This window comes from Oncorhynchus kisutch, linkage group LG11 (genome assembly GCF_002021735.2).
Source record: "Oncorhynchus kisutch isolate 150728-3 linkage group LG11, Okis_V2, whole genome shotgun sequence".
In the NCBI taxonomy this organism is placed as follows: domain Eukaryota; kingdom Metazoa; phylum Chordata; class Actinopteri; order Salmoniformes; family Salmonidae; genus Oncorhynchus; species Oncorhynchus kisutch.
In genome coordinates, this window is record NC_034184.2 from 21,229,890 (window position 1) to 21,374,068 (window position 144,179).

The 144,179-nt window shown below is 40.2% G+C and overlaps 6 protein-coding genes across 8 annotated transcripts; 2 read left to right on the top strand and 4 right to left on the bottom strand.

The window, feature by feature from the left end:
• Nucleotides 1–4,799: 4,799 nt before the first annotated feature.
• On the bottom strand, nucleotides 4,800–9,815 carry LOC109899881 (membrane-spanning 4-domains subfamily A member 4A-like). Of its 2 annotated transcripts, none has more exons than XM_020495499.2 (7): nucleotides 9,605–9,815; nucleotides 7,954–8,079; nucleotides 7,593–7,703; nucleotides 7,339–7,395; nucleotides 5,810–5,986; nucleotides 5,467–5,580; nucleotides 4,800–5,046 (listed from the first exon to the last, which is right to left on the bottom strand). In XM_020495499.2, exons 2-7 carry the CDS (start codon nucleotides 8,077–8,079, stop codon nucleotides 5,008–5,010), a joined length of 624 nt encoding a protein of 207 aa, XP_020351088.1. In that variant the 5' UTR covers nucleotides 9,605–9,815; the 3' UTR covers nucleotides 4,800–5,007. The 2 variants fall into 2 exon arrangements, with proteins under 2 accessions (XP_020351088.1, XP_020351087.2); XM_020495498.2 differs by lacking the exon at nucleotides 9,605–9,815 and adding an exon at nucleotides 8,930–9,211.
• A 1,624-nt stretch (nucleotides 9,816–11,439) lies between these two features.
• Nucleotides 11,440–30,056, top strand: LOC109898911 (chitin synthase chs-2). Of its 2 annotated transcripts, none has more exons than XM_020493968.2 (19): nucleotides 11,440–11,549; nucleotides 13,696–13,831; nucleotides 17,408–17,593; nucleotides 17,707–18,788; nucleotides 19,020–19,121; nucleotides 20,858–21,022; nucleotides 21,193–21,340; nucleotides 21,514–21,579; nucleotides 21,682–21,916; nucleotides 22,233–22,433; nucleotides 22,681–22,965; nucleotides 25,941–26,120; nucleotides 26,504–27,020; nucleotides 27,138–27,286; nucleotides 27,721–28,064; nucleotides 28,530–28,640; nucleotides 28,728–28,945; nucleotides 29,103–29,169; nucleotides 29,375–30,056. In XM_020493968.2, the coding sequence occupies exons 1-19, from the start codon at nucleotides 11,503–11,505 to the stop codon at nucleotides 29,444–29,446; spliced, it is 4,311 nt and encodes a 1,436-aa protein (XP_020349557.1). In that variant the 5' UTR covers nucleotides 11,440–11,502; the 3' UTR covers nucleotides 29,447–30,056. The 2 variants fall into 2 exon arrangements, with proteins under 2 accessions (XP_020349557.1, XP_031691303.1); XM_031835443.1 differs by having other exon boundaries at nucleotides 27,141–27,286; nucleotides 29,375–30,049.
• A 266-nt stretch (nucleotides 30,057–30,322) lies between these two features.
• LOC109899880 (mitochondrial pyruvate carrier 1) lies at nucleotides 30,323–40,274 on the bottom strand. The gene is made up of 5 exons (XM_020495497.2): nucleotides 40,040–40,274; nucleotides 37,003–37,006; nucleotides 36,540–36,636; nucleotides 36,089–36,221; nucleotides 30,323–30,844 (listed from the first exon to the last, which is right to left on the bottom strand). The coding sequence occupies exons 1-5, from the start codon at nucleotides 40,108–40,110 to the stop codon at nucleotides 30,823–30,825; spliced, it is 327 nt and encodes a 108-aa protein (XP_020351086.1). The 5' UTR covers nucleotides 40,111–40,274; the 3' UTR covers nucleotides 30,323–30,822.
• Nucleotides 40,275–43,268: 2,994 nt separating this feature from the next.
• LOC109899142 (ribosomal protein S6 kinase alpha-2) lies at nucleotides 43,269–89,187 on the bottom strand. The gene is made up of 21 exons (XM_031835444.1): nucleotides 88,435–89,187; nucleotides 72,424–72,540; nucleotides 72,225–72,306; nucleotides 71,292–71,372; nucleotides 70,022–70,101; nucleotides 59,269–59,375; nucleotides 57,981–58,018; nucleotides 57,681–57,823; nucleotides 56,820–56,890; nucleotides 56,649–56,737; nucleotides 53,253–53,317; nucleotides 52,669–52,771; nucleotides 51,936–52,069; nucleotides 50,585–50,710; nucleotides 50,020–50,109; nucleotides 49,590–49,748; nucleotides 49,315–49,476; nucleotides 49,148–49,224; nucleotides 46,386–46,503; nucleotides 46,069–46,206; nucleotides 43,269–45,156 (listed from the first exon to the last, which is right to left on the bottom strand). The coding sequence occupies exons 1-21, from the start codon at nucleotides 88,531–88,533 to the stop codon at nucleotides 45,031–45,033; spliced, it is 2,205 nt and encodes a 734-aa protein (XP_031691304.1). The 5' UTR covers nucleotides 88,534–89,187; the 3' UTR covers nucleotides 43,269–45,030.
• An 11,264-nt stretch (nucleotides 89,188–100,451) lies between these two features.
• Nucleotides 100,452–109,230, bottom strand: LOC109899879 (ribonuclease T2-like). The gene is made up of 10 exons (XM_020495496.2): nucleotides 108,976–109,230; nucleotides 108,383–108,466; nucleotides 107,937–107,991; nucleotides 107,748–107,797; nucleotides 107,569–107,626; nucleotides 107,348–107,412; nucleotides 107,124–107,237; nucleotides 106,953–106,998; nucleotides 101,876–101,947; nucleotides 100,452–101,631 (listed from the first exon to the last, which is right to left on the bottom strand). Exons 2-10 carry the CDS (start codon nucleotides 108,457–108,459, stop codon nucleotides 101,449–101,451), a joined length of 720 nt encoding a protein of 239 aa, XP_020351085.1. The 5' UTR covers nucleotides 108,460–108,466; nucleotides 108,976–109,230; the 3' UTR covers nucleotides 100,452–101,448.
• An 801-nt stretch (nucleotides 109,231–110,031) lies between these two features.
• LOC109899878 (myomesin-2) lies at nucleotides 110,032–136,060 on the top strand. Its single transcript, XM_020495495.1, has 36 exons — nucleotides 110,032–110,132; nucleotides 111,829–111,940; nucleotides 113,052–113,109; nucleotides 113,421–113,575; nucleotides 114,230–114,316; nucleotides 116,092–116,180; nucleotides 116,366–116,416; nucleotides 117,898–118,062; nucleotides 118,186–118,347; nucleotides 118,557–118,698; nucleotides 119,182–119,381; nucleotides 119,483–119,536; nucleotides 120,128–120,255; nucleotides 120,656–120,839; nucleotides 121,195–121,369; nucleotides 121,463–121,584; nucleotides 122,463–122,650; nucleotides 122,762–122,888; nucleotides 123,176–123,357; nucleotides 123,438–123,552; nucleotides 124,147–124,309; nucleotides 124,619–124,725; nucleotides 125,124–125,168; nucleotides 125,573–125,709; nucleotides 125,996–126,140; nucleotides 126,245–126,307; nucleotides 126,656–126,723; nucleotides 126,966–127,079; nucleotides 130,938–131,025; nucleotides 131,128–131,166; nucleotides 131,658–131,763; nucleotides 132,683–132,846; nucleotides 133,856–133,892; nucleotides 134,131–134,153; nucleotides 134,250–134,305; nucleotides 135,041–136,060. Exons 2-36 carry the CDS (start codon nucleotides 111,849–111,851, stop codon nucleotides 135,494–135,496), a joined length of 4,287 nt encoding a protein of 1,428 aa, XP_020351084.1. The 5' UTR covers nucleotides 110,032–110,132; nucleotides 111,829–111,848; the 3' UTR covers nucleotides 135,497–136,060.
• The last annotated feature ends 8,119 nt before the right edge of the window (nucleotides 136,061–144,179 follow it).

Genomic DNA, 144,179 nt, shown 5'->3' on the forward strand with positions numbered 1-144,179 from the left:
GTAGACCAGACCAAACTCCAATTGCTTTGGTGTCGATGGGAGACCCACCCAGTTAAGTAGACAGGAACTGGAAAAAAAAAGAAGTTCAACGGCCTGAGTGATTTATTGCTTCTATTTAAATGTAACTTTTGCAAGGATTCTATGCACTTATTTAAGAAGAGTGCCTTCACGATGAATGTAACACAATAAGTTTGCCTTATTTTATTGATTTTCGATTATCTTATATGCTATTAACCAGTATATAAAACTATAGGCCTACATAATGAAAATGTGAAATGTAATTATTTCCGAATTTAATCCAGTGTTTCACACTTATTGCAGCAAATGCCAACTTTATCACAGTAGACCTGTACATACTGAATATACCTTCGATGTTTTAATAGTCAGTTTATTGAGTGAATCAGTGGCGACCCGTCATTAAGGGCAGATGGGGTAGAGCCTTTACATGTTATTTTGGCATTAAAATATGAGTCACATATCAGTTTGCAAACAATGTAAAAACATATCATTGAGTTAATAAAGACGCATACAAACATGGTTTATTTTTTGTTTTCATGAGTAAGGCAGCTCCAAAATGCAGGTGTTTAAGCCTAGCTCATGCTTTCTGTGGTGATGGGGCAAGACAGCAGAAAATATAAGCATTGCACTGTGATTGGCTCAGTGTTCTGTCACTCATGGGGCCACTGTCACCCACCTTTAGTAAGGGTAGATATCAAGAATGTGAGCCGTTTGGGTGCTGCCATAGAGTTACATCAGAAGTGCCCTTCCAAGAAGGCTAAAGGTAATTGGCCACAGATAAAATGTTGTCAAATCACGTTATATCTACAGTCGCTTTGATTGGACTGATCATGTCAACATCATCCTTTCAAAATCTTAGTTAGCAGTCATCATGAATCAAGTCGACATTCTACTGACAAATCCTTTTTAATCCTTGTCATATGAAGAGAAATTATAGATAAAACGTATCGGTGCTCATCGGCCATTGGATATAAACATTACATAACAAGTTGGAAATCGCAAATTCAACAATGAGTGGTTTGGAAGGAATCGGTGTGTCTAACTGCAAGCATTGCAAAACAATCATTAGCCTGGTTTTCAGTGGAGTGGCTGTGTGGTCCCAAGTCTAAGATTAATGGTCTCTTTTCCTAGATTAAAATGATAAACATTGGACATGCTGTCAATGAAGCATGATTTGTGCCGCGCTCAAAACAACTGTTAACTCGGAACTGCAAAATCTGAGTTTAGTGAGTTCAAGACAACTGGGAACTTGGGAAAAACGAGCTACGACTGGGAAAATACTTTTTGAATTTTCATCCAACTCGAAATTGTACATTTGGAACTTGGGCCTCTTTCTAGAGCTACGACCTGAAGATCACTGACGTCATCATGATTCAACTTTTTTTTTCTTGAGTTCCCAGTTGTCTTGAAAGAACCATAAATCCAGAGAATGCCAGACATGGATGACAAAACCTTTCTGTTCAAGTGAGCACAGCACAAGTTGAGTCCAAAAATGTATTGTATGGTGCTGCATAAATGATGTAATATGCGAGGGAGATATGTATTATGTAGCTAAGAAATATGTTGTGTAGCAAGCTGTTCGTGGACCATGTGCCTCACCCTAATACTGTTTATTTTCTCTTCTTAATTTCGACTACTGTTCTGAGTTGGTGGTGCACATGTAGCCTATAACCTGTTTTTGAGAAATCTAATCATCTAATATTGTAAGAGCTTTCATTGTCTGCTTATATGCCCCCTTTATTTATCATATGGCTATGACTTGGTGTACAGGGAGAACACTAAGAACGGCCCATGTTCTGAATTCTGTTGCTGTACATTTCAAAGTGCTGAACAAATAATTATATTGACTATGTCTGTCCTAGCTCGCCTATTTAATGTCTTAATTGAAATTACGGATGGCCTCTTATCTGCTTGTCGTCCCCTTATGCCATAGTTTGTACATATCAATTGTCATTAGAAACCACATTTGTTTAAGCAAGTCAGCCATATCAGCTATATTTTTGTAAAAAGCAGTAAATGAGGCAGATTAAACTGTTTCGGCTGCCAGACAAGGCTCCGCTGATAGCCAGGTGTAGCTGTGGTAAGGTGTTGTGACTCTGCTGTTGGGATAGCTTTATGTAGGCCCTAACAGTTTGTGGCCACCCTTTGTCACCTTTATAGTGCAATTAATGTATTGTTTAGTGTTGTGTTGTGGCTTTGCTGGCATTCATCCCAAATTATAACTTTTTTGCCCCACCAATATCTAAATGCTAAAATTGCCACTGGAGTGAATTAATGCAAATGCTGGTCATGTAGGCTATAATAATAGGTCTACAATCTAGGTATTGACAGGCCTATAAAATGTCGCTATTCTGTCTTGTTTCGTGTTGGGATGTTAATTGTATTTTATAAATGCAAAACCAAATCGACCTGTTGTGTGCATGAAACTCAAAATCAGTTCTACAGGTTTGAAAATGTGTTTATTGTTGCACAGAAGCCCTCTAGAATCATTGAAAAATGTTTTATATTGTCATATTTGCAATTGTCTAGCTAGCCTACAGATCTCTTCACATATATATATGAGTCACCTGAGTGGGTTGAGTCACTGATGTGGTCATCCTGTCTGGGTTGTGCCGTGGCGGAGATCTTTTGTGGGCTATACTCAGCCTTGTCTCAGGATGGTAAGTTGGTGGTTGAAGATATCCCTCTAGTGGTGTGGGGGCTGTGCTTTGGCAAAGTGGGTGGGGTTATATCCTTCCTGTTTGGCCCTGTCCGGGGGTGTCATCGGATGGGGCCACAGTGTCTCCTGACCCCTCCTGTCTCAGCCTCCAGTATTTATGCTGCAGTAGTTTGTCAGGGGGCTAGGGTCAGTTTGTTATATCTGGAGTACTTCTCCTGTCCTATTCGGTGTACTGTGTGAATTTAAGTGTGCTCTCTCTAATTCTCTCTTTCTCTCTCTCGGAAGACCTGAGCCCTAGGACCATGCCTCAGGACTACCTGACATGATGACTCCTTGCTGTCCCGAGTCCACCTGGCCGTGCTGCTGCTCCAGTTTCAACTGTTCTGCCTTATTATTATTATTATTATTATTATTATTATTGGACCATGCTGGTCATTTATGAACATTTTAACATCTTGGCCATGTTCTGTTATAATCTCCACCCGGCACAGCCAGAAGAGAACTGGCCACCCCACATAGCCTGGTTCCTCTCTAGGTTTCTTCCTAGGTTTTGGCCTTTCTAGGGAGTTTTTCCTAGCCACCGTGCTTCTACACCTGCATTGCTTGCTGTTTGGGGTTTTAGGCTGGGTTTCTGTACAGCACTTTGAGATATCAGCTGATGTACGAAGGGCTATATAAATAAATTTGATTTGATTTTGATTGGATTTGCATATATTGAACAAAAATACTCCACACTCTAAAGAGTTAGATTAAAACAAGTAATTAAAACACCCTGTAAACTAGATGAAAGCTGTGGGGCGCATACTGTGGCCCTGCTGAGGAAACCATTTTTTTCAGAGAATAGAGCAAATATTTTGTGACTGTTTCCACAAAATCGGAACCCAGGGAAACTCTATCTGGCCCACAAAATGTCCTGGCAGTTTATAGTCCCGTCCTGGTTTCTCTTTTCCCACTGTTGGACTGCTGTTTCCATTCCCTTCCACTGAAATTATGGGGTCTCTGTTGGTATTGATCTACATTGGGGCACTACCCCCACCAGTTCAGGATGGATCTCTTCTCTCTGCTGCAGCTACTACTTATTTGCAAATGGAGGAACGACAGCAGACTTTATTAAGGAGCCAACTGGACACATCATCTAAGTCAGACTGCTCTGTTGCAGGTAAATAATCCATATGTTAATTATTTCAATCGTGGCCACGATTATTTGATAAGAATAAAACACTTTTGGTAATATAGTCTGTGCTACCAGCCATTTGATGAAAAGGAAATGCTTTCAATGTTCTCTCTCACTAAAACAATTTGGGAAAGCACTTTTTGGCATTAGTCTATTGTGCCATGTCGTTTGATGAAGTGAAGACGACTCAGATTTGTATGATATATTAATAGATAAATGAACCATGAATCATTAAGATGGATTTCTCTTAAACTCTAATTCAAGTGGTCTTATACTGTACAAGTGAACGTCTTTGTAAATCGCATATCTAAAGTAGGCAATGTGGCATTATACATTGTTTCTAGAGTGACGTGACCTCCTTTTGTAGAAACCTAAAAGTAGTGATAGAGAGTTCTCTGGCTCTTGTTTCTGGCATAAGAGAAAGACAATGTGTAACGGCATTCAGAGGTGGAAGAAGGATCAGACCGAAGCGCAGCGTGGTAAGTATTCATGATGATTTATTCAAAACGAACTGAACACTGAAATACAAAACAATAAACGATGTGAACAAAACGAAAACCGAAACAACAGTACCTTGTGGCCCAAACACTCACAAACCAAAAGTGAAACCCAGGCTACCTAAGTATGATTCTCAATCAGGGACAACGATTGACAGCTACCTCTGATTGAGAACCATACTAGGCCGAACTCAAAACCCCAACATAGAAAAACACACAGACTGCCCACCCAACTCATGCCCTGACCAACTAAAACAAAGACAAAACAAAGGAACTAAGGTCAGAACGTGACACAATGATATTATATCAAGATGATCAAAACAAATGTCTAGTGGACATTTGTATGCACTTAACTGAGTGCTTTACTCATACATGAGCAAAAAGTGATTTTTCAATAATGAGTAAACAAGCTGACAGTGTTCTATGAAATGACAATGCTGTGAGTGGCATATAATGATCATGTTAATTGTTTATTGTATTACATGGATGTTATTTTATTACATTTATTTCAAAGTAAAGTGTATACAAAGACAATTTCTATATGCGGATTTAATAAAATGTTCTACACATTGAATACATTTATTTTATATCAATAAATGCAAGTTTTCTATCCATCCATCATGGCAGAGACAGTCATAAAAGGCTTGCTTTTTCTTCATTCAGTCTGCTGATGGTAGATTGTTCATTACCACAATTGCCTGTAAAGAAGAAAGGACAGAGTTTATCTTAGGCATTCACCTTGCAAGAGAAAGACAAAAAATGATTATGTACACTATACAGTACAAACATATCACAGGATGTTGGTGGCACCTTAATTGGGGAGGACAGGCTTGGGATAATGGCTGGAGCGGTTGAGTGCAATAGTATCAAACACATGGTTTCTGTGTTTGATGCCATTCCAATTGCTCTGTTCCAGCCATTATTATGAGTCGTCCTCCCCTCACCAGCCTCCACTGAAACATACACTGTAATAACATCATTTACAGATAAGATTGTCAGATTCTTTAGGGCACTTAAAAATCTAAATGCATTTGATTAATTGCACTGGCATACTTACCACAGTCTACAAGCCCCAGGCTAGGATAAATATAAGGTTTGTCACTGCCACAGTACTTTACCTGTGTCTTACTGGACTGCAAGGCAGCCCTGGCAAATGCTGTCATCATTATTAGGAACACCATTCCCACTAAGCTCTGATACATGAATACAGCCTCAAGGCTGAGCAACTGGCCCTGTCAAGAGAGAGAGCAAGATTAAGGGTCTCTTTATTTAGAAAAAATGAGGAAGTTTACAGTTTAAAGCTGTGTTATACGATGTTTATCCTTTCTTTATTCCATTTACTGGATGCGATTTTAAAGAGATTGTCACAAACTAAATACCCAAGAGAAGTGTCAATAATAATTTTTCCAGATAGCACTGATCCAGTTTCACAACAACAACAGCAACAAAAACAACATTTACCGTATGATGTTTACGCCAGGGGACATCAACTCCGGTAGAGTTTGTGATGTCATCATCGTAGGAATAATAATAGCGGTAATGGTAATACTGCATGTTCAGGATGCCTTTAAGGAATTCAAAGAAAGCCACTGTGACCCCCAATATAGAGATGATACTAAGGGCCAGGCTTGCTGTCACCTGGAGGGTGAGAACAAAGAAAATTGTGAAAAAACAGCAAGCACTTTGTGACAAAGCCTCTTTCAAGGCACTCATCGGAGTAGGATTCTATTGCATTGACAAGCCATACTCTACACAGACCTGCGTGGCATAATCGATCAGAGCTGCAGTAGGCCTATATGCAAATAGACCATTGCATGGAGCATGGAGGAGGAGGTGTGATAGTGTGGGGGTGCTTTGCTGGTGACACTGTCAGTGATTTATTTAGAAATCAAGGCTCACTTAACCAGCATGGCTACCACAGCATTCTGCAACGATACGATATCCTATCTGGGACTATCATTTGTTTTTGACCCAACACACCTCCCCAACACACCTCCAGGCTGTGTAAGGGCTATTTGACCAAGAAGGAGAGTGATGGAGTGCTGCATCATATGACCGGGCCTCCACAATCAACAGATGGTTTGGGATTATTTGGACCGCAAACACCATAAGAAAGATGCCCAGGGTCCCTGCTCACCTGCGTGAATGTGCCTTAGGCATGCTGCAAGGAGGCATGAGGACTGCAGATGTGGCCAGGGCAATAAATTGCAATGTCCTCGCAGTGGCAGACCACGTGTAACAACACCTGTACAGGATCGGTACATCCGAACATCACACCTGCGGGCCAGGTACAGGATGGCAACAACAACTGCTCGAGTTACACCAGGAATGCACAATCCCTCCATCAGTGCTCAGACTGTCCGCAATAGGCTGAGAGAGGCTGGACTGAGGGCTTGTAGGCCTGTTGTAAGGCAGGTCCTCACCAGACATCACCGGCAACAACGTTGCCTATGGGCACAAACCCACTGTCGCTGGACCAGACAGGACTGGCAAAAAGTGCTCTTCACTGACGAGTCGCGGTTTTGTCTCACCAGGTATGATGGTCGGATTCGCATTTATCATCGAAGGAATGAGCGTTACACCGAGGCCTGTGCTCTGGAGCGGGATTGATTTGGAAGTGGAGGGTCCGTCATGGTCTGGGGCGGTGTGTCACAGCATCATCTGACTTTCTTATATCGCCTAGATATAGGACAGATACTTCAAAGCCTTATTCCTTATGATTAATTTTTTTACTATCTTTTTTGCCATTTGTGAATGTGTTATTCAATATGTTTCTCTGGGATTTGGTACTAAAGTACAAATTCAATATTTTATAAAATCATTATTTTATTTTTATATATATACCTAAAGGGGTCATAAAATTCGAACCAAACGTCTTATACTCAAGAGAATTACATTTCCTGGAGGAAAGTTATCCTTGAACAGGGTGATCAAATTTAGATCTTACATCTGTAATGCCTTTACACTGAATTCCAATTCATGTTACTCACCAATTGTTTTGAAGTATTCTTCTCTGTGAACACGTATAACAGCCCACAGATGATGAACTGCAAAACAGCGGAGGGAGCGGATTTATAGATTCAAAAACACAAACTGTCATGGGAAAAAGATATCATTGATTGGAAGATTTGAAAATGCGGGCTTAAGACTCCTTGTTATGTGTTACTGTAAGTTAGATATTATGGTATGCCATTTGGATTGTCAATATGATAGATTTATATAGACACACGCAAGAAATGCATACAAGGATTCCTAGCCAAAAAGAGGTGAAATTCTCCGCAGAGGACTCCAGTGGATCCATTCTCATGGGAATCGCCAAGAGGAAGAGTGATGAGCCCATGAACAGCATTACAATCTAACCAAACAGATAGAGAAGTTATATATTTACACATAAATGATGGGGTATCTGGGCATATAATGTTTTCATTATGAGGAACTGTAGTCTGTTACCGTGCTATTACCACTTTATTTTGTACTGTAATGTAAAGTGCTACCACTAAGTTAACGGTAAATCCTCAAATTCAAAGTTTACATTTTTGTCTGCAATGATATCTTGGAGTATTTGTTAACAATGAATACATCAGTTCTCTGTTTTCCAGTCTCACCCCAATAATCTTCGGCTCCCCTCTTATGAAGCGGTGCAGGGGTTTACTCCCTCCCACTGTGGCAGAATGTGTCTCTCTTACTCCCCCTACTGGACTGATGTTAGACACCATGTTCACCGACATCATCTGTTGAAGGATACAGACCTGTTAAGATCTGTAGTCTTAACAACACAACACTAATAACACAGTAACACAACAACACCACGACAACACTGATAACACCATGACAGAAAAACAGAAGAGTGCCATAAACAGCAAGATCAGCTTTGATTAAAATAATTGAACCCGTGTGGTTTTATTTACACTTTAAACTATGTGGGAACAGTATAAGAACAGTGGCAAAGCAAACCTCAGAGCAGCCCACATTGAAAATACTTTTGTAAAGGGCCAGACCCGATCACAGGGGTCTAGAACTTGAAAAGTTCATGAAAGTTCATAAATATGCTATGGCATGCACCACACAAAAACAATCTAGCAACAAATGAACCATTTGGAAAAAAAACACTGAGCTCATATTTTCTACATGTGACAATCATCATAGGCCATAAACTGATAAGCCGATTATAATGTATTTTGCCTCATTAAACCAGGATAGCCTAACTTTTTGTTTTGAAAACACAATAAGGCTGAGATTAAGTACTAGGTCTGAATCTATAACTCAAAACTAACAAATGTCATAAATAATGTATTATACTGTATTTGTTTGAAGAGAACTGTATTATTCACCAAATAGTTCACCACCAACAAAAACAACACTAGAATTGCACAGAGCACCACAGAACCTATGACATAATATGGTTGTCATGTTCAAATGGACTTTGACTACTTTTGGTGACATATGTAAAGATAAGGATGTCCGTTGTGTTGATAATAGAACCTAACCTGTTACAAATGAACAAATAATTTAATTGTAGAATATTTAACAGATAGATACTGTACACGTATAGCATAGAAAAGTGGTAAAATAGTTACAGACCTGGCTTGAAACAGAACAGAACCTTGTCGATGAACAAATATTACACAATGGAGGGAGATATTGACACGAGGGAGACGGCTGGGTGTGGGGGTGGTTGGGCGGGCAGGCGGATGATAGTGCCACAGAAATGTTTTTACAATGAATATGTCCTGAATCTTTTAAAGGAACTGAACACTTTTGAGAGAGGTAGAAAAAAGACAGAGCAGAGTAGAATGTTGCCAACATGCACTACAGGTTTATTTTGTTTTTTCATGTTGAATGTCCGGCAGTTGAAATTACATAGCTGGTTTTGTTCTGCAACCCCAGCTGTTATCCAACATGAGAGATGAAGAGAGAGAGACCATAGAGAGGAGCAGTGGGGGAGGGGAGAGGCGGTAGGGGGTTAACAGAAAGCAAAGGGGAGTGGGAGAGCGAGAAAGAAAAAGTTTTACACAGTGTCTACTTCTATTTGGGGGTGGTTGAGATTGTTACAGTATTTCAGAAGAATGAGGAGAGGGAGGAGAGGGGAGAAGGAGATGGCTCATAAAGGGTGTAAACGAATGGCTTGAAGCAATGTCTGTGTAACATTCTATACATTCAGAATTCAGAAAATGTTCCATGCAGAGATGCTTTCTGAGCTACTGAACAATGGGAGAGATCAAGACATATAAGGATCAAGATAAAATTATAGCTTACCAAACTTTAGAGACTTGATCAGTTGACTAAATCAAGAGGTCATCGATCTGAACTTTTCAACAAACTTAAACTTTGGGCATTTCCTCATCACTGAAGCCCTCTTATCTGACGGCTCGTAAATACGCTTTTCTAGCAATGTACAACTAACCCCCCCCCCCCCACTTCCAGACCCAGCTTCAACCCCTAACCCCCTCTTCCCCAAAACAGCTGTGGAGTAAATAGTTATCTTTGCCCAACCTAGTGTAACATCTCTCTCCACACACACACACACACACACACACACACACACACACACACACACACACACACACACACACACACACACACACAGAAAGTGGTCAAATAGTTAGAGCTGTCTCAGATGTTTGTTCTCTCAGTGCTTCTGTAGGTTTATTGATTATCATTTGACAACGAATAAACAGAAATATCAGGTAACCATGCAACCAACATATCCAATTAAATGTTATTACTTGCCAATCTATTGCATTGAAAACAATTGAGTATGAGTTAGGGTTGGGTTTGCTTGCTTGTTATGATAGTCAGTGTAATAGTGTGTCATATCAAAGTTCAAGTTGAATGGATAGCTGGGATTTACTGTAATAGTACAGTGCCTTGCGAAAGTATTCGGCCCCCTTGAACTTGGGAAAACATTTCAGTCTCTCGATGTGCAAAACTGATAGAGACATACCCCAGGCGACTTACAGCTGTAATCGCAGCAAAAGGTGGCGCTACAAAGTATTAACTTAAGGGGGCTGAATAATTTTGCACGCCCAATTTTTCAGTTTTTGATTTGTTAAAAAAGTTTGAAATATCCAATAAATGTCGTTCCACTTCATGATTGTGTCCCACTTGTTGTTGATTCTTCACAAACAAATACAGTTTTATATCTTTATGTTTGAAGCCTGAAATGTGGCAAAAGGTCGCAAAGTTCAAGGGGGTCGAAATACTTTCGCAAGGCACTGTATCAGCTAAACCTGGCACATCGGCCAAGGGGTCATATTGCCCTCTCAGATTCTTCTGAGTGAACAAATACAGGGATATTTTGGGTTCCATGCTAATGATCTGTGATACCGTAGTAAGTTTGTAAAGTGCGTCCCTGTATTTGTAATTCAGTTGAAAATCATAAAAATCTTTAAAAAATATATATCTAAAGAGTCTAACTTGGATGAATAAATGTGAAATAAATGACATAAAAACTATTTATTAAAAAAAAGGAATGACTATAACTAACTATATTAACTATCCCTGAGGTTGAATGCTTAACCTTGGCCAGTCAAGAATAGAAGAAAATCTACTTTGTCATGTCTGGGTATAATGGATAAAGTCAATTCAGACATTTTGATTGCTCTAATAACTTAAATTGTTTTGTTAAATCAAAAAGGTCTTCACTTTCTTATGTCCTACATCCTTGGCAGGATTTTTAAATTTTTTATAATTGATTACTGTACACATGAACAATTAAATAACCCCTCTGAACTCTCTAGGATATCAAACATATTCTCAAAACATTGTTGCTATGTAACTCATCTTGGTAAACAAATTGCCCCACTGAAGACATGTAAATCTTTGAGGTCTTTAATTTTGCACATACAACATGTAAATCAACCTTTCACATGTACACTGTCATAAAGGCAAACAAAAAGACACCTCATAATGCCACATTTCTTGTTTCATTCTTGTTTCATTCATTTCCGTGGGCGATAATAAAGATGTTAAAGTGTCTTTACTTATGATCCTTGTACCTCTTTATGGCTAATGAGCAGTAAACGAGGGAGGGGCGAGGCGTTGCAGACAGTGGTAGTTGATTAAAGTAAATGTAGGCATATCAATACCTTAGTACCTCAGTAAATGGACTGCTACTAAGGACTACTAAGCTCTACCACTAAGGACGGGGAAACATGGAGGAGCTCAAATTCAGAGGGAGGAAAAGGGAAGGGAGGCACAGGTACGTTTTAGTCATCTAAAATAAATAAATTCAGATGGAATGTGGGAATAATTTCAGGCAAAACTGTTAGGATTCACAGGGCCTGATCCTGAAAATAATTAGCTCTGTAGAAAAAAATGAAATGATTCCATAAATTGAAAATATTCTACCTATACTGAAATCATACTAAATAGAGGTAATACAACATATCATGATACAACTATACCATGTCCAATGACAGATATAATTGACCATTATTTGGACGGTAATGAGCATTTTGTTTTGAAGATATACACTGAGTGCGCAAAACATTAGGAACATGACACAGACTGACCAGGTGAATCCAGGTGAAAGCTATGATCCCTTATTGATGTCATTTGTTAAATCAAATCAAACTTTATTTGCCACATGCGCCACATACAACAAGTGCAGACTTTACCGTGAAATGCTTACTTACAAGCCCTTAACCAACAGCGCAGTTCAAGAACAAGAAAATATTTACCAAGTAGGCTAAAATAAAAAGTAATAATAAAAAGTAACACAATAACAATAACTAGGCTATATACAGGGTGCACCGGTACCGAGTCAGTGTGCAGGGGTACAGGCTAGTTGAGGTAATCTGTACATGTAGGTGGGGGCGAAGTGACTATGCATAGGAAACAAGTCCACTTCAATCAGTGTAGATGAAGGGGAGGAGATGGGTTAAAGAAGGATTTTTAAGCCTTGAGACTGTGTGTGTGCCATTCAGAGGGTGAATGGGCAAGACAAAATATTTAAGTGCCTTTGAGTGGGGTATGGCAGTAGGTGCCAGGCGAACTGGTTTGAGTGTGTCAAGAACTGCAATGCTGCTGGGTTTTTCACGACCAACAGCTGTGTGTATCAAGAATGGTCTACCAACCAAAGGACATCCAGCCAACTTGACACAACTGTGATAAGCATTGGACTCAACATGGGCCAGCATCCTTGTGGAACATTTTCGACACATTGTAGAGTCCATGTCCCGACGAATTGGGGCTGTTCTGAGGGCAAAAGAGAGTGTAACTCAATGTTAGGAAGGTGTTCCTAATGTTTTGTGCATTCAGTGTACATTACAACCCACTAGTTTTGATTTACATTTGGTTGAGTTGTCAACTCGTGTGAATTCAATTTGAAATCCACAACAAATTTCACCATATCATTGGATTTAGGTTGCAAGTTGGGTGAAAAACAGACAAAAATTTCTTATGCTGATGACTTTTTGCAAATCTATGTTCCATGTTGATTCAACCTCATCACATTTAATTGTTGTTTTTGTTGTTGAAATGACATGGAACCAGTGTTTTAAGGAAGCAAGGTTTAATTCCTTCCCAAATGCTTCTTATGAGATTTTTGTCTGATAAGCATATCAATAGGAATGAAAAAACAAAGAGATCTGACAAGGTATTATTCATTACTACATTATGCTTACAATAAGTATTTTGAGACTCATTCAAACGAGCATGACAGATGATTTGCAATACATTCATGTTTTAGGGTGAATAATAGCCTACAAATATAGGTGTAAGGCTTATGATCAGGCCTATGTTATAGGTGGCCAGGTTGGGAACCACTGAGCTACATCATAATCAACAGTCTATTCAGATGAATTATTTGACACAAGATTATCAACATCTGGTTCCCTCTTCAAATCAGTTTCTTTCAGTAAGCCTGGTAGAGATGACACTTAGCCCACAAAGCTTGTATAAGCAATAGTTTACATAAGGTTAATATAATGGAGAATGGTCTTATCTTAATTAGGGTGATTCAACTTGTAGGGATGGTCACAATTGGGTTGGGTGTGTTTGGATGTTTCAAAGCCAAAGCTCATTAGATATATGTAGACTGGGGTATGCAGTTGTCAGTATCTACTATACCCCATCAACAGTCCCATTTCCAATGATTCAATAGTGCCTAATATATTGTCATCTTTGCCTGCCACACACTTGAAAATGGATATTGTTTAATGCCACTTGTGATTCACTTGTGCCACTGGACTTCCTTTAATATAACATATCTTCAAGTTAGATATATAAAGTAACAGTTTATAAAGGGTTTATAAAGACTTCCAGTTCACGTTTTAAGGATGGTTTATGAATCAGTAAAAACAGTTTTAACTAAATGTTTGAAATTGTTTTCGATACTGTCACAGGGACACCTGGGATCCATTCCAGTTGAATCCCATTGGTGCTGAGAAAGAGGAGAAGAGAAGATGCTTTGAGTTGTTCCAGCACCTGGTGGCAGGGTTCGTGGGGATAATGGTCCTGTCCAGTGCTGTCATCAGCAAGGTGAGCCACAATTAGGGACCAGCACCCTGAACCTGGCAACTACTGGATCAACACATTCAAGCATAATACCTCCTGTGATGTCATCTTATAATCATATTTTAAAGGAATAGTTCACCCAAATTACAAAATAACACATTGGTTTCCTTTATCCTGTAATCAGTCTATGGATAAGGTATGGCAGCAATACATGATTTGGCTTAGTTTCCCTGGCACTGTTTCCATATGCTAATGTTTTAGCATTTGCGGCAGAAATCCCATTTAAGTAATGGGACAGATATTAGCATTTTTTCACACATCATGTCCAAATTTCGGTCCCATGACTTGAATGATTTAATGGGATTTGTGCCACAAATGCTAAAATGTTAGCATGTGGAACAGTGCCAGGGAAATTAAAACAAATCATGGATTGTTGTCAGACATCTACCTTGTCCGTAGAATGCTTACATAGACTGCTTACAGGGTAAGGAAACCAATATGTAATTGTGTAATTTGGGTAAACTATCCCTTTAATGTATATCGAATCCATACCATATCAGATACAATGCCTTTGGGAAAGTATTCAGACCCTTGACTTCTTCCACATTTTGTTACGTTACAGCCATATTCTAAAATGGATTAAATATATATTTTTCTCAGTAATCTACACACAATACCCCATAATGGCAAAGCAAAAACAGTTTTATCTACATTTTTGCAACAAAAAAAGAAAGACAATATTTACAAAAGTATTCAGACCCTTTGCTATGAGACTCAAAATTGAGCTCAGGTGCATCCTGTTTCCATTGATAATCCTTGAGATGTTTCTACAACTTAATTTGTCAGAGAGGTGACCAAGAACCCAAAGGCAACTCGGACAAAGCTCTAGAATTCCTCTGTGGAGATGGGAGAACCTTCCTGAAGGACAACCATCTCTGTAGCACAATCAGGCGTTTATGGTAGAGTGGCCAGACAGAAGCCACTCCTCAGCAAACGCACATGACAGCCTTCTTGGAGTTTGCCATTCAGACCATGAGAAACAAGATTATTTGGTCTGATGAAAACACGATTGAACTCTTTGACCTGAATGTCAAGCACCACAACAGGAGGAAACTTGGCACCATCCCTACGCTGAAGCATGGTGGTGGCAGCGTCATGCTGTGGGGATGTTTTTCAGCAGCAGGGACTGGGAGACCAGTCAGGATCGAGGGAAAGATGAACGGAGCAAAGTACAGCGAGATCCTTGATGAAAACCTGCTCCAGTGCACTCAGGAACTCAGACTGGGGCGAAGATTCACCTTCCAACAGGACAACGACCCTAAGCATACAGCTAAGACAATGTAGGAGTGGCTTCAGTACAAGTCTTTGTACTGAATGTCCTTCAGTGGCTCATCCAGAGCCTGGACTAGAACTTGATCGATCTCTGGAGAGACCTGAAAATAGCTGTGCAGCAACATTCTTCATCCAACCTGACAGAGCTTGAGAGGATCTGCAGAGAAGAATGGGAGAAACTCCCCAAATACAGGTGTGCCAAGCTTGTAGCGTCATACCCAAGAAGTCGTGATGCTGTAATCACTGCCATAGGTGCTTCAATAAAGTACTGAGCAAAGGGTCTGAATACTTATGTAAATGTGATTTTTTTTATTTAAATTTTTTATAAATTAGCAAACATTTCTAAAAACCTTTGCTTTGTCATTATGGGGTATTGTGTGTAGATTGATGAGGGGAAACAACTATTTAATACATTTTAGAATAAGGCTGTAATGTAGCAAAATGTGGAAAAAGTCTGTTATTGGTATGTTGACATCGCAGTTTTTGCATCCTTTTTGGTTTCTCTGACCTGGTGGGAAAACCCAGTGCAGGTGAGTAACAACATGCAAGAAATGATGAGTTGGACACCTTCAGAGACTTTGTGTTTGTGATATCCAGCCTCTTAAGGACAGTAGTCATTGCTGCTGTGTACCTCATCTACCACGTGTTGATACAGGAAAACATTGTATGGTCAGATTTTGATTTCACTGCTAAGGCAGATGACGATGAAAAAACAATTGTAAGGCATAGAGAGACACTTGATATTGGTCTTATTGTCTTTTGTCCTCCAAGCCTTTTTTTCTGCTGCATGCCATTGGTTTGGGGTGGTGGCTTGTAAGATCTACTCTATGCGAATGAGCTTCGCCTTCCCTGTCTGCTTCACTGGGCCCACCGTTCCCTTACCCACATCAGCATTGATCAATAATTTACAAGGGAAGTGGTATGGGTTCTAAATGAGACAAAACTCATGACTGTCTTTAATGAGAGGGTATATATAAATATGTTATGTCCATATTTTACTAGGCAAGTCAGTTAGGAACAAATTCTTATTTTCAATGATGGCCTAGGAACAGTGGGTTAACTGCCTGTTCAGGGGCAGAACGACAGATTTGTACCTTGTCAGCTCGGGGGTTTTGAATTTGCAACCTTCCAGTTACTAGTCCAACGCTCTAACCACTAGGCTACCCTGTCGCCATAGAAGGTTGGTGGCATCTTAATTGGGGAGGACGGGCTTGTGGTAATGGCTGGAACAGAATAAGTTGAATGGTATCAAATACATCAAACACATGGTTTGTTGCCATTCATTCGCTCCGTTCCAGCCATTATTATGAGCCGTTCTCCCCTCAGCAGCCTCCACTGGTCTATATCCACATATATTATTTATGTGATACTGTAGTCCATGCATGACAACGACTGAGCAATCGATTTTTTCGAACTAAATTAATAATGTTTCCATTGACAGAAGTGATACTAATTAAAGCCTCTTGTACGTTTCCCCTTACCGTCTCAGCTGGTATTGCCATCTCCATGGGCACATGTGGAGAGAATTTATGACATGACTGTACCCTAGACACTTTGTACTCTCCTATCTGTTCTTCTCTCTAACATGTACACTGCAAACATTCTCCTTGTGAAGTCAAAATACTATGAAGGAAATGTTCACACTCACTATGTAGTTTCAGGGTTGAGTAAGTTACTTTCTAAATGTAATCCTTTACAGTTACTAGTTACCTGTCCAAAATTGTTATCAGTAATATAACTTTTGGATTACCCAAACTCAGTAACGTAATCTGACTACATTAATTTACTTTTTGATTACTTTCCCCTTAAGAGGCTTTAGAAGAAGACAAATAGAGCTCATCAAACGCATTTGATGTGTCATCATAGTGGTCTCTGACTTGTGGTCAGACTCACTCAGATGGAACAAACTTAAACTTGAGCCTTGTTTCAGTGCTGAATTTAATGTAATTGAGAAAACAGAAAGGTGTCATAATGTATTTTTGCCTATGTCCTTTCTGAATTTAAAAGTAATCCAAGAAAAAATCATTTATATATATATATATATATTTTTTTTAAGTATATGTAATCTGATTACAATATTTTTGAAAGTAACATCATGGATTCCAGTATTATTATATTTGAAATCTGATTACATGTAACTGATTACATGTAATCAGCTATTACCCAACCCTGTGTAGATCAGTGTCTAAATTAATTAATTCAGTCAGTCACCTTTGATTTTATAATATAAAAAGTCTGATGTCAGTTGTGTTTACATACAATCTGCAGGGCTCTCTGCTCGTTCTATCCACACTCTCAAGCCCCACATCAACTAGGACTCCCAAGGAAAGACAATACTACGTGCTCATGCTGGTGTGCTCTTTGGTGGTGCCCAACCTGCTCGTGTTCCTCAAGTCACTGTGGAAATGCGCTTTCAAGAACTTTGTTCCGCCAAACATGAGAACTATGGGAATTGTAAGTTGACACTGTGAAATACTACACAATTTGACTCCTTGGTGATCTTTGTAACTCTTAATTGCTCCTTGAATTGCTTGCTGTCAATACAAATTGAAATCTATATCTTTCAGGTGTGTGGCATTGAATGCTTGGTGTCTCTTGGGACCTCCATCCTGGTGCTGGTAGTGATGCCCCAGTTTGATGTACTCACAAACCTGTTCATCTCTGGGGGAGTCTGCATGCTTTCCTCTGTCCTACAGATAGCATTTCGCCTGCAGAGAGAGAACTGGAAGATCATCTTCCCCATTTGTTCTCTTATGCTTGTCCTGACTGGCTACTTTCTCCTTGGGGCAGACTATTACGTTCGAGTATCCTCTTTTGTATCAGGCCAGGAAGATGACTGTTATTGGTATGTTGGCATTGCAGTTTTTGCATCCTTTTTGGTTTCTCTGACCTGGTGGGAAAACCCAGTGCAGGCGAGCAACAACATGCAAGAAATGCTGACTGAGTTGGACACCTTCAGAGACTTTGTGTTTGTGATATCCAGCCTCTTAAGGATAGTAGTCATTGCTGCTGTGTACCTCATCTACCACGTGTTGATACAGGAAAACATTGTATGGTCAGATTTTGATTTCACTGCTAAGGCAGATGATGATGAAAATACAATTGCAAGGCATAGAGAGACACTTGATATTGGTCTTATTCTCCTTTTCCTTCAAGCCTTTTTCTCTGCTGCATGCCATTGGTTTGGGGTGGTGGCTTGTAAGATCCACTCTGTGCGAATGAGCTTCGCCTTCCCTGTCTGCTTCACTGGGCCTGCCGTTCTTATCCTCGGCATGATCCTTTTCCTAACGCAATCTGAAGACCTAGCTGGGGCCGACACAACTTCTATCACAGACTTTTGCTCGAGCCTAGTTGAACTAAGCACAAAGAACACTAGCACAGTTGTGATGCTGGAGATCACCAAGAGCATCTGCAGGACTTCTTTGAGCAGCCATTACTGGACCTGGCCTTTCTCCCTACTTGCGCTGGAGGGGATTTGCATGTGGCTCGGGCTCATCACATGCACCTACTACGTGTGGAACTTCAGGGTCCAGAGGATCGAGCGCACAACTGAGCTGTTTGTGCGACGCCTATATGAGTCTGCCTTCATCGACCTGTCTCTGCTTCTGAACACCAAGATGAAGGTTGTACGAACGAGGAACCAAGAGAGGCAAGATTCTGCTTTTTAATTGATTAAGTCCATGTGGTCCAATACTTCACATTGCAACAGTGCAAATAGACGTATTGTTTAGTTTTACCGACAATGTACTATAAAACACAGAGACTCAGTGGAATTGTGCTGAAATATACTCACTGACATTAACATGATTAGAAACAGTTCTCTCTCTCCACATCCATCCAAACAAGTTCTCACACTTTCCCAATGCTTTTCATTTTACAGTAGTGTTGTTGATGACGTGGAAAATTGTGTCATTTACCTCTGTGCAACAATGTGGCATGAGACCTATGATGAGATGTTGAAGATCCTGACATCCATGTTCAGGTAAAGCAGAGGCCTCTTGTATACAACACAAAACAATGGCCCCGTACACACTCAAGTTGTATAACTCATGAAGCCTTTTGGCACAAACACATTTGGCAGAGTTTTTCTGAACAAAAACAAGTAAACAAGAGTTGTTGTGATACTGTAAAATGTTTGTGTAAACATGTTTGTACAGACAAACTCTTTGCTGCATCACAAGATATAATTTGTATCACAAACATTATGTAAAATGCGTTCCATATCAGTTGTATGGGGCCAAAAGACTTTCAGAAAATAGAACGAATGATAAGGAGGCGATCATAATGTTAAAACTACTTGGCACCACACGTCCCGCTAGGGCACCTTCCCCCACTGCTCAACTGACACAGTAGCACACAGAACGCAAAAAATATTCTTAGAAATATTTAACCTCCACACATTAACAAGTCCAATAGCTCAAATGAAAGATAAACACCTTGTTCATCTAGCCACCAAGTCAGATTTCTAAAATGTTTTACGGCGAAAACATAGCACATATTTATGTCAAACCACCACCAAAGATAGGCTAATTTACATAGCCATTTTGTAGAACAATAGATGCAATCACAAAAGCAGGATTAAAAGTAAAATAATTCACTAACCTTTTGAAAATCTTCATCAGATGACAGGAATAGGACATGTTATACAGTACATTTGTTTTTTTCAATAATATGCTAATTATATCCATAAATCACGGTTTACATAGAAGGTCATGGCTAAAAAATGCTACAACAATGCCTGGAGAAATTATGGTAACTCTGCCAGATAACAGAAATACACATCATAAACGTTGACTAAATATACATGTTCTACATATACTTAGAAAGATACACTTCTTCTTAATAAAACAGCTGTGTTACATTTATTTTTAACTTTACAGATTTCGTTCACTAGGCTATAATGTGAGTCGGCGCTCAGGAATTAGCATTTTGGCTCCTCCACAGAAACCCAAATTTAACACATAAATGTTCCCTTACCTTTGCTGTTCTTCCATCAGAAGACCTGGAAGGGTTTATACTTACCAAAAACAGCTTTAGTTTTGAAGTCTGTGTCTTTCGGTTATCAAACACGACATATTTCGGTTGAAATGCAGCCAAAAAGTAAAGTTAGTTCGCACCAAAACGTCGAAATTACATATTATATGTCGACTAAACTTGTCAAACTTGGTTCAGAACACAGCGTTAGCATGCTATATAGCTTCACCGCAATTCTCAGGACAAAGAGAAACACACGCATCGTTTAATCAATCTTGAAAGAAAGACAGCACAGGCGCAGATTGCTCTCGCGCGACCGAAAGGATTCGGCCGTCATTAATCTCGTGAGCGCGCGATTCACACAATGAGAAGCCCCATTGAAAGCGGACACCGCGCTGAAGGCATAGGAACTGTTCCCAGGACCGTAGGTGCTTGGGAAGGGTGGGGGCGATGACGTCAAAGTTGGGCCAACTTTTTGGATGACAAGAGAGAGTTTGGGAGAATGAGTGCCCTGAGAGTTCTGCTTTACTTACAGACATAATTTAAACGGTTTTAGAAGCTTTAGAGTGTTTTCTATTCAATAATATTTATTATATGCATATATTAGCAATTTTTTACAGATTTTTTTTCTGTTTACTATGGGCACGCATTTCACCAACAGGGGCAGTATTCTGCCCTAGCCTTAACAGGTTTTAAGCAGAAAAATCTGACTTTATGTAATCATATGTGTCTTGATGGTTTCAGGTTGGACCGGTACAGAGGTGACCCAAAAGAGGAACATAAAGATGTTTTTGACTTTGAATGCCACATATTTGTAGATGACGCATTCATGATAGAAAAGGAGACAGGCAAAAAGTTTGTCAACGAATATGTGACCGATCTCATTCATGTGGTCATAGAGGTATACAGGTAAGTGGATATTTTGTTTTTCTTTGATCTTTGTTCCATATAACCGAACCAATAGAGTCAATTAATGAGCACAAGCACGCGTAATGACGCATTCACTACAACTGACAATTCTATAAATCCAAAGACTGCAAACTGTATTATAATGAATCTTGAATGCTTGTGTATTTCAGGGTATTCACCAATAAGGAGCCTGATGATGTGTCAATTATTGAGACTCCATATGGTGGGCGATTAATGTTTGTGATGCCAGAGGGAAACATGCTGTATTTTCATCTGAAAGACAAACAGCTGATCCGAAACAAGAAAAGATGGTCACAGGTGGGTGGGATGATTTTCAATATTTAATATGTTCAATATTCCTATATGTTAACATACTTTAATTACATTTCTTGAAGAATATATGTATATCTTGCAATTGCTTTCTGGTTATAGAATGGAAACACTTCAGGAAAATCTAATGTTTATAGGTTTGCATCTGACATGTCTTTCAGATCATGTACCTGTACTATCTGCTTGGGTGGAAAGGATACATTGTCAAGAATCCTCAAAAGATAACGGTATGTAATATATTTAATGCTAATTTAAATCAGTAGACAGCCCCTGGTGTCCATGGTTTTCCTAAATTAATGTGTATGATATCTTTTGTGGGTCTTGTACAGAGACAGAATAATCCTTGCCGTGCCAGTCTAATATCATTGGATGGGGAGAGTTTCCTGTTGCCACAGCATGACAATGACAGTAAGAGAAAACACATATCTGATGACAATACCTACATCATGGCTCTGGATGGGGATACAGACTTCCACCCCGCAGCTCTGATCTTACTGGTGGATCGACTTCGAAAGTACGGCAATGTGGGTGCTGCATGCGGAAGAATCCATCCAACAGGAATGGGTGAGTAAAGCTTTACCAAATATTTAGGTGGTCCACTCAGACATTGCTATGTCTGGCATATACACTGAGTGTACAAAACATTAGGAACACCTGCTCTTCCATGACAGACTGACCAGGTGAATCCAGGTGAAAGATATGATCCCTAACTGACGTCACTTGTTAAATCCACTTCAATCACTGTAGATGAAGAGGAAGAAACAGGTAGAAGAAAGATGTTTAAGTCTTGAGACAATTGTGGCATGGATTGTGTATGTGTGTCATTTAGAGGGTGAATGGGCAAGACAAAAGATTTAACGTGCATTGTATTCTATTGTAGGTCCAATGGTGTGGTATCAGAAATTTGAGTACGCTGTTGGTCACTGGCTCCAGAAAACAGCTGAGCACGTTTTTGGTTCAGTCCTCTGCAGTCCTGGATGCTTCAGCTTGTTCAGGGGATCAGCTCTGATGGATGACAATGTGCTCAAGAGATATACCACCACTGCAACTAGAGCCTCTGAGTACGTTCAATATGATCAAGGTGACTACTTTCTTATTCTCTCATCAACAACACTTGATTGTCGATATCAGCCTTTACACAGGTGGTTCATAGAAAGTATTATTATGACAGTTCCTTGAACTATCTCTGTTGGCTTCAATCGACCAAGGGTGCAATACATATTTGCAAGCCGATTAAGTGTTCCCTAGAGATAATCATTATGGTGTGCACCTGTCCTAGGACCTGATTTGTACATTGACTTTCATGTATCTTCCCTCTTCCTGGCTAGGTGAGGACCGCTGGCTGTGCACCCTGCTCCTCCAGCAGGGCTGGAGAGTGGAGTACAACGCTGCGTCAGACGCCTACACCAACTCCCCTCAGGAGTTCAAAGAGTTCTATAACCAGAGGCGTCGCTGGGGGCCCTCCACTCTAGCCAACACCCTGGACCTCCTGCACAGCGGCAATGAGACAGTCAAGAGGAACTCTTCTATCTCCAGGCTCTACATCTTCTACCAGATATTCACTGTCAGCTCCTCCATTCTTGGCCCTGCCTCCGTTTCTCTGATGATAGCAGGTGGGCACCAATCTCACATTGTACTTGTTTGGTTATTTCTTGGAAATTAATGTTTATGAATACCGATTATACTGTATGACCTAGAATAACTAGAGCTGTGGTTAAAGCAGATATACCACTTACTCCCTTAAAAACTGGTGCGTCAATCTACATTACGTAACAAAAAAATACCCGTCAAAATCTGTCAGCTTAAACTAGAGATATCTGGGTTTTTTGCATTGAATGCGTCTAAATCCACCGCATCCGCCAGTGTCGCACCTCCACACCTGCAGTTTGACCTACAAACTATTATAACCACTCTATGGAAAGGGACACTCTCACAAACATTTATGAATGTGTTATTCAATGCGTTTCTATGGGCTTTAGTAGTAAAGGCCTAAATCAATATTAAATTATCCATAGTATGACCATCTTAAAACAATCCATATGTCAGCTTAACACCCCCCAACATCTTACACTCTAAACAATTAGTAAAGTAAAGTTAACATTTTAGGGCACAGGGCTAAAGGTATAACCATAAAGTATGTCTACCCATCAGTTAAAGCAGGGGGTTTCAAACTGTGGTCCGTGGAGGTACTGCAGGGGTCTGCGATTTAGTTTTTATGTTAGAAAAAATATTTGGGGGGTCTTTTTGTGAATAAAATATATTTTATGAATATCGCTGGCTGCAACAGAATATCACCTTAGATACCATTTTTACGTCTGTGTCCAGCATGAAGGAAGATAGTTTCACGAGGAGGTAGCTAACTAGCATTAGCACAATGAACAGTTAACATGCTAGCTGTTCCTGTCCATCAAACTCTGGGGAAGTAGATAAAATGCTTCATTGCCAAAATCTCAAACTATCCCTTTAATATGGAGGAAATTACAGTCATTGGAGTTAATTACTGATATAGAAAATTACATTTTGGGATGGAAAAAAAGTTTCAGTGTTAACTTAGGTGACCAAAAACAAACAACAACAGAAAGCATGCAGAAAAGATATTGAACTATACATATTTTTTAAATAATACCATCTTTGAGAACTAACAATCAAACACAGTCAGACAGTTAGGTAGAATAGAAATGTTTTAAAACCGGGCATTCAGGACACATGACCATTGATTTTGTTATAATGCTTGAGCAGAGGAACACAACATTAGCCATGGCAAAATGCATAGAATTGCAGCTTTAAAACTGCAATATTTTCTCTTAGCTCCATGAAATAATTTGTAGATTGCAGAAAATGTGCTTAACAAAAGCAAAATGTTTCCTATGCCGCCAAGATACCTTTCTAGCTAATAGACTATGTTAGACTTTACACTTCCTCTTCCAATGAACAGTGGGGAGGTCAAAATAAAATAAACTGTCTCCCAAATCTATTCAGTTTATTTACTTTTGTTTGTTGCTAATTTATGATGGGGGTCACTGGGTCCCATGTTTGCCTGGTCAGGGGTCCCTGGGCAAAACAAGTTTGAAAACCCATGAGTTTGTCACGCCCTGACCATAGAGAGCCCTTGATTCTATATGGTGTTGTAGGTCAGGGCGTGACTAGGGGGTGTTCTAGTCGATTTATTTCTATGTTTGGGATTGAGTATGGTTCCCAATTAGAGTCAGCTGATTATCGTTGTCTCTAATTGGGGATCATACTTAAGGTGTCCCTGTTCCCACCTGCTTTTGTGGGATATTATTTGTGTTTGTTGCACCACGGAAGTCACGTTTCGTTGCTTGTTTAGTTGAGAAGTTCTCACTTAATAAAAGGATGTGGAACTCAAATCATGCTGTGCCTTGGTCTGTCCATTATCATGAGCATGACAGATTTACAGTATACAGTGCCGTGAAAAAGCTTTTTCTCCCTTTCTGAATTTCTCTATTTTTGTTTTATGTTTGACACTGAATGTCCACGAAAACCTAATATTAGATAAAGGGTACCTGAGTTTACAAATAACAAAACAAATGGATACTAATTTTATTTATTTAATTAACAAAGTTATGCAACACCCAAAAGGTTGACTCAAGTTTGCCAAAAAGCAGCTGGAATGATGATCATCAAGACTCTTGGAAGAATGTTCTATGGACAGATGAGTCAAAAGTATAACCTTTTGGACGACATCAGTCCCATTATGCCTGGCAAAAACCAAAAACTCCATTCCACAGTAAGAACCTTATATAAACAGTCAAGCATGGCGGTGGTAGTGTGATGGTTTGGGAATACTTTGCTGCCTCAGGACCTGGATGAGTTGCCTTAGTAGAAGGAACCATGAATTCTGCTCTGTATCAGAATTCTACAGGAGAATGTCAGGTCATCCGTCTGTGAGTTGAAGCTGAAGCGCAGCTGGAAGACAATGCAGCAGCAAGACAATGATCCAAAACACACAATCAAGTTTACATGAAAATGGCTAAAAAGCAACACATTTGAAGTTTTGGAATGGCCTAGTCAAAGTCCAGACCTAATCCCAGTTGAGATGTTGTGGCAGGACTTGAAACGAGCAGTTCATGCTTGAAACCCCACAAATGTAGCTGAATTAAAGCAGTTCTGCATGGAACAAAATGGGAAGGGTGGGACAAATTTACTGATCAACAACCACAGGAAGCGTTTGGTTGGAGTCATTGCAGCTAAAGGTGGCACAACCAGTTATTGAGTGTAACGGGGAAATGACTTTATCACACGGGCATTCGGCGTTGTATAACTTTTTTTATGAAATAAATTAAATACGTATTTTATTGTTGTGTTATTAGTTTACTCAGGTTCCCTTTACATAATAATAGGTTTTGGTTGAAGATCTGATAACATTCTGTATCAAAAATATGCAAAAGCAGAGAAAATAGAAAGGGGGCAAATACTTTTTCACAGCACTATATTACTTTTGCTTTGGTTCAATAAAACCATAAAAGTAATGCGGAGAAGATGAGTTCAAATGGTATTGTTCTTATATGCTAGGATATACAGATCTCCATTCCAGGAAGTATTCACCCTTTTTCTGTCTTTCTTTTAGGTGCTTTCCAGTTTGTGTTCCAAATTGAAGGAACCCTGTCCATAATCATAGCAGTCATCCCACCTATTTTCTACATGTTAATTTGCTTTTTGGCAAAACCAAACGCCCAGATCATCATTGCAGCCATTATGAGTGTGCTATATGCCTTTCTGATGTTAGCATCCTTCTTTGCCATCATCGGTAAGCTTTGGCAATGACTTTTCACTACATACCACAAGTTGTTTATGCAAAGATAGAGGCTACCGCTTATCTTTTAAAGGGTGGGGGCTGGTGATAAATAAAATGTTATTGCCTGTCCCATCATCATAACTATTTCTATATTTTTACATTGTCGGTTAACCTATCATCAATATGCCACAGGTAGACTTTGTTCTAGTTTCTTTTCACCCAAACATACTGTATGACATTGAGCTGTATTTAGTCTCTCATGACAGCCTAAGTAACTGATTTAGTTCTGGGTTCTGAGATTAAGCTGTAGTTTACCACTAACTCTTACATCACTATTGTTGATTGGTGCCAAGTCAGACTGTTACGAGTCACATTTAATTTCATTCGTTCCCCAGGTGACATGGCTATGCAGGGCACATTTATCACCCCAACTGGCCTCTTCCTGGTGTCAATGGCTGTCATGTACCTGGTAACTGCCATCCTTCATCCCCAGGAGTTCAGCATGATCATCTATGGTCTGATGTACTTCATCTGTATCCCCAGTGGTTATCTCTTGCTCACAATCTACTCGCTGGTGAACATGCACATTGTCACATGGGGCACCCGAGAGACAAACAAGGAAAAAGAAGAAAAGATTACCCAGAATGTTCTCTGTGATCGCAACTGCAAACTCTGCTGTTGGGATATGAAACTACAAGTTACTCAAGAGACCGATAACTTGCTACTCCAGCAACTCCAGCAGGCAGTCAATCCAAACACGCAAGTCACCGAACAGGTGGTGAAAGAACAACAGGCCAACACTAAGAAAGAGATAAATAATGCACCGAATGAAGAAAACAACAAGGGAATACTTTCAAAGTCTTCAGACAGCAAATTGGCCAAGAAAGACAGCGACTCAAAATCTGATACAAGGCATGCACAAAATATTTCACAAAGGCCCAAAGGATCTTGCTCATTATACTGTTTAATACAAACTTTTATCAAATGAAGTGCTATATCTGTTGTAACTTTTCATAATCTTGTTCACAGCAGTGATGACAGTGTTGACAGCATTCCTAAAAAGGAGAGTGCTTATTCCAGCATTGAAGATGACAATGAAGATGATGATAATATGCTTTATGATGGTTCGCTTTATAGTGGCTTCACCGAGGAAGAAAGAGAAATACTACCTCAAAGTGGTAGGTGTTTCAGTACATGAAAGTCTAATCTTTACCATCCATTTGCTAACCTGCTTCTTGCTAACCCTTTTGAATTGAAAGCACTTAATCTTACAGTACAGAAATGACTAGGCATTTATTGAAACGTTACATGGTAAAATTGTAGTTACATCATAATAACCAATGAATTAAAAACATTTAATTAAATCAAGTACCTTAAGCCACCATCTGGTATCAAAGTACCCACTGATTTCCTACATACAATACCAGGTAGATAACAATAGAAACATCCTGTGAAATAATGCGCAACCTGTAGACATGATTATTGATAAAGGATCACATCAATTAAAGAGTATAGCTGTAACCTCTAACATACAAAAAGTCAGTTTGTAACTGCAAGTTGAATTATACTCAACAGCACCCTCATCTCTACACAACATTCTTTCAATAAATAGATTGGGTTCAGCCTGTCAAGGAAGAGTTCCTGAAGAAATTGACCTACGCCAACATGAAAAGGAACCTTCAGGAGCAGATCCGCTACACCCTGAGGAACAAGAACCAGGAAGATGTGTGTGAAGAGCTGGTGATGATGCTAACCGACACGGTGAACGGAGAGCTGAAGGACAAGGTGGGACCAGAGGACGTGCTGAGCAACAGCCAGCTAGAAGAGCTGCAGTACGCCCTTAACGAGGCCGCCAGGAGGATCCTAAAAACCAACCGCATGGAGAGGCTGGAGAGGAGGGTGAAAAGAGCCATAGAGAAGACCCTCATTGCCCCACAGGTGGAGAAACTGACTGAGGTATTTGCTTGAGTGCCACATACCATTCATATTGTATTTATATGTTATATTGTATCGCCTGGTGTCTTATCAATGCAGCTCCAGGCATTGTTTTCTCTACATATTTGGCCTGGAATGGACTTCAGCAACAAGTAGATTCAGTACTCTATAACCACCGTTCGAATTATAATCTGAATCAGGGGCGGCTGAAATGACAGTTGGGCTGGTCCATTTTTAGCCCAGTGTGCCTGTCTAACCTGGGTTTTTAGCGCAAAATTATAAATATCTGGCTAATAATGGGGCCCTCAAGGAAAATAATCGGCAGGTGTGTTATAAATGCCAGGGCTAATTTCTGGTCCGAGTCCGCCCCTGACCTGAATAATAGACAGTGTTGCGCAACAACGTGTTTGTCCTCATCTAGGTAGGGATTATGAATATTACAAATGGGCAAATATAGCTACCATGTTTCCCTATGTATTTTGGCAGGAAGAACATGACTTTTGGAAGAAACTGCTTGAGAGATACCTTGCACCAATTGTTGATGATAAAGCACATAAAGAGGAAGTGACAAGGGAACTGAAGTCACTACGGAACAAGGTGGGCTTTTATATTAATTTCTTCTAAATCCATCTATTTGTTTACCCACATGGCTTGTAGAATGATGATATTTTTGCTGTTTTACAGGCAGTGTTTCTGTATTTCATCGTCAACGTTTTGTGGATTGTGGCCACCTTCTTTTTACAAGCCATTGGAAATGATGTGATTAGTATCAAGATTGAAAAAATCTGGCCAAATGGCACATCATCTGGAGAATACCTGAAGGTGGAACCTCTCAGTCTGATGTTCCTCTTGTCATTTGCTGTGCTTCTAGTGGTGCAGTTCCTGGCTATGCTTTACCACAGGTGGGCAAACATTTCTCAAACACAATATGATACATGATATATCAACATAACACCACCTTCCAAACATGCATAAGACAGACATTTCCAAATAAAAGACAGAAAGACTAATAGAATATGATTACAATCTCAAACTAAACTGTGCGGTTTCTCCTTTCAGAGTATATACTCTTATCCATGTAGTGTCGTACAGAAGCACAGAAAAAGACTACATTCCCAGAGATGAGGCGAGTGACCTGTTAATCCAAACAATAGGAATAAAGTGTACTTGATCATTATGCCCTTTAGTAGACAATGAATCCTTTGCGTAATTATGGTGCAAATATATCTAATAGGTTAATAAATTATTTCCTAGACCTTGTATGAAAAAATATTGTGCAGACCTAAAATGCTTGTTGTTGATCATTTTAATTATCTCCATTGTTTGTGCAGGAGGACGAGGAGGGGCTGATTCTTGAGAACCAGATAGCCAATGGCCTTGTGATCACCAGTGATGACTTGTGAAGCAGGCTTTTTTGGGGGTGACTTAAAAAAAATGTTTACCAAGTGTTCCATCAATAAAAAAGGTGACTTTGAAGTGTATTGCACCTTTATGCGTAAAACATAATTCAGATATACCTAGCAGGGAAAGCTTATGATACTGCAGCAGTGAAATAAGAAATGGTTTACTCAGATTAAAGTGGTTGTCCAATGCCTCAGTAAAAAAGAAACTATCTATTGAATAACAATATGAGTGCTAAGATGTGTATTGAAAATAATTGTAATTCAGACAGATTGTAATTACTAACTGGGAAACAAGAGAGTATTACGATCAGACAATAAATAAAATCATTAAAACACATACATACTTCTATTAATACACTAACCTCCATTTTTTAAGGGAAAATGACACTTTCTAAATGGATTGCACTGAACCTATCCAACTGAAGAAAAGCCTGACCATAAAAGGCAATTTCTTGATAAAAAAAATCTAATTAAAAGTGGGTTTTGCAATTTTCAACAGATAATGTAACATTTTAGGTAATTTTACTAGTATTTATACTGCTATGTTTATGATGTAAATGTGTGACTGCTTATGCTAAACGCAAATAAACAAATTAATATTTTTAACAGATTACGAGTCATAACATTCAATGGCCACTGCATGCATCTATAAGGAGATATGTCTAGCTACTTCACATCAAGTATCATTACTAAAATTAACAAGACATTTAAAATAAAAAGCATGATGAGAGCAAGATACAACTTCAAAAAGACATTGCAGTACACATAACTAAGGCAGAATGTTCACTGATGCCTTTCATCAAGGTCATTCAGAATGCAGCCTTCCTGGAAGAGTTCTCAGTCTTCATGAAGGTAAAAGTTAAATCAGCCACTCAATGGATATCAGACAGTTTATTAGATATTATGAGCGTGTAGTTTGATCAGTGAAAGAGGAAGTTTCATTTATGGGAAATAGATAACGGTTTATTCATTATCTTCAGAAATAACACTGCCATGGCAACACAACAGAGTACCACTTGTATTGCCTGTACATTCTGATAAAGATTGCTATTGGTAGCTAATACATTTACCAAAATGAGGTCGTAACCTAGAGTGCATGTGTCACAGACCATCTCTTTAAAAGACATCATTAAAAGGGCCTCTACAGACTCCATTTCATAAGGTTGTGCATGATACATGGTGCAAAATCAATCTATTCATTGACCTTATATACCTGACAATAGAAACAGACATGGTGGTCTTCAACATAACTTAAAAATTGTTAATTAAGTTTCAACTTAAGAGTTTTACATAGGTATGCAATAAGATCAAATTGCCATACATACAGCCAAACGATGCTGGTTTCTAATTAAACTAAATATTCTGCAATTCCACCCCTAAGATGACTTCTTCTCCATGCTGGAAAGAAGGGGAAAAAAACCATCAGAATTACTATAGATACATATTCTGTAGAATAGCATTTAGTCTTAAATTATAACCTCTTACTATGATTCAATATCTATGTGGGTACAGTGTGTGTGTGTGTAATTAATACACACACACAGTTGAAGTCAGAAGTTTACATACACTTTGGTTGGAGCCATTAAAACTCATTTTTCAACCACTCCACACATTTCTTGTTAACAAACTTTAGTTTTGGCAAGTCGGTTAGGACATCTACTTTGTGCATGACACAAGTCATTTTTTACAGAGATTATTTCACTTATAATTTACTGTATCACAACTCCAGTGGGTCAGCAGTTTACATACACTAAGTTGACTGTGCCTTTTAACAGCGTGGAAAATTCCAGAAAATGATGTCAATTATCCTATTAGAAGCTTCTAAAGCCATGACATCATTTGAGTCAATTGGAGGTGTACCTGTGGATGTATTTCAAGGCCTACAATCACACTTCATCGACCTTGCCAAGGCTTTCGACTCTGTCAATCACCATATTCTTATTGGCAGACTCAGTAGCCTCGGTTTTTCTGATGACTGCCGTGCCTGGTTCACCAACTACTTTGCAGACAGAGTTCAGTGTGTCAAATCGGAGGGCATGCTGTACGGTCCTCTGGCAGTCTCTATGGGGGTGCCACAGGGTTCAATTCTCGGGCCGACTCTTTTCTCTGTATATATCAATGATGTTGCTCTTGCTGCGGGCGATTCCCTGATCCACCTCTACGCAGACGACACCATTCTATATACTTCCGGCCCGTCCTTGGACACTGTGCTATCTAACCTCCAAACGAGCTTCAATGCCATTCAACACTCCTTCCGTGACCTCCAACTGCTCTTAAACGCTAGTAAAACCAAATGCATGCTTTTCAACCGTTCGCTGCCTGCACCCGCACGCCTGACTAGCATCACCACCCTGGATGGTTCCGACCTTGAATATGTGGACATCTATAAGTACCTAGGTGTCTGGCTAGACTGTAAACTCTCCTTCCAGACTCATATCAAACATCTCCAATCGAAAATCAAATCTAGAGTCGGCTTTCTATTCCGCAACAAAGCCTCCTTCACTCACGCCGCCAAACTTACCCTAGTAAAACTGACTATCCTACCGATCCTCGACGTCGGCGATGTCATCTCCAAAATAGCTTCCAACACTTTACTCAGCAACCTGGATGCAGTTTATCACAGTGCCATCCGTTTTGTCACTAAAGCACCTTATACCACCCACCACTGCGACCTGTATGCTCTAGTCGGCTGGCCCTCGCTACATATTCGTCGCCAGACCCACTGGCTCCAGGTCATCTACAAGTCCATGCTAGGTAAAGCTCCGACCTTATCTCAGTTCACTGGTCACGATGGCAACACCCACCCGTAGCACGTGCTCCAGCAGGTGTATCTCACTGATCATCCCTAAAACCAACACCTCATTTGGCCGCCTTTCGTTCCAGTTCTCTGCTGCCTGTGACTGGAACGAATTGCAAAAATCGCTGAAGTTGGAGACTTTTATCTCCTCACCAACTTCAAACATCTGCTATCTGAGCAGCTAACCGATCGCTGCAGCTGTACATAGTCTATCGGTAAATAGCCCACCGACCCACAATGTATATATACTCTTTTTTTTCCTACTGTGTTATTGACTTGTTAATTGTTTACTCCATGTGTAACTGTGTTGTCTGTTCACACTGCTATGCTTTATCTTGGCCAGGTCGCAGTTGCAAATGAGAACTTGTTCTCAACTAGCCTACCTGGTTAAATAAAGGTGAAATAAAAAAACACTTTGCTTGACATCATGGGAAAATCAAAAGAAATCACCCAAAAATTGTAGACCTCCACAAGTCTGATTCATCCTTGGGAGCAATTTCCAAACGCCTGAAGGTGCCACGTTCATCTGTACAAACAATAGTACGCAAGTAAACACCATGGGATCACGCAGCCATCATACCACTCAGGAAGGAGACGCGTTCTGTCTCCTTGAGATGAATGTACTTTGATGCAAAAACTGCAAATCAATCCCAGAACAACAGCAAAGGTCCTTGTGAAGATGCTGGAGGAAACAGGTACAAAAGTATCTATATCCACAGTAAAACGAGTCCTATATCGACATAACCTAAAAGGGCAAGAAAGAACCCACTGCTCCAAAACCGCCATAAAAAAGCCCGACTACGGTTTGCAACTGCACATGGGGACAAAGATCACACTTTTTGGAGAAATGTCCCCAGGTCTGATGAAAGAAAAATAGAACTGTTTGGCCATAATGACCATCGTTATATTTGGAGGAAAAAGGGGGAGGCTTGCTGAAGCTGAAGAACACCATCTCAACCGTGAAGCACGGGGGTGGCAGCATCATGTTGTGGGGGTGCTTTGCTGCAGGAGGGACTGGTGCACTTCATCATGAGGCAGGACAATTATGTGGATATATTGAAGCAGCATCTCAAGACAGTTAAAGCTTGGTCGCAAATGGGTCTTCCAAATGGACAACTTCTAAAGTTGTGGCAAAATGGCTTAAGGACAACAAAGTCGAGGTATTGGAGTGGCCTCACAAAGCCTTGACCTTAATCCTATAGAAAATGTGTGGGCAGAACTGAAAAAGCGTGTGCGAGCAAGGAGGACTACAAACTGGTCTCAGTTACACCAGCTCTGTCAGGAGGAATGGGCCAAAAATTCACCCAATTTATTGTGGGAAACTTGTGGAAGGCTACCCGAAACCCGAAATGTTTGACTCAATTTAAAGGCAATTCTACCAAATACTAATTGAGTGTATGTAAACATCTGACCCACTGGGAATGTGATGAAATAAATAAAAGCTGAAATAAAATCACTCTACTATTATTCTGACATTTCACATTCTTAAAATAAAGTGGTGATCCTAGCTGACCTAAGACAGGGCATTTTTTACTAGGATTAAATGTCAGGAATTGTGAAAAACTGAGTTCAAATGTATTTGGCTAAGGTGTATGTAAACTTCCAACATCAATTGTATATATATAATTTTTAAAGAAGAGTGAAAGACGGAGACTGTAGTTAAGATGCTATCAATAAATAAAATGAATGCCATAAAGTTCTGTGCTTCCATGTTGTACATGTTTTGTTAATTTGATGGTAACGTTCAACATGCTCTTGGATGGAGAAATCCCAAAAGACGTTTGGGCTTCAAGGCTGTAGCCTCCTTGAAATATCCGTCTATTATACCCTAACAAGTGCCACAAAGAACCATCTGAGCAGTGAATAAATCACATACAGCATCAGTCAGAACACACCTACTCATTTAAGGGTTTTTCTTAATTTTTTAAAAACTATTTTCTACATTGAAGAATAATAGTTAAGACATCAAAACTATGAAATAACACATATGGAACCATGTAAAACAAAAAAAAAAGTGTTAAACAAATCAAAATATATGTTATATTTGTGATTCTTCAATGCAGCCATCCTTTGCCGTGACAGCTTTGCACACGCTTGGCATTCTCTCAACCAGCTTCATGAGGTAATCTCCTGGAATGCATTTCAATTAACAGGTGTACCTTCTTAAAAAGTTAATTAGTGGAATTTTTGTCCTTCTTAATGTCTGAGTCAATCAGTTGTTGTAACAAGGTATTGTTGATTTAACTAGGCAAGTCAGTTAAAAACAAATTCTTATTTACAATGACGGCCTACCCCGGCCAAACCCTAACCGGGACGACACTGGGCCAATTCCTATGGGACTTCAACCACAGCCGGTTGTGATACAGCCTGGAATCAAACCAGGGTCTGTTGTGATGCCTCTAGCACTGAGATGCAGTGCCTTAGACTGCATACAGAAGATAGCACTATTTGGTTAAGTTAATATTATGGAAAGAATAGCTCAAAAAGAAAAGAAACAGACATCATTACTTTAAGACATGAATGTCAGTCAATGCAGAAAATTTCAAAAAAGGTTTCTTCAAGTGCAGTTGCAAAAACCATGAAGCGCTATGATGATACTGGCTCTCATGAGGACCACCACAGGAAAGGAAGACCCAGAGATACCTCTGCTGCAGAGGATAAGTTCATTTGAGTTACCAGCCTCAGAAATCTGCAATTAACTGCACTTCAGATTTCAGCCCAAATAAATGATTCAGAGTTCAAGTAAACAGACACATCAACTGTTCCGAGGAGACTGCATGAATCCGGCCTTTATGGTCAAATTGCCGCAAAGAAACCACTACTAAAGAACACCAATAAGAAGAAGAGACTTGCTTGGGCCAAGAAACACAAGCAATGGACATTAGACCGGTGGAAATCTGTCCTTTGGTCTGATGATTTTTTGGTTTGAGCCGCCACGTCTTTGTAAGACATGGAGTAGGTGAACAGATGAATTCCACATGTGTGGTTCCCACCGTGAAGCATGGAGGTCGTGGTGTGATGGTGCTTTGTTAGTGACACTGTCAGTGATTTATTTAGAATTCAAGGCACACTTAACCAGCATGGCTACAACAGCATTCTGCAACAATACGCCATCCCATCTGATTTGCGCTTAGTGGGACTATCATTTGTTTTTCAACAGGTCAATAACCCAAAACACACCTCCAGGCTGTGTAAAGGCTATTTAACCAATAATGAGAGTGATGGAGTGCTGCATCAGATGACCTGGCCTCCACAATCACCCGAACTCAACCCAATTGAGATGGTTAGGGAGGAGTTGGAGTCAAGGAAAAGCAGCCAACAAGTGCTCAGCATGTGGGAACTCCTTCAAGACTGTTGGAAAATCATTCCTCGTGAAGCTGGTTTAGAGAATGCCAAGAGTGTGCAAAGCTGTCATCAAGGCAAAGGGTAGCTATTTGAAAAATCTCAAATATATTATGAATTGTTTAACACTTTTTTTTGGTTACTACATGATTCCATATGTGTTATTTCATAGTTTTGATGTCTTCAATATTATTCTACAATGTAGAAAATAGTAAAAAATAAAAAAAAATAAAGAAAACCCTGTGATTCAAACATTTGACTGGTACTGTATGTGTTTTTATTTTTTTAAATGTAACTAGGCAAGTCAGTTAAGAACAAATTCTGATTTACAATGATGGCATACACCGGTCAAAGCTGGACGACCCTGGGCCAATTGTGCGCCACCCTATGTTTAGGTTGTTGTTGCACGTTGCTTTGTAACCAAAATGGAAAACTGGTATAAAACAAAATGAGTTTGGCATTGAAATAAGCAACTCATGCAGTACAGTAAAAGGTGAGCTTACTTGTATTTGATAAGTCGCGATCCTTGAATGAGCTGGGCTGTCTCATTGGTTAGGTGGCAAGCAAAGAGGAGCCAATTCCTTGGCTGAACTTTGTATGCAAACCTCATAAACAGGAGTGAGTAGCAGGTCAGAGCTGCCGGGGGGGGGGGGCAACAACAAAGAACACTGAGTAAATAAGGACTTGAAACTTTATTCATATCTTTCAGACATCCTTATCAGGAAAAAAACTAAATGTTCTTGCCTCATGTCAGACTGCAGGAAAGGATTGTTGATGTTCAAAAAATAATGTTAACCCATTGGAATTCTACTTTATCAAAGCATGGAGTTATTCAGCGTGAGACTGCTGCTGGTATTATCGTGAACAGGCGATCAATCCCTGGCAGAAAGTCCCTAAAGTTATAGCTAGATAAACGGCAGCAATTGTGTTGTGTCTGTTTTCCTATCGTCTCACCAAAGGTCATTCTGCCACTGATAATCTCAGGGCTTTTCTTCATGTCACTGATGGCAGCTATGGGCAGACCCCAGTTGGCCACAGGTCCCCAGAAGTGCTGGAATAGAAGTAGAAAACAACATTTTAAGGAACAATTCATGTAGAGAGCAACAAGGTTACTGTAAGGGTCAAATGTATTCAAGCTGCCATAGCAATTATACAGTCTTGCCAACTAACTACCTAAGACTCCACTCTATCTGCTATGTTCAATGAAGCCAAAACATTGCGATTTCTTTAGTATACAAAAAGCTCTGACGAAGGGCTTGAGGCCGATACGTAAAGCTAAATAAAGAGAAGTGATACTAACAAACGGAGTGTGTGGGGTTTCTTCTTTTTTCCTCGTTAATCAATTGTTACCATGTACCAGTAACACAGATAGATCAGATGTGCGAGTGCCTTTTGAGTAGACAAAAACAAAACTTACTGTGCTTATTTTGAACGTTCCCGGGAGGACACCAAGATGACAGACATAAGACAAAAGGAGTTTTGGTTAAGAGATATGCCTATACCTCAGGAAAACAACCAACACATCACATCATGCCTGACAAACTAATAATGCAGAGTTAAAGTCATGTCGGGAACTCGTGAATATGACCTTCCTACCAGGAAACATTGCATGTGAACGCCCCTCCAACTCATAATTACGACTAGGAAACTCCGGTATGATCTCTGGACCCCGATCTATCCCACATGCTGAACTATGACGCCACGCATCACTGAAAATGGCCACAAACATGGCCGTGTTTTCGGCTGTCAATGTTGAGAAAGGAAAGATGCAAGAACCAATCTCAACTCTCCCAAGTTGTTCCTCTGATTACTCCGACATGACATAAACACGGCATAATACTAATATAGGGCTGACATCACCAGCAACACATCAGCACACACAGCAGTAGGCTACTTTGACAGCTAGCTCTCGAGAAGCCAAGGGGGCCCACAAGGGCTTGCAGCCGCCAGCCCCCTTTTGGGTTTTCAGCTGAAGGTGTCCTGACACTCTGTTTTGACGTTTAGAAACGTTAGAGCTGTAATATCTAACTTTTTGGGGCGACCTGACCAAATTCACAAAGAAATGTGAGTTATAGATGTGTCATTCTCACTGAAGTGGTAAATCAAATCGTATTGGTCACATACACGTGTTTAGCAGATGTTATTTCTATTTGCACTATTTTCTGTTTCCTGTCTTCAATTTTGTTTTTGTCTCTTACCCACCCACACCAGCTTCAAACAGCTGCAAATACAACATTTTAGGTTACTGAAAATTACTTCAGTGATTTGGAGGGTACAATGATTCTCCAGAAACTTGCTTGTTGTTACAAACCGAAATTAGGCAAACTATTAGAATTCTAGCAATCAGGAAATGGCGGAGTGATTTCTGCATATTGCACCTTTAATAATCCTCACTTGTGATATGGTTTTGGAAACCTTAACTTTCATACCAACGAGAAACACTCTTTCAAATACAAAAGAGGTACGACACAGCCTCCAGCCGAGGTACCACACAATCTTACACCTTGCTCTAGCATTTCTATTGTGTTATATGCTGACCAGACTGGACTCGTCGCGTGTGCGAGCGTCACAAAATAAATTTAGAAATCCATGTTATTCAATTATTGCATCCATACTGCTCACGCGCGCCGAAAGTCCTGCCTATACCATCTCCTTATTGGTTTATAGAAGCAGATAGAAGCAGTTTATAGTGCCATCTCCTCATCGGTTATACCCACGTGGGTGACTGAAAGACGAACTGTTTTCCGGTGGTCATGGTAATAGTGTAACGACCCTGGGTTTATAAGCGCAGAAATTGACTCTGCCGCACGAGCATGCTTTTGCGGCACGGTCGATAGCGCGCTGGACCTCAGGCTAGAAGGTTGAGGGTTCGAGACCTGCTCCCTGCTGTTTCATTACATTGGTGTCAGAAGTGGGATTGTACATTGCATCCACGACAGTGTGTGTGCTTGGCCGGTGAGCGCGTTCCTGTAAGACATAGAGTCGCAAGCAAGCGCGAGGACGTGCTCTTTGAAAGGAGGGAGTAGTGTAACGACCCTGGGTTTATAAGTGCGACTCTGCTGCATGAGCATGCTTTTATGGCACAGTCGATAGCGCGCCGGACCTCCGGCATGGAAGGTCCGAGACCTGCTCCCTGCTGTTTCATTACAATACTATGAAAGTTTGGATGCGATCACCATAGAAGTTCAAAGATGAAAAGGCCTGGAAGGAGGAGATATGTCTAGAAACGATTCGGTTGGCCGTTTTATGTGTGGATTAATTGTCAGAGTAGAGGACCTTGTGCTTTTCAGGTAAAATAATTCAGTGTTTATATCACAGGGCAAATTAGTTAGCAACAGCAAGCTAGCTAAATAGGCCAAATTAGCTAGCAAGTGCACACTAACTAGCCATACATGTTTAATGTTTTTCGACCTGTCCCCAAATTAATGTAATTTGTTCATAGTTTGTTTTGACATTTTAACCTGCATGTCGTGATCGCTTTTGTTGTAGCGGGGACAAAACAAATGTATGCACGATAGCGCACGCGCGCAGCCGGTTTGGGTTCCGTGTTACTCTTGCCTGAAAACCCACGTTGAATTGCATATGGAACACTCATGACCTCTACAAGTCAGAATGTAAAATAAAATTATATTTGAACATACTTTACCGGCTGTCCGTGTGGTTGGTCCTTTTGGCGGTAAGAATGCGAGACAATATATCAATAGGAACGTATAATTACAACAACTTTTCAAAGCGCTGGTTGTGCATTCACATTTGATATCGCCTCAAACACTCGCACAAGATACAAAAAAAATACAAATACATGCATGAGAAGCATGCATACTTGCCGAATTTCGTGTTTACATGGTTCTGCACATGTTTCGGGTGATAGAAATCTGAACGCACTACCAGCGCTTTGAAAATGTGATGTAATTAAACTTTCAGGTGGATAAATTGTCTCGTATTTCTACCGCCATAAGGACATGGACAACCCGCACTTTAAAATATGTTATTCAACATTCTGGCTTATAGAGGTCACGAGAGGAAACGTTCCGGATTCAAATTCCATGCAATTCAACGTCGGGTTTCAAAGAAAGTGTTACTCAGAGCACAGCTGGGTGCAACTTTGCTAAATTAAGTACGTTAAGTGTATCTTTTGTATTTTTACATTTAATTCTAACTCGTAAAAGTTAAGTTTGAAATGTTTCCCGTAAAAGGGGACGTGCAATGACCCAGCAATGTAATTGGTGTCATGACGACAAGGGCTAGCTTGAGTGATGCCAAAAACATTCAAGAACAAACGTCCTTCAGGCTGGACACAATATTTGTAAAAAAAAAAAAAACTAACGTTAGCTCGATACGTTTGATAATTAATTGCATTGCTATATTAGGTAGCTGGCTAGCTTGCTAACTTAGTTGATAAAGTAAGTGTTACTGTAACTAGCTATCTTCCAGATCTTGCAAATGTGTCATACCTCATGAGATACTCTCTGAACTCCTTGCTTTTAAGATGGTCAACAGCTTTACGTGCCAAAGTACCTGCCATGACTGTGGTGGTTAGCAGTGCAGAGGAAATTATAACTATGGGAATGTACACGCTATATAAATGCAGCTTAGCGTAGAGGACACTGGTGGTCACAGCTCGTCACCAAAACATTATATTTACGACCGTATCGCAATCACTCAGTTAGAACGGCTCTCATTGGTGTTGCTATACAATCTCACGATTTCCGTTCTCGTGGTGATGACTCGCCTTTAACAAAGATCGTTTACAACTAAACCAAGATAGACCAAAACCTGTCGTTTCCAATGGGAACAAATGAGTCATAGTGGGCAGAACAAGCAAGGAGGAGGGCAGAACCAAGCCGGAGCTAGTGAGATCCTATTGGCGCGTTCATCTGCATTTTTCCGTTAGGGAACGCCTACTCTGTGATCAAATCAAATCAAATGTTATTTGTCACATACACATGGTTAGCAGATGTTAATGCGAGTGTAGCGAAATGCTTGTGCTTCTAGTTCCGACAATGCAGTAATAACCAACAAGTAATCTAACTAACAATTCCAAAACTACTGTCTTATACACAGTGTAAGGGGATAAAGAATATGTACATAAGGATATATGAATGAGTGATGGTACAGAGCAGCATAGGCAAGATACAGTAGATGGTATCAAGTACAGTATATACATATGAGATGAGTATGTAAACAAAGTGGCATAGTTAAAGTGGCTAGTGATACATGTATTACATAAGGATGCAGTCGATGATATAGAGTACAGTATATACGTATGCATATGGGATGAATAATGTAGGGTAAGTAACATTATATAAGGTAGGATTGTTTAAAGTGGCTAGTGATATATTTACATCATTTCCCATCAATTCCCATTATTAAAGTGGCTGGAGTTGAGTCAGTGTCCGTGTGTTGGCAGCAGCCACTCAATGTTAGTGGTGGCTGTTTAACAGTCTGATGGCCTTGAGATAGAAGCTGTTTTTCAGTCTCTCGGTCCCAGCTTTGATGCACCTGTACTGACCTCGCCTTCTGGATGATAACGGGGTGAACAGGCAGTGGCTCGGGTGGTTGTTGTCCTTGATGATCTTTATGGCCTTCCTGTAACATCGGGTGGTGTAGGTGTCCTGGAGGGCAGGTAGTTTGCCCTCGGTGATGCGTTGTGCAGACCTCACTACCCTCTGGAGAGCCTTACGGTTGAGGGCGGAGCAGTTGCCGTACCAGGCGGATGCTCTCGATTGTGCATCTGTAGAAGTTTGTGAGTGCTTTTGTTGACAAGCCAAATTTCTTCAGCCTCCTGAGGTTGAAGAGGCGCTGCTGCGCCTTCTTCACGATGCTGTCTGTGTGAGTGGACCAATTCAGTTTGTCTGTGATGTGTATGCCGAGGAACTTAAAACTTGCTACCCTCTCCACTACTGTTCCATCGATGTGGATAGGGGGGTGTTCCCTCTGCTGTTTCCTGAAGTCCACAATCATCTCCTTAGTTTTGTTGACGTTGAGTGTGAGGTTATTTTCCTGACACCGCACTCCGAGGGCCCTCACCTCCTCCCTGTAGGCCGTCTCGTCGTTGTTGGTAATCAAGCCTACCACTGTTGTGTCGTCCGCAAACTTGATGATTGAGTTGGAGGCGTGCGTGGCCACGCAGTCGTGGGTGAACAGGGAGTACAGGAGAGGGCTCAGAACGCACCCTTGTGGGGCCCCAGTGTTGAGGATCAGCGGGGAGGAGATGTTGTTGCCTACCCTCACCACCTGGGGGCGGCCTGTCAGGAAGTCCAGTACCCAGTTGCACAGGGCGGGGTGGAGACCCAGGGTCTCGAGCTTGATGACGAGCTTGGAGGGTACTATGGTGTTGAATGCCGAGCTGTAGTCGATGTGCGCGTGTGCAATAACTCAATTCACCTTTGCACTCTTTCACCTTTGCACTCTTTCGAAACAACAAGATTTTTAAACAACTTTTGCCACTGGTAGAGTCTGCAAAACTTTGTCCATTCTGTACATTAAATATTCTAGTTTTGGGAACAGAAAACTGTATTGAAATCAAATGTTTCATCGATGAGAGAATTTGCAGAATGTCGGCTAAATTCCATCTCGTTCCATCTTCTCCCACTGCTGACCAGTGGGTGAATATTTGGAAACCATATTTGGAAACGCCAAGCGGGTGCTTCACATTTAGGCATCTGGGGAAATATCTGTCTCATTTGTCTCTGTGCATCTACCTACTGAGATTGTGCCACGGATCCAGGATCAGCATCTTCTCTCTTGGTAGATTTATTTTTCATTATTTAATCTTTATTTAACTAGGCAAGTCAGTTAAGAACATATTCTTATTTACAATGACAGCCTAACCCGGACCACGCTGAGTCAGTTGTGTGCCGCCCTATGGGACTCCCAATCACATCCGGTTGTGATACATCCCAGGATCAAACCAGGGTCTGTAGTGACGCCTTTAGCACTAAGATGCAGTGCCTTAGACCGCTGTGCCACTCGGGAGCCCAATACACATACTGCTCAAGAATAGTGGCTGAACTGGTTACAACACAATTCTCAGAAGGAGGTGTCCCTTTAGCTATCACTTACTGGCTCAAACATATAGCTACCTCCATTTCCAATAAGACGTTATGACTAAGATGCTCCATGTGGATCCACACCAATGGCTAACCAAGTGGTCAACCAAGAACAGCTGTCTCAGAGTCATCTTATAAGATAGGATGTACAGCTTGTGAAGGTAAGGAGGAAAACCTAAGAAAAACACCAAACCTGACATAGTATAAGAAGAACCATCATCTGCATGTGGTGCCAATCTCTAGCCTCGTATACCAGACTGACCAAATTGTTTCAGTCACTGTGTGTATGCCTGACCCAATCATCACAAAATATCAACACAAGTTTCTTCCACACTTGATTTATTTGTAAAATTTTGCCTATACAGTATGTACTGTCCTACTAGCACAGATACTAACACTCACACTGACTTTACTAATAGCTACTTTGAGGGAAATGTACTTACTATGACTGAGATATGTGGTTGCCCCACCTAGCGGTCTTAAGATGAATGCACTAACTAAGTCACTCTGGATAAGAGCATCTGCTATATGATTCAAATGTCAATGTAAATGTACTCGTTTCACAATGTTACTTTTTACTTGGCGGTTATGAGACAGTGTGTGCTCACTTGAGGGCTTTTTGACTGAACAACACAGAGCTGAAGACTCGTTGAATCAATTATCTTTGCAGAAGTACCTTCGGCATGCACAAAACACTTAAGATCTATACAAGCCACAGCAGCACAAGGAGAGGCATTGATCAAGGTACTCTATTGTGTTATTCTATGGGGGGTGGATCTCTTTACATTGTGTATTTTAGTAGTTATTCAATTAAGCTTTGTGAAAACAGAAATTAAGGCTCACTGCAATCAGCTATAATGCTTTTCATTTTCTCTGCTCCAATTTAGCAAGTTGTACTGTCAAAATGATGAATATATTCTAAAGGTAAGTCTGTAGTATTCACCCTATGTGACCTGTTTTGTCATATTGGTGTGTATCCCATATTCTTATTATGGAGCAACTAAAGCTCCATTGTGGGCTTAGGTTGATTGATAAACCATTCCTGAATCCTGTGTGCTTTCTACCTGTAATTCTATGATATCTCAATGTGTGAGTACACTGAATACTGTTGAGATTTCTTGTTTGTTTCACACAGCTTCTTTACTACTTGACTTGCACATTATTCAGAAACAAAGGCCTCCAAGGTGGCATTCTACTGTAGGTGTTTTTTGTTGTCCCTGTTCAAAATATGAACAATAAATGTAAATACTCATGTGCATTCATATCGGTTCCATACTGTTTAGAGATGAATGTTCTGAAAAAATAAGTAATTTTACAGACGGCAAAACAAGGTAATGCCGATAAAGGCAATGTATTTGCTAATACAACAAATACTTCCTTCCAAAAAGTCACTTCAGATCAGGTATAAAACACTTAAATCTGTTGTGTATTAAAAATAAAATAGACATTTACATAAATGAATACACAAAATAATGGATAATGTAGAAACAAATACATTTGTTTGATCAAATAACTTAAATAAGTCACATTTAAAATAAATAACTTACATTGGCAATTTATAAATGGGTCTTTTCAGTAAACCCTCCAAACACACAGAATGCTGTTAGAAATTGCCAAAACTATCAAAAGCATCCAAAATAATGCTCACTAGATTTTTACAGAAAATAAATATTGTAGACTACAGTATATCAAACCTTATGAACCAGCCTGAAAATCAACAACAGATGCATACATATACTCTTTGTGGTCATTTAGCCATTTCAGTTTTTGTTACAAAAATGTACCAACGTATCCTTAGCAGATGTAGCTGAACATTTCCAACAATCTGTCAGAAATGACTCTCCCAGATGAAGAATAATAAAAGTAACACCCCAACATGCCACAGAGAAAAATACAGATATCCCATGTTGATAAAATCCCGTAAATGTAGTTAGTTATATGTAGTTATAAACTGTTCTCAACTTCTCTGTTACAGCCTTTATGGCAGTGTCAACTTGAGGTTCTGTAAGATTACTTGGTCTCCTAGATAATATATGAAACATACTCTTCATAATACAAAGGTGTCAAATAATTTAATAGTAGCAGATGGCACCTAAAGGAAAAGGCAAATATGAATGAATAAAATATATGAACATTTGAACATCATTCTGGTTGGTCTTTTAATACCACCATTTGTTTCTAGTGCATCTAAAATCCGTAAAGATTTCTTTCTTAGTGCAACAACCAGATGTATCTTCTCTACATTTTTTTCTTCTTCTGATAAGTTGCTCCTCCTTGCTCCCACTACTGTGGACTTCCTGGTATTTTGGACGGGCACTTAAACCAGTGTCTGATGAAAGTCATTGCACTTTGACCCCTTTTCAAGCTCTGTCCCCAAATCATCTATGAGGGTGCTATAAACCAGTGGATGTGAGTCTCTTCATTCCTCTTCTCTGCGCCAAACTTGAAGACTCCACAGGCTCCAGCTTTGGGGCCAGAGGCAAACGATTCAAAGCCAAGTATGTTGCAGCCATTGCGCCCTAGAATGACAGAGAAAAACATCTTTAAATTATATAAAGATGGAAAAATTGCTCTGGGAATAAAAACGGCATATTTAAAGGCCGAGTACAGTCAAAAACAGGATGTATCTGTGTTTTATTTCCATACTATGAGATTGGAATAATACTGTGAAATTTATGATAATGTTCTTTCAGCGTAAGAGCTGCCTGAAATTTCTGCCTGTTTTGGTGGGATAGAGTTTTTGTCCAGCTGGTGATATCCTCAGGCAGTAAATTAGTTAATAGACCAATATGAAAGAGCATTCCAAACCTCTCTGCCAATAACAGCTAATTCTCAGTTTTCACCTCACCACTCAGACCATTCCCAGACAGACTTAGCTAAATTCTTATTTGAAAAAAATTGCTAAGTAGCTATTATTTGACCATTTTAATTGAACACAATCCCAGTAAGTTATTTAATTGCTACCCAGAAATAATTTGATATTGAGATTTTTTTTAAAGGCTGCATTGGGTAAAGCAAGCACAGTATGTGAAACTTTGAGCAGGTTTCAAATGACTTTTATTGACACAGAGAAGAACGCAAAATGTCTACGTGTAATGGCAGATCTGTACACAGGGTGGCAGTAGAATGTCAGTGAACACAAAAATGGCATTTCTACAGAGGACAAATTCATTTGTGAGAGACCTTTCATAAATCAGTGAGCTTGAGCTTTAGCAGGCAAAAATGCTTGTGATGCTAAAAAAATAACGATCACAATTAGCTAACATAATTTGCTCAGGGACAAATCGACTAGCCTGGTCAATCAGTCAAACTGCTGGGCTGAAGTGAAACAATGTGGTCAGTCTGGTATACGAGGCTAGAGATTGGCACAACATGATGGTGCTTCTTACACTATGTCAGGTTTAGTGTTTTTCTTAGGTTTTCCTCCTTACCTTCACAAGCTGTACATCTTGTCTGATGAGCTGACTCTGAGACAGCTGTTCTCGGTTGACTATCCACTGGTGTCTGAGAACCTGGGGGGCCGTCAGCCGTTGGTGTGGATCCACATGGAGCATCTTAGTTACAATGTCCTATCGGAACCCATAAAATAAATAGTCCAATTAGGACTAGAATGAAATGCAGCGTTGCAGCTAAACAAATGTGGATGGGATTTTATTTCAGACTATCATGTACAACAGTTGGATGTGAATTGCATTAATTAATCAAATTCAACAGTGATGTGTCATTAATAAAAGCCAAGTAAACTCACCTTTGCAGCATCAGAAACTGTATCCCAGTTTCCTCCGATGAGGGCATATTTTCCACTACCAATGCGAGCCAGTATTTCCTCCGGGGTGTCATTAGGACCATTGGCAAAAGGGGTGAAGCTGTAAGCACAAGTGTGGGGAAGGACAAAACAATCAAACACTTTTCAATAATACTTTAGGTAACTGAGTTAACCTTTTTCACCCTGCTCTACCGTAATGAATGTGCTTTCCTGTTGCACAAATAATTATGTATCTGGGTTTGTTTGAATTGGGGGTCTTATTTCTTTTAGTATCTCAAATCAAAATCAAATTTAATTGGTCACGTACACAGTTTAGCATATGTTATAGAGGGTGTAGCAAAATTATTGTGTTACTAGCTCCTAATAGTGCAGTAAACTGTCAAACAAGTAGGGCTACACAAATAAAATTAAAAACGATATTTCAGAACGAATCCAATTAACACTATCAGTAATCCAAATGCAATCTATGCATATATACACACCAGAAATAAATATACTAAGAATGATATGTACAGCAGTAGATATAACTGTTATAGTGCTTTCAGAAAGTATTCAACCCTCTTGACTTTTTCCACATTTTGTTCTGCCATAGCCTGAATTTAAATTGAGATGTTGTGTCACTGATCTACACACTATACCCCATAATGTTAAAGTAGAAATTTGTTAAAGTTACAAATTAATTACAAATGAAAAGTTGAAATGTCATGAGTCATGAGTATTCAATGTCATGAGTATTCAAACTGTTTGTTATGACAAGCCTAAATAAGTTCAGGAGTAACAATTTGCTTAACAAGTCACATAATACGTTTCATAGACTCACTCTGTGTGCAATAATAGAGGTTAACATGATTTTCAAATGACTACCCCATCTCCGTACACCACACATACAATTCTCTGTATGGTCCCTCAGTCGAGTAGTGAATTTCAAGCACAGATTCAACTACAAAGACCAGGGACGTTTCCAATGCCTCGCAAAGAAGGGCACCTATTGGTAGATGGTTACAAATAAAAAAGCAGACACTGAATATCCCTTTGAGCATGGTGAAGAAATGAATTACACTTTAGATAGTGACTGGGTGTATTGATACACTATGACGATACAGGCATATGTACTAACTCAGTTTCTGGAGAGGAAAGAAACCGCTCAGGGATTTCACCATGAGGCCAATGGTGACATTAAAACAGTTAAAGTATAAATGGCTGTGATAGGAGAAAATTGAGGATGGATCAAGAACATTGTAGTTACTCCACAATACTAAACTAAATGACAGTGAAAAGAAGGAAGCCTATACAGAATACAAATATTCCAAAACATGCATCCTGTTTGCAATAAGGCACTAAAGTAAAACTGCAAAATATGAGGCAAAGAAACAACATTTTTGTCCTGAATACAAAGCCTTATGCTTGGGGCAAATCCAACACATCACTGAGTAACACTATTTATATTTCCAAGCATGGTGGTTGCTGAATTATGTTATAGATACGCTTTTCATCGATAAGGACAGGGGTGTTTCAGGATAAAAATAAACATAATAGAGCTAAGCTCAGGAAAAATCCTAGAGGTCAACCTGGTTCAGTCTGCTTTCCAACAGAGACAGGGAGAAAAGTTCACCTAAAACTCAAGGCCAAATATACACTGGAGTTGCTTACAAAGACGGCATTGAATGTTCCTGAGTGGCCCAGTTACAGTTTTGACTTAAATCAGCTTTATAATCCATGGCAAAACCTGAAAATATCTGTTTAGCAATGATCAACAACCAACTTGAAGAGTTTTAAAAATAATAATAATAATGTACAATCCAGGTGAGCTAAGCTTTAAGAGACTTACCCCAAAAGACTCACAGCTGTAATCGCTGCCAAAGGTGTTTCTAACACATATTAGTTATGTCATTTCTTTTTTAGAATTTATCTTCAACTTTCCTTAAATTACAATTAAATCCATTTTAATCCCACGTTGTAACACAACAAAATGTGGGAAAAGAGGGTTGAATACTTTCTGAAGGCACTGTATTAGCTATGTCAAGAATCCAGTATAAATACGCGGTGTGTATAACAAGTGTAAAAAAAAATGCAATGTACAGTGGTAGATACAGTAGGTCAGAATGAGCCATGTCGAGAATACAATATACACACACCATGTGGAAAAACAGTATAAAAGAAACAGGAAGTGTCCAGTGTTTAATGTCTCTATATACATGGGACAGCAGCGTTGGCTGATGGTGTGTGTGAGTGTGCGTGTCTTTGAGTATGGGCTATATGTGAGGTGCTATTTTTAGGCCATTTCTCCAATACCCTTATTGAGCTAAAAATAATAATAATGGCATCTAAACAGTGTTTGACATCTATGAAAGAATTCAGCTTTTTTTCTAATGCCCTGATTACAGAGATTTAAAACATGAGCCACAGGCTGGGACATTAAATTGTCAGAGCAGGTCCTGAGAGATTTGGCATTGTGCAGAGTACAATTAAAATTACTCTACCGCAGACTCAACCTCAGCTTAGAAAGTAATCCGTCGTCCACTGTCCCTCTCACCGTTCCAAAAATGAGTCCTGAATCAGTGGTTGCCAGGAGAAGTTGTGCAGTCCAGAATTAATTGTTTTTTGTTTGTTACTGCGAAACTGGTTTAGCCAGATTTCTAGCAAAGGTAAACTGTCACGTAGCAAAGGGAAATTCAGATATAAATGGTCTGACCCTGCGTGTTCAGTCTTCTTGAGGTTTAAATAAACCAGCGAATTAGGATTACCCTGCGAGCATAGTGTAGAGTAGGATTCCCAAACTCCAGATGTCACAAGCAGCATCATACCCCTGCTTCTTCAGGACCTATGAAAGACATGAAGAATCTGTGTCATATCACAATATAGAGATATATAGCACTTGAAATAAATAAGAGCTGATCAAACCCCTCCTTACCTCAGGAGCCACAAAGTTTGCTGTGTAACAGGGCGTCATGAGGAGACCATTTTCTGCCCTTAATTGTTTGGCGAACCCAAAATCACAAATTCGGATCGATTCCGGATCTCCCGTTTCATCCACATAGAGGATGTTGCTTGGTTTAAGGTCACGATGTACAACCTATGACAAAATAAATCAAATAAATTGCCAGTATGAATATGTCCTAGCTAGGAGCACTACTCCTTTCACTTCGATACAGATTTTAGTTGGACATATACATTCATGATACCGACCCCCTGTGAGTGAAGGTACTCCACTGTCTTGGTAATAGTGCAGAGCACAGCAGAGGTCTCTCGCTCAGAGAAACTCTTCTGATGGAGGATTCTGTCCAGCAGCTCTCCACCTCTCATCAGCTCCATCACAAGGTACACATACTTCCCATCGTCATAGACCTAGGGGCCAAAAAGACAGTTTAATACCACATGGAGATATTTATGAACCAAGAGTACATTAGTCTAGTCCTCAGAGCCCACAAAAAGTGGCTAGTGAAAATCTAATAGAGATACAAATGGACAAGAGAAGATGCAGTCAAATATGATGGTCAGTGAAATCTCAAGTTTGCAGGACACATTTTTCATTAGTCATGCAAACTCACAAGGTTCTCTGTCCGTATGGAGGGCTTTCAGCATGCGCATGTGTTTGAGTCATTGAATGAATACTTACATCCTTCAGCGTGATAATGTTTGGATGCTGCCCATATCTCAACAGAATCTCAATTTCCTCAGATGGATCTTTTTTGGCTCTGTCGATGATCTGAAAGACACAGCACACCCCCTGTTAGATTAGAACGGTTTCTTAAATTTAATTTATTTAGCAGACGCTCTTATCCAGCGACTTACAGTAGTGCATACATATTCGTACTGGTCCCCCTGCTTGGTATCCTCTTACAATAAAATATGTGTGACAGAGCATCATCTGCACAAAATACAGAATCATTGTCGCTGCATGAATCATCCTGACAGAGACTATATTATAGTTGAAAGGCTTTTAGTTGTTCCAGGATTCAAGGAAGTGAAATGTGTAAACTACATACAGTATATCACAAAGCTACTATAATTAAAGATGATATATAATTCTGGAATCCTTGTACTGATCGTAACGTCCCCTTGCTGCGTATGATGCTGTTTCTTATAACTGATTGGCCGTGAAAATCATTTCTCTCCAAGAATGATGAAGTACCTATAAAAAATATTCCTCTTAAAAAATCTACCTATAACGGTTCACTTACTTTGACAGCATATTCTACACTGGTGATTTTGTGGATGCAGCGTTTGCAGACGGAGTATGCCCCCAAGCCCACATCCTCCTTCATCTCATACCCATCAGTGAAATGGATGTTGGTCCCATGAAGTTGCTGAAATGACAAACATACCCAGGCATCATAAAAACATTTAAGACTCTGCTCATATTTATGCTCTAAGATTGTCATCTGATTTCCTTACTATTCGCTCATGTCATAATCCTGCTCAGGCAGACTAGAGAATCCATCAGTCTTCCTATAATCCTCAGACATATTCAGGGGTAGCACCCTGGTATTCAAAACAGATCTACTGTAGGTATCAAATTATTCCCCTAGGAAGAATTGTTCTTGAAGAACATTCTATGTGAACAGTGTTCCAGCGAGAGTGCACTTTGGTGGCATTTCTCTTTTCTCTTGTGATGTAATGCTTCATATGTGAAGATTTTATTGCTGTACAGTATGTCAAAACACAAATAAGAGCAAGAAAGGTGAATTGAAAATGTTCACAGTAATAGTGCATCTTGGGTTCACACATCCACCTTGCCGTCTGCAGTATAGTCCATGCTATTCTATTGCGTTCGCTGAGAGACCTTGTCTGCACATATGTTGGCTCATTCATATTCATCCACACTGCAGCAGCATGTAATCTCACTTGTTCAATACAATGAAAACGTTCACCATTGATCTCTGCACCGCCGCAGCAGAGGATCCAAATGTTCTCAGAACGCTGCCACGGCAGAGCACCCATGGCCATGATTACAGAGGGAACTAAGTGTTCTCACAAATCAATATGCTTTGCTGAGGGCACTGGGAGGCCACTCTGGTGAGTGACTTCAATGAAATGTTCACTCAGGTATGAACCATCTGGTAAGAATCAGTCCGGGTGGTTATGTAAGTTGATCTGTTTTTGTGTGTGCTGCAGGACGGACACACAAGAGGGCCTCTCTGGAGCAGTGGCTAAGAAACAACGATTGATATCGTTATTCGATGTTGATACTCTTGTCCGGTGGTTACGTTTAATTAATGGGAAAAAATCTCTCTATATATATACACACACACACACACACACACACACACATACATACATACATACATACATACATACATACATACATACATTTATATATTTATATATATATATATATACATATATATATATTTATATATATATATATATATATATATATATATATATATAAAAGACAATAGCCTGAAGGCAGTGTCATATTATCTAAAAATAGAGATATTTTAGATTATTTCAAGTATTTAAATAGAGTATGGTTGATAGAGATGAATAACAGAGATGATTAGTTCTCTCCCTCTAGTCTATCATTCTCACTTGGACAATAGTGTTGACAGTTGAGGTTTGCCGTATTTCAGCAACGGACTGCTCCTGGTCCAGATTAGTTGCCACGAAGCTGAACCCTCTGAAGAGCTGGTGTGTGTTGGCACTAGGAGGGATGCCCGGCGAGTCTGATGAGAGAAAGGTACAGAAAATGTTACAACCACTACTGTCTAACGGGCAGGCACGAAACAAACTTGGGAACTAGGACACATTGGCAACTGGAAATACATCACAGTTGATTGAATGTCAGTTATCATTAAATTGACTTTTGAAAAGGTTCGTCCTATTGTTCTATACAGCTGTGGCCTAGAGGGTCTTGCCGACAGGCAACTGCCCAGCTCTGATTTTGCAAACTAGCAGCTGATATAGGAGACTAAATATTGGCATTTTCTTTGCCCATGGACTATGATCCATTGAAGGATATAATAATTTCAGAGGATTCAGTATTCAAATCCTTAAAGTTGCAGCTTGGTGACTTTATGCAGATATATAAGTGTGAGTTTATGTGGACATTATAAGAGGGGGTTGTTTGTCAGTAATTGAGTGGCAATTTTATGTCAGTGTGTGAGGGTAACCCAGATGCATGGAGAAATTATTATTCTGAGCATAACAATGAAGCAAACAGTATGAAGTAAAACATAACATGATTCATGAAATTATGAGGCGACAGGGATGCAAGCACGTACGCACGCACAGATGAACTACTTCACCTACAATTACCAATCACCTGTAGGTGTGCGGGAGGTGAATTCAGGGTCAAAGTGGAAGGTGTCATCTGGCCTGCCCACTGCTGGTTTGAATGGAGGCTTGATCTCTCTTCTGTACAGTTTCTTTGGTTTCACCATGAGGGGAAAAGGAAAAATAATACTTGTATTTTTCCATTTAGTATTTGAGCTACAGATGTAGGATCCCGTTGCAGGAGAAGGACCCTATTGCAGATGAACTGTCTTGCAATGCAGAAAATGTAAAACTTCTAGAGTATTTGAGGTTTAAAAAGGCTTCTGAAGTTTGTAATTTCCACTTAGAAATGTCAGACTTTTCCCCCCCTTACAAAAAATGTATCAACACCTGCAAAAATGTCTTAATTATAATCCACATATTAATATACTGTTAATCCTGTTGCTGCAGGATTATTGTACTGCTGTAGAAAACTGGCTCAAATGTAAGGTCCTACATCTGTAAGTACAGGGTCTGGGGTAAAATACCTTTACTTCTCGTCTGAAGGTATGACAATCAAATCCTCAGGAGGACATATCCGAAGCAATGCCTTTTATGATTTTTAGAAAGGGTTATGAAGAGCTTTATACTCACATTCCAATCTATATTTCCAAAGAAATTATGCCTTTTAATCTCCTCGACTCCATCTGGTCCAGCACCTAACAGTAAAATGTAAAATGCACCAGAACATTTAGATTGAATACTCTTTTTAGCTTCACTGGGCTGTAATTACTCACTTACTAAAATTCTATCACAAGTATCTCTGCTCCACCATATTATTCAGTGAGAATAAGGGGTATTATGGGAATTATTAGGCTACACTCTCTAAACATGATTTTTAAACAAGGGTCTAGGGTGGTAAAATACAAGCCCTATGTATGCAGTAATACATAAAGGCTCATATACATGCATATAATTAAGTGATAATGCCCTCGAAGCCGGGGTTTGGAGGATATATTGCCACTGGTGATGTTCGTCAAAGGCCAGCAAACCATGCCAATATATCCTCCAAACACCGGCTTCGAGGGCATTATCATTTTTCTACAACGGGTTATCAACATATTCAAAAAATGATTGACATGTTTTCATTAAACACGTTAATTAGATTAATTTATTAATACTATTTCATCCTTCCACAAGATATAGTCCCGACACAAATCTAGGGTTGCTGCCCAAGCCAGCTGGTCATTCATTCTATCGGTTCGGTTGCCAGAGACGCGACCCAGCCGTTCAGTCTTTTTGTTCTGTATCTATGTTCAATAGCCATACTGGCTGGCAACGTTCTTATCCCTTGCTCGCTAGCTAGCCAACTATGGCTAACTTACAGTCACATCAAAAAGTGCAGCCAGAAATAACAACAAAGTAGCCACATTTGAATTTGTTTAAGCTTTTTTTCTAGTGACATTTATTTGGATACATCCATAACAATGAGCTAATGAGGCGCGATTTCCCCTGGAATAGAAAATGTGCTCACTCACTCGTCAGGACTCCGCTGTTCAGAGGAGCTAGCCAACAACACAACGAACACAATCACTTCAAACTGAAGCTGGAAAGACAGCAAAGTAGCTGCACTTCATTTCGTTTGACCTTTTCTCAATTGACATTTGTTTGTATATATCTATAAAAATGATGCCCTCTGATTCATGATTTCGACTGGCTGAGAAACGCTGCCTGCCTGTCTGTCTGTTTCATCCGGACTCCCGACACATTCATTACTATGGGACAGTTGCAGATGGAATTTGAATACTGAAACAATGTTGCAAATGTCAGAGAGACAGACAGCAAGGTTTATATAAATCTCCGCTGTTGAAAACTAAAGGTTAATCTAAAAGAAATGTGAGATAATGTCTAGATGCTTTTTATAGTGGAGATCAAGTTTATAAATGGCCTGGCTGGACTGATGAGACAGTGGCTTGCACAGTCAGATGGAACAAAGTAAATAGGCATTTTAACATCAGATTTAGCCAGTGGTAACTTGTGGAATAGACACCAGCTGGAATGCCACCCGTAGACCAACTCATTGTATAACACATAATAAAGCATTAAACCTCTCTACTTTATCATAACCGCCATCGATAAAAGACAGTACTGTGCAGCCGTCTTCATCGACTTGGCCAAGGCTTTCGACTCTGTCAATCATTGGATTCTTAAATCGGGAGACTCAATAGCCTTGGCTTCTCAAATGACTACCTCACCTGGTTCACCAACTACTTCTCAGATAGAGTTCAGTGTGTCAAATCGAAGGGCCTGTTGTCCGGATCTCTGGCAGTCTCTATGGGGGTGCCACTGGGTTCAATTCTCGGGCCGACTCTTTTATTATATATATATATATAATGTCGCTCTAGCTGCTGGTGATTCTCTGATCCACCTCTACGCAGACGACACCATTCTGTATACATCTCACTCTTCTTTGGACACTGTGCTAACAAACCTCCAAAACGAGCTTCAACGCCATACAACTCTCCTTCCGTGGCCTCCAGCTGCTTTTAATGCTAGTAAAACGAAGTGCATGCTCTTCAACTGATTGCTGCCCGTACCCTCCCACCCGACTAGCATCACTACTCTGGACGGTTCTGACCTAGAATATGTGGACAACTACAAATATCTAGGTGTCTAGTTAGACTGTAAACTCTCCAGACTCACATTAAGCATCTCCAATCCAAAATGAAATCTAAAATCGGCTTCCTATTTCACAACAAAGCCTCCTACACTCATGCCGCCAAACATACCCTCGTAAAACTGACTATCCTACTGAACCTTGACTTCGGCGATGTCATTTACAAAATAGCCCCCAACACTCTACTCAGCAAACTGGATGGAGTCTATCACAGTGCCATCTGTTTTATCACCAAAGCCCCATATAGTACCCACCACTGCAACCTGTATGCTCTCGTTGGCTGGCCCTCACTGCATATCCGTCGCCAAACCCAATGGCTCCAGGTCATCTATAAGTCTTTGCTAGGTAAATCCCCGCCTTAGCTCACTAGCCACCATAGCAACACCCACCCGTAGCATGCGCTCCCGCAGGTATATTACACTGGTCATCCCCAAAGCCAACACTTCCTTTGGCTCCCTTTCCTTCCAGTTCTCTGCTGCCAATGACTGGAACGAATTGCAAAAATCACTGAAGCTGGAGTCTTATATCTCCCTCTCTAACTTTAAGCATCAGCTGTCAGATCAGCTTACTGATCACTGTACCTGTACACAGCCAATCTGGAAATAGCACACCTGTATACCTCATCCCCATAGTATTACTTGCCCTCTTGCTCTTTTGCCTTCCAGAATCTCTACTTGCACATCATCATCTGCACATCTATCACTCCAGTATTAATGCTAAATTGTAATTATTTTTGCCTCTTGGGCCTATTTATTGCCTACCTACCTACATTTGCACACACTGTACATAGATTTTTCAATTTTTCCTTTATTTTGTGTTATTGACTGTACGTTTGTTTGTGTGTAACTCTGTGTTGTTGTTTTTGTTGCACTGCTTTGCTTTATCTTGGCCAGGTCACAGTTGTAAATGAGAACTTGTTCTCAACTGGCCTACCTGGTTAAATAAAGGTGGGAAAAAAATACTTTAGGTAAATTGTTACTAATATTTAACACAATCATACATACAGAATGACTTCCGGCTTTAATCTGACTGCACCACAGGTACCACACTAGTGATGCCTAGTACAGTTGAAATTTAGCTTGACATTACTCTCCATCTTATAAATCATGGAGGAAGTGATTAATGTGGTTATATTCAATCCCAACACTGGTCAACCAGCTTCCACCGAGGGGTAAGAGAGCACATGCATTAACTGTGCTTTCTAGCCTGCACTGTCCCTAAAACCCTCAATGTGAAGATGTAAAATTCCGATTTCAATGCGGTCTGTGTCACATTTAATAAATGAGAAATGGCTTATCTAATGCTATGAAATAGTCTTCCAATTAGAGGAGCATGTGAAATGACACACACTATTAATTCTCTTGACTACATACCTAATCTATTGGTAGGATTTCGTTTGAAGAGGGCCCGTATTAAACTTTGCACCTCTGGGCTTAAGAATTGCGGCATGCCAAGTTTTGCCCTACAAAACAACAAAAAAAGAAAATTATTCCACAAAGTAATGCATTTCATATATATTTGCCATACAAATTGTCGTATCTTACTTTAGAATGAGGGCCATTGTTTCCTTGCGATCTTTGCCTTGAAATGGTAGAGATCCTGTCAGCATTTCAAACTGAAAATAAAGACAAACAATGTCAGTACCAATCCTCTAAATCTCTTTACAAAACCACAATTTTGACAGTTTCTTGGATGACAAACTCACTATACTATGGCATAATATAGGAAAATAATATTTGCCAGTTACTACACAGGCACTTGTTCTAACACTGCAGATGCAGAGCAAAAAGAAAGGAAAAGGGGGATACCTAGTCAGTTGTACAACTGAATGCATTCAACTGAAATGTGTCTTCAAGGTGATATCAGTGAGAGTGCCTGGCGGGTTTCTTTTAGAGAGAGCAAAGCTTGCGTTACAAATTCTGGCCCTAAAGGGATACATTTGGCAAGGTTTGTATTGATCTGGTTTTAACGTGAGGCTAAAGTACTGAGCTAAGAAACCATTAGGGAGTCATTTGTTCTTTAGAGGTGCTGGAGTAATGTGTGGATTAGTCAGCAGCAACCTTATTATAACAGGTCTATTCAATCAGCATTCATCTTTTAATATAAGAGGATTGAAGAGGTGAGACTAGTGTTTGGCGTAGAAGTAGTGGACTACTACCATACCAGTATGCATCGTCATTATGATATCTCTGCATTAAGAGCCACATTTTGACTATAGGTTGGACCATTAGTGACCTGGTCGTACAGGCTGTATGCATAGTGCTGCACGTCCATATACTGTATGCAAACAATTTCATTATATGAAACTCTGACCTAGAGATTGTGTTGCAATAACATTGCAGCCAAACAATAGCTATAGTATGTCTGTAATGCATTATCAAAAAGAAAGGGAGGGAAGTCAACACCATTAAGACGCCAAATGACCACCAGTCAGCACTATGTGTATGTCCTCTTCTGTTGACCACCTCAGGGGCCATGTACTCTATCGTCCCGCAGAAGGAGTACGCTCGCTTGTCATGGTCTATTGCCTCTTTACTCAGCCCGAAATCTAAAATACATTTGATAAAAGGGATTGATGTCAAAGACAGAGGAAAACAGCCACCAGCTATGGGCTTAATGGATTCAACATAAAAAATAAACTACTGATATATCTGTTTGAACTACTACTACCACTGCTGTATGTTTTTAAAACAGTCTTTAGTCACCTGTTATCTTGATGTGGCCCTCCTCATCAAGAAGAATACTGTAGAGGGAAGGAATGCGACATCAATACCTGTTATTTCATAGTTGTGATGTCTTCACTATTGTTCTATTAGAAAATAGTAAAAATTAAGAAAAACCCTGGAATGAGTCTGTGTCCAAACTTTTGACTGGTACTGCACGCACGCACGCACGCACGCACGCACGCACGCACGCACACACGCACACACACACACACACAAATATTTTGCCCCTACAGACAGTGAGTCACATGGATGTGGCTTGATATATAAAGCAGGCAGTAAGGCATTGTTACTGTTCTATTGAACCTTAGAATGGGCAAAACGAGTGACCTAAGCCACTGACCGTAGTATGATCGGCAGTGACAGGCGAGCTGGTTTCAGTATCTCAGAAACGTCCGGCCTCCAGTGCTTTTCAAGCACAACAGTGTTTAGGGTTTACAGAGAATGGTGCAACAAAAAACATCCAGTGGCTGTTGCGGTGGTGTAATGGTGGCGGGGGTGTAATGGCGTGGGGAATGTTCTCCTGAAACATGTTAGGTCTCTTAATACCAACTGAGAAACGTTTCCATGCCCTGAAGAATTCAGGCTGTACTGGAGGCAAATGGGGGTCTGACCCTGTACTAGATGTGTGTACCTAATAAACTCTGTATAATAGAAATACTTTATATAAAATCTTCACATCTTACAAACCTCTCGACACTGCACACCCATACCATTTATTGGGTGTTTGTTTGTTAGAACTAATGGATCTGTGCACAGCACACTTTTGCCCTTGGGTTGGTGTCATTAAATCAACAGTAAAGCTGGGAATAGCTCGTCCTTCAAAGACAAAAAAAGCAGACCACTGAAACCAGGAATTACGCGAGACCTTCAAACGTCAATTATTCCCATGCTGAGAGTTCCTCGTTTATTTCCTCTCATCAAGTACCCGAGAGCCAATTTACAAGTCCAGGAGGAAAAAGATGCAGAACAGATGCAGCATTGATTGCACCAGAGACCTGTTGTTGTTTTGATAGACCTGTCACAGGCAGCACCACAGAGCAGTAACGCAACCTTGTTGAAACTCATGGATCGGAATTATATGATATCAAATCCGACAGTTATGTACTTGGTCATTCCCGATCAGAATATTCATAAGTCTCGGAGATAAAGAAACAATGTGTAGGAGTACTCATATGGGTTAACATTTTAAAGCTGCGGAAATGGATATGCAAGATGCTCTTTGAATAAGGAAGTAGTCTATGGCACAGTACAGTCAGTGAGGCTTTACTTCTCTGGTTTGAGGTCTCTGTAGATGATGCCCAGACTGTGAAGGTGATCTAAGGCCAAGGCCAGCTCAGCCAGATAGAACTTCACATCCTCTTCAGTAAACATCACCTGCAGATGGAGAAAGGTGAAAGATAAAGTCATTGACAAGATGCAAACAGTACAGTGAGGCAAAAAAGTATTTAGTCAGCCACCAATTGTGCAAGTTCTCCCACTTAAAAAGATGAGAGAGGCCTGTAATGTTCATCATAGGTACACTTCAACTATGACAGACAAAATGAGAAAGAAAAATCCAGAAAATCTAATTGTAGGGTTTTTAATACATTTATTTGCAAATTATGGTGTAATCTCACGATACATGGCCCCATTCATTCTTTCCTTTACACGGATCAGTCGTCCTGGTCCCTTTGCAGAAAAACAACCCCAAAGCATGATGTTTCCACCCCCATGCTTCACAGTAGGTATGGTGTTCTTTGGATGCAACTCAGCATTCTTTGTCCTCCAAACACGACGAGTTGAGTTTTTACCAAAAAGTTATATTTTGGTTTCATCTGACCATATGACATTCTCCCAATCTTCTTCTGGATCATCCAAATGCTCTCTAGAACCCTTCAGATGGGCCTGGAAATGTACTGGCTTAAGCAGGGGGACACGTCTGGCACTGTAGGATTTGAGTCCCTGGCGGCGTAGTGTGTTACTTGATGGTAGGCTTTGTTACTTTGGTCCTAGCTCTCTGCAGGTCATTCACTAGGTCCCCCTGTGTGGTTCTGGGATTTTTGCTCACCGATCTTGTGATCATTTTGACCCCACGGGGTGAGATCTTGTGTGGAGCCCCAGATCGAGGGAGATTATCAGTGGTCTTGTATGTCTTCCATTTCCTAATAATTGCTCCCACAGTTGATTTCTTCAAAACAAGCTGCTTACCTATTGTAGATTCAGTCTTCCCAGCCTGGTGCAGGTCTACAATTTTGTTTCTGGTGTCCTTTGACAGCTCTTTGGCCTTGGCCATAGGGGAGCTGGGAGGGTGACTGTTTGAGGTTGTGGACAGGTGTCTTTTATACTGATAACAAGTTCAAACAGGTGCCATTAATACAGGTAACGAGTGGAGGACAGAGGAGCCTCTTAAAGAAGAAGTTACAGGTCTGTGAGAGCCAGAAATCTTGCTTGTTTGTAGGTGACCAAATACTTATTTTCCATCATAATTTGTAAATAAATTCATTAAAAATCCTACAATGTGATTTTCTGGATTTTTTTTCTCATTTTGTCTGTCATAGTTGAAGTGTACCTATGATGAAAAATACAGGCCTCTCTCATCTTTTTAAGTGGGAGAACTTGCACAATTGGTGGCTGACGAAATACTTTTTTGCCCCAATGTACATGTGTGATATATGATTCTGAAAATAAAAGCTGTGTTTTTAAAATTGTAGAGTAGCCTACATTGATGTGTTTTAAACAGCTGTCCATAATTCCAATGTCAGGTAGCCTGAGCAAAACAAGAGCACTACCCACAGATGGAACACTACTGAAACTCACTAACTTGATCCCAAAGCCAGCTGTATGGAACCTCACCCAAAATATTTGCATCAAGGATGTTACACATTTACATTTTAGTAATTTAACAGACACTCTTATCCAGAGCGAGTTGCATTCATCTTAATAAAAACTTTGCTGAGTTTCCTCAGGTAGAGCATGTATTGTTGTATTTCTCTTTCTTTACTAAATAGATAATTTTAACCACAGAAAGATTACTTTAGCTCCCAAATGGAATATGTGTGGGGAATAAACACTGCGATGCCAAGGAGAGCATTTAATTGCGGTGAAAGTAACAAGTTGCTACCAGCATTAGGGAATCTGCTAGCTGTTCCAGATGAGTGATTTCCAAAACCAGCAGTAATTCATTCATATTTCAATTCCCACTTGTCTGTCGGCCCAGAAGAACCAATTTAAATCTAGACAAATTGTTTGCCCAATTTCATTCCAGTTATTATTTACAAAAGGATTGGTAGTAGTCACGATGACACATAGGAGGCAGTAGTTTTAGGAAACATGGGTGAATGGATGAACACATTTCCAAAGTTGGTGGTCTATTATCCGGACTGCAGGTTGTTTTTATTATTCAATAATAATCAAGGTCTCCATCCATTTAATCATTTCTTTGAGCAAACCTCCCCTCGAATACCCCAGAGTTAATTTTATATGATCTATTCCAGTAGGCATACTAGCACACCCGATTCAACTAATCAGGGGCTTGATGATTAGTTGGAGCAGGTATGCTAGTTGGAATTGAACAAATAAGAAGAATGGCTTGGGGTACTCAAGGAGAGGTTTGGAAACAACACAGAGCCCTGCATGAGGCCCCCCACTAGGTTATATCTCTCTGTCTGTAAGGCCAGACGGTATTCCAGGGCGTGTCCTCCGGGCATGTACAGACCAGCTGGCAGGTGACTTTCCAGACATTTTCAACCTCTCCCAGTTTGTAATCCCCACATGTTTCAAGCTGACTACCATCATTCCTGTCCCCCAAAACACAAAGGCATCGTGCCACAATGACCACCGCCCTATAACACTCACATCTGTAATGAAGTGTTTTGAAAGGCTGGTCATGGCACACATCAACTCCGTTATCCAAGACACCCTGGACCCACTCCAATATGCCTACTGCCCCAACAAATCCACAGACAATGCAATCTCAAGTGCACTCCATTCTGCCTTCTCTCACCTAGAAAAAAGGAATACCTATGTGAGGATGCTGTTCATCCTTCCTGTTTGGCCCTGTCCGGGGGTGTCCTCGGATGGGGCCACAGTGTCTCCTGACCCCTCCTGTCTCAGCCTCCAGTATTTATGCTGCAGTAGTTTATGTGTCGGGGGGCTGGGGTCAGTTTGTTATATCTGGAGTACTTCTCCTGTCCTATTCGGTGTCCTGTGTGAATCTAAGTGTGCGTTCTCTAATTCTCTCCTTCTTTCTCTCTCTCGGAGGACCTGAGCCCTAGGACCATGCCCCAGGACTACCTGACATGATGACTCCTTGCTGTCCCCAGTCCACCTGGCCATGCTGCTGTTCCAGTTTCAACTGACCTGAGCCCTAGGACCATGCCCCAGGACTACCTGACATGATGACTCCTTGCTGTCCCCAGTCTACCTGGCCATGCTGCTGCTCCAGTTTCAACTTCCACCTGACTGTGCTGCTGCTCTAGTTTCAACTGTTCTGCCTTATTATTATTCGACCATGCTGGTCATTTATGAACATTGAACATCTTGACCATGTTCTGTTATAATCTCCACCCGGCACAGCCAGAAGAGGACTGGCCACCCCACATAGCCTGGTTCCTCTCTAGGTTTCTTCCTAGGTATTGGCCTTTCTAGGGAGTTTTTCCTAGCCACCGTGCTTCTCCACCTGCATTGCTTGCTGTTTGGGGTTTTAGGCTGGGTTTCTGTACAGCACTTTGAGATATCAGCTGATGTACGAAGGGCTATATAAATAAATTTGATTTGATTTGATTCATCAACTCAGATTTCAAACACCATAGTGCCCTCCAAGCTTGGGACCCTGAGACTGAACACCTCCCTCTGCAACTGGATCCTGGACTCCTGACGGGCCGACCCCAGGTGGTAAGCGTAGGCAACAACACCTCCGCCACTCTGACCCTCAACACAGGGGCCCCCAGGGGTGTGTGCTCAGTAGGGCTGTGACGATACCATTATTGCAATATTTTTTTCCATTCCATGGCAAAAATGAAAACACAAAGCAGAACAAATTATTTGGTCCTTTAAAAACCTGATGTATGTAAAAATATAGTGTGCTATAAGATGGAAAAATAAATAAATATGACTCTGGATGACAACATAATTCTGTTTGGTTCCAACATTAGGGCTATTTTCCTAAAGTTAAATCTGCTTCAAGTTTTGTTTCCTTACCACGATACTAATGAGTATCGCGATACTGGTATTGTCCCAGCCCTAGTGGCCGTTTAAATTTCTGCTGTTTGTTGCTGTTCATATCAGCCCTGTGAGCTGTGCTGGCTGGAATTCCGTGGATAACCAGCATTAGCCTAAGTTGCTACCGTCATGCCGCCCAAAGTTAAAGAAGTTTGGAGAAATGGAGAGGACAGTGTTTCACAGTTGAGTGATCTTTTAAAATCAACAAAAACATGTCAACAAGCAATTGTTACAACAGGAAAATAGCTTCAAGAGCTTTGTCCAAATACTGGTGGACTCAACTAACAAAATAATGGGCAATCTGACCAGAAAAGTGTATGTCCTGTATGTCCAGGGAAAGGTGTATGTCCTGAAAGAGACTTGCAACAAGATGACAACAAACTGTAAGCCCACGCGAGATGACAGCAGTCTGTGGATCATTATTTCAGATGACTGGGAAAACAGTAGTGATATTAGGATATTCTTTTTGACGATATATCATTTCATTTTGACAATATAGGAATATTATTTTTGCCCTAGTTGGCTGTACCTACACCACAACTCACATTTGTTTTGAGAACTTTTACTTCCATGACTGATTTTCTCATGGCTCTGTCTTGTCCCTCTACAGTAGACATATGGTGAGCAATATGTTTGGAACAATAAAATCACAGTATCGAATCGCAATACATATCGTTTCGGCACCTAAGTATAGTGATAATATCGTATAGTAAGGTCCCTGGCAATTCCCAGCCCTACTATCTAGACTAGAGGGACAATCCAGGAGGAATAATATTGTTGTGGATGGCATACCAGTCTCCACATGAGGCCTGGACGGAGTCTGAGGAAAAAGTGGAGCACGCCCACAGGTCTGGAAAACCTGTAACCAGCCCTGATGATAGATCCAGGCCGATAGTTGTTCCTGAGGTTCAAGGACAAGGCGGCTGTTCTGGAGAGAGCCAAGAACTTGAGAGAAACCAACATCTTCCTATACGAGGACTTCTTTGAAGCTGTGCGCCAGAGCCGGAAATAACTTATCCAAGCTATAAAAGCTGCCAGAGAGCGTTGGGACATTGCTTACATCTGCTACAACATGCAAAGCACATTGTCCCAAAAGCCAGGGAGGAGTGAGAGAGCCAAGCTTCAAGTTGTTTCAGCCCAACATCACACACACCAACTGACACTCATAAGTAAAAATATTCTCTCCATATTATCTATGATAAGCTACCCAGGATAGGGCTAAGAATTTTAATATATGTAACCTTAGAAATAAGGTTTATGAAATCAATAACTTGCTAACATCTAACAGCTAACATTCATATACAGTGCAGTCGGAAAGTATTCAGACCCCTTCCCTTTTCCCACATTTTGTTACGCTCCAGGCGTATTTTAAAATGTATTAAAAATTAAAACATCTTAAATATTTTCATAAGTATTCAGACCCTTTACTGTGATACTCGAAATTGAGCTCAGGTGCATCCTGTTTCCATTGATCATCCTTGAGATGTTTATACAACTTCATAGGAGTCAACCTGTGGTAAATTCAATTGATTGGACATGATTTGGAAAGGCACAAACCTGTCTATATGAGGTCCCACAGTTGACCGTGCATGTCAGAGCAAAAACCAAGCCATGAGGTTGAAGGAATTGTCCGTAGATCTCAGAGACAGGATTGTTTCGAGGCAGAGATCTGGGAAAGGGTACCAAAAAGTTTGGAACCACCAAGACTTTTCTTGGAGCTTGCCTCCCAGCCAAATTGAGCAATCGGGGGAAAAGGGCCATGGTCAGGGAAAAATCATGATGGTCACTCTGACAGAGCTCCAGAGTTCCTCTGTGGAGATGGGAGAAACTTCCAGAAGGACAACCATCTCTGCAGCACTCTACCAATCAGGCCTTTATGGTAGAGTGGCCAGATGGAAGCCACTCCTCAATAAAAGGCACGACAGCCACCTTGGAGTTTGCCAAAGGGCACCTAAAGGACTCTCAGACCATGAGAAACAAGATTCTCTGGACTGATGAAACCAAGATTGAACTCTTTGGCCTGAATGCCAAGCGTCACGTCTGGAGGAAATCTGGAACCATCCCTCCGTTGAAGCATGGTGGTGGCAGCATCATGCTTTGGGGATGTTTTTCAGCGGCATGTACTGGTAGACTAGTCGGGATTGAGGGAAAGATTAATGGAACAAAGTACAGAGAGATCCTTGATGAAAACCTGCTCCAGAGCACTCAGGACCTCAGACTGGAGGCGAAGGTTCACCTTCCAACAGGACAACGACCCTAAACTCACAGCCAAGACAATGCTGGAGTGGCTTTTTATTATTTTTTATTTCACCTTTATTTAACCAGGTAGGCTAGTTGAGTTGCAACTGTGACCTGGCCAAGATAAAGTGTAGCAATTCGACACATACAACAACACAGAGTTACACATGGAATAAACAAAACATACAGTCAATAATACAGTAGAACAAAATAAAACAAAAAGTCTATATACAGTGAGTGCAAATGAGGTAAGTTAAGGAAATAAATAGGCCATGGTGGCAAAGTAATAACAATATAGCAATTAAACACTGGAATGGTAGATCGGCAGAAGATGAATGTGCAGGTAGAGATACTGGGGTGCAAAGGAGCAAAATAAATAAATAAATACCAGTATGGGGATGAGGTAGGTAGATAGATGAGCTGTTTACAGATAGGCTAAGTACAGGTGCAGTGATCTGTAAGCTGCTCTGACAGCTGGTGCTTAAAGCTAGTGAGGGAGATGTGAGTCTCCAGCTTCAGAGAGTTTTGCAATTCGTTCCAGTCATGGGCAGCAGAGAACTGGAAGGAAAGACGACCAAAGGAGGAATTGGTTTTGGGGGTGACCAGTGAGATATACCTGCTGGAGCGAGTGCTACGGGTGAGTGCTGCTATGGTGACCAGTGAGCTGAGATAAGGTGGGGCTTTACCTAGCAGAGAGCACTTGTAGATAACCTGTAGCCAGTGGGTTTGGCAACGAGTATGAACCGAGGGCCAACCAACGAGAGCGTACAGGTCGCAATGGTGGGTAGTGTATGGGGCTTTGGTGAAAAACGGATGACACTGTGATGGACTGCATCCAGTTTGTTGAGTAGAGTGTTGGAGGCTATTTTATAGATGACATCACCGAAGTCGAGGATCGGTAGGATGGTCAGTTTTACGAGGGTATGTTTGGCAGCATGAGTGAAGGATGCTTTGTTGCGATATAGGAAGCCGATTCTAGATTTAATTTTGGATTGAAGATGCTTAATGTGAGTCTGGAAGGAGAGTTTACAGTCTAACCAGACACCCAGGTATTTGTAGTTGTCCACGTATTCTAAGTCAGAGCCGTCCAGAGTAGTGATGCTGGACGGGCGAGCAAGTGCGGGCAGCGATCGATTGAAAAGCACGCATTTAGTTTTACTTGCGTTTAAGAGCAGTTGGAGGCCACGGAAGGAGAGTTGTATGGCATTGAAGCTCGTCTGGAGGTTAGTTAACACAGTGTCCAAGGCGGGGCCAGAAGTATACAGAATGGTGTCGTCTGCGTAGAGGTGGATCAGAGAATCACCAGCAGCAAGAGCAACATCATTGATGTATACAGAAAAGAGAGTCGGCCCGAGAATTGAAGCCTGTGGCACACCCATAGAGACTGTCAGAGGTCCAGACAACAGGCCCTCCGATTTGACACACTGAACTCTATCAGAGAAGTAGTTGGTAAACCAGGTGAGGCAATCATTTGAGAAACCATGGCTGTCGAGTCTGCCAATAAGAATGTTGTGATTGACAGAGTCGAAAGCCTTGGCCAGGTCGATGAATACGTTTGCACAGTAATGTCTTTTATCGATGGCGGTTATGATGTCGTTTAGAACCTTGAGCGTGGCTGAGGTGCACCCATGACCAGCTCTGAAACCAGATTGCATAGCGGAGAAGGTATGGTGGGATTCGAAATGGTCAGTAATCTGTTTGTTAACTTGGCTTTCGAAGACCTTAGAAAGACAGGGTAGGATAGATATAGGTCTGTAGCAGTTTGGGTCTAGAGTGTCACCCCCTTTGAAGAGGGGGATGACCGTGGCAGCTTTCCCATCTTTAGGAATCTCAGACGATACGAAAGAGAGGTTGAACAGGCTAGTAATAGGGGTTGCAACAATTTCGGCAGATAATTTTAGAAAGAGAGGGTCCAGAATGTCTAGCCCGGCTGAATTGTAGGGGTCCAGATTTTGCAGCTCTTTCAGAACATCGGCTTTCTGGATTTGGGTAAAGGAGAAATGGTGGGGGCTTTGCCGGTTACTGTGGAGGGTGCCGGGCAGTTGACCGGGGTAGGGGTAGCCATGTGGAAAGCATGGCCAGCCGTAGAGAAATGCTTTTTGAAATTCTCAATTATAGTGGATTTATTTGTGGTGACAGTGTTTCCTAGCCTCAGAGCAGTGGGCAGCTGGGAGGAGGTTCTCTTATTCTCCATGGAATTTACAGTGTCCTAGAACTTTTTTGAGTTAGTACTACAGGATGCAAATTTCTGTTTGAAAAAGCTTGCCTTAGCTTTTCTAACTGCCTGTGTATATTTGTTCCTAACTTCCCTGAAAAGTTGCATATCACGGGGGCTATTCGATGCTAATGCAGAACGCCACAGGATGTTTTTGTGCTGGTCAAGGGCAGACAGGTCTTGCGTGAAGCAAGGACTATATCTATTCCTAGTTCTACATTTTTTGAGAGGGGCATGCTTATTTAAGATGGTGAGGAAGGCACGTTTAAAGAATAGCCAGGCATCATCTACTGACGGGATGAGGTCAATGTCATTCCAGCTTACCCCGGCCAGGTCGATTAGAAAGGCCTTCTCGCAGAAGTGTTTCAGGGAGCGTTTGACAGTGATGAGGGACTTTGAGACAAGTCTCTGAATGTCCTTGAGTGGCCCAGCCAGAGCCCGCCTTGAACCCAATCGAACATCTCTGGAGAGACGCTCCCCATCCAACCTGACAGAGCTTGAGAGTATCTGTACAGAAGAATGGGAGAAACTCCCCAAATACAGGTGTGTCAAGCTTGTAGCATCATACCCAAGAAGACTTGAGGCTGTAATCGCTGCCAAAGGTGCTTCAACAAAGTACTGAGTAAAGGGTCTGAATACTTATGTAATTGTGATATTTCAGTTTTATTGTTTACATTTTTTGCAAACATTTCTAAAAACCTGTTTTTGCTTTGTCATTATGGGGTGTAAATTGATGAGGGGGAAAAACAATTTAATACATTTTAGAACAAGGCTGGAATGTAACAAAATGTAGAAAGAGTCAAGGGGTCTGAATACCTTCCGAATGCACTGTATATGATACATGCATCTTAGTTCATCATGGAGTCAACTAGCATGTTAAATATGATCATTGTTCGTTACAAACACCAACTATTGCAATCCACATAGCTTGGCGTATTGCCAATGAATGAGTTTTAAAAAAGTATGGTGTGATGAAACAATCTGCAGTTGTTAGCTGAATGTCCCAAAGGAACTCTGAGTCAATGGTTTCATCAATTGAGTCGTTATCTATCATTTCTTCATAATAGCAGTATTACAATACAGGCTATTGAAGGGGTGGGGAATAATTTTGACTCGAGGGCCACATTGGGATTTCGAAAGGGGGCCACAGTTTTTGGGGGAACGATTTTCTTGTCAAAGTAATTTTGCAGGCCAGATAAAGGGCAGTGATTTGACAATCATTTCTACATAATTTCTATCTAGTTTTAGATGTTCAAATGTGACCCGGAGTGTTATTTAACCCAAAATAATCATCCCCCCCCCCCAACCCTGGGTTAGTTACTTGGATTCAGGAGTAATTAATCAATGGAAAGAAGGATATATTGTAATCTGACTGATGAGGTCTGGGGCTGTTCATTGACAGTGAGCACTTAAATGTTTGCATCGAAAGCCCATGCTAGACGTACCACACAAGCCATTATGTCTGTGGTTTGAAAGAAACCTGTGCTGGTAATTGGAAGTGAGTACTTGAAAGAGCTACACTTTATTACTGAAGTAGCCTACTTATTTCAACTCACTATGAATGCATGGACATTCAGAGATGCTGAAGTACAAGATTAAAGCCAAACCAATTAGGAATGAACATTTGCAATATAGGGACCTATTCCTGATGGGGTCTGGTCAATGGCAGGGTGTTTATACATATCGATTGAATCAGTGGGGAGGACGGACCTATTTTTAGTCACAGAATGAGTCCTGAAGCTTTGTAACCCGCACCTGTGATGAATGAAAGTCCTACTTGGCTCAAGCTCTGAAATCACTTCACAGGAAAGCGAACTATGGTGGTGGCAGAGAGGCAGTTATAGATTGGTCATTGTGCTGCACAGTGATGGGCCCCAAAGTGGCATGATGCATCAGTGTACTACTAAGAAGTGTCAAAGATCCATTAATAGCTCGGCATTGAACATACAATTGGTCATCAAAACAGATTTTCATGAGGACAGAATACCATTCATCTACAGCTCTTTTGGAATGTGCTTGTTTGTTGCTGTTGTCAATAAAGGCAAACAAATCTATAGAAATAGTTCAAGGGTCATGACATAAAAATAACGCATTGGAAGGGTTTTTACTTGGGAGGGATTTTACTCTATAAGCCAAATTACCAATTGCTGTTGAGTTGACCAATAAAAAAAAAGTAATATTACGCTAATTGAGAATGCCTCGAAATATACTGTACCTATTCAATCAAAAAGGGACATCTGTACCAAGAAAACAAATGATTGGAAATAAAAGTAAACATTTTTTTAAACTTATGCATGTGGTGATTGAATGTATTAATAAAACTGTGAATGAGCAGTAAGCCATCACAGTGAGTAACATGATGACTGACCTCTTTAGAAAGCCGTGTGAAGAGGTCTCCCCCTCTGAGGAAGTCTAGAATCAGATACAGCTTCCCCTCCGTCTGAAAGGCTGGGCCATAAAAACAACATAAATGGTCACGCAAAATACATATTCTCCTTCGCTCATGACATGCAATAAAATGAAAACACTCCAAAGTGCAAGAGGCATCACTACAGTTCATGGTTCGATTCCAAGCTGTATCACATCTGGCCATGATTGGGAGTCCCATAGGGCGGCGCACAATTGGCCCATTTTTTTAAATATTTTTTATTTATTTTATTTAACCTTTATTTAACCAGGCAAGTCAGTTAAGAACACATTCTTATTTTCAATGACGGCCTGGGAACAGTGGGTTAACTGCCTGTTCAGGGGCAGAAGGACAGATTTGTACCTTGTCAGCTCGGGGGTTTGAACTCGCAACCTTCCGGTTACTAGTCCAAAGCTCTAACCACTAGGCTACGCTGCCGCCCCAGTGTCGTCCGGGTTTGACCGGGGTAGGCCATCATTGTAAATAAGAATTTGTTCTTAAATGACTTGCCTAGTTAAATAAAGGTTAAATAAATCAAATGTAAAAAATGACAATGAGCCTCAGAGACGATTTGGCAGTTTTAAAGCCAATTTCATGCAATTCTACACATTTAGCTATCATATGCTATCTGGGGGGCCCACAACCAGGGGGCCCACAACACAAAATAAATCAATTTGGTTGGGTACCACCTGGAGTTCGGGGGGCCCCGGGGCATGTGCCCTATGTGCCCGTTCAGTAATCCGGCTCTCCTTAAAAGGTACATGTCAAGGCAAATCTTTTTTTCCTGGTATAATTTTGATATTATGTCTTCTCGTGTATTCCTATCATCTGCTTTGTTGAGTGCATCCGTTTGCCTGGGGCTGCTGTGGCAATACTCAGAGCATGCTAATAAATAAGGAGGTAAGGTGCTTTGAGACGGAGTGATGGCTTACGCTGTCTGAAGGGCTCCAGACGTCACTGAAATGTTTAGAGGGACGTGCCAAGCCTTATAAAACGCTTGGAGAGTTATTCAATGCAAGAACCTACTCCATTTGATATCACAATGTGTTTCTGCCTGCTGCCTAATGGCAGAACCATTCCAACAACTGATGGCTAAAGACAATCTCGTCACATAATTATTTGGCTGTCTTAACAAATGGGTTTTCATGTCTCAATGTTTGTTGTATGTATGTGTGCCAGTCAGAACATGGTTACATGGATGAGAAAGACGGCACTTGGGAAATACGCTCACCATAATGGAGTTTGACTATGAAGGGGTGGTTGACTTCAGCCAGAATGTCTCTCTCCATTTTGGACCGCACCCGATCCCGAACTGAAAAACAGACAAAGCTTATCAAAATGGTGGTAATGAATTAAGATACTTGTAGAACTGAACAGATGTGGACAAAAGCTATACATATACAATCCATTATAGTTGGGCCGGTATCTGACGATACTGTATAAAATACCTCAGGTATGAATTTCTATACTGTCAAAACTGTTGATACTATGAAAATCTTTAAACCACTCAACCATGCATATGGAACTTCTCCCTCACTAGTCAGCCACTTACCTAATCAGTGCATTGGGAATGTCATTGCATAATCGAGACCGAGTGAGCTAATGCAATGACTTGCTGCATTATGCTCATCTATCTGCATTACCTAAGCCTTCTCCCTATGTCACCTGAGAAATGGAGGTCAGCTACTTCGTTATCAATAATAATCAAAATCATAATCCCCTCAAGCACCTGTGCTGCAATGCAGAATATTATGCCAGCTTCCTCTTGCAATGGCTCTCTGCTTTGCAGAGGACATTCCTGCAGCTGTGCCTGTATTATGTAAGCAAGGAGAACATCATCTCCATTTCCTGAGACAGGGCCAAAAGGCTGCATTTCATTATCCAGAGCAGATTTTTTTTTAAATGTAAAGCGTTTGACTGAGATTTGTTGAGTACAGGAAACGTAAGATGTTTTTGACTGAGATTTGATGAGTATAGGAAACGTGAGATGTTTAAAAAAAATATATGAATATATATTTTATTACTTATGCCGGAAAACCAGTTTGGCTGGATAGGTAATTAAATCATACCCATATCATGTCTGTTTACTGTAATAATATTACGCTCTTTGTAAGATTGGTCCGCTGAAAAAAATACCACTCTTCGAAAGTATCAGAATAAGTACCTTTTAGCGTTGCTTTCCTTAACACTTTCATGGCATAAAGCTGTCCTCTGTCAGAGCCTTTGATTTTTCTCACCAGGAACACCTATGGAGGAGATTAATATCAGATTGAACAGTAGGGGAAATGTGACGAATGCATAGTACATACACAGTAGGTGTAACATAGACGCGAACACCTTAATTCAGGTAGCTATATGTTTACCTTTCCATAGGAGCCTTGGCCTAGCACTTTCAGCAGCTCAAACTGGGAGGGGTCTGCCTTTTCAAAGCCTTCTTTGGTGTGCTGGCTGATGTCGATCTCTTTCAGGATGCCATCGTCCTGCAGGGAAACAGATGGCCCTCATATCAAATCAATCACGTGATTATAGGAATACCAAGAACACCCATGTCATTCCAGAGACACAGGGAGAGCCAGAGAGGGGGATTTAGTCAGATGTCCAACCTAGAGAAGTCAAATTTGATCAGTGCAAACGGAGACTACTCAACATAATCATGAATTGAGATGTTACAGCTAGTATCATGAGTATACAAGTATCAGAGGAAACTCAGCATTATTACATCGAAGGATAGAGCATGCACATTGCTATTACACTTTTTGCCCTTAGTATCCTCAATCTCCACACATATCCATGTTAACTGGTGACAATAGGAGGATTTGAAACAGATGTTGTAGGCTAACAGTCAGAGTGTGACCTTGGCTACAGAACCAGCCAGTAGTCCATCCTGTTCCCCTCTTATCAGGGGAGATTAGTGTGGCCATGTTTTGCTTGAGTGGGGCTATGTGGCTGCCAAACGGGAGATCTTAAAAGGGAACACCGGCTATTAATGCTGTCTTCATGACGTGCCTCTGAAATATGCCGACCAGGCATATGAGAGTCCTGCCCTGACCGTCGCTGATTGATGCAGAATCTGCCACGCTGACACAGCAGAGAGCATGGTTAAACCTGTTTATCTCCCTCAATACATACAAGTACAACAAACAGTTACATAAACCTTTGCATACAATATATCATTGGGATGAAATAAAAAGGATGCTTTTCAAATCCATATGCTGATTTCTCCCTTATGGTTTACGTTAACCTATAACTTCTCCTTCACTATATCATGTTGAACACAGCATTGAATAGGAAGAAAATCATGTATCATGTAGCTGAAGAATCAATGGGTTAAGGATGGCCTCTGTAGGGGCTCTAGAAAATAAAGGCAAATAAATCAAACAATGGGATTACAAATGTTCTGTAGCTATCCAAGGTGTCAGTCCCATGGGCTTTTTATATTTCCCAACCTCTATCACCGCAACAGTCCGCTGTCTAAAAGTGAACAAAGAAATGAGTCATGATGCCTTGTACAAACAGTGATACTCCACAGTAACCGGTACACCATCCATTAATACTAAACTGTGCAAAAAAATAAACATCCCTTTTTCAGGACTTGGTCTTTCAAAGATAATTCGTAAAAATCCAAATAACTTCACAGAACTTCATTGTGAAGTGTTTAAACACTGTTTCCCACGCTTGTTCAATGAACCATAAACAATTAATGAACATGCACCTGTAGAACGGTTGTTAAGACACTAACAGCTAACAGACGGTAGGCAATTAAGGTCACAATTATGAAAACGTAGGACACTAAAGAGGCCTTTCTACTGACTCTGAAAAACACCAAAAGAAAGATGCCCAGCGTCCCTGCTCATCTGTGTGAACAAGTCTTAGGCATGCTGCAAGGAGGCATGAGGACTGCAGATGTGGCCAGGGCAATAAATTGAAATGTCCGTATGGTGAGACGCCTAAGACAGCGCTACAGGGAGACAGGACCGACAGCTGATCGCAGTGGCAGACCACGTGTAACATCCCCTTCACAGGATCGGTACATCCGAACATCACACCTGCGGTTCAGGTACAGGATGGCAGCAACAACTGCCCGAGTTACACCAGGAACGCACAATCCTTCCATCAGTGGTCACACTGTCCGCAATAGGCTGAGAGAGACTGGACTGAGGGCTTATAGACCTGTTGTAGGGCAGGTCCTCACCAGACATCACAGGCAACAATGTAGCCTATGGGCACAAACCAGACAGGAATGGACCAGACAGGACTGGCAAAAAGTGCTCTTCACTGACGAGTCGGGGTTCTCTCTCACCAGGGGTGATGGTCGGATTCATGTTTATCGTCGAAGGAATGAGCATTACACCGTGGCCTGTACTCTGGAGCAGGATCGATTTGGAGGTGGAGGGTCCGTCATGGTCTGGGGCGGTGTGTCACAGCATCATCGGACTGAGCTTGTAGTCATTGCAGGCAATCTCACCGCTGTGCGTTACAGGGAAGACATCCTCCTCCCTCATGTGGTACCCTTCCTGCAAGCTCATCCTGACATGACCCTCCAGCATGACAATGCCACCAGCCATACTGCTCTCTCTGTGCGTGATTTCCTGCAAGACAGGCATGTCAGTGTTCTGCCATGGCCAGCGAAGAGCCCGGATCTCAATCCCTTTGAGCACGTCTGGGACCTGTTGGATCGGAGGGTGAGGGCTAGGTCCAATAGGTTTACTATTCCAAATGTCCGGGAACTTACAGGTGCCTTGGTGGAAGAGTGGGGTAACATCTCACAGCAAAGAACTGGCAAATATGGTGCAGTCCATGATGAGGAGACGCACTGCAGTACTTAATGCAGCTAGTGGCCACACCAAATACTGACTACTTTTGATTTTGTTCAGGGACACATTATTCAATTTCTGTTAGTTACATGTCTGTGGAACTTGTTCAGTTTATGTCTCAGTTGTTGAATCTTGTTATGTTCATACAAATATTTACACATGTTAAGTTTGCTGAAAATAAACGAGGTTGACAGTGAGGACTTTATTTTTTTGCTGAGTTTAGTTAAAGGATCAGTTTTGTTTTCCAAACTATGCCTTTTTTTAAAATAGAATAATTGGAAGAAAACGATACCATTTTAGATTACAGAGAATTGCTTTATTATCCTAAAGATCAAACTAAATGTTAAGTCTGTGGGGAATAAATAAAAAAACTAAAAAACATTACTACTACACATCAGAATGAAAGCGAGAATGGATTTAGCTCAGTTCCACTTAACAGCCTTTCACATTATTCTAAAATACTGGAATGGAAAAGAAAACATTTACCTGTGGAGGGAGTCTACTTGGTAGTACTAGTAGATTTTCACAGTACCCAATCAGTCTGTTGTTAAATCAGTCTTTTTAAAAAGACACCAGTGCAGATTATCTTATTGAATCAAAATAATAAAACAACCCTTGTCCAACTATTACTCTTTACCAATAAACATGGATGAGAGAGGACATGCGTAGTGTATTCTGAACCCCAAGATTTGTTATCTGGGTCAACAGCTGTTGATGGTGTGTATTTCAAGATAATCTCTTTGATTGAAAAAGTCAACATGACAAAATGTCCTAGTCGGTTGGAAAATGGTGCTTGCAATACAATAATTTGGGGTATGATTCCTGCATGGGCCATTCAGCTATTTGACCATGACTTCATGTTTATGCATCCCAATGGTAGCTTGGTAGTTATACTATCAACTCTGATAGCAGCTATACCAGTTTACTATTCCAAACCATCATCATCATGAATTCCGTGCTTGCCGTTTGTAAAGGCTGATCATTCTGTGCATGCTGTTTGTAAAGGCTGATGACCTACAGTATACTGTACTTTCCAAGTCAAAGTAGGAATTGGAGTTAAATGTTACCATAGCAGTTCATCTCTCCCCTTAATAATCTCAGTATCATGGCATAAAGCAGTCAAACAGGGATTTAGATAAACAATAACACAAACATACCAATGGTCTGATTGACTGCCATCTGTCTGATGAGTCTACCTGACTTAGTACAAGATTCTCCCTCAAGAAAACTACCCTTCATTTCATGGTCTTGGGTAAACTATACCTAACTCCCACAAGGGTTTGTCTTCATCCAAATAAAGTATTAATGACAACAACAATATAATGAAAATCACTTTGCGATGCAAAACAGCATCATTGTCTTGTGAGATTAATGATACAGACAGAATAACTCAAGAGGCAATCATGGAGTAAAATACCCCATTGTCACAAGCGCTCAGATATCTAAATCCATCAGGTATCGTTTTGAAAATGGTTTCCATATTTGAATTTGTATGCATTATATTAATCATGCTTAGCATGCCTCAGTGTATTGCAGATGTGCAATATCAAATCCCCTACGCCTGGCGTGCAATACTAAATCCCCTACGTCTAGCGTGCAATACTAAATCCCCTACGTCTAGCATGCAATACTAATCCACTACGTCTAGCATGCAATACTAAATCCCCTACGTCTAGCGTGCAATACTAAATCCCCTACGTCTAGCGTGCAATATTAAATCCTCTACGTCTAGCGTGCAATACTAAATCCCCTACGTCTAGCGTGCAATACTAAATCCCCTACGTCTAGCGTGCAATACTAAATCCCCTACGTCTAGCATGTAATACTAAATCCCCTACGTCTAGCGTGCAATACTAAATCCCCTACGTCTAGCGTGCAATATTAAATCCTCCACGTCTAGCGTGCAATACTAAATCCCCTACGTCTAGCGTGCAATACTAAATCCCCTACGTCTAGCGTGCAATACTAAATCCCCTACGTCTAGCGTGCAATACTAAATCCCATACGTCTAGAGTGCAATATTAAATCCTCTACATCTAGCATGTAATATTAAATCCCCTATGTCCAGTGTGTGATGTGAATGTCTGTTTCCTGGTGAAGGGATTGGGGTTTGGTACATGATGACTACATATTATCTCAGAGAGGCTGGTCTGTCTGAACATCTTGCTATGAGACACTCAGGAAGGATTACAAAAGAGACGTCAAAGTGAATGTGATTTCTACTGATAACTGCACACAGCATTCTGTAAAACAAACAGTCACAAGCAGTGACATGTCTATAACTCCCCAGCAATGTTCATACAAACAGTACCATTCACTAACACTTTGAGCCCAACAAGTCTGAAAACATTTGCACCGAATACAACAGTGAAATGCTTACATTACAAGCCCTTAACCAACAATGCAGTTAAGAAACAATTGTGTGAAGATAGATATTATTTTTTTAAATAGAAAAAAATATATATATTTAAAAGAGCAACAATAAAATAACAGTAACATGGCTATATACAGGACGGTACTGGTACACAGAGTCAACGTGTGGGGGCACAGGTTAGTCGAGGTAATTGAGGTGCATGCTATATAGAGAAATATGTTGTGAGTGGGTTAACAGCCTCAATTTGTCGGGGCATGGCCTCTTCAAGGTGTCGAAAGCGTTCCACAGGGATGCTGGCCCATGTTAAATCCAATGCTTCCCACAGTTGTGTCAAGTTGGCTGGATGTCCTATGGGTGGTGGACCATTCTTGATATACATGAGAAACTGTTGAGTGTTAAAAACCCAGCAGCATTGGGTGCGCCTGGCCGGTGCGCCTGGCACCTACTACCATACCCCGTTCAAAGACACTTAAATATTTTGTCTTGCCCATTCACAATCCAGGTCTCAATTGTTTAAAAAATGCATATGTCCTGGAAAGATGGCTGTTACGTCATTATAGTCACAGAGCACGTTAGCAACAACCGTCCAGGTATAGGGACACCAATCCCGTAGAGGTTAAAAATCCTTTGTTAGCCTGTCTCCTCCCCTTCATGTACACTGAAGTGAAGTGGATTTAACAAGTGACATCAATAAGGGATCATGGCTTTCACCTGGATTCACCTGGTCAGTCTGTCATGGAAAGAGCAATGATCTTAATGTTTTGTAGACAGTGTAGTATATCGTTTTGTATCGTACAGAGTTCCACACATAGTAATTTAATAGGATATCTGTGGTTCCACCACTTTAGAAGGCATTCCAACTATGCGGGAATACCTTGTGCCTTTAACCATCACACAGTATTCAGCACCATGGATAGCGTTGCGATCAATTTGACATTTTGAATGGACAAAAGACTAATCGTCGATTCAGCACCACAGTTGCTGAACAGTGCCATGCTCAGGTAGCTTTGCAATGTGGCGAAGAAAAAGGTGAAAATTGCAATCACCTGTGTAGTGGTTGGGTTTGACATGTTCGTCTACTGTTCCAATTCCCATTCCCCCCATAACTTACAATTGTAAAACTAGGCCTAGAGAATACGTTTCAGATCTTGGTTTCATGCTTAAATATTTCAGTCCAAATCTAATAAAGAATTAATAATTTGAAAGGGTCAATCTGCAGTTCAAACAATAAAGCACTCATCCGGCCACCGTTGTGGGTAAACAGCTTACTGATGGGGCTGGAGAAATGTAACCTCTCTCAAATTCATAGACTGGGATATAAATGCAAGGACTGACCATCCATTTGATCAATACGATAATTTTAACCATGTTTTGAAGCTATACAATGTTTGTTTACAATTAGATTGTTTACAAACAATGGAGTAAAACAAGTTTATATTTTGGGTTCTGATTGGGTTAAACTGTTAAGCTAAGCTCAATAAGCAAAAAAAGTTGTATTCTTCAAGAATCAATATAAGTAGCCTACATAAAAATAAATTAGCAATCGCAGATTGCCACGTAACATTTTTTTACAAATTATTCATCTCTTAAAATAAAATAGTCCATAATAAACAAGTGAGCAAGTAGGCCTAGCTACACCAAATCAAGCCCGCATTAGGCTTATTTTAGGCTATTCTTAATCATGTGCACCTTAATTTGGAAGAATAGACTTGTGGTAATGGCTGTAGCGGAATTGTATCAAATACATCAAACATGGTTTCCATGTGCTTGATGCCAGTCCATTCGCTCCGTTCAGCCATTATGAGCCATCCTTCCCTCAGCAGCCTCCAATGCATCTCAGTAACAGTTGCAATAAGACCAAGTACCGAATACATTTAGGACAGGGGTCCCCAATTACAGTGCCAACCATAGTGAAGACATTAACACTATGAAATAACACATATGGATTCATGTAGTAAGCAAAAAAGTGTTAAACATATTTTATATTTGAGATTCATCAAAGTAGTCACCCTTTGCCTTAATGACAGATTTGCACTCTTGGAATTCTCTCAACCAGTTTCATGAGGAATGCTTTTCCAACAGTCCAAGGTCCCACATATGATGAACACTTGTTGGCTGATTTTCCTTCACTCTGCAGTCCAACTCATCCAAAACCATCTTAACTGGGTTGAGGTTGGGTGATTGTGGAGGCCAGGTCATCTGATGCAGCACCATCACTCTCCTTCTTGGTAAAATAGCCCTTACACAGCCTGGAGGTGTGTTTTGGGTCATTGTCCTGTTGAAAAACAAATGATGGTCCCACTAAGTGCAAACCAGATGGGGATGGCATATCGCTGCAGAATGCTGTTGTAGCTCTGCTGGTTAAGTGTGCCTTAAATTCTAAATAAATCACAGTGTCACCAGCAAAGCACCCCCATACCATCACACCTCCTCCTCCATGTTTCATGGTGGGAACCACAAATGCAGAGTTCATCCGTTCACCTACTCCGCGTCTCACAAAGACACGGTGGCTGGAACCAAAACTCTCAAATTGACTCAGACCAAAAGGACAGATTTCCACCTGTCTAATGTCCATTGCTTGTGTTTCTTGACCCAAGCAAGTCTCCTCTTATTATTGATGTCCTTTAGTAGTGGTTTCTTTGCAGCAATTCGACCATGAAGGCCTGATTCACACCATCTCCTCTGAACAGTTGATGTTGAGATGTGTCTGTTACTTGAACATTGTAGCATTTAGTTGGGTTGCAATTTCTGAGGCTGGTAACGCTAATGAACTTATCCTCGGCAGCAGAGGTAACTTTGGGTCTTCGTTTCTTGTGGCGTTCCGCATGAGAGCCAGTTTCATCATAGCGCTTGATGCTTTTTGCAACTGCACTTGAAGAAACTTTCAAAGTCCTTGAAATTTTCCAGATTGACTGACCTTCATGTCTTAAAGTAATGATGGACTGTCATTTCTCTTTGCTTTTTTGAGCTGTTTTAATAGGGCTATGTCCTGTATACCACCCCTACCTTGTCAAAACAAAACTGATTGGCTCAAACTCATTAAGGAAAGAAATTCCACAAATTAACTTAACAAGGCAAACCTGTTAATTTAAATGCATTTCTGGTGACTACCTCATGAACCTGGTTGAGAGAATACCAATAGTGTGCAAAACTGTTATCAAGGCAAAAGGTGGCTACTTTGAAGAATATCAAATATAAAATATATTTAGATTTGTTTAAGACTTTTTTTGTTACTACATGATTCCATGTGTTATTTAATAGTTTTGATGTGTCGACTATTATTCTACAATATAGAAAATAGTAAAAATAAATAAAAACCTTTAATGAGTAGGTGTCCAAACATTTGATTGGTACTACGTATATATAAACATTGCTTTTCCTCAGATAACTTGGGTCGCCAAATAAAAATCACCCGCAAGCTGTATTTGGTAGTGGAGAAACCTGGTTTAGGGAAAAATCCATTTGAATGCAATCACTTTTTGCAGTCGTGGAAAAATTACTCAAGTATGACAATTGGGTACAAGTAAAGATATCTTAACAGAAAATCACTCAAGTAAAAGTGAAAGTCACCCAGTAAAATAGTGCTTGAGTAAAAGTATAAAAGTATTTGGTTTTAAATATACTTAAGTATCAAAAGTAAATGTAATTGCAAAAATGTACTTAAGTATCAAAAGTAAAAGTATAAATCACTTCAAATTGCTTATATTAAGCAAAGCAGACAGAACAATTCTTGTTTTTATTTATTTATGGATAGCCAGGGGCACACTACAACAGTCAGACTTCATTTATAAACGAAGCATGTGTGTTTAGTGAGTCCGTCAGATCAGAGGCAGTAGGGATGACCAGGGATGTTCTCTTGATAAGTGCATGAATTGGACCATTTTCCTGTCTTGCTTTTGGGTGTCAGGGAAAATGTACAAAGTCAAATGTACATTCTTTTCTTTAGGAATGTAGTGAAGTAAAAATAAAAGTTGTTAAAAAATATAAAATGGTAAAGTACAGATACCCCACAAAACTACTTAAGTAGTACATTAAAGTATTTTTACCTAAACACCACTGACTTTTTCACAGCATCCCTTTTGATTTAAAAGATAACTTTGCATACATGTTTGCCCATTGAAGAAGTTGTCAGATCGTTACTTTTTGGACCTGAATGCCAAACATTCAGGAGATAAAGGTGCTCAAAGTTGACTCATTTTGCATACCCACCCTACCATGAGACATCCATGTCTTCGTCACTGGAAAAGATAAACGGTTGAGTTTGATATAATTTAAAAGCTTACAACAGGGTTGTCAAACTATTTAAAATGTCTTGATAAAAAATAAAAAATAACGTCAATTATCGTAAAACGTGTGAACAAAATAATACAAATCATATTAGCATACGTTGTAGCTTAGACCCTATTTTACATCATCTGAGATTTTTGTGTTGTGTCCGCCATCGGTTGAGACACAACATGCTCTTGAATACAGGGAGGGTGTCATTTTAATCAGAAACATAATTCATAGAATGGACCAGTCCCTTAGGACCACTGGAATTGATCTGATCCACCATTGACATTTTAATTTAGTTGAAATTGTAACTTCTAAATTACTACCACAAAGATGGCCGCCGGTCCAACCACTTGGGAGCCAGGTCCACCCATTGGGGGAGACTGGCTGAATGCGTTTTTCCCCACAAAATGGCTTTATAACAGTCAGAAATACTCCTCAGTTTCATCAGCTGCCTGGGAGGTTGGTCTCAGACGATCCCGCAGGTGAAGAAGCCAGTGTGGAGGTCCTGGACTGGCGTGGTTACACGTGGTCTACCATTAGACGTATTGCCAAATTCTCGAAATTGACATTGGTGTCTTATGGTAGAGAAATGGACATACAATTATCTGGCAACAGCTCTGGTGGACATTTCTGCAGTCAGAATGCCAATTGCACAAATCTGTGGCATTGTGTTGTGTGACAAAACTGCACATTTTAGAATGGCCTTTGTAATGATCATGCTGTTAAGTCAGATTCTTGATATGCCACACCTGTCAGGTGGATGGATTATCTTGGCAAAGGAGAAATTTTCACTAACAGGGACGCAATTTTTTTTTAGAGAAATAATCTTCTTGTGTGTATTGAAAATGTCTGGGATATTTTATTTCAGCTCATGAAACCAACACTTGACATGTTGCGTTTATATTTTTCTTCAATATACATTCCATTTCTATGATTTTAATAGGTTTCCTATGGAGAATTGACAGTATCATTTAAAAAAGATATTCCCATTCAAGTCAACATTTTCTGATGTCTGGACCTCAAACTTTTGATGTACCATTTGAAAGTTAAAATTTCAAATTGTTTTCCTATTTTAGTACATTTATCAGCCAAAACATGGCATATACCCTGTATTCAAGAGCATGTTGTGTCTCAACACAAAACCCTCAGATGATGTAAAATAGAGTCAAAGCTACCACATATGCAAATATATATATATATCTATATTTTTTTAGAGTAGATGAGTTGTTAGATCATTGACATTAAAGGTTAAAAAAAATCTAGAAATTATCAAATCGTTTGACAACCCTGTTTGTAAGCTTTTAAATGCTTACAAAAATGATGTCGGAAGAAATGGCAGCCGTTTTACAGGCGCCTAACCAACAATTCTGCTATTATGTGTTTTTTCTCGCGTTATTTGTAACTTATTTTGTACATAATGTTTCTGCCACCATACCTTACGGCAAAAAAAGAGCTTCTGGATATCAGGACATCGATCATTCACCTCGGATTAGACCAAGATTTTTTCTTCAACAAGCAGGACGTACAGTGGGGCAAAAAAGTAGTTAGTCAGCCACCAATTGTGCAAGTTCTCCCACTTAAAAAGATGAGAGAGGCCTGTAATTTTCATCATAGGTACACTTCAACTCTGACAGACAAAATGAGAAGAAAAAAATCCAGAAAATCACATTGTAGGATTTTTTATGAATTTATTTACAAATTATGGTGGAAAATAAGTATTTGGTCACCTACAAACAAGCAAGATTTCTGGCTCTCACAGACCTGTAACTTCTTCTTTAAGAGGCTCCTCTGTCCTCCACTCGTTACCTGTATTAATGGCACCTGTTTGAACTTGTTATTAGTTTAAAAGACACCTGTCCACAACCTCAAACAGTCACACTCCAAACTCCACTATGGCCAAGACCAAAGAGCTGTCAAAGGACACCAGAAACAAAATTGTAGACCTGCACCAGGCTGGGAAGACTGAATCTGCAATAGGTAAGCAGCTTGGTTTGAAGAAATCAACTGTGGGAGCAATTATTAGGATGTGGAAGACATACAAGACCACTGATAATCTCCCTCGATCTGGGGCTCCACGCAAGATCTCACCCCATGGGGTCAAAATGATCACAAGAACGGTGAGCAAAAATCCCAGAACCACACGGGGGGACGTAGTGAATGACCTGCAGAGAGCTGGGACCAAAGTAACAAAACCTACCATCAGTAACACACTACGCCGCCAGGGACTCAAATCCTGCAGTGCCAGACGTGTCCCCCTGCTTAAGCCAGTACATGTCCAGGCACATCTGAAGTTTTCTAGAGAGCATTTGGATGATCCAGAAGAAGATTGGGAGAATGTCATATGGTCAGATGAAACCAAAATATAACTTTTTGGTAAAAACTCAACTCGTTGTGTTTGGAGGACAAAGAATGCTGAGTTGCATCAAAAGAACACCATACCTACTGTGAAGCATGGGGGTGGAAACATCATGCTTTGGGGCTGTTTTTCTGCAAAGGGACCAGGGCGACTGATCCGTGTAAAGGAAAGAATGAATGGGGCCATGTATCGTGAGATTTTGAGTGAAAACCTCCTTCCATCAGCAAGGGCATTGAAGATGAAACGTGGCTGGGTCTTTCAGCATGACAATGATCCCAAACACACCGCCCGGGCAACGAAGGACTGGCTTCGTAAGAAGCATTTCAAGGTCCTGGAGTGGCCTAGCCAGTCTCCAGATCTCAACCCCATAGAAAATCTTTGGAGGGAGTTGAAAGTCTATGTTGCCCAGCAACAGCCCCAAAACATCACTACTCTAGAGGAGATCTGCATGGAGGAATGGGCCAAAATACCAGCAACAGTGTGTGAAAACCTTGTGAAGACTTACAAAAAACATTTGATCTCTGTCATTGCGAACAAAGGGTATATAACAAAGTATTGAGATAAACTTTTGTTATTGACCAAATACTTATTTTCCACCATAATTTGCAAATAAATTCATAAAAAATCCTACAATGTGTTTTTCTGGATTTTTTTCCTCATTTTGTCTGTCATAGTTGAAGTGTACCTATGATGACAATTATAGGCCTCTCTCATCTTTTTAAGTGGGAGAACTTGCACAATTGGTGGCTGACTAAATACTTTTTTGCCCCACTGTATAGGATGTACTTCACACACCCGACAAGGCCAAAATCTCCGTCAATGGCAAGAGAAAGAGACGCAGGTACAGAGGACACAGAGTGGGGTGCCTCCTAAGGATCCGCCGATGGCGAGTGGGAAATCGGCCTTTACCGTCAGTATTACTTGCCAATATACAATCATTGGACAATATATTAGACGAGGTATGATCAAGAATATCCTACCTGCGGATTATATGCTGCACTGGCTAGATAGAACAGCACACTCCAGTAAGATGAGGGGGGGGGGGGTCTGTGCATATTTGTAAACAACAGCGGGTGGACAAAGTCTAAGGAAAACTCTAGATTTTGCTCGCCTGAAGTAGAGTATCTCATGATAAGCTGTAGACCGCACTATTTGCCAAGAGAGTTACCTATATTTTTTGTGGCTTTTTATTTACGACCACAGATAGATACGGGCACTAAGACCACACTCAGTCAGCTGTATAAGGAAATAAGCAAACAGGAAACCGCTCACCCAGAGGCGGCGCTCCTAGTGGCCAGGTATTTTAATGCAGGGAAACTTAAATCAGTCATAACTCATTTCTATCAGCGTTTTAAATGCACAACCCGAGGGGGCAAAAATATAGATCACCTGTACTCCATACACAGAGTCGCATACAAAGCTCTCCCTCACCCTCCATTTCTCAAATCTGACCACAATGCTATCCTCCCAATTCCTACTTACAAGCAAAAAATAAAGCAGGAAGCACCAGTGACTCTGTCCATAAAAAAAGTGGTCAGATGAAACAGATGCTAAACTACAGGACTTATTTGCTAGCACAGACTGGAATATGTTCCGGGATTCTTCCGATGGCATTGAGGAGTACACCACATCAGTCACTGGCTTTATCAATAAGTGCATTGAGGATGTCGTCCCCACAGTTACTGTATGTACATACCCCAACCATGGATTACAGGCACGGAAGCCATTGATTACAGGCAACATTCGCACTAAGCTAAAGGGTAGAGCCGCCGCTTTCAAGGTGTGGGACTCTAACCCGGAAGCTTATAAGAAATCCTGCTATGCCCCAAGATGAACCATCAAACAGGCAAAGCGCCTATACAGGACTAAGATTGAATCGTACTACACCGGCTCCGACGCTCGTCTTATGTGGCAGGGCCTGCAAACTACTACAGGCTACAAAGGGAAGCACAGCTGAGAGCTGCCCAGTGACACGAGCCTACCAGTCAAGCTAAATCACTTTTATGCTAGCTTCGAGGCAAGCAACACTGAGGCATGTATGAGAGCATCAGCTATTCCGGACGACTGTGTGAACACACTCTCCATAGCCGATGTGAGTAAGACCTTTAAACAGGTCAACATTCACAAGGCCGCGGGACCAGACGGATTACCAGGATGTGTGCTCCGGGCATGTGCTGACCAACTGGCAGGTGTCTTCACTGACATTTTCAAAATGTCCCTGATTGAGTCTGAAATACCAACATGTTTCAAGCAGACCAACATAGTCCCTGTGCCCAAGAACACAAAGGTAACCTGCCTAAATGACTACAGACCCGTAGCACTCACGTCCGTAGCCATGAAGTGCTTTGAAAGGTTGGTAAAAGGCTCACATTAACACCATTATCCCAGAACTCCTAGACCCACTCCAACTTGCATACCGCCAAACAGATCCACAGATGATGCAATTTCAATTGCACTCCACACTACCCTTTCCCACCTGGACAAAAGGAACCCCTACGTGAGAATGCTATTCATTGACTCCAGCTCAGCGTTCAACACCATAGTGCCCTCAAAGCTCATCACTAAGCTAAGGATGCTGAGACTATACACCTCCCTCTGCAACTGGATCCTGGACTTCCTGACGGGCCGCCCCCAGGTGGTGTGGGAAGGTAGCAACACATCCGCCATGCTGATCCTCAACACTGGAGCCCCTCAGGGGTGTGTGCTCAGTCTCCTCATGTACTCCCTGTTCACCCATGACTGCGTGGCCAGGCATGACTTCAACACCATCATTAAGTTTGCAGACGACACAACAGTGGTAGGCCTGATCACCAACAACAACAAGACAGCCTATAGGGAGGAGGTCAGAGACCTGGCCGGGTGGTGCCAGAATAAAAAACTATCCCTAAACGTAACCAAGACTAAGGAAATGATTGTGGACTACAGGAAAAGGAGGACCGAGCACGCCCCCATTCTCATCGACGGGGCTGTAGTTGAGCAGGTTGACAGCTTCAAGTTTCTTAGTGTCCACATCACCAACAAACTAGAATGTTCCAAGCACACCAAGACAGTCGTGAAGAGGGCACGACAAAGCCTATTCCCCCTCAGGAACTAAAAGGATTTGGCATGGGTCCTCAGATCCTGAAAAGGTTCTACAGCTGCAACTGCTTGGCCTCTGACCGCAAGCACTACAGAGGGTAGTGTGCACAGCCCAGTACATCACTGGGGCTAAACTGCCTGCCATCCAGGACCACTACACCAGGCGGTGTCAGAGGAAGGCCCTAAAAATTGTCAAAGACCCCAGCCATAAACTGTTCTCTCTGCTACCGCAGGGCAAGAAGTATCGGAGCGCCAAGTCTATGACCAAAAGGCTTCTCAACAGCTTTTACCCCAAGCCATAAGACTCCTGAACAGGTAATCAAATGGCTAACTGGACTATTTGCATTGTGTGCCCCCCCCCCACCAAACCCTCTTTACGCTGCTGCTACTCTCTGTTTATCATATATGCATAGTCACTTTAACTATACCTACATGTACATATTGTCTCAATTAGCCCGACTAACTGGTGCCTGTATATAGCCTCGCTACTGTTATTTTCACTGTCTTTTTACAGTTGTTTTTATTTCTTTACTTATATATTGTTCACCTAATACCTATTTTTTTTACTTACAATTGCACTGTTGGTTAGGGCCTGTAAGTAAACATTTCCCTGTAAGGTCTACACATGCGGTCTACACAGGCGCACATGACAAATAAACGTTGATTTGATATCAGTCTCAACCATTTATCTTTTCCAGTGGTTGAATACATGGACATCTCATGATGTGGGTATAAAAAAGGGGCCAAATTTGAGCACTTTTATATATCTCTTGAATGTTTAGGTTTTCAGATCCAAAAAGTCACTTTCTGAGCACAATGGGCAAATATGTAAGGAAGGTTTCGTAAAAAAAAAGGGGGGTGCTGCCAAAATGTGAATGAATTCAAATGGGTTTACCCTTTAGTAAAAGTGTTATTTATTTTTGTATAGCATGAGATCAAATCAACCAATCGAATATGAAGCAAAAACACAGGTAAGGAAACAAACAGTTCTGAAAATCAATCTGCAAAAGAGCATTCTGGGAAATATGATTTGAGCAAACATGAATTTGTAATTGTACTCAAATGTATTCAAATTCAGCTAACTTCCAGCAGTTTGTTGTGTAAACAACACATTAGCAAAACATTATTTACCTTTTCAATTCCACTCAAACTCACAGATTATCGTTGATTACACCATTAGTTTTTTTTTTTTGTGTGCGTGTAATACCATGCTAGACAGAATTAAACATGATTTTTAATGAAAATGTTGTGCAATGGTAGTCTACAAAGCTTGTCAAAATGCTGAAATTGTACTGGCAAGTGTAGCCTAATATCGGGTAACAAACAAGACCGACACAAGATACCACAACAGCCTACCAGAACATCATTGAGTGACAGCAGTCAGTGGCAGCTGAATCACACCTTTAGCAAACAAGTATTCTGCGTTATGGCACACACAGCCACAAAGTAGTTGGGCAGTAAACAACAATACACTTACCTCTAATCTGCAGAGGTTCGAGTTTTTGGACCGTGACTTCTTCTGAAGGTAGACGGAAAACCATCTCCTAACTGTAAATTTCTGCATGTTCGTGTCCATTGTGTGCCCCGCTTCAGATCTGCATTGTCAGTTTGTCTTTGCTCAACACCTAAATCCAGATCAGTACACAACAATAGAGAGGGATTTAGTTTCCTCCCAGCCACTCTCTTCTAATCCACTTCCTATATGGCAGATAAACAACCACCAGGAAAACCAGCGATTTGTTCACTGTTGACACCACTGCAGTGTCCGTCCGTCCGTCCTTGCTACAGCGCAATGCTTTGAATACGCACAAGTATTTCGCTACACCCGCAATAACATCTGCTAAACACGTGTATGTGACCAATACGATTTGATTTGATTTGACAGTGCCATCCAAGCAGCAGTGATTCTGGCGATTACGGTCCTCAGCACCCGCCGCTATCCCTTTTGTCCCGCTGAATCAGCACGGTGCAGTCATGCAATGTGAAGCAAGCGAGGGCTCCCCTCCTCCCCAACATTCAGCTTCTTCTTTTCGCGCCCAATCAAACAGGATTCTCACCGTTGGAAGTACAGAACTCCCCCTTCTCTGACAACAGAGAGCAACTAATCCACATGTTCATGATACACCCCTACTTTATGTAGATATCAAGAAGGGTGGACACGGACTCAGAGAGCAGCATGCAATGTTGGTATGAAGCCCAGTGAAATTACGAGACGTCTCATCTGTCGTCAGGCATGTTAGGGATGCATGGATCACAGGTGAATGTTGTGGTGTTTTTAAGGCTGTGTTTACACAGGTAGCCCAAACATGTACATCCTCCCACCCTCAGAATAAATTAAGGTTGGAGTGTCGGCTGATTAGGTGTTTGCTTCAGACAAAGATCAGCTAAGAGGAAATCAGATTTTAAACATTGATGCCATATTTATAATTCTATAAAATATATCCAACTAATTGTACAATAAAGTGAGGGAATTATTTCCACTGATGTCCTATTTTTTTAAAACATAAATACATATACAATTACATGGACACAGACACATTAGAGATACCCGATAGAAACGTTATACTGTTCACAGATTAACCAGCTTTTGACATTCGTTTTATAAATTGTTATAGTTGGTACGGGTTTGAGTTGCTGTGGTAGTTTCCACCCAACAGCACCAGTATATAAACATGCTCTTACCACATACTCTTATTTAAAACAGTGCATTTTAGAGAATATGGCTATGGTTTTATACTGGTGGACATCTCTAACAAATGAAAAATAGTTGGACAGAAGCTAGGGGACTGAGCCTGTGATAATTCTGTAGACCAGACCAAGTGTAATTAATACTACAAATTTTTTCCACAGATAGCCAGCCTATCTGGTTCAAATGCTCGACCTTCAGATGCTATGAGGGGGGAGTTTAAGTACAATTTTTACAAGCTTGTTTTGGCTGATTTGTAGTTTATTCTTTAGATGTTTGGGGCTGCTGGTGAACCATGATGTACAGTCATAATCAAAGTGACACTGGACTAGAACACTTGCCGCGCATCTTAACTGTGTCTATAGCTAGGTTTCCATCCAATTGGCAAAATATTTTCATGCCAACATTCTAAAATCTGTGTAAAAACAATATGCACATTTGCCGTCAAATTGAGTCTGTGTGTAAATACGTAGTGCGCATAAAAATGACTTTTGCGGTTAAATTCCCAGGTACTGATCATGTTGCTTAGGTATAGTGTATGTGCCCACTCTGGTATTTGCACATGCGCTCTAGTCAACCGCGCATAGATACAGTGCGGGTATAGCCTACATGATGAGATTATTATGGACAAAGGTGCGATAATTTTTTATTGTCAAACGGCAGTCAAGCATTGATCATCATGTCACCAGAATAAGACCCTCGATATTTATTGAAAGGAGCATCAAGCTCATCACCGTGGACTTTCACCACCCTGTGAAGTTAATCATAATTTATTTAATCTGTAAGAAAGTGCATGCTTTCCCATGATGTTGTGACATTTCTTTATCCAAAATGTACGTTACTTACATAAAGGTTGGATGGAAACCTGGTTAATGTCAAGCCATTTTGAGGGTGCTGGAATTATTATATTTTTGCAGTAGCCTAATAGTTTTAAAATACTGTGACTGGTTGTGTTTATGCTACATATAAAAGGTAATACATTTTAAAAGTTAAATGACAAATATTTAGGCTATATTGAAGCGTTAGGTGCTAGGTGTGCGAGGAATATCCGCCCAGATTGGAGGAGGAAGAGCCTTCTCACTTGAAAACAATGATGCAATTATTCATAGCATTGTGGTGTTGTCGGCTAGTCTAGGTAGGATAATTGTATTGTCCCTAAACAAGATCAATAGGGGAGCTTTTTGAGCTGAATGTCTCATGTGTTGACTGTTCTTTCATGCACAATGATGCACCTGGCCTCCCCGCTACCTATCAAACTATTCCTATTTGTTCTTGTGGATTCATATTGAACATTGATGCAGCTTTGAATGCTTGTATGTGTGGTATGATTGATAGTTAGCCTATTGCAGATCTGGACAAATGATCCTCCTACTACTATTGGCACTAAGAATGGTGGACAGAGGGCAGGATAGATACTTACTCTCGGGGAGGTGCATGCAAGCAGATGAGGAAATTTGGCTAGGATGTAAGAAATTATATAGAGTAAACCCTGCAAATGAGCGACTGTTAACCTGGGAAAAAACGCACTACCCTCCATGGTGCCCAATAAAAAGAAACACAACTGCCCCAAAGCAAATTTAAATAAATCAAGTTAGACAACACTCCCCTTTTTTTGACCACTCCCCCACCCCCACCCCAGTAAACTAATGGTGTTTTCTAATGCAAGAAATAGACCTCTGAACCTTTTACCTATTACTACCTGTCAGGGCAAGGAGATTGAGGTTGTAACCTTATATAAATATCTTGGAATTTTAATTGATGACAGCCTCTCTTTTAAATTGCATATTCAACAATTTACAAAAAGAATTGAAGCTGAAATTGGGATTTTATTTTAGGAATAAGGCCTGTTTTTCTTTTGAAGCCAGAAGGAGGCTAGTATCAGCTACATTTATGCCTTTACTAGACTATGGGGATATTTCATATATGAATGCTTCTGCTCAGTGATTGAGATCAATTTACACTCTTTACCATGGCACTTTGAGATTTATTTTAAACTGCAAAACCCTTACGCACCACTGTACTTTGAATACCAGGGTTGGCTGGCCTTCTCTCGTCACTCGTAGGCTCAGTCACTGGTATACTGTTATTTACAAAGCCATTTTGGGTTTACCACCTTTTTATTTGTGCATTTTTATTGTTCAGAAGTGTGGTGGCTACTCTCTTCGTTTGCTGGACTTTATCCTGCTAACTGTTCCAAATGTCCGAACTGAATTTGGTAAAAGGGCTTTTATGTACTCTGCGCCATCGTCTTGGAACACCTTACAAAATACTTTTAAACTGGAAGAACTTTGTGTTCTCGATTTGTGTTTTTAAATAACTGATGAAGGATTTTGAGGCTGATTCCCTGACCTGTCAATGTTTTTAATTTGCTGTTTTATACTCTTGTGATTTTAATGGTTTTTACTAGATTACTTGTAGTTTTTCATGTTGTCTGTCTAATTTTTTTGTAATGACTTGGTGCTGCCTATCTTGGCCAGGGCGCTCTTGAAAAAGAGATTTTAATCTCAATGAGCCCTTCCTGGTTAAATAAAGGTTACAAAATAAAAACGTTTTTATTTTGAACTGTCCCCAGGAAGATGATTAAGATCAAATGCAAACAACCTTTACAAAATTAGAATGCCGGTAAATCACTAATTTGAAATGTATAACCCATGTACTCAATTGAAATGTACAATCAATCTTGCTAGTGTGCATTGAGAATCCTAACGACCTCTTAGGAGTAGCTCATTATAATGTACATTAGTTTATCAATATGGGAGCCATTATGAGGAGAAGTCCATTAGGCCTACCATCGAACCCCATGACCTCTGTCTATACTGTAGAGGGTCGTCACAGCACAGCTACAAATACATAAACAACTTTGAATAGGTTTACTGTGTAGAGATGGTTAATGAAATGATGCACACACTTAGCTAGTTTATGCAATGATGTATTAGGCCTACAATACAGTGAAAGTATCTTTGTAACTGGTTAAAGTGGTACCTAAGCCAATGCTTTGTACAAATTTACAAATCTGATGTTGCAGAGCCACACTGAAACCTTCAGATAGAACATATTTTTCTCCTTCTGGATGTGCAGCTTAGAGGTAGTGAGGTGAGAAATACCCATTGCAGTGGATCAGATTTTTTTTCACACTCAAATATTCCACATTCATCAGAGCATGCTTACAGTATATGGACATCCAGACATAGCTTATGTCAGGAACTGTTGGGAATAGATTGCACTTGTACCAGTACAATCAAACAGTGGTAACAGTTGTTACCAGCCCTATAGGGACGCTTGCTTGTGTTCTCACAAAGGGGACAATGCTTCTAAGAATAACAAGCTTATAATTAGCAATGACCCAGTCCCAGACTCACCAGGTCATCGTCTGATCTAAGCCTGATCCAGAGGCTATGGGGAGGACAGGACACCAGACGTTGTCAGGGGGCATAAACAACTTTTCCTACATCTGTAAGTTAAGGATAATGATATTTTCACCAAATCTTGTGAAAAAAATAATTGGGACAAATGTGTCACTATTTTCCAGAAGCCTCTACAGTTGTTTGTTTAAAGCAGAGCAGTACTTGTATAGTCGTTAAAAGGCCTGCATACACTGTATGTGATGAATCTTCAGTAAATGTGAACATTTCCATAATACCTCATTCCTTTGGACAACACAAGGCATGTGAGACAGACTGCAATTTATTACACCCTGGTGGGTTTTGAATTCCTAAACAAGACTGCTAAATAGCTAATCAACTGGCTTCCCGGACTACCTGCATTGACCCTTTAACTAACTCTCTTGCACTGGCTATGGACACACACACAGTATGTGTCACAAATACTTACACTGACACCCAAACACACACTGCCGATACTTATTTTACCCTTACCTACATGTTCAGTACATAGCTACCTCAATTACCTCATACCCCTGCATATCAACTTGGTACTGGTACTCCCTGTATATAGCATGTTATTTTCTACTCCCTATATATGGCCATCTTATTTTACTACTTATTTTTGTTTGTTATTCACTGTCACTATTTCAATTTTTTTCAATTGTATTTATTATCTTTAACTCTGCATTGTTGGAAAAGGACCCGTAAAAAGCATTTCACCGTTAGTCTACACCTGTTGTCTACGAAGAGTGACAAATAAATTTGCACCCTGGTGGGTTTTATATTTGAAAATAAAAAACAGAAACATCTGAGTGATTCTGTGAGAATCTGTCCATATGTTAATATCTGTGAAATACTGCAAACAACGAGATAACGAGTCATCCACAAATGTGGTAATGGCACAAAATATCATACAAGAAAAAGCCAAAGACACACTTTAGATTGGAATTTCATGGAGTACAGTCTGACAAAGATAATAAAAGGTCTCAAAACCAATCTTTCATATCTTTGAAGAGTCACTGCTGTGAATATATTCCTTATTGGTGTGACTTCAAAAGAATGCCAGGATTTGACATGTAAACCCACTTTAAAAAGTCAACACCCTACTTTGCAATGATAATGTCAAGACTTCAAAGTGCATGCTTTAGTGGATATAAGCACCTAACAATGTTCCCCTTTGGAGCAACCGTAGAGCAAAAGTGTTGCGGTCTGTTTCTCAAAACAAACATCAGAGAGGATTTCATTCAAAAAGCTTTACCGTGTCTTTCTTGACATACCCGCTTTCCATACAGTAATTTACCTGGAAGGGATTGAACCATCAGGTTTCTTATATCTGACTGGGATTCATGATACAGAGCTGTTCCCCCATTAAAGTACATTTTCCTAGTTGCAATAATGTCCTTAGAATCTGTTCAAGATGTATAAGACATGTCTATATGCAATTTCTTTATTTTAGATCCACAGGACGTGAAAAAAAATTCAGTCATCACTTCAGTTTGTATAACAGTCATATGGACTGAACATAATTGTACTGGACATGATCCCACTCTGAGAACACAGATGGAAGGTGGGAGTAATCATGCAAATATTTCCTCATAGAACCTACTGGTGTTGTGCAGAACTAACTACTTACATTGACATATTGAGCACATCACAAAATGCAAGTACAGTCCATAATAATAATAATAATTATTTGGTGTGTGCTTAAATTTTTCCTATTTCACATGTACAAGTGTGTAATAATACATATTTTGTTTTTGCACACCTTTCCTTGAGACTCCTTCCGAGTGGGGTCACGGCCAGGGCCTGTCATTATCAACAGCAAGCAACCCTGGCACAATTATGGTTGAGTGCATTGCTCAAGGGCATAGACATATTTTTCACCTAGTCGGCTCAGGAATTGGAACTAGCAACCTTTCGGTTTATTCGGATCCACATTAGCATATGGAACATTTCTGGGATCTTTTATTTCAGCTCATGAAACATGGTACCAACACTTTACATGTTGCATTTATATTTTGTTCAGTGTAATTTGCTAAATTACATTGTTTTGCAATGAAGGTCCACTGTAGCCTCAACAGCACTCTGTAGGGTACCACTATTGTGTTGTTGGAGGACAGCTAGCTTCCATCCTCCTCTGAGTACATTAACTTCAATACAAAACCTAGGAGGTTCATGGTTCTCACCCCCTTTCATAGACTTACACAGTAATTATGACAACTTCCGGTGGGTATCCTCCAACCTATCAAAGCTCTTGCAGCATGAACTGACATGTTGACCACCCAATCAAAGGATCAGAAAAGGAATCTAGTACTGAAAGCATAAGCTACTGCTAGCTAGCACTGCATAAAATGTGGTGAGTAGTTGACTTAAAGAGAGAAAAAGATCATAGCTGAAAAGTTTTGAACAAATTAATTTATTCTAAAGTGAAGGAGGAACAAGAGAGAGGGAGAGAGAGCTATATTTCATTTTTTTTCACTTTCACTTACTTAGCTAGCAAATGCAGGTAGCTAGTTTTTTCGAACTCAAATACTTGGCTCAAACAGAGGGATGCTATGTTAGCTAGTTGGATATGACTATCCAACACTGGAACTCTTCCAAGTCAAGGTAAGCTTTTGGTTTCACAAATGTATTGCCACCGGGGCCGTCGGTGTAAATTATAAACTGCTTACTACACTGTACTGCATGATTGTAGCGGGTTTACTAACGCGTTAGTTCTATTAGCTATGTTGACTGGTGAACATTGAAGTTCACAAACGAAGGGAAAGGGTGAGGAGGAGAGCGTGTAGATGCGAGAAGGAACACACAAGCTGTTTAGTATGTGGCTATGAAAGTGAACTGTTTGCTTGTGATCAGGGGTGCATTCATTCAGCTGATTCTGTTGAAAAACATTTCTTAAAACTGAAGCAAACGGAATGGAACGGGGATAAACACACCTGAATTTGTCCAATAGAAACTCTCGTTTGCAACTTTTGGACTAATGATTACACCCTCTATCAGCTAGATGCAGGCAAGAGTGGGCAAGGCAGTATTGAATGTGTCACTGTCTGTCCATGTGTCACTGTCACCTCAAATCTTCCTCTCAACCTGTGTGCACCTACGTTGTAAACTTTCATTTATAGATAAGGTTGTAGTAACCTCATGATGGGAATAGGGAAAATTTTAGTATTATGTAGTAGCCTAAACCTATTGATATTACATTGAACTGAGTGAATGGAATATGAATGACAGTCATCCAATATGCTGTAATAGAAATAAGGCCATGCTCATAAAAACAATTATCATCCTCCATCCTCTTAAATGGCACCAACCACCACTGAAAGGAACATATCTATATTATTACAATAAAAAAGCCAATTAGCACAATGAAATTAGCTAATTTCGAGAGATCTTTCAAGCAGATCATGTAAACCTCTCACACAGCACTGGTCCCCATGGAGCTGAAAATTAATAACTGTCTGAATACAGTAGTAGATCTGAACCTTAGCCTGCAGGTATAAGCTTATGATATGTCTAAAGCAGATATTTCATAAGGTATATCAGAACCGTACATTTATGTTCAAGTCATACAATAAATTAACTTCTATGAAATGCAAGGCTTGTAGTAGTGTATCCATATTACTGCACTCCTTAAACTTTAGCAGTGGGCTAAATCAGGGTCACACAGAGTGTTTCTTGGTAGTCAAACAAATGAAATTGTATTTGTCACATGAACCGAATACAACAGGTGTAGTAGACCTTACAGTGAAATGTTGACTTACAAGCTCTTAACTACTTTGAAATAATAGTATACACCTCTCACACACACACATGGTTCTGGGTTTTAAAAAACGAAGACACCTGTACCATGTCAGATATAGAGTTGAAATGCATTCAGTTTTGAGTTTGCGTCCCAATATTACACTTTATCACAGACGACTGAAATATTACAAAACTGTTTGACATAGAATTGAGGTTTATATTGGTTTGATTAATTATGAAAAATATGAATATTCCATTCATGGAGGGAGCTTTGGTTATTCTACTGCAGGATATCCCCACAGAGGTTTTTACACTTACCTAAGTAGTAATAAAATACCTGATCATAATACTGTTCCTTGATAGAGATAGACATTAATTAAAATAAATGTGTCGAGACACAGTATGGAAAACATTGATCTTTTTTAGGAAGGTACGGGAATAGATTCACTGAGCACATAGTTTGGGCCATTGTTCATGCTCAATCATGTGAAAAAGTAATGTATTTCACGTCAGCAAAACATCCTCCTGAAAAACTGTCCATTCCACATTACCCCTCAAATATCATATCACATTAATGAGAAATGGCATGGTTGTCAGTGCAGTCCAAACCCTTGCTTAGGGAGGGACTGCTTTGCTTTGTTGTGTCTAAATAGCTGGAAGAACTATAGTTAGGCAGGAACATACAAGCTATAGAGGGCTTGAAGGCAGAGATACTGAAGTGGAGAAGTATCTGACTTGCAGCCAGGTCTGACCTGTGGCTGATTAGAGTTATCTTGCCCAAAGCCAGGTGTGTTGTGATTCATATAGAGCAGTTGACATGATCTTTTTGTGGATTTATTCATTTCCTTGAAAAGTTGTGATTCCTTAGATGACTGATGCATACAGTGCATTCAGAAAGTATTCAGACCCTTTGTATTTTTTCCACATTGTTACGTTAAAGTCTCAAAATGGATTAAATAGTTTTTCCCCATAAATCTACACACAATACCCCATAATGACAAAGCTAAAACAGGTTTAGACATTTTTGCAAATGTATTAAAAATAAACAGAAATCCCTTATTAACTTAAGTACTCAGATCCTTTGTTATGAGACTCGAAATTGAGCTTAGCATCCGGTTTCAATTGATCATCCTTGAGATGTTTCTACAACTTAATTGGTATCCACCTGTGGCAAATTCAATGGATTGGACATGATTTGGAAAGGCACACTGTCTATTTAAGGTCCCACAGTTGACAGTGCATGTTAGAGCAAAAACCAAGCCATGAGGTCGAAGGAATTGTCTGTAGAGCTCCGAGACAGGATTGTGTCGAGGCACAGATCTGGGGAAGGGTCCCAAAACAGTTCTCCAGCATTGAAGGTCCCCAAGAACACAGTGGCCTAACATATAACTACACAATTCTAATCACCGCATAGGTGAGTAGCAATGATAGATTTAACCAACTTACTACCATAAAATGCCTGTTTGAAAATCTGCAGATCTCTCTTTTTGTCCCTGACCTGTGCATCAATGAATGATTACCCGCCTTTAACTACATTCTGGAGGACAGACTGAGCACCGAGGATGAATGTATTTCTAGGCTTTGTGGTTTTGAGAACTACACAGGCACTGAATGGAATATATAGGAACTCTGCATGCATCGCCTCTGTTGTATTGCCAACAACTCATATATTCCTGAGTTAGCCAGTATATCATAGTTATTTGTATGTCTTCCAAACTCCTCCCTTCTATTGAAGCATTTTAGAGATCAACACGTAAGATAGCTGGATACTCTCACTACAGCGCATCTCTCTGATTCAGAGGGGTTGGGTTAAATGCAGAAGACACATTTCAGTTGAATGCATTCAGTTGTACAACTGACTAGGTATCCCCCTTTCCAGTATGTGTCCTCTGTATCCACTGGCTATTCTTACTGCTGTACTACAGGAAGTTATAATGAAGGATATCAGATACTAAACATGTAAAACACAGATACTGCTTTAGCATACTAACCTGCGCTATATTCAGGAGCTCTTCATAAGGACCCTCATCTTCGGTTAACGAGGCGAAGGCACTGTCGATAGACAACGTCTCCATGTCTGCACATGCCAAATCCAAACTCAGCCTTACATTCCCACTCACTCCAGTCAGGGAGTACTGGCGATGACTCATGGTGAAGTTACTTCCTTTTCGGCCCCATCACCCTTACAGGAAGAAGGACCAACACAGGATCTCTGCTCTCCTCTACCACAGATATGAGTGAATGACAAAACGGTTGCTTTCAAGGGCATCCAGAATTGCTCTCAGCCATAACCATTATCTCTGGGACCAGGTCCTATTAATTCACACTGCTTAAAAGCCAGTTGGCTGGATCTGACTTACAACCTCCACCAAGAGGCATCTACCCTGGCTATAGAGGAGCTGAGGTATAAGGCCCCGAGTGCTCTTGTGTGCAGTGACTATCCCATGCTGTCTCTGTTGACTTGAGGACATAAGACACTTAACTCTCTTCAAAAGGAGAGGGAGGGAAGAAGAGTGAAATGTATTTCTAATGGGCCTTGTCACCAATTAGGAAGCAGTGATGTAGCCGAGCCATTGTTCAGCCCTCGGAATGGCTGCGAGCCAGAGTTTTTTTAGTCAAGAAGAATCAACCTGACTACTTCACTCACTGATAAGCTTCAATAACCACATTAAGAGTAGTGCATGGATCTCACTGTGTGTGTGTGTAATACACACTGAGGCAACCATTGCCTCCCTAGAACTATTTGGTTCTGCCTGTTCTTGGCAAATGAGATTTCATTGACACTATAACCTCTTTCCTCTTATCCTACAATGACAGCTTACATAAAACTGATTGCACCACACATAATATCCATTATACCGACTGCCAAGGCCCATAATACAACATTTTAACTCTTATTTTGGGGACAGGGATTCAAATGCAGTTCACAAGGGGAATATTAAACTATGCTGAAATATAAGTAGACAAGATATTGTGCAACGTAATATTTCAACATTCCCAGGACAGATACACGTCATATTTTTGATAAAACCCTTTTATATGAAATGTAAAATACTTGTTGCAAAAATAAGCTTTACTTACCACCGGTCACCAACAGACAAATCTCTTCAGTGTGCTGACATGCCTTACATGAGGTCTAAAAAGCACAATGTTCCATGTACTCCAACAGCCTATAAATCTCTTACACACAAGGTGTCATGAGGATAGATCAATGGCATGCCTGTAGGATACAACTAGCGTATACATCACCAGCATTGCTATTCTACCACTCGTGAACACTATAGTAAATAGCTTTACTTTTTTTTTATATCTTAAAAATTGCTCATGAGTAATCATCATCTTTGTTCTAATATACATCTGGCTATACATCTGCAGTTGACATGATGTTAAAATTAAGAGGGTTACAATACAAATACAGGATTTTAAGTCAAAATCATCAGCGTTCCTGGACCTGGAGTTTTATATAATTGTATACTTTTTGTGGATATAACATTTCTTTAAAATATGTCATTTGTTAGACTGAACAATGCCACAGTGTTAGACAGGGACTGCCTCTTTTGGCCATTGGCGTTGTGTTGAGGTTTTCTGACCTCTTGTGGCATTTAGTTGAATGTGCATACTTATGCATGTTAAACTGGATTCACTAAAAATCCAATTCCAGGGTAAATAGTACATAAAAACTGCTGCAATAGAAAAATTACTTTAATGAATTGTACATAAACATTACAGAGGATTGGAACCTACCAAAATAAGGCCACCATTTAAAAACCAAAGCTTATCCCACAATTCCATGAAATCAAACTAACAGCAGAAATGACATTGTTAGATATAATACCTGTATCTGATTAAATCATGATCATGATAGCCTTTTAAACTGTGCGCAGAAAATCTCAACTTTAGTAATGCCTTCTCCATAACTTATGCATTTTAACCACCACCACGCACATTCTTACCATAATTACTCAACACAGTTTACAAAAAAATAAAATGAAAAACATATTGAAAGACAAAATTAATGAATGCAGTCATCAGACCTCTTCATAAACTGTGCATCAAACTTTAAATGTTATGTTTAATAAAATGTAGGACCATACTTTAAACAAACTAAGGCCAATTTAAAATGACTCACAAATCCCTTGAAAGCAAATGTCATCCTATATTACAGGTGGCATTAGTGTTACATTCCACAAACTCACATTATACATCGACAGGCTCAAACATGGACCCCCCCCTCTACAGAATATAATGCACTGCATACTACATGACTGGCGATCACATGTAGCATCAGCCACTAGCCTACGATACCTGGTGTCATATATTCCCCTCTTTCTCTGCCACATCTAAGATGCTCTGTGGGGAACTTCTTATTTACGTACATTTTATTATGATTTGCAAAGTATTATATATAAATATATATATATTTATAGAAACAAAAAAAGCTGATTTGTTCCTTGAGTTACAACATGACCACCCTGTTTCCAAGAATCAAGCAGTAAAATTTTAAGTTTGAATGCCAGAAAACAGTTCCAAATAGCAGTAGACACATTCAATTAAAAACTGTTAGGGTTTTTCAGATAGATTTCTGTGCGAACTCACACCAAATGGAACCTTCCTGTATCTATGTTCCATGTGAGATATGACACTGATTATAAAGGGATGCGTGACCATACCGCACTAGCCACTACACTGACAGTTTCCCCTTCAGGGGAGGGTAGTAGACCGGTGTGGCATGGTCACACACACTAAACCCTGCACCCTTAACATTGAGGTTCACTGTGTCTGTCTCAGAATGCTCACAGTCGTCCAGTTGAAAGTCTGAGTTGAAGCAGATCTCGATCTGCCCCAAGATTTGCACCTTCCCTTCCTGTAAACAATAAATAACTTAATGATACATTCTATATTTAGGGTTAGGATTCATGATTTTATCTTTAAGTGGTGTGCAATGACTATTCTTCATGTAGAATGATTAGAGAAACATATTCTAAATAGAAAATGGTACGCAATCCTTGTTATCCTATACTCTTCAAAGAAAACCTTTAGCATATCCATTAACTAGTTGTGCTTGAGTTTGTATTTTACCCAAAGACAAAATATAAAAAACATGATACCTTTGGATGAATACACTGAATCTTTGGTTTCACGTTGTAGAAGTTGAGAATGTTTCCTTCAATGAGGTCAAACTAAAAACAGACAATCAATTTTACCGATCATAATCAATTTTTACGAGTACTCATCACATGCTATTAGAACCTGACCGACATGGGTTTTCAGGGTCCGACTTTTTCCACATTTTGTTGTGTCATAGCCTGAATTTAAAATGGATTACATTTTAATTTTTTACAAACAAATAAAAAATAAAAAGCTGAAATGTCTTCAGTCAATAAGTATTCAACTCTTGCTATGACTAGCCATAAGTTCAGGAGTAATAATTTGCTTAACATGTCAAATAATACGTTGCATTGACTCACTCTGTATAATAATAGTGTGTAGCATGATTTTTGAATGACTACCTCATCTCTGTACCCCACAAATACAATTATCTGTAAGGTCCCGCAGTCAAGCAGTGAATTTCCAACACAGATTCAACCACAAAGACCAGTGAGGTTTTCCAATGCCTCACAAAGAAGTTCACCCATTGGTAGATGGGTAAAAAAAAAGCAGACAATAAATATCCCTTGGGAGCATATTAATTACACTTTGGATGGTGTATCAATGCACCTAGTCACTACAAAGATACAGGTGTCCTTCCTAACTCAGTTGCCGGAGAGGAAGGAAACCGCTCAGGAATTTCACCACGAGGCCAATGGTGACTTTAAAACAGTTACTGAGTTTAAAACCCCCTAGAGTCGATGTCCACACCCCCATGGAAATCTAATTAGAATTATATATATTTTTTAATCCGTCAGTTTAAACTAGAGATCTTTTTTTTTGCATGGGCTGCGTCTCAATCTACCGGATCCTGTTCTGCATTGGCGGTGAAAGGTGGTGTTTGTCAGAACATGAGACATCCCGAAAATTGGTCTTGTCACGACGTATGTAGCGACTGAAAGGTTTTGCTCTACGACCCCCACAAGTGTCACGGGACTTGTCTGAAATCGGTATTGCCGATCTGCCAGCATCGGTGTGTACAGCCCAGCACAGTTTGGGCTACACAATAATATGGAAAGGTGATTCTCTCACTAACACATACATGTCAGTTGTTTTGCTCTAGGACACCTACAAGCCTCACAAAACTAGTCTGAAGGTAGCCAGGTACCAATTTAAAAAATAAATGGCAGTATATATGGAGATTAGTTTAATGCCTAAAATAAGGGGTTAAATACATGTATAAAAATAAAAAATAAAATAGTTTCTGATCTTTATCGCTCAGATATAGGACAGACACTTCAGAACAAACTTCTGTATAGATGTTTATTTTTGTACTATGTATGAAGTTGTTATTCAATGCATTTCTATGGACTAATAGCAGTAAGGCCAACTTCAACGTTTCATAAAAAAATTATAATAATGGACTGCACCGGCTTAGACGCTTAAAGATTAATGGCTGTCATAGAAAAAAATGAGGATGGATCAAAAACACTGTAGTTACTCCATAATACTAACCATACAGGCAGGCCAGTGAGGTATTTCAACTAGTACTTTCCCCTTAAAAACCATGCGGATGAGGCCTCAACCCTTTCCTTTCATATTTTCCCTGTTCTTTGTTTGTTTCGGGCTATTACCAAAACCATTGATGTATGGTAAAGTTGTCTGTAACACAGACTATAGTACAGCAGTCTTTGAAGATGTCAGAGGATTCACCAGCAATTGTTAGTGGACACCTAGCCCCATTCCATCAAGGCCACCTAATCATCCCCCTAATTAATAATTGGCAAATCACTCCTCACCTGATGGGTGGTGAGCGCTGTGGCACAAAAATGGTCGCCATATACTATGTAAAGTCCTTTGAGTACCTCAGTTGGTACAAAAGCTTTCTATAAATCTAAAAAATCTAATCTATTTGACCGAGTGAAAAGAAGGAAGCCTGCACAGAATAAAAATATTGCAAAACATACATCCTGTTTGCAACAAGGCACATAATACTGCTGTGGCAAAAACGTTTTGACCAGAATGCAAAGTGTTATGTTTGGGGCAAATCCAATACAACACACTACAGAGTACCACACTCCGTATTTTCAAGCATAGTGGTGGCGGCATCATGTTATGGGTATGCTTGTAATTCTTAGAATGGGGAGTTTTTCAGGATAAAAAAGAAGCACAGGCAAAATCCTAAAGAAAAATCTGGTTCAGTGTGCTTTCCACCAGACACTGGAAGATGAATTCACCTTTCAGCAGGACAATGACTTAAAAGACAAGTTTCTGACCAAGAAGACATTATAATATTCCTGAGTGGCCCAGTTACAGTTTTGACTTAAATCTACTTGGAAATCTATAGCAATACCTTAAAATGGCTGTCTCGCAATGATCAACAACTAATTTGACAGAGCTTGAAGAATTTAAAATAATAAAATGGGCAAATGTTGCAAAATCCAGGTGTGGAAAGCTCTGAGAGCAGGGATGGGCAACTGGCCGGTCCTCGGATCATAAAAAAAAAGAATAAAGAACTAGGGTCTCAACTTACTGTTTCAAGTTAGAATAGTAGAAGGTGCAATACACAAGGTGCAATTTCAAAATTTGGTTGTGCATTAGCAGTTTTTATTTTGTTATGTCACTATTAATAGCAAATTTTCCATTCAGGCCCATGGCAAAATGAGTAGAATTGCATGAAATTAGATATAAAATCACAAAATCGTATCTCTACCCCATGGCAAAATGTGTAAAATTGAGGACATTAGCTGTGTAACAACTATGCACATGTGGGTACGCAGAACCACGAGCAACTGCAGCCCCTCGTGAGTTGTTCAGATTTTTTGTAGCCCCCACCCCTGTCTTAGAGACTTACCCAGAAGGACTCAAAGCTGTAATCGCTGCCAAAGGTGCATCCGCAAAGTATTGACTCAGGTGTGCGAATACTTATGTAAATGAGATATTTCTGTATTTAATTTTCAATACATTTGCCAAAATTTCTAAAAACATGTTTTCACGTTGTCATTATGGGGTATTGTTGGTGAGAAGAAAAAAAATATTTAATCCATTTTGGATTCAGGCTGTAACACAACAAAATGTGGAATAAGTAAAGGGGTATGAATACAGTGCCTTCTGAAAATATCTGCTGATATACAGTTGAAGTCGGAGGTTTACATACAACTTAGCCAAATACATTTAAACTCAGTTTCACAATTCCTGAAATTTAATCCTAGTATATTCTCAGTTTTAGGTCAGTTAGGATCACCACTTCATGTTAATGTGAAATGTCAGAATAATAGTAGAGAGAATGATTTTTTTCAGCTTTTATTTCTTTCATCACATTCCCAGTGGGTCAGAAGTTTACACACATTCAATTAGTATTTGGTAGCATTGCCTTTAAATTGTTTAACTTGGGTCAAACGTTTTGGGTAGCCTTCCACAAGCCACCCACAATAAGTTGGGTGAATTTTGGCCCATTCCTCCTGACAGAGCTGGTGTAACTGAGTCAGGTTTGTAGGCCTCCTTGCTCGCACACTCTTTTTCAGTTCTGCCCACACATTTTCTATGGGATTGAGGTCAGGGCTTTGATGGCCACTCCAATACCTTGACTTTGTTGTCCTTAAGCCATTTTGCCACAACTTTGGAAGTATGCTTGGGGTCATTGTCCATATTGGAAGACTGACGTCTTGAGATGTTGCTTCAATATATCCACATAATTGTCCTGCCTCATGATGCCATCTATTTTGTGAAGTGCACCAGTCCCTCCTGCAGCAAAGCACCCCCACAACATGATGCTGCCATCCCTGTGCTTCACATTTGGGATGGTGTTCTTCGGCTTGCAAGCCTCACCCCTTTTTTCTCCAAACATAACGATGGTCATTATGGCCAAACAGTTCTATTTTTGTTTCATCAGACCAGAGGACATTTCTCCAAAAAGTACGATCTTTGTCCCCATGTGCAGCTGCAAACCGTAGTCTGGCTTTTTTATGGCAGTTATGTTGATATAGGACTCGTTTTACTGTGGATATAGATACTTTTGTACCCGTTTCCTCCAGCATCTTCACAAGGTCCTCTGCTGCTGTTCTGTGATTGATTTGTACTTTTCGTACCAAAGTATGTTCCTCTCTAGGAGACAGAACGTGTCTCCTTCCTGAGTGGTATGAGGGCTGCGTGGTCCCATGGTGTTTATACTTGCGTACTATTGTTTGTACAGCTGAACGTTGTACCTTCAGGCATTTGGAAATTGCTCCCAAGGATGAACCAACCTTGTGGAGGTCTACAGGTCTACAAAGGTCTTGGTTGATTTCTTTTGATTTTCCCATGATGTCAAGCAAAGAGGCACTGAGTTTGAAGGTAGGCCATGAAATACATCCACAGGTACACCTCCAATTGACTCAAATGGTGTCAATTAGCTATCAGAAGCTTCTAAAGCCATGACATTTTCTGGAATTTTCCAAGCTGTTTAAAGGCACAGTCAAGTTAGTGTATGTAAACTTCTGACCCACTGGAATTGTGATAGGTTATTTGACTTATAATTACTGTGTCTGTAAACAATTGTTGGAAAAATGACTTGTGTCATGCACAAAGTAGACTTGCCAAAACTATAGTTTGTTAACAAGAAATTTGGAGTGGTTGAAAAAACGAGTTTTAATTACTCCAACTTAAGTGTATGTAAACTTCCGACTTCAACTGTACTGTTTCAAAGAAAGGAAATTAAAAAGTGTAATTTTTCCACATTAACTTCTCATAAATTGCTATCCTAAAGACCAATTGTCCAAGAAATGTGCTTCGAATGTTGATTCCTTACATTGTGACAATAATGAAACATCATGGGAATGGCTGTGAATCTTCAGTTGAGCATGAGATTCCCTTTTATCCATCCTATTTATTGAATATCGGTTATCGTGGTAAAAGGCCAATACCATGACTTCCAGTAAATTAGTCACTGTTGATTTCACATACTCACACATTTCAAATTGTTCGTGTTCCCAAAACACACAGTATAGTGTGTTGTTTGATACGATGCAGAAATGCTTGAAGTTTAAACATGCAACTATTTACTCTTTGCAAAATTAAATTATCCTTGGTAATGTAGTAATATTGTTTTCATGTACTTACCGTGTAGTAAGTCTCAGAGGGCACAATGTTACATTTCTTCATCACCCTGAAAACATACAAAGAATTTATAAATAAGTAGTAGAAAACATAAATTAGGGTTCAGGGTATTGAAACCATACATTATCCCATATGTTTCATGAGGGTACTTTAATGTTAATTGAGTACACTTACCCATCAAGGTCTAACTTGTGATACAGCTCCAGGGCTTTGCCAAAGTATTTGTGTTGACTGTTTAGGGACTCCGCTTTTGCAGCACATGTTCCATGTTTTTGCCATTCATATTTCCTGTAAATAGAAGATCAAACACTAACATTTGTTTAGAAAAATATTGTTACCTGAAAATATAACAATTACTTGGAGTAAAGTATTAATTCAAATAGAAAACTGGAACAGACCAGAATCTAGAGGATTCTGGAATTTTAAGATCCGGCCACCACTTCTGCATCTCTGGAAGTAGGTCCTGTAAAACATATTCATTATCAAATATTTATCTTAATTTCATAATATATAAACACATTTACTTTAACCATCAAAATGATATTTTGTCATGAATAAGCTCAATCTGCCTTTTGTAAATGTTTGTATTTTAAATGTTTTTTCCCCCAGCAGAACATACCTGGATTAGAGTTTCATTGAAGTGCAAAGATGAATTGCATTCCTGGCCTTTATCTGGCCTGTAAGACAGACATTGGTCAAATGTGTACAAAGATAGAATGCAAAACAGTTTATGTTATGTTATCTGGTCAGTCCAAAAAATTCACTTTCCTACTGAATTTGTTGGAAGTCCTTCCTTACCACAGTCCATGCAAAGTCCAGTAGTCAAATTTGGAGTGACAGTGTTCCATCTGCAAATAGAAATGTTCATTTTGTCATACAAGTTGGCAAATCTGGCAATTTAGGGCCACCGTATCAATCATACGATCAGATCATCACATGATATGTTGAGTTTATTATGCCTTGAAACCATACAATAAAGTAACTTACACTGCAAAATGTGCTCGGCCAGTGGTGAGTCAGGATCAGCTTACTCCACATATGCCTGAAATCATTTAAGTGTAATATTAGGATAATCAATGTGCCCCACTCACTTAATGGCCTTCAATTCGCATAGAGGCCGACTATGGAATGACACCAGCTTAGTGGGCTTGTGGTTAGTGTCCTCCCTGAGATTGGAAGGTTCCCTGGTCAAAACAAAGCTCTAAAAACGGGACATGATCCCGCTACTTGCCATTCAACATTAAGGAGATGGATTGGAGGTAACCTCCTGTCCAGGTTGTGTACTTGAACATCAAGCTGCCCTATGGGCCATTGTGGCTTGAAAAAGGCTACTTACTTACTTTGGAATGACAGACACAGTTAAGGGCTTGATGCAGAGGCCAGGGTTGGCATCTGACATTAACCAGACAGATATAACCAGTAACGTTACTTACGGTGGCTCGAGTACGAATGAGGAAGTCATCAGACAGCAGCCAATGCACAGCAGGACAACAAATGCCAATGACTTCATATTTACACTGAAACACAGAGAACATCCAAAATATACTTCTCCTATTTGTGTCATAGTTTAACTGATTTTAGCTGGTCTAATATGTGATGGTAGGCAAACTCTTACAATTATAAAGCCTATTATAAGTAGAAGTCTTATAATTATAGGCCAATTATAATTATAAGCCTAATATAAATTATTTATCTTTTAGTTTATAGATAGCTTGTGTAACAAACAGTTATATAATGGTTGGCATGGTGTGATTGTTATTTTGGTGCCTGTCAAATACTATTGAACTTATATTTCTTATATCAACACCGCAGTCAAATAATGGAACGCGTTTCGCAACTCTGTAGCCAACCACCAAACCTGACGTGGATGTGGGGGAGCGCAACTTCAGTTTGCACAAAAGGTTACATACTACATTATTTTACAAAAACAAGGTCTCCAGTATCACCTGGGCCTGCCACCTGGCTAAACGTAGACTGTGTGGGTAAGATTTAAACGTAACTTACGACGGATACAATAAGTTCTTACCTTGTTTTGTTCCTGTGGTTAAAAATGAACTCGTATATACAACTATACGTTTGGAAGGGCCATTTGGATAAGGAAACAGATGTCGTTTGATAGATTAGCAATATGAAGATTCCACTAGTATCACTTATTATGGTTTAAAATGAGACAGCCACAAACCGTCCGATTAGACGTCTGGTAGAAGCCTACAACAACAATACAGTGAAATTGTTTCCCGCAACAGCTGAACTGAGCGTCACATGCTCAGAAAATGTAAGTCACGTGAGATCATGTGAAACGTGCACTGTAGGCAGCTGTAGCGCACAGGCGCGCACACACCCGCTGATATTCCACTGGGCCACATACAGTTTAATAAAAATAAACACAAGACAAATGTGTTGAATCTTTATTGCAATTGCATTTATCTCTGTAATCTTTCTATAAAAATGGGCAGACATTGCAAAATGTTTTACAATGTTATTTTAGACAGTAGGCTATGTTATTGTATCATTTAGGCCTTGTAGATAAGTAATGGAGAAATTATGCTTGCATGAAGCTAACAAACTGTGTGACATTGCCTCAGGCTATTGGCAGGAATAGCCGTAGCCTAGGCATATCACACTGCTGTGACTGTTAACCCAATCTCTTGTTAAAAATAGTGCTTGGCCACAGTTCAGGTTTCAGGAGGTCATCTTAAGATTCTGTCTTAAGGTTCCTTCAGTTGAGCATAGAGCTAAGCAATATTATATTAACATAGCCTAAAGCTAATAAATATAAAAACAAATATAGGCTATATGAAAATGATCCTCAATTTCATGGATAGAGTTGAAAAAAATTAAGTATGACATTATTTAAATGATGTAAACTGAACACATTGTGCTCAGTCCAAATTTTGTAATCTGCAAACTGCAAACTAAATATTGCAAACTGGATATAGTTTTTATGACCTATTCAGTGATCAAAGAATAACTAACACTACGTGATCTGTGCCTAGCCTACTGCAAGTAAGAAATTATGTTACGGGTTGATGTAAAAGCTATATATAGTCATATGCCTATCCATAAATGGGATGCAAGAGTTGCTGCACTCTGTGTGGTTAATCTTTGGTTTTCATCAGCCAGTGACTCCCAAGTGGGTTTAGGCTGACCTACCTCTGCTTTGCGCTCGTGTAATCTCTTGGGGTAAGTCATGCCTATTATTTCCTTCCTTTTCAGATTATTGGATTTTTCAGAAATGTGTTGAATTGAGAGATGCATGCTTGGTTCTTGGTTATATCAGAATGTTGAGATTGATTAGTCCAGTTACCTAATTAGGGCCTAGTCTACTGCCTAGACCTTGACATAATAAGGATATTATCTAGCAATATTCATTTTAATAGATTTTGGACACAAATGATTGATATGAGAATATTGCTCTGATGGCATGTTGATAAATGGAGGCATCAGCTTATATAGACTTTTAAAATGAATTCTATAAAAAGACAGTTTACTTTGTCTTCTATATGCAGAGAAATGTGGCTCAGGAGTTCAAGTGTCAAGAGGTTGATATTTCTGGTACCTGAATCTCTGATGTTAAGCACTTTTGCTGCACTTGAGAATTAGCTGAACCTGACTGATAAATGAATGAGCGAATAAGATAGAAAAGGAAAAGAATAGAGTCAAAAAGCTGTTATTTGGTTGTAAACCTATTCCAAAACACATTGAGAGGCAATATGCAACTTTTAGGACTGGGAATTGAACTTTTTCCATATTCAGAGAACATTTTCAAAGCTACAGTAAGTTTTAAAGTAACTGTCCAGTGAAAATCTCACTTTTAAAAGTTAATATTCTGTTAACTGACACCCAAATAACGTTGTCCTTTACTCGTATTTGTGGCCAAAGCATACATTGGTGAAAAACACTTCAAAAACTCCACCTCAAATTTGTATCTCAAACAGACCGTTTAAAAAATGCTTGCTATTTCCTCACAGAAAATGATGTCATGTTGGCTCATTGGCTGAGCTGGCCAATCAGCGGTCTACTGATGTGAATATTTTTTATGACCGGTTTACGCCCACACATTTCTGTTGTTGGGGTTCGCCCGGCAGCCTTCCAACAAAGAAAAGCTGCTTTTTAATGAACATACTTAACAAAAAAAAAATTGGAAGAAAAACTATTTCACTCATATTGTAATTAATTATAGGTCATATTTCATAGAAATCTGCAAACACTGGACAGTTACTTTAAACTAAGTTTGGATCTTATTCCCATATTATTTACTGCAATTAAAAATAACTTGCAAGTGCTCAGACTGTTCTTATGTCTGTTAATATTCAATCTGTTAAAGGCTATATGGTTTTGTATGTTCTTATTTATCACCACATCACCTGTGAATATAGGCTATTTTTATCTCCTTCATATGGTCTGAATTCTATTTAGATTGCTGTATTGTCAGAATAACTGGTAATAACTGAATTTTCATAGATGAACACTTAAGCCATTAACTAGCTCTAAGCCTCAACCCCCTCACCATCTAATTTAAACCTCCAATGAATTTGCTTTCCATTTCTTCTGCCCATAACTCAGACTCTTCCATTACATAAGAACAGGCCCAATCTTTCGCAGGTTTGATGGAATTCTATCCCCAGTGTCTGTAACCTCACAGGCACTAATACCTAAGACATATAATTTAATGTTGAAGGACATACTGTATCATACTGCATATTGTGCCCTGAAATGCATCAATGGATCAAAGAGCCCGATGCATTGTAGAAATTCTACATTAACATGGTTTGTTGCCATCATCGAGATACAACTATTATACTGTATTTCTATGATTGCCATTATGTTGCTGTTAGCCAATAGAATACAGTAAGTGTGTTCCTTATTTGAAACACAGGTCATTAAAAGTGATCAACTATGGCTGCGACAGTTGCCAGACACAAGCACGTGCACGTCAGCCATGACTACCACAGTGCACAGTCTAAGGTGGTAGCAAAGCAGTACACAAGGTAAGGAGATTGGCCCATTGGAATCCTATGCTTCATTTGAAACATACTAGTGGTTTGGAAACTGGTGGCCAGATTTACAATTGTTTGCACAGGAGTATAAATTGCACCTGCTATTTACTAGAGTAAATTAAGCATTTAAACTGTATAGAGCTTATTTAGCATTAAATGTAAATTAAGACAGTTAACACATTTGTCCCGGTCTTTATTCTCCTCTTAGAATAAAGAACTGGTGTAAATACATAAAGTAAATCTGGCCCTCGGTGTACAGTTTCAAATGGTAGTTAGTGTATTCAGCTGGGCATTTAACAGTGGCTAAGTTTACACCTAGAGAGAGCACTTGTAACCCACTAATAGGTTGGTTCCCTGTTAATTGTCAAATCTCATATAACTATGCAGCCATCCTATTGCTACTACATCACTGGATCACATTCTCTTCTATAAACTGGGGACACATATGCTTTACTAATTTGTATGATGACTAATTGTCATATTTGTTTGTGTATGATAATAATACAATTAACATTTTCCTCTGTAATACACCTTGGACTGATTTGCCTTTAAAGAAGGGTGTGTTTACTTGTGTTTGTTGACATCAGGAGTAGAGACAGGACACTCATATTAGTTTGCACCATACATTCTATGGATTGTACACAGTTTCATCTGTGTCATCTCCGATCACGTAATCTATATTACCTGTACACACTTCTATGATCATTCTGTCAGGTATGTATAGACTGATGATTCATCCGCAAGAAATAGTACATTAGGTAATTTGCCAAAAAAGGGCATGAGAATACTGTCAACAAGATGCTGTTAGAGGTATTTTGATGCTAACGAAGTGCTCTGTAGCTCTATGACTACATTTACTCAGCAATAAGCCAATGATTAAAATGCAAATAAGATGCTTACTGTATGTATAGCAAATAATGATTGTTATGGTTAGACTTAACATAGATTTTTTTTTGTGGTGCTTAGTTTTTCACTGTGTTGGGCCTTTCTTATATTAGTTCGTAAATGCTTGTTAACTTAAACAAAATTAGCTGTTTACACTGTTTTACGTTGACTTTTTGTAAATTATCCTTTAATAACTAAGTTTGTTTTGCTCATATAGCTCTGAGGTGGTGGAGGATGATTATCATCACAAACAAGAAACAAGAATCCAGGGAGTGGTAAGGTCCTCATCAGTCATATTGGGAGATTTCAGCATGTCACCATAATTAAAGATGTCATTTGAAAAAGATGAGCGAAAATATTATGTATCAGATCTGCACAAGGACACCTTTCACACGTTTGAGCCAAGCCAAACCGTATTGTGCAGGCTCTGATATTTACTTTTTGCATTATCCTGTCTAGCACGGTTCCAGTAACTATGATGGATGCATTACCTGGCCAGGGCAGTACAGGTCGCCTCAGCTTGGCTTGGCTTAGTAGTTTGAATAGGGTATTGAAGAAAAATTTAAAATGTCCACTTTACCTTCAGGTGAGGAAGAAGATGGTTGAGAAGTACGTCCGTGAGGAGTCTATGATCAGGGGCCCTAAGTTCCTGACCACACTCCGATCCCATACCGTTTGGGAGCACACTCCCGTGAAGCTATACTGCACGGTCGAGGGCTACCCAACCCCTTTTGTGAAATGGTAAGGATTCAGACTAAATACAGATGTAGGATCATCATTTGAGCCAGTTTGCTACAGCAGTAAAATAAGGCTGCAGCAACAAGAAATGTGAATTATTACGTGGATAATAATGAATGGACATTTTTGGTAGGGGTGGTACATTTATTCATTATGGCAAATCAAGTCTGACATTTTTAAACCTAGAATACACTACAAGTTTGCAAGAAAATTCTCAGTTGCAAAAGCGTGATCAAATTAAAATCCTACATCTGTGTCCAAAACAGTCATTCAGCAAGTTCAACAGCAGCATTTAGCTGCTTATCTATCGGTGCAGAATGTTATTGTACTGGTGTAGCACAACGGGAGAACTGCTTAATGCTAGTGTTTTTCTTTCATACCCTCTGTTAGATTGAAATAGTGGTCAAAGTTTTACGGATGATTGATGGTGTTAGATTTTAGCTGAGGTTAAGAAGTCAGCATAGCTAATCTTAACCTGTTATGGGCTCTGTAATAATTTTGTAGTTTTACACTAAAGGTATACGTTATGACACAGGTACAGACTGCTTATACACAGTCACATCACAATAGTCTACATACTGTTATTACTTTTTTCCTGTGTTGTCACAGCCACTTGAAAGACTTCATCTTAACCATTTCTAATTGATTTCTCTCCAGGTATAAAGATGGTGTCAGCATTGACTTATCGTCAATGAAATACAATGTGCAGGACAATGTTGGAATTCATAACCTGGAGATCGTCAAGTAAGTTATTCTCACGGGAGGAAAAACCTTAGGCTGCACAATGGATACACACATTCAGTGATAAAACAATCACAGGTTTTTATGTTATGGGAAATCACAGGTTTTTATGTTATGGGAAATCACAGGTTTTTATGTTATGGGAAATCACAGGTTTTTATGTTATGGGAAATCACAGGTTTTTATGTTATGGGAAATCACAGGTTTTTATGTTATGGGAAATCACAGGTTTTTATGTTATGGGAAATCACAGGTTTTTATGTTATGGGAAATCATAGGTTTTTATGTTATGGGAAATCACAGGTTTTTATGTTATGGGAAATCACAGGTTTTTATGTTATGGGAAATCACAGGTTTTTATATTATTTAGATCCATTTGTCCGGAAAACATTATTCTCTCATGGTAGCTTATCACCCCCATTTAAAAAGTCTTATACAATATCATGACTTTGCTCCTGGACCATCTGAGATTTTCATTGTGGCCTCCCTGCATTTCACTCACAATCACATTGTTTACTGTTAACTTAATTAACACGCAAGTGTTCACAAAAGGGAGCCTTGTGAATGGTGGAGCCGTAGCGGTGGAGCTTTTCCAATTTAGTCCAAAGCCCCCCTGGGCACCGCCCTCATCTTGAGGACTCATCAGCTGTTCATAGAAAAGTGCTGAGCTCTTTGTCATTTGATCCTGGAGCTCCTTAAAGAGCACTGTATACGCTCGCTGTCAGTGTCAGGAGCACCAACGCTAAATCGCACCTTAAGTCTCAAAGCTCTTTTTGCCTCTCCAAATCAAAGTGAAGGGTTTCAATAAAGAAATGCCACTCTGTATTCTCCCTGGGTTCAAACTCTTTCACACTCAAAGAAAACAACCATGGTTTGGAAATATTGAGGGAAAGTGAGCATGGACAGCTTTAAAATGGCATATGGTCAATGTCTTATATCTGTCACTATTCTCAACCTCCTCTCTCCTTGCAGCTTTAGATGTTTGCCATTCATGTCTTAGAGCCTCTCATGAATATCTCATGAATAATTCATGCAATTGTTTTTTTCCCCTGCATAGCATTATTCTCCTGTCTTAAGTTCCAAACATTTGATAATATCTGACCTTGAGTGTGTGGTTATACTGTAGAGGTCAAAATAAGAGACCCTTGGGGTGGAAGGTACTATAGCCTTGCGGGTAGGAGCGTTGGGCCAGTAACCGAAAGGTTGCTGGATCGAATTCCCGAGCTGACAAGGTAAAAAGCTGTTGTTCTACCCCTGAGCAAGACAGTTAACCTGCTGTTCCCCAGGTGCTGATGATGTGGATGTCGATTAAGGCAGCCCCCCGCACCTCTCTGATTCAGAGGGGTTGGGTTAAATGCAGAAGACACATTTCAGTTGAATGCATTCAGTTGTACAACTGACTAGGTATCGCCCTTTCCCTTTCCTTTCCCTTACAAGCTAGAAAATTATGTATATTTGCAGTATTCATTTACTGTGCTTTCATAAAGTCATAGCACCATTTCAAATGAGGATCATGGCTTGATATTTCCCAGTAATCATTTTGTCAACAGCAATTTGCATAATCTGCATAATTTGTTATCCTTTGAAAGTTTACCATCCTGTAAATTCAACTCAGGAAATTATGTTTGGTGGTTAGTCAATTAATCAAAGTCCTACATAGAAAAATATACCCACACAAACTATAGATGGAGACAAAGTCTAAGCCTTAGGTATTGCTGAGATGTTTTTATGTGTTCATGTACATTATCAACAATGTATTCTTCTGGTATTCCCTATAGGTGTGAAACCGATGACACTGCGCAGTACACTGCTGTAGCTAGCAACATTCATGGACAGGTCTCTACTCAGGCCTCTGTCATTGTCAAGAGTAAGTTTGGCAAAGCAAACATACAGTATATAAGTTTTGTTAATGCATAGATTTTTTATGATATGGCTTATTTAAATGATAACGCTATTTATATATACTTGATTTATTCCACAATATAATATTATAGTGTAATGTATTTTGTTGTTGTGTAGTGATTGTATGTGTATAATATGTCTGTTTTGCAGGATTCAGAGAAGAAGGGCATTTATCTTCCTTTGCATGGCTTCCTTACACAAGTAAGTCCACCCAACACCACTGTCCTGTGTATTCTTCCTGATACATTTATCCTCTGAGTAGATCTTGACCACTGTTGAGTCAAATCCAGTAACTGGGGATTGTTTGAATATGGCAACATTCTTCTTGAGTTGCAAGGATGTAGCCTACATATAAAAATGTTTATACTATTGTGAGAGACAAACAAACTACTGCTACATATAAAAATGTTTATACTATTGTGAGAGACAAACAAACTACTGTAGATTAAAATCAAATCAAATGTATTTGTCACATACACATGGTTAGCAGATGTTAATGCGAGTGTAGCGAAATGCTTGTCCTTCTAGTTCCGACAATGCAGTAATAACCAACGAGTAATCTAACCTAACAATTCCAAAACTACTACCTTATACACACAAGTGTAAAGGGATAAAGAATATGTACATAAAGATATATGAATGAGTGATGGTACAGAACGGCATAGTCAAGATGCAGTAGATGGTATCGAGTACAGTATATACATATGAGATGAGTAATGTAAGGTATGTAAACAAAGTGGCATAGTTTAAAGTGGCTAGTGATACATGTATTACATAAAGATGCAGCAGATGATATAGAGTACAGTATATACATATACAGTGCCTTGCGAAAGTATTTCGGCCCCCTTGAACTTTGCGACCTTTTGCCACATTTCAGGCTTCAAACATAAAGATATAAAACTGTATTTTTTTGTGAAGAATCAACAAGTGGGACACAATCATGAAGTGGAACGACATTTATTGGATATTTCAAACTTTTTTAACAAATCAAAAACTGAAAAATTGGGCGTGCAAAATTATTCAGCCCCCTTAAGTTAATACTTTGTAGCGCCACCTTTTGCTGCGATTACAGCTGTAAGTCGCTTGGGGTATGTCTCTATCAGTTTTGCACATCGAGAGACTGACATTTTTTCCCATTCCTCCTTGCAAAACAGCTCGAGCTCAGTGAGGTTGGATGGAGAGCATTTGTGAACAGCAGTTTTCAGTTCTTTCCACAGATTCTCGATTGGATTCAGGTCTGGACTTTGACTTGGCCATTCTAACACCTGGATATGTTTATTTTTGAACCATTCCATTGTATGTGGCAAAAGGTCGCAAAGTTCAAGGGGGCCGAATACTTTCGCAAGGCACTGTACATATGAGATGAGTAATGTAGGGTATATCAACTCAAACATGCATTCTCAACATATGAAAATAATGTTTGTTTTTATTTATCCCTGTAAGAATCGACAGAGACATTATCTGATGAAACCTCTATACTAATCACAACATAAATTGCACCTTTGTATGGATAATTTTTAAACACAAAGTCTTCCAAATAATTCAGTGCTTTCTCTCTTTTAAAGTGTATGTAATTATATACATCATTGCAGAATATACTTCTGATCATGGTCATCTATAATTATATTACTAAAATAGAGTCATAATACTGTAAGTCTATCCTGTTTTACTATCTTTTGCAGTTCCCATGTTGCCAGAGATCAAATACACCAAGATCAACATCACCTTCCTGGAGACTTTTGGCTCGGTCTTTGGAACAGAAGGAGACACGGTCACATTGGCAGCCACAATGAACATTAGCCCCAACCTAGCCAATCTGCAGCCTGAAGCTCAATGGTTCAGAGATGGTAACACATTTTCTCTTACAATCATAACTGCTTTCAATAACAGCCGATTTACAAGACCATTTTAGTAACTTCAGCCACGGACAGTCCCTCACTTTTAATATTGGCATTTTTGTTTTGTTTTAGATCATCGGCTGTCAGACTCCAAGTGGGTGAAGATAGAGTCTGGAAGAGGCGAGTCCAAGCTGACCCTGCCTCACCTGAACAAGGATGATGAGGGCGTCTACACTCTCCGTATGGTGACAAAGGGGGGAGATGCTGCGCACAGTGCATTCGTCTCCTGTGCTGGTAAAAAATCTGCTAACTTTGAGAATTGTATACCACCTCTGTGTGTACCAGCAATTAATCTACTTTGAAAACTAGTATGAGCCATATTCTTCTATTTTTCAAAAAGCTCTTTGATCCTTGAATAATTCTGTTCACATGGCATTTCAAATATAGCGTGATGTACTTTGACAGACTGTGATGATGTGACTTGCTTTGTGTACCTATGCCAGATGGTCCACCCCCAGTAGCTGGGTCTCCAGGTGCCCCTATGGACATCAAGATCCATGACGCTAACAGAGATTATGTCATCGTGTCCTGGAAGCCTCCCAACACCACTACTGAAGGCCCCATTATTGGATACTTTGTGGATAGGTAACGGAAGGTGTTAAAATGGGAATCAAATGTGAATATATCCAGCTACTTTTTCCCGCTACTTTTTCCCTGATGCCATTACCTGACCAGGAAAAACTCCAGGCCCTCGTTATATACATTCTGGTAGTTTTTTTTCTTAAAATCACATATCATTCTAGGCCGAAAATGGGTGGCAAAACTGTAAATTACAAGCTATAATCTCCCACCACTGTTCGTGGGGCGGCAGGGTAGCCTGGTGGTTAGAGCGTTGGACTAGTAACTGGAAGGTTGCAAGTTCAAAACACCCGAGCTGACAAGGTACAAATCTGTCGTTCTGCCCCTGAACAAGGCTGTTAACCCACTGTTCCTAGGCCGTCATTGAAAATAAGAATTTGTTCTTAACTGACTTGCCTAGTTAAATAAAGGTAAAATAAAAATAAATAAAAAAAGTAGCTTGTGTAGCTACATATTGGAGATGTACCAATTTTCCTCAATTTTTTGCAGATGCGAAACTGGAACTGAAAATTGGGTGCAGTGCAACGACTCCCCCATTAAGATCTGTAAATACCCTGTGCCTGGCCTTTTTGAGGGCCACTCCTATTACTTCCGTGTGCGGGCGATAAACTCAAAAGGCATCAGCAAGCCCTCCAGAATGTCTGACCCCATTGCCGCCCTGGACCCAACTGAATTTGAAAGACTCCATGGTAATGTGAGGATGAATTCATAAACTTTAACTTGTGAGGTCATGTATTCCCTAGAATCAAATGAATCTATATAATTTTCTGTTTTTATCTTTGTTTGACAGCCATCAAGTTGGGTGGTAAACTTGACGTTGTAACTTACTACGATGACGTTGAAGGTACTAAATGGTTTTCTATGATGTATGGGGGTCCTTGAAACTCGATAACTAGTTTGATACAAAAATCTTTGACGTTCTTCTAAGCAGTCATGCTATTACTTTTTTAGGCTTATTTCTTTATACTTCATCAGTGTCAGTAGCACTAAGAAGAATAATGAGGGTAAACTACCCATTTTGAATATTGAGATATCATTAGCCCCTCACATTGTACCATGTCTTCCATCTGTATAATAAAACACCAATAACAACTGTCACATTTCACATTTTTCTTTTCACGATTCTCCCGTCTCAATAATTAGCAATAATTATACAGCCTAAATTTGGGCTCATCAGAGAGCTGCTGATTAGTTTTTGATGAGAATTCCATCAGGATGCTAAGATCCAACCATCTGTGGCACCTTCTTCAGACTGAATGTAACACATCTATACTAGCAACAGATCCATGTGCATAGACAGGCTAGAGAAAGTCTTCAGTACTACAATTTCATAACCTTGAAAACATTTGTTATTGTGACAATATTTTTGTCAACTCGGGTGATTGTTCCCACTTGGGCAAAAACAGTAAATCTCTGTGATGTTTTGTGTCCGTAGACGAGAAGAAGGTGCCAGGAACCCCCTCAAAGTTGCATGCCCCAGAGACCGACCGAACATATGTTGTCCTCAGCTGGAAACCTGCCCCCTATCACGGCCGGGCCCCAGTGTGGTACTATATTGAGAAGGTTGGTATTCTCACTGTTCTCCCCCAGGTTAATTTTTCAACATGGAATTGATAGATTTGTGTCCACTAAAACAGGGTTCTCAAAGTGGGGTCTGTGGCCAGATCTTAAAATATCAAAAAAATACAAATGTCTCATTTATTTTTAGGATTATTACTAACAAGAACAGATTTTTTGATTATGAGGTCAGCGGACCCAACAAGTTTGAGAAACTCTGCTCTAAAACAGATGGAATCTTTCTTAAGATGCGTTCAATAGTATAATCGAGGGCAAAAATATTCAGGTTCACCACCCGAATGAATAGCTGAAGTCAGCAAAATGAATTGGAGTTCTATCTTTCTCTCCATTTCATTTGCCTGTTGAACAGGGTGTAAATCTTGTTTTTGGGGTTCTACCATCACAGTGCCTAGCTGAGACCGGTGCGTGGCAGAGGGTGAACACTCAGGTGCCTGTGAGATCTCCTCGTTATGCCGTGTTTGACTTGGCTGAGGGAAAACAGTACTTGTTCCGTGTACTGGCTGCAAACATGTACGGCAGCAGTGAAGCCTCTGAGCCTACTGAGCCCATTCAGACTCAAGAGCTACGTGGTAAGAGGGTCCTCTTCAATGGCTTTATAGCGATCTCTTAGAATCCTCCCCAAGGTTGTTCTCAAGTATTCTCTCTAAAAGTCAAACTCCCTGCAAATCACAGAAATAGTCAAGGGTAGAATTTGAAAAAATGTAAAAAGTCATTCATATTGTAGATTTTGCAAAGAAATAATAGTCCTTCAATTAAAGTAAGTAGATAGTTGACATTTTCCCCTAGACATTAACCCTGTTAATCTACTGTAGGTGAACCCTCCGCTTCTGGTTAAATGGTTGCCACAAGGGAGACTGACACGTCTCTTGTTATCCAATGGGTTGAACTTAAGGAGCCTAACCATGCCCTGTTGATCTACTATAGGTGTCCCCTCCGCTCCTGGTCAGGTGGTTGCCACAAGGCAAACTGACACATCTCTTGTTATCCAATGGGCTGAACCCAAGGAGCCTAACAACCTTATTGGCTACTACATCGATGTCTGTGTAAAAGGCTCCAAGGACTGGGATTCAGCTAACCACAAGCCTCACAAGAGCAACAAGTATGTATTCAGTCATAGACTTATTATTTGAAGAGTGTGATTTCATTCATCATAATATGTTGACATTTTACTTCATCTGCTATTTTTGATTAGATTTGTGGTTCAAGGCCTGACCACTGGTGGGACGTATGTCTTCCGTGTGCAAGCCATCAATGAGCTGGGTCTTAGTGATGAATCACAGGAGTCGTCCCCCCTCTCTGTCAAAGCTGCCCTTAGTGAGTATGCACACACACACACACACACACACACACACACACACACACACACACACACACACACACACACACACACACACACACACACACACACACACACACACACACACACACACGCGCGCACACGCACAGGATATAATTGTCATTAGTCAAGGTTCCAACCAGGCGTAAAAAGTGCTGGGTTCAATCTGGCAGTAGCAAAAGTAACAGCAGAAGAAAAATGCAAATACACAATTTTAGCGACCCACTGTGCTTAGCTGGGGACTCTTTTCTCTGTGATCATAGTGATTCAATTGTAGCAAGGTTATCAAGACTGTTTAACAAGTCTGTTGGTAGCTGTCCAGAAGTATGACAAACAAAGACATCTAACTTTGATGCCTTAAATTGGCCGAATATCTAAAATCAATGTCTCCAATAAAAGAGGACCATTATCCTTCCAATTCAAAAGTTTCAGCAGGACAGACTGGGAGCCTATTTGATTTAGCCAATCGTCATGTACCTTTCTCGTCCAAATAATGTGAATAATTTAGGCAATATGAGTCAAAAACCAACCATTGGCTCAGAGTTCCTTTGGGACATTCAACCAACAACTGCAGATTGTTTCATCACACCATACATTTTTAAACTCATTTATTGGTGATACTCCAAACTATGTGGATGGCAATATTTTGTAGTTTGTAGTGAACAATGATCATATTTAACATGCTAGTTTACTCCATGAGGAATTAAGATTGATGTATTATACAGTGGATACGGAAAGTATGCACTGTATACATGCTACTTAAAGCCTGCACAACCAGTATTTCACCAGGAGTTAGGGACCCCTGCTATATATCCACCATGATACATGTTTAGAAACCTTTAAACTCTGTTTGCAGCGATTCCCTCTGCTCCATATGACATTGCTCTGCTCGCTTGTGATGGAGAGTCCATGGTTCTGAACTGGAAGCGGCCCGTCCACTCTGGTGGCTCTCCGGTGGCTGAATACTACATCAACAAACGCAGGCACGGAGAACACACATGGAGAGAGGTCAACATCCCACCCATCAAAGAGAGGCTGTTCAAGGTATAAATCTGATTGACCTTAGTCAAATAAAAATGCTGTTACAGTTAGGATCATTATGAATCTATTATGCAGTGATTCTAACAGTTTTAATACTTTCCCTATCAACTACAGGTTGAACATCTGAGTGCAGGTGCAGTCTATGAGTTCATGGTTTATGGTGGAAGTCTTGCTGGTCTTGGTGCCCCCTCTGCCCCTAGCAAGGCTTTCCACTGTGATGCCTGGACCATGCCAGAACCAGGTACAGCACTGAAAACCTCTCTGAAACAAGTTGATATTTTAAAGATGTAACAAAGGGTGCACAGTTCAAAGAAGCGAATGCCATTTTACATGCAAATACTGTTGCATATTTAAACCGTAATGCAGATCTCATCCTTTTAATGTGATGATGAATTCTGGAAGAGGTGCATTCAAGCTTATCGGCAGTGCCCCTTCCAACATCAATCATTAAGATAGCAGCACATACACATTACCTCTATACTCTGTGTGTCTGACTTAAAGTAATTTTCTACATTTACTGAATTTCAGGACCAGCTTATGACATGACCTTCTGCGAGATCCGTGATGACTCTGTGGTGGTGGAGTGGAAGGCTCCCGTCTACACCGGCGCCAGCCCAATCACAGGCTACTTTGTGGACTTTGCCAAGAAAGGCTCAGATGAATGGCACTGTTCCAATGAGAGCCATGCTGTCAGTCACCGCTACCACAAGGTACAGAGTATTCCTAGAATACCTATGAGTTATGACAATGTACCCTGTCTGGCACATTTTACAGTACTTGTTGTTTTCAGGTGACTGGGCTAGAAGCCGGAGTGTCATATGTGTTCAGAGTGCGCGCGGCGAACTCTGAAGGTGCCGGCAAGCCTTCCTTGGCTTCTAACCCTGTGGTTGCCAAAGCAGTGGAAGGTACTGTTGGACAGACACAATTCCCGATGCTGAGCTTCAATGTGGCTTAGTACAGAGCAGCATTCATTCAGTGCGTTCCACAGTGAATGTTTATTTGGGTCAGGATTCCCATTAAAATGGGAGTTAGATTAGCTGAAATGTAGGAGAGTAACACCACGAAGTGTGGGGTACACTAGACAGGGATGTTGAGGAGGGGCCTAGGGAGGGGTTGTCTGTTCTTCTGTTGATAAGGAACATTGGGAGGACGTGGGAGGAGCGAAAGATATATGACTCATATGGAGCTCTGTAAAGGGCTTGGAATGAGAGCATCAGGCAACCAGCAGAGAGCAGTGTTGTATTCCGCAGGGACCTCAGCAACTCAAGCACTGGGTGAGATCAGGGAAAAGTCATTCTCACAATTCTTTTGATATTAATTCAACAGAGGATGCAGAACATACAGACACAAATACACTGTGGACATATAATGAACATACTACGCTAGTACTGTATGACTGCACTTAAACACCCATCTCTAGGACATACTGTACTTGCAATGCCAGATATTTTTATTGCTGTTGCCTGTCAACTTCACTGTTTGCTTTGTCAATCCAAAAGGTGCCCAGGAGATGACCTGCACAGTGGACAAAGAGTCAGGTGACATCATCCTGTCATTTGAAAGCTGTCAAATTACGGAGAGCTCCCACTTTGTGTGGAAGAAATTCTACAAGGAAATCACTGACTTCTCTAAAGAAATTGTCATCAAAACAGAGGGCAGCACGTAAGCTATGCACAAAACTTGTTAATAGATCAAATATATTTGATCTAAATAAAACTTCCCAGTAGTGATTCAGAAATGTGTAATAGGTAGCAGGTAGCCAAGTGGTTAGAGCGTTGGGCCAGTAACTATCAAGGTAACAATCGGTTGTTCTGCCTCCTGAACAAGGCCGTTAACCCACTGTTCCCATGCCGTCATTGTAAATAAGAATTTTAACTTGCCTAGTTAAATAAAAAATATATACTTCTATTGATGTGCTAAATATCTCCTCGACCCTATATTCAATGGTGTGTCTTTTCTATTACATTCTAGCTCCAAGCTTATTTTCAAGCACCCTGACCAGGGGGATGTGGGTTGCTTCTCTGTTTCTGTAACCAACACGGATGGTGTTTCTGCCAGCCATGAAATCCATGCCGAAGGTAGGCCCTGGGTGGGGAGTGGATCACAAATAGGAGGTTACTTATTTATAACCCTCATTCTGGACATATCATGGTATAAAATAGATTTTGTCCATACATGCATGTCTACTGTACTAGTACATCTAAATCAACACAACAACACTTCATTATCCGGCAGACAATAATGGCACCCATCACAGTCATTCATAAATATGATATGATCTAGTGATACAGTACATGCATGTCTGGTCTTGTGCAGTGCAGATAACTGTTACTGTGGAAGTATACGGTGACGTTTCATGTAGAAAGGCTTTGCTGTGAAGGAAGCTGTTTGGCTGTTTCCTGAAATCAATTTGCGAAACAGATATTGGATCATTGGAATACTGAAATGCATTTCCCCTTATTTACCTCTATTACAGAGCTGGAGAAAATGCTGGCAAAGAGCTATGGTATCAGACACCCGGGTAGGTTTTGTTTGGATTTATTCAATATGGATTTTTTTATTTTCAATCTCATTCATTCTGGTCCCCATCAAATTATATTTTGGAATACACAGCTCAGGGTAAAAAGAAGATTACATTTTTGGGGGATTTGGCTTGAATAATCTGCATATACTGTATGGGCGTGTGCGCCGTTGTAGACTGATGATGAGGTAAGATCCGTGTAAACCACATAAAGGAGACAACTGTTAATCCCAGAAAATAGTTTTTCAGCCCTTGCTCCATCAATTTTTTAGCATGTGGTTCATCACAGCATTTTCTAATTTTCTGAGGAGGAAAATGTATACCTGTTGAACAAATGACATTTCTTTCACAAAACGTACCTCTATTTGCATCACCTTCTTCCTCCCTTTATCCTGCTTCCACAGTGATCCCTTTAAAGACTCAACTGGCCTACAAGATTCTGGAGCGTGGTCGCATGTGCTTCTGGCTGCAGGCGGAGCACATCTCCTCTGCTGTCACCTACAAGTTCTTTGCTAACAACAAGGAGCTCTCAGCAAATGATGTAAGAGTCACTTCCTTATTCCTGTCAACACTAAACTGACATTGTCTCTGGTCAAAAGTCATGCACTATACAGGTGTCATTTCAGACACAACATGCACAGACAATTTTTTTGTTGTCTTTGAACTCGACATTCTACTCTCATCACGATGTATGGCATGAATAGCCTTTTTAAGCCAAGACTAGAGTAGATCACACAACATAACCACATTATTGGATTCACAAAATTCCCTCAGTAAAGTCTTCTTTTCTGTAAACTTTCTTGGTGTCTTCTTCTCTGTGTTCTCAGCCAAATCATGCGAGTCACAACGTGGAGACTGGTATCATTGAGTTTGTGCTGGATCATTTCACAGAGGATAGCGAGGGTACCTTTACTGTTCAGATCGAGGATGGCAAAGCCAGAGGCCAGTCCTCTCTGGTGCTAATTGGAGATGGTGAGAGCCTGTCTGCTGTGGGGGAGTTGTTGTGCTCGAATACAGGGTAGGGCTCCATGAGGTATCCAGGATTTATTCCATGTTTCACTTTGTTTGGGTTGTAGATTTCAAGGCAGCTCTTGCAGACGCAGAACACCAAAGGAGCGAGTACATCAGAGTGAAAGAAGGTAAAAGTAAAAAATGTGTGAAATTAATTTGAGTAATATTTGAATGAAATATTAATTTCAAACAGCCAGTACACTAAGATGATGATTAGGTATCATAATGAATTATTAAGGTTCACATTATTTATGGAAACCACACACTGTTATCTCACCTGCAAATCCATAAGCCACCCATTGTTACAAGGATATTACAAGGAAGGATATTACACGGATACAAGGATGTTATTAGCAAAACAATGCATTCAAATCTGACCTTTTTGACCCCTTTCCCCCTCCCTCCGAATCCCCCCTCCTCCACCTCTCTCCCTCACATCCCCCTCTCCCACTTTCTGTCTATTGCCCTATTTCCAGGCCCCCACTTCAGTGAGTTTTTGTCAGTCCATGTTGGGGACGACTGTTCTGTTGCACTCATCTGCAAGGTAATTAAACATTCACCTTAAGTACAATTAGATTAGACCAAGAGATTAAATGGAAATTATGGCGTGAGTTATCGCTAAGGCCAACCTAAACGACAAACACAGTCAGCATGATTCAGTTTAGTCATTGTTCCCCTCTGTTGAGAGGCATGATGACAGATGGTGTTGTTGTAGTGCAGTCATGCCTCTTTGTTTGGGCTGGTCCACCTCTCTGCGGGTAACGGGTCTATTGTTTCATAATGCAGGTGGACAATCTGAAGAAAGAAACAGCGCTGCACTGGTTCAAGGATGATGTTGAGATTACCCCTGAAGGGCCAGCCAGTCTGGCATCTGGAGCCTGCAAGTTTCCTATTTCGCTGGTAATTTTATCACATAAACACACAGATTGAACAAACTACATATAATAGCAGTTGTTATGTGGACAATAGGCAGAAGCACAATGGAGTGTCTTGAGACCCTGTAGTTTTAATAATAGGCTACAGTGAATTCCAGTTAAACTGGGTTGGGTGCATTCATACTATGACCTCCATTGCTGGAAATCTCAAGACAGCCATTGAAGAGTTCTATGGCTTTCCATATCATCAGCAAACATCTAGACACAATCAGGCCAAGCAAGAGTCAGACATCTTTGTCGCTAGTACTACAATATGTCGCTGTTGTTGAAGGAGGGTATTATCCGCCTACACGCTCATGCAGTCAGTTCCTAGGGGAATGGTTGGCTTTATACAATAAGACCAGACAAAAACACAGCCACCAAAACATTTGGTGATCATGTAAGAGAAGTCAGAGAAGCGGACACTGATGCAGTCAAGGCGCGTTTTGACTCTCGGTCATAGGAACACCAGCCATTTATAGGAAACAAGAGGAATAACCCTGAGGGGAAGAAGACGAACGCCTCTTTCCTCAGTAGAGCACCGCTGTCATAGAAACCAGTCACATCCAATGATGTCATTATACATAATCACACCCTGCAATCTTGCTTTCTCACTCATACTATGTCCCCACAAAGCTATGAGATGGAAAAAGAATACTCTGATCCTGTGCTTGACATACAGTCGCATGATTGATATTGCTCATCAAGTGGCCACATGTACAGTGCCTTCAGAAAGTATTCATACCCCTTGACTTATTCCACATTTTGTTGTGTTACAGTCAAAATGTATTAAATTGATTTTCTTTCTCACTCAACAACCTACAATACCCAATAATGATCAAGTGTAAACATGTTTTTCAAAATGTTTGAAAATGTATTGAAAATGAAATACAGAAATATATAATTTACATAAGTATTCACACCCCTGAGTCAATACATGTTAGAATCACCTTTGGCAGCGATTACAGCTGTGAGTCTTTCTCAGTAAGTCTCTGTATTGTACAGTATTTGCACATTATTCTGTTTAAAATTCTTCAAGCTCTGTCAAGTTGGATGTTAATCATTGCTAGACAGACATTTTCAAGTCTTGCTATAGATATTCAAGACGATTTAAGTTAAAAACCAACTAAACCACTCAGGAACATTTGATGTTGTCTCGGTAAGCAACTCCAGTGTATATTTGGACTTGTGTTTTAAGTTATTAACCTGCTAAAAGGTGAATTTGTCTCCCAGTGACTAGAATGCTATTTTACAGTAAACAAATTGACAGACTTTCAGCACGCTTATAGGGAAGGACATTAAACAAGCACAGCACTTACATAAATGGCTGATGATTTGTTTAGTGAAATGTATTTAAAAAATATTGTGGTGGCTGTTTTATTACACTTCAGTACGGCTTTTGACATTATCGATCATAGTCTACTGCTGGAAAAATGTGTTATTGCTTTACACCCCGTGCTATATTGTGGATAAAGAGTTACCTGTCTAACAGAACACAGAGGGTGTTCTATAATGGAAGCCACTCTCTCCAACATAATCCAGGTAGATTCAGGAATCACAGGCCCCTTGCTTATTTCAATCTTTACTAATGACATGCCACTGACTTTGAGTAAACTCAGAGTGTCTATGTATGCGGATGACAATACTATACACGTCAGCTACTACAGCAACTGAAATGACTGAAACCCTTAACAAAGAGCTGCAGTTAGCTTCAGAATGGGTGGCATGGAATAAGTTAGTCAAAAATATTTCAAAAACTTAAAGCATTGTGTTTGGGACAAATCATTCACTAAACCCTAGACCTCAACTAAATCTTGTAATAAATAATGTGGAAATTGAGCATGTTGAGGTGACTAAACTGCTTGGAGTAACCCTGGATTGTAAACTGTCATGGTCAAAACATATTGATACAACAGTAGCTAAGAAGGGGAGTAGGCTGTCCATAATAAAGCGCTGCTTTACCTTCTTAACAGCACTATCAACAAGGAAGGTCCTACAGGCTCTAGTTTTGTCGCATCTGGACTACTGTTCAGTCGTTTGGTTAGGTGCCACAAAGAGGGACTTAGGAAAATTGCAATTGGCTCAGAACAAGGCAGCACGGCTGGCCCTTGGATGTACACAGAGAGCAAACATTAATAATAAGCATGTCAATCTCTCGTGGCTGAAAGTGGCTGAGAGATTGACTTCATCACTACTTGTGTTTGTGTGAGGTATTGACGTGTTGAAAGCACAAGCTGTCTGTTTAAACGACTAGCACACAGCTCAGACACCCATGCATACCCCACAAGACTTGCCACCAGATGTCTCTTCACAGTCCCCAAGTCCAAAACAGACTATGGGAGGTGCACAGTACTACATAGAGCCATGACTACATGGAACTCTGTTCCACATCAGGTAACTGATGCAAGAAGTAGAATCAGATAAAAAAAACTGAAAAAAATACACCTTATGGGGGCTTTGAAGCAACACAAACATAGGCGTAGACACATGCATGCACACACATGATAACATGCACACCATACACATACATACACATGGATTTTGTGTTGTAGATATGTGGTAGTGGAGTAGGGGCCTGAGGGCACACATGTAGTGTTTTATGAAATCTGTTATGAATGCATTGTCATGTTTTTAAAATTGTATGCTTGCCTTAATTTTGCCTTAACAGCAGCTAATGGGGATCCATAATAAATACAAATATAAATACAAACCAGGTTTTCCTCTAGGATTTTGCCTGTGCTTAGGTCTATTACATTTATTTTTATATATAAAAAATCCCTAGTCCTTGCCGATGACAAGCATACACATAACATGATGCAGTCACCACCATGCTTGAAAATATAAAGAGTGGTAATCAGTGATGTGTTGTGTTCGATTTGCCCTAAACATAACACTTTGTATTCAGGGCATAAAGTTAATTTCTTTGCCACTTTTTTTGCAGTTTTACTTTAGTGCTTTATTTGAAACAGGATGCATATTTTGGAATATTTGTATTCTGTACAAGCTTCCTTCTTTTCACCCTTCATTTAGGTTAGTATTGTGGAGTAACTACAATGTTGTTGATCCATCCTCAGTTTTCTCCTATCACAGCCATTAAACTCTGTAACTGTTTTAAAGTCACCATTGGCCTCATGGTGAAATCCCTGAGTGGTTTCACCATGATGCTAGTTGTGACTGGGTGTACTGATACACCATCCAAAGTGTAATTAATAAATTCACCATGCTCAAAGGGATTTTCAGTGCCTGCTTTTTTAAATTTTTACCCATCTACCAATAGGAGCCATTCTTTGTGAGGCATTGGAAAACCTCCCTGGTCTTTGTGGTTGAATCTGTGTTGTAAATTCACTACTCGACTGAGGGAACTTACAGATAATTGTATGTGTGGTGTACAGAGATGGAGTAGTCATTCAAAAATCATGTTAAGTGAGTCAATGCAACTTATGTGAATTGTTAAGCAAAAATGTTTTCCTGAACTTATTTAGGCTTGCCATAACAAAGGGGTTGAATACTTATTGACATTTCAGCTTTTAATTTCTCATAACAAATGACACAATCTCAATTATATCTATTTTAAATTCAGACTGAAACACTACATAATGTGGAAAAAGTCAAGGGGTGTGATTACTTTCTGAAGGCAATGTAAGTCCCAGAAGAGCTGAGAAAATTATATGAAATTGGGACAATTGTTTTCAATTATATGAACAGGAAATTACTAAGTTAAAACAATTATTCTCAATGTAATGCAGCTAATGTAGCTTACATGGTCTCTGCTACTATTGCAGAGGGTGGGCCTATCGACTGCATTCTATTTTGATCCCAGAAATTGTGCTTTTATCCAACCTAGTTCTCCAAGGCTTCCACTGGCATTTACAAAGCTACCATCAGCGATGACAGAGGAAAGGATCAGTCCCAAATTGAAATATCCGGCCATGGTAAATATTACTATGAAAACTATATTATGTTGCATCTGAAATATTGTCTTACTGTAAACATACTTTGAACATAATTTTGTTTTATCAACATCTCTCTTACAGCCTTTGATGAAATAATCGAGAAGCTTTCTAAACTTGCTGGTAGGTATTAATATCTTCTTGATTGTCACTTCTCTTTTTAGTATTAAAACAAATTTGTTATCAGTTTATTCTGCTTGTTATTCAACCAGTGCAAGAAATCAGTTAGACTCACTTGATCGTTATATTGCAGATAATTTGTTCCTCACACAGTTGTGGTTTTTCTCAGTGCAGCTAAATCAGTATAGCACAACTAATGAGGAGGATTGCACAGCCATTGGGCATGTCAAGGGTCCTGTTACTCCACCCTCATGAACTGGGCTGCAAGCAACATCTGTACTGTACCTGTCATCCTAGCCAGAAGTCATATCTCCATTACGGCATTTATTGCACTGATTCCGATTCCCAGCACCGGCCAACCAATTAGTAAAACACAGCAAATACCCAAGTTGTATATATCTAAGAGGATATGTTAGCTTAAGAGAAGTATAGAATATAAATGTCAGCATATGTACACTAAAGAACGCATGGTTTTTCCTTTTTTTTCTCTCCAGGATCCTCTGCAGCAGAGCTGGCAATTCACTGCACGGCAACAGGCATTCAGCTCCACTGCCACATGAAATACTACACAGAGGAGATGAAAATCCACTGGCTGCATGCGTAAGCAAAGTTTTTTGGGGGGGTGCTTTTTTATTCAATTATGCAGATAATTAGAAATTATGGAAATGTTTATGTAAATAGAATCCGCACAAGGTTTTATTCCAAGGCTTAACATGAGCCAGGCATGTAAACATGATTTGAGATTATTATAAAAAGGTGGTTATTGAAAAGGAGTGACACAAAAGGGAGACGAGAGACTGCCTCTATTCACACACTATCATATTTTCAATTTTCCCAAATGGAAACAATTATACAGGCCTACTGTACCTAGCAGAATAGCTACAGGGTAAAAACAAAAAAAACACTCCCTCAGGCTTGTGGGAAGTCATTGGTTACAGCAGCTTGTGTAAGGCAAACCAGTTTCAGCTAAACCATGCGTGGGTCTTCTAATCCCTGTATGAACATTTTGAAGTAGCTGCTTCGGGTCTTTACTTTCTTCCAGTGTGCATGGCACTGACAGGGGGAGCATGTTTCAGCATGGCAACAATTTCACACACAATGAATGAACAAAGCCTACCATTTCCCATGATTCCTCACAAATTTCAGCTAGGCAAATTTCAGGACCTCCCTGACTCCCAAGAGGGAAATGGTACATAAATAAGATAATGATGATTCTTAAATGGTCCAGCACAGCAATTGTAGCGGGTCAATATTTGGCAATCTACTAGAAAGTCACACCTATTATGCGAGAAATCTGGACATTTGACTATTTTCATTAGAATCAATCACAATTTCATACAAAGTTTTTTTTAAATGTTCTCCTAATAAATTCCTCATCGAGCTACCTGTGAACTTCAGTTGATACCATGTTTCATTGACTGCTCTTTGAGTAAACCAGTAGGGACCTACTCAATCCAACACAATGGATTCCAAAAACAATACTTATGCTCCATCGGTTCCTCCCCTTTTACCCTTTCAGGGAAAGTAAACTCTCTCACTCTGAGAAGGTGCATATTGGAGGTACCCCTGCCATGGCCATTATGGAGATCCTTGAACCCACAGAAAAGGATAAGGGTCTGTACCACATCCAGATCATAGATACGGAGAACACCTACAGTCGCACCATTGACCTTTCTGGAGATGGTAAGTCAGATGATATCTGATATTGAGTATGTATGTTGTTGTGCTTGTATTGTACAATACAACTTTATCAACCTACTTCTCCGTCAATAGCATAATAAATTAATTCAAAGAGTGATATTAGCACATTCAGCATATGAACCTCAATGACAATACCAGGATAATGGTAACCTGGAAATGATAAACCTGATAAATTAAGTTAAACATTTTGTTTTAAATATTCACATGCATTTGTAGTTGTCTTCATTAGTATGTGTACATAACATCTTAGTATGTGTACATAAAATTTCAGAATGTGTACATAACATTTTAGTATGTGTACATAACATTTTAGTACATGTACATAACATCTGAATGTAGAAAAAGCAGAGGTTGTATATTATTACCATTGCTCTGGCAGTATATCAATGAGGTGAAGTCTTCAGTTGGACCACAGTAATGAGATCACTGCACATCTTTATTAAAATGACCAACTACTTAACACTGTTGCAGTGTTGTCCTGCCACAGTCTTCAACTAACCCATGCAGTGTCCAGTCTCACACTGTTGTTTTGCAGATTTCTACATTTATAATTAAAAGGGCATCTCTGCAGCTGGGTACACAGAAGCAAGCTGCATATTTAGGCAAATCCTGGGGATGAAATAACAGGAACAACAATATTAAAGGTGCAATCCTGGCTCATACTTCAGTTAGTCAACATACTGTTTGATGGCAAACATAATCAAGGGCTGGTCCCTGACAGGTCATGCGATTTTGTGGTCTGGAAACAGTAATGAGTGAGGGAGGATGAGCTATTTCAGGCAAAACAGAACAACATTACAATATTGAGGTATGATATGTCTCTGCCACACTGCTGTTGTGTCTCCAAGACAAGTAGCAGTAAGTACAGCAACAAAAAGAAAGAAAGTAGGCTACTCCATCTATACTTCAAAATTGGTTTCGTATGGTGTAACATTAATGAAACAGTATGAAAAGCCCAACTGTATCCTCTCTTTTCTTTCTTCGTTCACAGCCTACGATAAAGCCTTTGCGGAATTCACAACACTAAAGTAAGATAATCACGTCATACTTCTGTTCAGTGTTCATTTCATGCACATATATGTAGGGCATCAGTACTGTATAAATGCCACATTCCTACAGGTAAAATGCAGCTCTTGGATTCCTACATAGTGTTAATGTATTTGGCAAAGCAGAACATGTGTACGGAGTCAGTCTTGGGGTGAAATATAGCAAGCCTCACTGTGCTAATGAACTCACTAACAATGCCATTCTTCTATTGTTTTCCAGAGAGGAAGCATATGCTGAAGCCAGTGAGTACCTTCTCTTGTCATAATGCTAGATTGTGGCTCTGTGGGAAATCTTTTGGTTCAGAAAATTTTGTGATTATATGATATCTACATTTTTAGATCGTGGCAAAGTGCTGGGCGGTCTGCCTGATGTTGTTACCATCATGGAGAAGAAGGTAATTTACATTTTATTTTGTGATTGAATACAATTATGGGAATATATTTAACGCTAGAACAGGTAACCAGACATGATTTAACACATTGGGAAAGTCAGTGTCAACTATCATAAGCAGGTGGATGCAGCTGATGTCTATGCTCCCAATTTCCATTCAATCTGGAGAGCCTTCTGATTGAGACAACTGTAGCCTATAGGTGCATTATATACCGCCCTAGAGAATCTCCCATAAGGCAAAGATTGTGCAGATATATTGCCTTTTATAGCACCTCATGTCTGGTTTCACACAGCATATGAAATATTGTGGAGTAAGCATAAACTGGGGTCCTTATGAAACGAATACAGTGTGATGTATTTGCTAGGAGTATTCTGTAGACATGTCAGAGAGGTATATGGTTTACATAATGGCAGAATAGAGCTACTTGTAAAGGTCAATGTAACTGGCACGTCTCTCCAAAGTGACTACACTCGCTTGTTTGTAGTGTGATTGGTTATTTTACTTTGATGCTACAAGAGGGGATTTTTTCCAGCGGATTGAGAAACATGCTCATCTCAGTAAAGCAAAGATAAGAGACTAGGGAAATAGGACATGATAAACATAGTAAACTCTGATTAAATTAAAGAACAACACTGCTTAGGTGAGAACAACACGAGCAACATTCTATGTTCTTCTGTTATATCTGTGTTGGTAACCAAGGTCTTTCCATTCCTTCAATTCCTTTGTCCCGCTTGGTAGACCCTGAGTTTGACCTGCACAGTGTGCGGAGACCCAAAACCTCAAGTCACCTGGTTCAAAAATGGTGCAGAGGTGTATCCCGATGACCAGTACTTGGTGTCCCTCGAGTCCGGAAAGTTTGCCAGTCTCACCATCAAAGGTGTTTCCCTGGAAAACTCTGGCAGGTACACCATGACGGTGCAGAACAAATATGGAGGAGAGTCTGTGGATATCGTTGTGAGCATCTACAAGCATGGTGATACGATTCCTCAGGCCAAACCAACTCTAACGCCCAAGTCGATTATCCCACCTAAACGTCCTATTGAGATCCCAGGTCCCAAGGTTGTCACTCCTTCCCCAGCCCCTGCTCATGTCTCTTCTCCAGCCGGTGCCAAGTCCCCCACCCCTCCTAGGGGACTTAAGTCCCCCACCCCAGCTCGTGGCATGAAGTCCCCTACCCCAACAAAGAGAAAGTAAACTACAAAAGCATTTCAATTCCAAAGAGAGAAAGGAAAATAAAAAGTGATTAATCTGTTAGCATGAGTCATCAAATAGAAAGTTATTTAACAGTAGATACCTGTCATTTTTCACTGAAGATGCAGTTGAGCTCCCTTACTCTTTTTCTTCTTATGATAGAGCCAATGTCTCAGAGAGAAAGAAAGGGGGTTTGGGAGCGGGAAGCCAAGAGATATTTAGTGTGTTGGAAGTTGTGCCACAAAAAACAGAGAGTTTGTCACCAATGTTTACAAAGCTGAATGAGCCTTCTAATGAACTTGGATCTGTCTCCCTTGAGGCGCTTTGGTGAAAAATGACCAGCTTTGATGTTTAGTTTATTAAATCTCTGTTTTAAAAGCTGCATTTTCAATTATCTGGTGGAATTGGCTCTCCCTACGGATGGATAACCCCAAAGTGCTGGACCTCCACTTAGCCCATAGTGGCAGGTGCGGCGTTTCTAGTCACTGCCCCAAATAAATCATGTTACCCTCCTCGCCGCTGTGTGTCTCCCCCTGCTTTTGTGTTAATAAAAAATAGTCAAAATCACTTCCCACTGTGTCGTCCCTGAGCTGTTTACTGTTGGGCTCCAGCGCAAACTCACCCAAGATGTCTGAATGCAGTCGCAACGTAAAATATGTAAGCAATTAGAGTGGCTACAGGCATATCTGAATCGCATCAGCACTTTTCACAGCCTCTTTGCCCACTCTCATTTTCAAATCAACAAATCACTTCATGTATGGCTGTTTGCACAATGCAAACTTTCCACCAGATTCACCACTGTTCATTGGGAGTTGTAAGTAAAGTATCTCCACAAGGATATCATCAATATACACAAACACACTACTCTACTCTACTCTACTTTTGATGGGAAAGGAAATAACTGCATTCATGTTGCATTCTCCTAACCTAATTGAGTGTGTTCAATTCAAAAAGCCAAATATGAGACATGTCAAGCACAAGCCAATTAACTATTTGCGTCATACACTTTCTGGGTAGTTGATAAACTGTTTCAGCTTGATACACTTCAAAGCCCTAGTCCTTGAAGTAATTTTGCAACGTCACAGTTTTTCCTCATTTCACTGATAAACTGTCTCTAGTAATCATTACACTGTAGTTGGGATTTGATTGGAATAATTCAATTTAAGGAAAATGGTCTTATTTAGCTTTTGAAATAATTATAAATGTAAATGTAATTAAATCATACATATTTAATCACTGAAAAATAATTGTCTATATAAATCATCGTTTTCAATAGCAATTTATATCAATCAATTATGTAAATATTGGTTCTAGTTCCCATCTCTCTCAACAGTCATCCCCTGAACAATGTTTATACATATGGATTATAGCTACTTTTCAAACAGGCTCTAAATGGAAAAGCTGTAGAGATGTATTTGTACCCCCCCCCCCCCCCCCATCAATAGCCTAAATGCGCATTTCATCTCAAATACAGTATAATATTAGAGCCATTCCTTGAAATGCAGTTTTGAACACGTATTCCATTTCCTCTGACCACATGGTGGCACTGGTGCTTCATACAGACACCTCCCATGTACAACCACTAAACCCGGTGGGAGCCACCAGTCACTGAATCATGTGGCTTACTTTTACACATCGATTTGCTGTGGGAGGATGAATCACAGAACTACATTGTGGACAAAATACCACCCCAAAATACACACAAAAGCAAGGGATTTATCTACTTACTGCTCCCAAAGGGGCTATTCAACAAATATGAAGATAAGAACATGGCAGAAAAAGGAGCATATTCAGTGCTAATAAATGATACATTTCTACATTTGGAATAGTTCTAATATCTCCAAGGTATATTCAACAGAAACAACCACAAGTGATTGCTGACCAATAATACTGTAATATAGAAATGATCTATTATAATTGTAGGTCTCACTTTATTCTGTATGGTTCTGCTTACATTTGGTATTCATCAAGTGTTTATTAGGAAATTATGTGTTATCACTGGGTTGTTTCTGGGTACCTTTACAACATAATTGGCAACTAGTACCTGGTACCAATCAATGCTGGGTGAATCCCAAATAAACAGATATATGATCCATGTTATTAATGTATAATGTACCATAAGAAATGGCGTTATTAAAACTTTTGATGACTGCTCATCAGAGGCGTCATGCACCCATTGTTTTTATAACACAAAGTATATGAGGATGCATTTTTGAAACACCTGAAACTTTTTCCTGCAATCTAGAGCCATAATATTTATGCCTAATTTTATGTTTAAAAAATGTACACTATATATACAAAAGTATGTGGACACCCCTTCAAATTAATCAATTTGACTATTTCAGCCACACCGGTTGCTGACAGGTGTATAAAATTGAGCACACAGCCATGCAATCTCCATAGACAAATATTGGCAGTAAAATGGCCTTACTGAAGAGCTTAGTGACTTCAACTTGGCACCGTCATAGGATACCACCTTTCCAACTATTTCTGTCCTGCTATAGCTGCCCCGGTCAACTGTAAGTGCTGTTATTGTGAAGTGGAAACGACTAGGAGCAACAAAGTTTCACCCGCAAAGTGGTAGGCCACACAAGCTCACAGAACGGGACCGCCGGGTGCTGAAATGTGTAACATGTAAAAATAGTCTATCCTCGGTTGCAACACTCACTACCAAGTTCCAAACTGCTTCTGGAAGCAACTTCAACACAAGAACTGTTGTCAGGATATTCATGAAATGGGTTTCCATGGCTGAGTAGCCATACACAAGCCTAAGATACCTAAGCGCAACGCCAAGCATCGGCTGGAGTGGTGTAAAGCTCGCTGCCATTGGACTCTGGAGCAGTGGAAAGGCGTCTCTGTGATGAATCACGCTTCACAATCTGGCAGTCCGACGGACGAATCTGGGTTTGGCAGATGCCAGGAGTATGCTACCTGCCCGAATGCATAGTGCCAACTGTAAAGTTTGGTGGAGGAATAATAGGTCTGGGGCTGTTTGTCATGGTTCGGGCTAGTCCCCCCTAGTTCCAGTGAAGGGAAATTTTAACGCTACAGCACACAATGACATTTTAGACGATTCTCTGCTTTCAAATTTGTGCAAACTGTTTGGGGAAAGCCATTTCCTGTTTCAGCAGGACTATGCCCCCATGCACAAAGTGAGGTCCATACAGAAATGGTTTTTCGAGATCGGTGTGGAGAACATGACTGGCCTGCACAGAACCCTGAACTCAACCACATTGAACATCTTTGGGATGAATTGGAATTCCGACTGCGAGCCAGGCCGAATCGCCCAACATCTGTGCCCTACCTCACTAATGCTCTTGTGACTTGAATGGAAGCAAGTCCCTGCAGCAATGTTCCAACATCTAGTGAAAAGCCTTCCCAGAAGAGTGGAGGCTTTTATAGCAGCAAAGGGGGGACCTTTTGCTCCATATTAATGCCCATGATTCTGCCATTTTAATCTAAATGTTTTATTTCACCTTTATTTAACTAGGTAGGCCAGTTGAGAACACTTTCTCATTTACAACTGCGACCTGGCCAAGATAAAGCAAAGCAGTGCGACAAAAACAACAACACATGGGATAAACAAACGTACAGTCAATAACACAATAGAAAATCTGTATACAGTGTGTGCAAATGAAGTAAGGTAAGGCAATAAATAGGCCAATAGTGGCAAAGTAATTACAATTTAGCAATTTACACTGGAGTGATATATGTGCAGATGAGGATGTGCAAGTAGAAATATTGGTGTGCAAAAGAGCAGAAAAACAAAAACAAATATGGAGATGAGGTAGGTAGTTTGTTGGATGGGCTATTTACAGATGGGCTGTGTACAGCTGCAGTGATGGGTAAGCTGCTCTGACAGCTGACGCTTAAAGTTAGTGAGGGAGATATGTCTCCAACTTCAGTGATTTTTGCAATTTGTTCCAGTCATTGGCAGCAGAGAACTGGAAGGAAAGGTGGCCAAAGAAGGTGTTGGCTCTGGGGATGACCAGTGAAATATACCTGCTGGAGCGCATGCTACGGGTGGGTGTTGCTATGGTGACCAGTGAGCTGAGATAAGGTGGAGCTATACCTAGTAAAGAACTTATAGATGACCTGGAGCCAGTGGGTTTGGCAACGAATATGTAGTGAGGACCAGCCAACGAGAGCATACAGGTCGCAGTGGTGGGTAGTATATGGGGCTTTGGTGACAAAACGGATGGCACTGTGATAGACTGCATCCAATTTGCAGAGTAGAGTGTTGGAGGCTAATTTGTAAAGGACATCGCCAAAGTCAAGGATTGGTAGGATAGTCAGTTTCACAAGGGTAAGTTTGGCAGCATGAGTGAAGGAGGCTTTGTTGCGAAATAGGAAGCCGATTCTAGATTTAACTTTGGATTGGAAAATGAGATGTTCGACAAGCAGGTGTCCACATACTTTTTGACACGTAGTGTATATTTTTCTACATAGGTTATATAAGCATACCTCTTTAGCTGTTCAATTGTCATTTTGATGAGGGTGTCATTCTGACTGTTGTAAATCACACATCTCAATGTACTGCACGAACATGCCTAGGCTATTACATCAAATTACAACAGTACATGACACATCATCAATACAGGCACATCATGGCATAATAATGAATACACAAATATCATGATTTAAAGCAAGTCTTTTTCTGAATATCCATACCTTTTTAGCTGTCTGTATCCTCCTGACTTGTAGTTCTTTTTATAAAGAAATTAAATATGCTTCTCTACATCTCTACTAAAATCTGGGTTAAAGTTTGAAAGGAATGTGAGTTTTATTCAGTATACAGTTTGGGAGATTAGCTAGCTAAAGCCAGCTTCATAAAATCGCTATGTGGCTAATGTTACAGAGAGAAAATAACTATGTGTTTTATTTATTCATCAAGAAGGAATCAATAAGCTACGTAGCTTGATCAAATTAATTTACAAATATACCTCCTGCGAGCCCTGCCCATTCCCGGCAGCTAAAATCAAATAAAACGCTGGGTGTGTCACTACACCCTCTCTCCTCTTCCATTGACGATACTGTCTGCAAGCACTAAAGTATCTCGCATCCTGCCTAGCATATCTTTGCTCTGTGGTGCACCTTGGAAGGAACCACTTACTAGGGGGAAGAGGGGGGGGGGGTCCTCTTTACCCTGTCCAGTCAGTGTGCCTAATCTGCAAAATACAATTTGATCAAGAATTATAAAACGTGGGCTTAATAATAAAGTTTAGTAATGAATTTAACTGACACATTTAAAAACACAACAAATCTTAAGGGGCACGTGCCCTTGTGCCTCCCATGGGCACGACGCCTCGGTGATCATTATCAGTGATTTAAAAATAGTTGTGTGTTCATTGACTTAATAACCCAAAACAAAGAGATCACTAGTACTGTAGTTACTTGAATAGAGGGCTCTATTCAATCCGTATCGTGAAAGTTCAACGTTACAGCGTGATTGAAATGTACAGTTAAACACTGCATAGGTTGGCACAATCAGAATTTACCTTTACATTTTGATCGCGCAATCTGGAACGCTTCAGTGATATAGATTGAATAGAGCCCTGAGTCTGTGATACAATTAGTTTTAGAACAGAAGTATCTTGGTTCTCGGTGTATGAGAGTAAAAAAAGTAGGATTTTAGATTACTTTGAAGTAGAAACTGCCATTGTTATCATTGGAGGCACAAGGCATTTTTCACTTTCAGATAGAGTGTGGGTGAAATCCCTTTGAAGAAATGTTAGCTTTCTCTATACAGAACAAAGGAATGGTGCCAACAGACATTTCTGAGTCTCTCTCAAATACATTTTGAAATGATGTCTTGTAATATTGTGAACTTTACCAGCTTTTTTTGCTCTGACTAAAGTAAAAGCTAATTCAATGCCATATATCACAATGTATTGTATCTAAACGTGAAATGTATTTCGCCGGTCTGCAATATCCAAGGTATTGTTCACCTCTCCACTGGGGAGTTGGCTATACTGTGTGTAGTCGTCACAGGGAATGACTGTTCAGAAAGTTAAATACATTTGGAATATCTCCAGGACATGAGGGTCAATATCTTTACCTCATACGATAAGTGCCCCAGAACCTTTTATAATATCTATAGCGATGGATAGATCCAGACAATGAAGGATTTGTCACATGCCAAGAAATACATCAGTGTTATTTGATAGTAACAGGCTTACAGAATACTTACTGATACTTTATAAAGACAAATCATGTTATTGTTCATTTTGTAATACTGCACAAGTCTGAGACATAGGTTACTTTCTGTGGCCATGCAATTTTACTTAGACATGTTGTGTGTGTTATAGGAAAGTGCATCATTTCGCAGACATTTTATAAAAGAGACAGCAATTGTTTATTTTATGCTTAAAGCTCTTTCTGCATTTCAGTTCATGCTCCAAATGTGTTCGCTAGGGTCATCCAGGGTTTCTGTGCACACCTTTACAACAAAGCTTTGGTGAAAAAGCGAATTGATAAACTGAAACATCCTATATTTCAATTCAGGCCAGAAACACGTTATACAAAATTTACTTGGAATGTGGACCATAAATCTGCAGGTTAAACAGCCAATTAACTAGTCACTTATTCACCAACCTGTCAGAAGGTGAGCGTAGCTGGTGCATGAAGTCAGGCGCAGGAGAGCAGAATGAGTGAGCAACGTACTTTACTCAACAAGGCACAAGGTAAACATTTACACTTGACCAAAACGGTAAAGATAACGCACGGGTGAACACACCACCCGTCAAAAAAAACAGCCATCAACATAAACCTAACTGAACATTAAATAATCCCGCACAACACCATGGGGAAAACAGAGGGTTTAAATACAGGAACAAATAATTGTGAAATGGAAAACAGGTGTGAAAAAGACAAAACCAAAGGAAAAAGAAAAGTGGATCCGCGATGGCTAGTAGACCAGCGACACCGACCACCGCCCGAACGAGGAGAGGCACCGACTACGGCGTAAGTAAGTACGCACTGGAAAGGAGAGGTTAGTGGAGGAATGGCTGAGTGAGTTTTGGGCCATCTCTGCCCAGGGGATGAACGCCGCCCACTCCCCCGGCCAATCCTGGCAATATGACCGCAGAAACCTACCCACATCCTGGTTTACTCTCTCCACCTGCCCGTTACTCTCGGGGTGAAAACCTGAGGTGAGGCTGACCGAGACCCCCAGACGTTCCATGAACGCTCTCCAGACCCTGGATGTGAACCCCGATCAGAAACTATGTCCTCAGGCACCCCGTAGTGACGGAAGACGTGTGTGAACAGGGCCTCCACAGTCTGTAGGGAGACCAGACAAAGGGAGGAGACGGCAGGACTTAGAAAACCAATCCACAACAACCAGGATTGTGGTGTTGCCCTGTGAGGGAGGAAGATGTCTGCGTCCAGCTCCCACACCACCGGTGCCACCAGGCAAGAGGCCGGAAGTATGGGAGTGTGATCCATGGACCGCTCCTCTCTGTCATGCATCCGGGACAGTGCGTCTGCCTTAGCGTTCTGGGAACCTGGTCTGTAGGATAGAGTGAAAACAAAACGGGTAAAGAACATAGCCCACCTTGCCTGGCGAGGGTTCAGTCTCCTCGCCGCCCGGATGTACTCTAGATTGCAGTGGTCAGTCCAGATGCGAAAAGGGTGACTGAAAAGGGTGAGCCTCCATGCCTTCAGCGCCTTGACAACAGCCAACAACATTAACCTAACTGAACATGAAATAATCCTGCACAACACCATGGGGGAAACAGAGGGTTTAAATACAGGAACAAATAATTGTGAAATGGAAAACAGATGTGTGAAAACAAAGACAAAACCAAAGGAAAAAGAAAAGTGGATCGGCGATGGCTAGTAGACCGGCCGCCGAGCGCTGCCCGAACAAGGAGAGGCACCGACTTCGGCGGAAGTCGTGACACGACCAGACCAACAGGATTACTATAGGGTGGAGTTGCATTCCAAGATGAAGATTGGGCCGAAGATGATTCATACCAATTGACCACATATCATTTTGTGAATGAGGGTAACAAAGAGTGTTGGTTTTGGTGCATCATTTGGTGCGTCATGTTTGAAAAGTCAGTGTTTCTTGGTGTTCCCTGAGGTGCCATCTTAATTTTTTTGTTTTACTTTGGCTACAGTTAACATTCTAACATATACTTCTAAGGGGCTTTAATGATAGTCCAGGGAGGATGGCAAACACATTAAACGTTTTGAACCCGGTCCACTCTGCCCGGTGAAATTGCATGGCAAGGCCTCTATTACAGGTATATAGTTATTACGTTGTTCGCCCTCATCAAAATGTTTCAGGGGGCACTGATGGCCAAAGTCTGTACATTTATATTTTATTATCTTAAAATGTACAGTATCAAGTTGAAGGTCATGTGCCCCTGAGTTTCAATATGTCGACACTATCACACTCCAATCGACACTAGCACACTACCTAAAAATGGACTGCTATCTCGACAGTTTATTATACAGTCAGTTCAGACCTGGCGCCAGGATAAAGTGACTAAGGGGGCAAAACATTGTTGGGTTCTTGCATTGGAATGATATTGAATTCTGCTTATATTACCACGCTATGCCATAAAAAACATGAAGTTCAAATGCCGAGATTCCGAGATCATTGAGTGCTTTTGAAATCGGTAGCCTATCTCTGCTGCGCTGTATCAGCACATTGAACAGCCCCATATAGCAATGCGGT

Coding starts and splice junctions, on each gene's coding strand:
- LOC109899881 (XM_020495498.2), bottom strand. CDS start 9,154: ATGTTGGCAACATTCTACTCTGCTCTGTCTTTTTTCTACCTCTCTCAA. Junction 8,080..8,929: donor TCTGTTCTGTTTCAAGCCAG/GTCTGTAACTAT, acceptor ATCCTTCAACAG/ATGATGTCGGTGAACATGGT. Junction 7,704..7,953: donor GGGAGCCGAAGATTATTGGG/GTGAGACTGGAA, acceptor CTGTTTGGTTAG/ATTGTAATGCTGTTCATGGG.
- LOC109898911 (XM_020493968.2), top strand. CDS start 11,503: ATGGAGGAGCTCAAATTCAGAGGGAGGAAAAGGGAAGGGAGGCACAG. Junction 11,550..13,695: donor AAAAGGGAAGGGAGGCACAG/GTACGTTTTAGT, acceptor ATACTGTCACAG/GGACACCTGGGATCCATTCC. Junction 28,946..29,102: donor CTGGCTATGCTTTACCACAG/GTGGGCAAACAT, acceptor TTCTCCTTTCAG/AGTATATACTCTTATCCATG.
- LOC109899880 (XM_020495497.2), bottom strand. CDS start 40,110: ATGGCAGGTACTTTGGCACGTAAAGCTGTTGACCATCTTAAAAGCAAG. Junction 36,222..36,539: donor CAGTGGCAGAATGACCTTTG/GTGAGACGATAG, acceptor CCCCCCCGGCAG/CTCTGACCTGCTACTCACTC. Junction 30,845..36,088: donor TCGCGACTTATCAAATACAA/GTAAGCTCACCT, acceptor CCTTCTTTCCAG/CATGGAGAAGAAGTCATCTT.
- LOC109899142 (XM_031835444.1), bottom strand. CDS start 88,533: ATGGACACGAACATGCAGAAATTTACAGTTAGGAGATGGTTTTCCGTC. Junction 72,541..88,434: donor CGAACCTCTGCAGATTAGAG/GTAAGTGTATTG, acceptor GTTTCCCTGCAG/GACGATGGCATCCTGAAAGA. Junction 45,157..46,068: donor AAGATGTACAGCTTGTGAAG/GTAAGGAGGAAA, acceptor CTGTCATTCTAG/GGCGCAATGGCTGCAACATA.
- LOC109899879 (XM_020495496.2), bottom strand. CDS start 108,459: ATGAAGTCATTGGCATTTGTTGTCCTGCTGTGCATTGGCTGCTGTCTG. Junction 107,627..107,747: donor TGGACTTTGCATGGACTGTG/GTAAGGAAGGAC, acceptor TCTGTCTTACAG/GCCAGATAAAGGCCAGGAAT. Junction 101,948..106,952: donor CCTCTGAGACTTACTACACG/GTAAGTACATGA, acceptor GTCTGTTTTTAG/TTTGACCTCATTGAAGGAAA.
- LOC109899878 (XM_020495495.1), top strand. CDS start 111,849: ATGGCTGCGACAGTTGCCAGACACAAGCACGTGCACGTCAGCCATGAC. Junction 126,141..126,244: donor TCTGGTGCTAATTGGAGATG/GTGAGAGCCTGT, acceptor TTTGGGTTGTAG/ATTTCAAGGCAGCTCTTGCA. Junction 131,764..132,682: donor AAAATCCACTGGCTGCATGC/GTAAGCAAAGTT, acceptor TTACCCTTTCAG/GGAAAGTAAACTCTCTCACT.